This window comes from Entelurus aequoreus, linkage group LG05, assembly GCF_033978785.1.
Source record: "Entelurus aequoreus isolate RoL-2023_Sb linkage group LG05, RoL_Eaeq_v1.1, whole genome shotgun sequence".
Classification (NCBI taxonomy): Eukaryota; Metazoa; Chordata; class Actinopteri; order Syngnathiformes; family Syngnathidae; genus Entelurus; species Entelurus aequoreus.
In genome coordinates, this window is record NC_084735.1 from 62,353,553 (window position 1) to 62,471,762 (window position 118,210).

Consider the following 118,210-nt stretch of genomic DNA (forward strand, 5'->3'; position numbering starts at 1 on the left):
AATTGCTCTCTAGCGCCCCCTAGGAAGAAAACTGCCTCTAGCTCCCAGTACGAATGTCGTAGAAAATGAAACAAAAAGCTCTATGTAGGTCTTACTTAGACCTACTTTTCATGAATTTATTTCTTCGGGCAAAAATTAACAGGAAGTTGGCAATTCCCCGTTCAAGACTAAAAATGACTAAAAACACTCATTTTTGCTTTTTGACCTGTAATTTGACCCCCTTAAAATACTTCAAAACTCCCCAAACTTCTCACACACATCGGGACTGGTGGAAATTGCGATCTATAAAAAAAAAAACGAACCCCAAAACTCAAAATTGCGCTCTACATAATTTTTGAATAAAACAGAGTCAAGACTAAAAATGACTAAAAACACTCATTTTTGCTTTTTGACCTGTAATTTGACCGCCTTAAAATACTTCAAAACTCACCAAACTTCTCACACACATCGGGACTGGTGGAAATTGCGATCTAAAAAAAAAACCGAACCCCAAAACTCAAAATTGCGCTCTACATAATTTTTGAATAAAACAAAGACAAAACTGCTCCCCAGAGGAAAACTCAGACAAAACTGCTTGTAACTTCCGGTAGGAACATCTTAGAGACATGAAACAAAAACCTCTACGTAGGTCTCACCTAGACCTATATTTCATAGATTGACATCCTTCAGCAAAAATCAACAGGAAGTTTGCTATTCCTCCTTCAAAACTAAATTTTTGTTACAACCGGTCACCAAACATCAAACGTTATCTCCTCTGAGCGCGTTTGTCGTTTCGGCTTCAAACTGCTACAGGAGAGAGATTGAACCCTTCTGATTAAAAGTTTTTACGAGCCTTCAAAGACCCACAGCACTAAAGTTGCTCCGCTGCTGTGATTTTACGCGCCGTCAAAGAAAACAACCACTGTGCCGCGACACCTAGGAAAAAGACACAGACACAACTTCCTTTAACTCCCAGTACGAATATCGTAGAGACACGAAACAAAAACCTCTATGTAGGTCTCACTCAGGACTACCACTGGACAAAAGTATTGGGACACCTAGGACTAGCACCTGCCAAAATGCGGACCCGGCCAACGCTGCTTGCAGCTTTAATTTAGTTTAATTTTTGTAATGCGCTCTGCAGCTGTATTTTGAAGCCAAAAAGTGCCTCTGGCCAAAGCAATAAGAGAAATTATTTAAGAGCTCAAAGCTTCTTGTTGTGAGGAGAGGTGCAGAGATGACAAAAATCCAGGCGCTATTTATTGCTACAGGTGTCAGTGAGATACTGTATGTACACAAAGCAACCATGCTGCAATTTTGCACATGTGCGATAGAGGCATTGAAGTATTTATATATTTTTGCTGATCAATCGGGGAAATACACCCAAGCAGCCTTATGCAGGCATGCACCTGAAAGGCTGGTTTTAAATGAGTGTCATATGTCACAAGCATTTGTGTCGCACGCTGTTTTTACCAAATGTAATGGGAAAAAATTATTATTTGTGTTTATTTGTGGAAAAATAACTACACACTCACTATCTGTCCAAGGTACTTTATTAGAATATAATTGTGGCGTTTCAGAACTTAAAATGAATCAATAAAACAGACAAGGCAAAGCATGTTAGCGCGTTTGCCGACTTTGCGATGAAATATTTATTGGCTTTTTATGAGCACGCGACCCAACTGCATCTGTTAGCACGACTTGCGGCACAGCGCGGTCCTCCCTCGTATCACCCCTCTCGTCAGGCTAATGGCCAGCATGTGTCATTGATTTAAAGTCGCTGTGCAACGTGTGAACCCTCACAAGTGTTTTAAGTGCAGCTCATCAAAACAAACGCAACAAAATAAAAACACCAGAGGGTTAAAAGGTTAGCTCAACCTAGACGTGTACGTCTCCAGGGCAGCTGGAGGCAATCAGAGCAGGGTTGCTGAGCTGAGTAATTAACAATCCAGTCAATCTGTCGCTCTTATTACTTAGCTAGTTAAGAGGCCTGGACTAGAACTGAGACTTTTATTGTTGATCACTTTTTAATTAGACCATCAATGAATCAAAGCTTGTTTGCTGGTCCGTAATCAGTTTGTGCGTCACTGGCCTGTTTTTTGTGTGCCATGGTGCTCTTGTTGCCTGCTTGATAACTTGTATTTATTGTAACAATCTGGCAATTAAAAGGATCTTGTTGCATTGCATTGAGCCATAAACAATATTATGGCTCAATGCAATGCAACAAGATCCTTGGCATTCATGTAAACCTTTTTTAGTTTAAGTTTATGCTGTATAAATGTTAGTTTTATCTCCACCACAAATATAAATACACCTTTAGCTTGCATTTAATTTGCTACTTGATGTGCCTTTACATGTATCACAATTAGGGCTGCATGATATTGTCAATTTCCTTCCTGGAAACTCAATTTTCAAATACAATTTAGATAGTTTTGACAACCAGGTGGTGCTGACGTCATGTCATCTGTAATTAAATAGGCGAATGAAAATAATAAAAAAATTTTTAAAAAAGCTAAAGAAATGTTATACATATTTAAAGACAAATCTTACTGTGTTCATTATCAGTATTTCCTAAATTTCTCATTACTTTAGGCCTTTTTTCTGTATTTTGAAAATGTTGTAAAATTGTTCTTTATTTTATTTGTACACACAATGTGCCACGAATCTTTAAAACAGCCGTTTTTGAAAACGACTTTACATATTTTACCAAAGGGGCAAAGTGTTTCCAAACGCTGCAAGCTTTTAGATAGGGATGTGAATCTAACAACACACGATTCAATTTGATTCTGATTAGATTCTCGATTCAAACCGGTTCTCACAGTATATTATCAGGTATATAAATTATAATAACACCTTTTTATAAATGGGTTACAGGTTACAAATGCTCCTCTTGGCTGCTGACGTGCAGTATGATGTATACACATAGAGCCTGTAAATCAGGGTGGCCCGAAATGGGGACCAGGGGTTCAAATTTGGCCCGCTGAGTTGTTTTGTTTGGTCCACTAAAAGATGGCTGTGACAGTCTCTCACTGTCGGGGTTCCATGGACCACCACCTGCCTCGCTGTCGGTCTGCCGGCCACGCCTCCCCACAATGGCTTCCCAAATTCAATAGTTACTGATATTGACCTCTTTTAAGTTCACACAAACATTGATGGCACATACACAAGGCTGATAACTATGCCGTGATCATGACTATCGCCACTACCTTTTGTATATAAAGGTATGGGGCTTACCTCCTCACCCATGGTGCTGCTGAAAGATTTAAATCTATCTATTCATTGGGAACCCAAGCAGTCACAAGGAGAACATGCAAACTCCACACAGAAAGACTCCAACCCTGGGAATCAAACCGAGGACCTTCGCGGTGCACATTTTCACTTTGGCCCGTGGAGGCAAAAAGGCTTGGCAACCCAGCTTGTAAAAAAAACAATTTTTGAAAGTAGTTTCTTGAAAATTTTAATCGATTCAGATACGTAATACAAGTTGTGATTCGGATGTGAATTTTTTCGCTGGAGGTTTTCTGCACGCTTTGCACAGCAGTGGTAATCTCCGCTCAAGCTTGCGCAGCGAACACTTCAAGTGCTTTTAATGACCACTTCTATTTGATTACCGAAAAAGTGCAGTACGGATGTGGAAGGAGACATTTTAATCAAGATAATTTATGGTCATACTGTTTTGTTGCAAAAAAGAGGCTGCTTTTTTGCCAAGTGAAGTTAAAGGCCTACTGAAATGAATTTTTATTTATTTAAATGGGGATAGCAGATCCATTCTATGTGTCATACTTGATCATTTCGCGATATTGCCATATTTTTGCTGAAAGGATTTAGTATAGAACAACGACGATAAAGTTCGCAACTTTTGGTCGCTGATAAAAAAAAAGCCTTGCCTATACCGGAAGTAGCGTGACGTCACAGGAGGAAGGATTCCTCACAATTACCCGTTGTTTACAATGGAGCGAGAGAGATTCGGACCGAGAAAGCGACGATTACCCCATTAATTTGAGCGAGGATGAAAGATTCGTGGATGAGGAACGTTAGAGTGAAGGACTAGAGAGGCAGTGCAGGGTGTGTCTTTTTTCGCTCTGACCGTAACTTAGGTACAAGGTCTCATTGGATTCCACACACTCTCCTTTTTCTATTGTGGATCACGGATTTGTATTTTAAACCACCTCGGATACTATATCCTCTTGAAAATGAGAGTCGAGAACGCGAAATGGACATTCACAGTGACTTTTATCTCCACGACAATACATCGTTGACGCACTTTAGCTACGGAGCTAACGTGATAGCATCGGGCTCAAATGCAGATAGAAACAAAATTTAAAAAAAACCTGACTGGAAGGATAGACAGAAGATCAACAATACTATTAAACCATGAACATGTAAATACACGGTTAATAATTTCCAGCTTGGCAAAGCTTAACAATTGAAGCTAACTTAGCTACGGAGCTAACGTGATAGCATCAGGCTCAAATGCAGACAGAAACAAAATTAAAAAAAACCCTGACTGGAAGAATAGACAGAAGATCAACAATACTATTAAACCATGAACATGTAAATACACGGTTAATAATTTCCAGCTTGGCGAAGCTTAACAATTGAAGCTAACTACGGAGCGGTGGCGGCGGGCGTTGTAGCTTTCGACGACACCCCGGCCGCCATCAGAGTCGGCAAGAAACATATATTTCCCCAAAGTTACGTACGTGACATGCACATAGCGACACGCACGTACGGGCAAGCGATCAAATGTTTGGAAGCCAAAGCTGTACTCACGGTAGTGCGTCTGCTATCCAGCTCAAACACAACACAACCTCCTGATTGTGTTGCTGTAGTCCGCCGCTAATACACCGATCGCACCTACAACTTTCTTATTTGCAGTCTCCATTGTCCATTAAACAAATTGCAAAAGATTCACCAACACAGATGTCCAGAATACTGTGGAATTGTTCGATGAAAACAGAGCAGTTTGTATGGTGACACATTGGGTACGAATACTTCCGTTGCCGTCGTGACGTCACGCGCATACGTCATCATACATAGACGTTTCCAACCGGAAGTTTAACGGGATATTTAAAATTGCACTTTATAAGTTAACCCGGCCGTATTGGCATGTGTTGCAATGTTAAGATTTCATCATTGATATATAAACTATCAGACTGCGTGGTCGGTAGTAGTGGGTTTCAGTAGGCCTTTAAACTGTTCAGCCTGTGTTGAATAAAAATATTAAATTGCCTCTTTTGGTCACAATTTCTAGTTCCCACATGTTAAGAGTGCTGTCTGTCGCCGTGTGCAATTAAATAATACTAAATTAACCTTCTTTTGTGTGACCATACAGATGTTGCCTCTGTAGACTCAACTTGCGTCCCCCTGAGAATTGAGGTCATATATTGGTGTGTGAGGAGGGGGGCAATGTGGGGGATGTTGAACATCTGTCTGTCAAGTCCCCCTGAGGGAGGTGACAACGACAAGGGGGGTTGGATGGCAAACTGTCAGGAAGTTAGTGGACATCAGGTGGATGGGTTAAGGGCAGACAAGGGGGTAGCTGAGGTCTTCCCAACTACACAACTCAGCCCCCCTGCATGTGAGATGAGCGCGAGAGGAGGAGGCGAGAGCAGATGTAGCCCCGACGTCAACGCACAGCCTCAGGGTGTCTGGAGGTTCTTTCTCATACGCACGCACGCACGCGCACTCGCGCACACACACACACTTTGAGTTCTTGCTGGTCCCCAAAACACCACTAAATATTTCACAAGGTAGCTTTGATTATACTGTAGGTACCTTTGCAAATTTCGAAAGCATTCATATGTTTGTTGCATGTGTGTGCTTCAGTGTGTGAAGCACACGGCTCGCCAGGGACAACAACTGCTCCAGGGGTCTGCCTGTTTCAATATGTATATATTTTTTTATCTCACGACAAACTCACGCAACTTCTATGCCGCCAATAGGAGCACCTTGACTCAACTCCACTTTTGCGTAATGGCATACTGTCATACTGTGAAAATAATTACGACAAGTCCATGCTGTAACTCTCCTCCTCCTCCTAAACCGTGAGTTTCAAAAGGTTGAATATTTATCAAAACATGCACCCCTACTGTGTTGTCTGTGATATTTATTTCCTGACAAATGCACCACACAGTGGTGCAATTTTTGAAAAACCCAATAACTTGGATTGACTGAAAATGTTATTTTCTCATACAGGTTGTTTAGCGAAACACTACAAAATTTGATAGACCTCTTAAGGCTTTGACAATTTGTGCAAGTGTGGTTAAAAAAACATCAACCAAAATGTCATACTTGGCAACTAAGTTTTCATAGGTCATTGATTATTTGTCTAATGATTAAGGATGGATGTTTACAATTTAACCAATACTAACCAATACAACCCCTGGTAAATGATGGAATCACCAGAATCCCCAAACCTCACAGTTTAAAAGTAAAATTTAAAAAATCTAGATTTAACTCGGCAGAACAGCAATAGTGCAAAAATATAATCCATTTTAAAAATATCAATCAATCAATCAATGTTTATTTATATAGCCCTAAATCACAAGTGTCTCAAAGGGCTGTACAAGCCACAACGACATCCTCGGTAAAGAGCCCACATACGGGCAAGGAAAACTCACCCCAGTGGGACATCAATGTGAATAGGTTTGTTCATGAATACATCTCCTTCGCGACGGGCGAATGCACGTCTGCGCGAGTGTAATGGGAGCCAGTCAACTTCAAGTAAAGTCCTGATGTTCTGGGAATCTGCCTGGGTTTTTTATCTCAATAGTAGTAAGATGGATTTTCACACGTGTGACGCAGGTTCAAGCCCCGCTGAGAGCAGTAAGAAAAAAACAACGCAGCTGAGGGGGAGTACACAATTGTTAGATCAAGAGCTGTTTGTGATTGACAGCTTTGAACACAAATCATTGCATTCCGCCATCAAAATTGTGGGCCCCTGATTGTGTGGGGCCCGTGGGCTTTAGCCCAGACAAGCTTGTGCATTATGGCGGCCTTGACTACAGTCACCGTTTGTGACCGAACTGTAGGAAACCACTTGAAGAAAATGGGATTTTTAATACATAAAAGCTCAACAAAAGCCATCACAACAGCTAAACATAAAAAAAAACAAGGCCACAGTGGGCTAAGGAAAAGCAATTGACTATGGATGAGTCAGTCATATTCAGTGATCAATCTTAAATCTGCATATGGCAAGGTGATTATGCTGGAACTTTTGTTTCATGCTGTTCCAATGACATTTCTGAAGACTGCCTGAAGAAAACATGCAAATGTCTACAGGCTTTTATGATATGGGACTGCAATGACACTGGGGAGATGGCTGTCATTACAACAAATGCACACTTTTACATTTAGATTTTGGACAGCTTTCTTATTTTGTCAATCATAAGGATGTTTGGGGATGATATCATTTTTCAAAATAATAAGGGGTGTAACGATTAATTGATACCTCGATAGTTGGATTTATATTCCTAAATTTCAAGTATATCGATTTGTGCTCAGCAAGTTTGCCTTCCAAGAGATGGGTATAGATCCGAGATCCTTTTAAAAGAGAATCGATCAATTTCATCGATTAAATAACAAAGTAAAACATTGTATTTAAGAACAGTAGCCTTTATGTGAAGTTTAGCACTTCTAATACTAAAGATGTTAAATGTCAGTCTATTGTCCTGTCTGTGGCGTCATCAAAACAAAAATGACGGATATCTACGTTGGTTGAGAAAAGTCATCATTAATGCAAATGCCACAACACAGTAGTGTAATATATATGTCTGTGTCCTTTTAAGAGGTACACGTGTGCGAGTGCTGTCTGTGTGCTGAATGTCATAACGTTAGTTGTAGTGAACAGCAGCTCTTGTATATGTGTGTTTTGACTACTTGAGGTTGTTCCGCTTGTTATACAGACGCATTAAAAGGGTCATATTTTGATTTGGTTCAAAATTATTGTATTCAGACATTTTTTTGTGTAAGAGGTTTTTGTGACAGTTTTCGGCTGACATCAGCCTTCGTCAGAGCTGTCGTCGGTCAGCTGTTTTTAGACACGTCACACCAGGAAGACAGCTCTGACGTAGGCTGAAGTGTCAGCCAAAACTGTCAACAGGTAAGAAAACATCTCTTAAACAAAAAAAAATGTCTGAATACCAGAATTTTTTACATATTTATTTGAGAAGACATGAACAATTTATATATATATATTTTTTTTAACATTTCGAACACTTCCTTGTGGTCTACATTACATGTATTGGTGGTTCTTTGGTAAACATGTTGCATAGATTGTGTTTTGCAGACCATCTCTATGCTGCTTTCTGACATTCTCTTCAGGATGCGCCGTTTTGTGGCCGATCTTATTCACGTGGCTCCACTTCAACAATTTTGAGCGCTGTGTGTAATGTTCTATAATATTATCAACGGTTTGGTGTTCCTTGCTTACAGGTACTTGTTAGCGTCCTTTATTGAACAGTCAACCTGTAGTCCACACGTATCTCTTATGTGTGACTGCAATCTACTGGTCACACTTATCATTTAACCATGTACCAAATAAGATTGCCTCCCACTTATCATGTACAAAATAAAATGTATTTGAAGTTGGTAAGCCCAACTAGATATAATACACCCGCAGTCCACACATATCTCTTGTGTGATTGCAATCTACTAGTCACACTTATACTTTAATCATGTACCAAATAAAGTGGAAGTCGGTAAGCACAACTAGAAATAATATGTACATTAGGTGCACCTGATTATATCGGGTCTGGTTTTACAGTTAAAGTTGACACCGGTGCCATTATGGAAACAGATTTTGGTACCTATCCTTACTAATGATTGCACGTGTTTGAACTTATTTGTATTACCTGTATGTTATTGCTAGCATGTCTTATAAAGCATTTTGAAACACAACTAATAGGGGTTGCCACATGTCATTGTTTTTCCCAACCTTTTATTTATTCACCAAGCGTGCCATGACTTAAATGGTGACAGGTTGATACACAAGATGATAATGTAGCTTCTACCATATAGTGGAAGAACATTTGATTGTTTTGCCTGTTACTACCAATCATTTGGGTAGATTGATAGACAAAGATACATTTTTTGTAGTAAATACATTTTTGGACTAATTAAGTGCAACTGGATCATTTCCACCGCTAACCTGACTCTCGCCAGATCCTTGTAGTTCGCTCAGCTCCACACAAGGATCTGGGACTTCTCAATAGGAGATGTATTTCAGAAAGCGGGGCCTTGTAAAAATGTGATTGGATAAACCACTTGTCCGTTATCTTGAATGATGTGCTACTTCAACCACTCACAAAATGCTGATGAGAGCGACGCTGGGAAATCCAAAACAGAACAGCCGACATATTGGATAACGACAGAGCGAAAAGTTCTCTGTTCATCTTTTAAGTAATTAATATTCGATAGATTCGACAAAACGGTTGCAATAGCAGAATCAATGTCAGCACATGACTCCTCGCTGCGTGCCGCTATTGTTGTTTGAATCAAACGGTCGCTTCAGCGCTACGTCACATCTATGAAATACCGCCCGGCGATCCTGATTGGTTCATTATTTTTTGCTATCTTGAAGGAGTTTGCATTGCCCTCGAGTCCATATATCCTTGTGTGGAGCTCAGCAAACTACAAGGATCTGGCGAGAGTCAGGTTATCCCACAGCACCCCTAATGAGCTTTCACGGCACAGCGGTTGGGAATTACTGCTGTATACCAGTGGCGTGCCGTCACTAGAGGCAGGGGAGGCACGGCCTCACCTGCCATCATGAAAAGAAAAAAAAAGTAAAAAGAAAAAAAAGTTAATTAAATTGTTATATGTATCCAGTGATTATACTAAAGTTATTTTCCATTTAACTTCACCAGTTTTAGATTATTTTTATTTTTATTTTCACATTTGCCGTTCAAATACTGAGAAGAGACGGTGCGGTGATCAGCAGCCAGTTGAGGCACGTCACTGCGTTGTGCCTCAACATGGATTGTGCGCAATGACTCGGCTAACTGCTGGCTTGCTGTGAAGTGAGACCGTATTGCTATATGAATTATATTATACATTTCCATAGTTTAGTTAGCTGAGGTATATAATGTACAGTGTATTTTGTCAACAACTGTATGTGTGTAACGTATTTCTTGTGCTGAGCGATGATAAAACTCTGCTGCGAAGACACACTGTGTGAGGCTCGTCTCATAGCCCCGCCTCCTGGTGCCAAGCATCTCCGCCGCAGAATGCACCGCCCGACGGGAGCGCCGCAGCCACACCAACCAAAGCCCACACCCAAACCCTCCACGTGCAAGACCGAATCCACCCAAAAAAGGTCACTTAACAAGAAGCCAAAAAGTGCAAAAACAACAATGCTCGCGCTGCAGGAGCCGTGAACGACCGCAGGGACACAACATTAGGTACACCTGCACTGCAGGTTCATATGTTTGTAAATCTGACTGTGATGATGCAGTCGTGCTTCACCAGACATTAACCTCACCGCACGCCACTGCTGTATACAATAGTCTTTCAACAAAATAATCACATTTTAAGCAACATTTTACTTTCTCCAACTTTTCTCTTTCTTATAGGAAGTCTGGCTGCACCAAAGCTTTTATTGTCTGTGCTTTTTTTTTGTGCACCCACCCCAACCCCACCAAACCTTAGCCATTCACTCTGTCATGGATCAGAGAACATGTCGCAAAGTGCTTTGCAAGGCAACACGTTTGCATGGCACCCCTGCATACTGATGTGGCTCTGCGGCTTGCTGGCCTGCCTTGTGCCCTGTATCTTCATGTGCGTGCGAACACTTGATCAGTAACTCTCTTGTCTCAAGCAGAAGCCTTCTCGTCTAAGCCACTAAATTGCTCGCAAGATTCACATAAACTTCAGACATTTTTTGCTATTTTTTAGTGAACAATCCAATGGCTGGTCAAAAATGCTGAGATAGCAGCAAGTAATGTTGAAAAAGCGGATATTCCTTGTTATGCTATCTCTCACAATCAAGAATCGTGGGGGAGAAGAGAGGACTTTTTTTTTTTAAACAAGGTGCTGCGAGGGTTACTATCACACAGGGCTGGGCAGCCACAGGACCAGGGAGGACATACGTAGCTGGTTCAGGTTCAGCTTCAGGTGTGTGCAGAAAGCTGAGCCGTGGGTGGAGGAGTAAGCTTCAGCAAGAGGAAGATGTCAGTTGATAGGCTGGGAAAGCTGCACTGCTGCTAAATGTTTGGTTTTATCGATGGTTGGGAAACCAGAGTTATTTGGGTTTCTAGCTATAAGCTAATGCCAGCAAGTAAGACAGAATCTTATGGTGTTCACAGCGGGGAGGCTCATAACTTAAAATATGCTAGCAATTTAAAGCATAACAAAAAGCAGAGAGGCCGCTCATATCGCAAAGTACTCATAAAGTAAGGTACTCGTAAAATGAGGTATAACTATTGTTATACCTCATCTTACGAGTACCTTAATTTACGAGTACTTTGCTATTATGACCTACAAATACAGTCATAATAAAGTTTTATGTGTTAACATCTGTGTTTAATATTTCTCTGTATGTCAAAAATTGTGTCCCGTTTTTTCAATTTTCATCCCTTTATGCTATTTCTGTGTGGAATAATTTGTTAAACTACCATCCATCAACTTCCTCACAAAGTAGTGCAGCTACAGAGGAATACATTGAGGGCATTTGTGATCAGTGTTGGGTTAATTACTGAAAACCAGTAACTAGTTACAGTTACTAGTTACTTTATTTCAAAAGTAACTCAGTTACTAAATCAGTTACTTACACCAAAAAGTAATGCGTTACTGTGAAAAGTAACTTTAGTTACTTTTTCTTATTTTTTATTTTAAGGCTCCCATTAATGCCCTTTTAGCCTTCATTTCAGTATTGTATTGCACTGGAGAATAATACAATCTGTTGATCAACTTAAATGCATTTGCATCACTGAACTCTGCTAAGCAATGTGGTCTACATATAACACACAAAGACAAAGCTATGTTTCAAAGGGCCAATTTGTTATGTCTTCCTATAACAATGATGCAGCAGGCACAGATAGATCGTTAACCTTTTATTGTAGCTTACTACTCCGAACATACAGCCGTGTTCCCGCTCTCCAGGAGTATAGTATTGTCATGACAACATTACCCATAATTCCCCGCGTCCCTCACAACTACGGCAGCCCTAGTAGCTCCAAATACATAACATCTCCTCCCCTCTTACAACAGATGTCCCTTTTAGAAAACAACAGAAATAATCAGCTACTATTTCAAAGAACGTAAACATACACATTCAACTTATTTCTGGTATCTAAGATTATCTCAACACGTGACTTAACACAACCAACTAAATGTCACAACCTTATCTTTTTCTTTAAACCACACCTAACAGGTATATGTTTTAACTCTAACTCAGGGATGAGGGTAGACTGCCTCTATCCCTCAACTGATCCCAAGGGGATTATTCTGCCCCTGATGGTCTGGGATAGTTGCTAACTATTCTAAAGACTCAAGCGTATAGGGGGTCGCCGCTCTCTTTTAGGATACCTGCTCTCTGCAGGGGCATCAGTCTTATTGTCCACTGACGGAAAACCGTCTTTAGGGCTCAACTGCACATGTGTCTCAGTCTCATCTGGAGTCACACTTGCAGCTGGAACAGATGTATCTGGCACTGGATGTCTTACTTGGGTGTGGAGAGGAACTGAAGGGTTGGTCACTGCATCTGTCTGATCTTTCGAGGACAGCTCTGCTGACACTGGTGACGCAGACAGGAGCTGATCAGCATGTCTCCTCCAGACACTGTCACCTGTCTGAACGGAGTAGGAGACTGGTCCAGTCTGAGCAAGGATAGTAGCAGGAACCCATTTAGGTTCTCCACTGTAGTTCCTCGCTAACACAGTCTCGCCTGCTGTGAAGACTCTGTTCTTCGCCTGTCGTTCCCTGCGTTGTATCTGTTTTTCCTGTTGGCCTCGAACTGTGTCTTTTACTGCTGAGGGCTTCAACAGGTCGAAGGTCGTACGCAGGTCTCTCTTGAACATTAGGCTTGCAGGAGATGCCTTTGTAGTGCTGTGAGGAGTGTTTCTGTAGTTCAGCAGAAAAGTATGTAGTCTTTGGTGTAATGTTCCTTGTCCTTGTGATGCTTTCAGTGCACGTTTCAGAGTCTGAACGAACCTTTCAGCAAGGCCATTTGTGGCAGGATGGTAAGGAGCTGAGGTGACATGCTGCACTCCATTTGCTTGTAGAAATGCAGACATTTCATGCGACACCAGCTGAGGTCCGTTGTCAGAGACTAACTGAACCGGAGATCCAAACCGACAGAACATCTCTCCTAGCCTTCCGATGGTCCTTTCTGTGGTGGTAGATCTCATTATCGCCACCTCAGGCCATTTGCTGTGTGCGTCAATAGCAACCAGAAACATTCTGTCTTCCACTGGCCCTGCGAAGTCAATGTGGACCCGCTGCCATGGTTCTTGGGGATATTCCCACGGATGCAGGGGAGCTAATGGTGGGTTATTTCTGGTTTTGTGGCAAGCTGAACAAGATGTAGCCATTTCCTCGATTTGTTTGTCCATGCCTGGCCACCAAAAATAGCTTCTCGCTATTTCTTTCATCTTGACTATTCCACTATGTCCTGCATGAAGCTGTTGCAACATTTTTTCTCGAAGTGACAGTGGAATGATCACTCGCCTCCCCCATAGCAGGCATCCCGACTGGACAGAAAGCTCCAACCTCCTTCCCATATAAGGTTTCAGGCGCACAGTGTCACCAGCAGGTCGACCTTTAACAACAATGTCCATGACCTCTGACAGCTCTGGGTCGTTGCGAGTCACTTTTTTGATCTGCACTGCTGAAACAGGTGCCTTTTCCACCTCTCTAAAGTAAAAAATGTCCTCCGTTTTTGAATCGGGCTTTGTGACTGGAAGAGGAAGTCTGGATAACCCGTCAGCGTTGCAATGGGAGTCTGACTTACGATATTTGATGTCGTAAGCGTGAGCAGATAGCAGCAGAGCCCACCTCTGCAGTCTTGATGCAGCGAGAGATGGTATCCCAGTGTGTGATCCCAGGATGGTCGTGAGAGGTCGATGGTCCGTTAGGAGAGTGAACTTCCTCCCATATAAATACTGGTGGAATTTCCTCACCCCGAAAACAATGCTCAGTGCCTCTCTTTCTATTTGAGCATAGTTGGACTCTGCCTTGTTCAACGTTCTGGAGGCGAAAGCGATCGGTTTTTCCTCACCATTTGGCAGTATGTGAGATAACACTGCCCCCACTCCATATGGGGATGCATCACAAGCTAGCTGAATTTGGAGTGATGGGTTGAAGTGAGTCAGCACCTCTGATGTGGTTAACGCCCCCTTGGCTTTCTCAAAAGCCTCCTGACAGCTGGCTGTCCATTTCCATGTCTTGTCCTGGCGTAACAACTCATGCAGTGGCTGTAGCAGTGATGCTAGATTAGGAATAAAACGTCCGTAATAGTTCAATAATCCTAAAAAGGATCGCAGCTGGCTGATGTTTTGAGGTGGAGGTGCCTCCACGATGGCTGTGATTTTGGATGGTGCTGTATGAAGTCCTTTAGCATCAATCACATGTCCAAGGTATTCCACAGATGATTGAAAGAAATCACATTTTTCTTTGCGAACTCTTAGTCCATACTCTCTCAATCTTTGAAGTGTAGCATCCAAGTTATGCAGGTGATCTTCATCATTTGCTCCTGTACACAGGATGTCATCCAAATAGCACTGCACTCCTGCTAGACCACAGAGTATCTGGTCCATAGCTCGCTGGAACAGAGCCGGGGCAGAAGTGATACCAAAAGGCAGTCTGCAGTATCTGAAAAGCCCTTTGTGTGTGTTAATAGTCAGCATCTCACGTGACTGTTCATCCACCTGCATCTGCAGGTACGCCTGATTGAGATCTATTTTGCTGAACTTTTGACCTCCACTCAGCCCAGCAAATAAGTCATCGATCAGGGGAAGTGGGTACTGTTCTGCTATTAAGGCAGGGTTGACTGTCACCTTAAAGTCTCCACATGTCCGGATTCCACCATTTTTCTTTTGCACTGGAACGATGGGTGTAGCCCACTCACTAGTCGTTACAGGCTCCAAGACTCCATTTTTGACCAAAGCATCCAAATCAGTTTCCACCTTTGATCTGATGGCGTACGGCACTGGTCTCGCTCTCAAAAACACAGGTTTAGTGTCAGGTTTGACATGTAGCTTTACTGTAATATTTTCCATGCAGCCCAGTTCATCACGAAAGACCTCTTTATGCTTTTCCAGTATCATCTGAAGCTGTGTAGAACTGTCTGACATTTTTCTCACCTCTTGCCAGTTGAGATGGATCGCCTTTAACCACACCCGACCCATTATGGCGGCGTAGTCTCCCTGGGTGATGTAGACTGGAAGTCTCACAGTCTGATCGTTACACTGCACCAGTACATCGGTCATTCCTTTCATGTGCACCGTGTGTCCAGTGTATGCTCTGAAAACAGTGTCTGCAGGACGTAGAGGGAGATGTCTCATGTGTTTCCTGTAGATTTTATAAGACACTAATGATGCCCTCGATCCAGTGTCTATTTGCATCTTTATGGAATGTCCTTCCAACTTGGCTTTGGCCCAGAAACCATCCGAGCTCTCACCCACATTCATTACCCGTATTGTATTCACTGTGGTAGACATGTCCTCCTCAGAAGAATCACTGTTACTCTCCTTTTCATATTTGACTGTGTGAACCTGTCTTTTCTTCTTAACACTGACAACACGCGTCGGTTCACTCGTCCTCGTCGCCACTTTTGTTATGTCTTCCTATAACAATGATGCAGCAGGCACAGATAGATCGTTAACCTTTTATTGTAGCTTACTACTCCGAACATACAGCCGTGTTCCCGCTCTCCAGGAGTATAGTATTGTCATGACAACATTACCCATAATTCCCCGCGTCCCTCACAACTACGGCAGCCCTAGTAGCTCCAAATACATAACACAATTTATTTCGGGCCAGAACGAATTGACAAAACTATTTTAAATAGCTGCAACATAACATACATAAGTAACAAACCGCATAATAACATGTCACAACATTTACCATAAATTGATTAACGTGGACCCCGACTTAAACAAGTTGAAAAACTATTTAGTGGTCAATTGTACGGAATATGTACTGTACTGTGCAATCAACTAAGAAAAGTTTCAATCAATCAATCAAAAAACATAGCTGTAAACCTGGCTTCACCCAAGGAAGGCTCACATGACATGATTATATGTCATGTCACTATATACAGCACACATACTGCTACACATGCCTAACCAGACGTTTTTTTCTCTCAAGGAATTGTGAAATAAAATCATGTCTTCAGTGAAGCCCAGAACGCTGTACGCATTTCCCCAGTTTTAGTTTAGAGAAAAGGAAAGATTGGCCTGGCCCACTAGGATCCCTCTTTATGTTTGTGAACTTTATAGTCTATACATTTAGAGTGATGTGATAATCAAACACTATGGAAGTCTAGAATGAAAGAATATATAAGAGAATTGACAGAGTGTGTACCTTCAGCGCTGAATGATTAGCAGAGGCAGAGTTTGGAGTGTCTTCTTTAGCTTGCTTTCCATGTTTATATACTCACTGTCCACTGTGTCCAGGTACGTGGAACATGTTTTCCGTGCCATTTGCTGTTTGATGCCCGATATCATGCTAATTAGCTGACTGAAAGCGGGTGACTCCACTGTAGAAATAGCCTGCCTGTCTTCTAGCACATACGCTGCAATGGCTCTATCAATGTTGTCCTGGCTAGCATGCCTCCGTTAAAATCCAGCCGGTGAAGTGGCATCGGAGTCTGTGTCTCTCTTTACTAGCTTTGTCGAAGCATGTTGCTTTTGTAGCTGTTTCATCAGATTTGAATTGCTGTTTTGGGCAGTAGATGGGATCTTTGATCCAAGACACAACTTACATTTAACTAAAATGTTCTTTTCTTTGTGCTCAACAAAAGAAAAGTAGTGAGAATATCCCAATGTTAAGAAACTCGACTCCGGCTCCACCATGATGTCTTGTTAGTGCTCGCTTCTTTATGGTTGTCCATCGAGTCCGATGACGACATCCACTTCTATCGGTGAGTTCGTTGGTGCCTGAATAGCCCTATCCTGGATAAACAAACCCTACTGCAGGTAGGGCATGTAAATGTGGTGGTGGTGGTGGTGGTGGAAACGGCAACCGTAGGTGTATTCCTCCTGAGTCTTCTCTCCTGTCTCCTGGCTGTCCTATCCTCCTCCAGCAGGCGGGTGCCATTCTGGCACAGCTGACGCCAGGTGTTACGATCAGCAGCCACACCCTCCAGGGCCTCAGGTCTGATTTTGCACTTCCTTAGTGCAGTCTTCAGCTGGTCTTTATATCGTTTCTTCTGCCCTCCAGCAGAGCGACGACCATGGTGTAGCTGGCCGTATAACACCTTGCGAGGCAGGCGGTCTGAGGACATCCTTACTACGTGGCCCAGCCATCATAGTTGGTGCATGGTGATCATGGCCTCAATACTCCTGCAGTTGGTTTTTGAGAGTATTTCAGAATGAGGCACACGATCACGCCATGTGATCCCCAGGATGCGTTGAAGGCAGCGTATGTGGAACTGCTCTAGGGCCTTGATGTGGCGGTTGTAGGTTACCCAGGCTTCACAGCTGTAGAGGAGGGTAGTGAGGCAGATAGCTTGATAGACAGAGACCTTTGTGTGGAGATGGAGGTTCTTGTTTTGGAAGACTCGACGCCTGAGTCTCCCCAAAGCTGCCGCTGCCTGCTTGAACCTGTTCTGGACCTCACTATCAACAGTGTTGTCATCAGAAAGAATGCTCCCCAGGTATCTGAAGGATGGAACGATTGCTATTTGTTCTCCAGAAACGGTGAAGACAGGTGATGTAGATGGCTTGTTGGAGCTCCACTGGCAAACTACTTCCGTCTTGCTGGTGTTGACGGTCAGTCCTATCCTGCTGTACGCTCTCACCGCAGCCGCAAGAACAGACTGGAGGTCTTGTGGGCTGTGAGATACAAGAACACAGTCATCTGCGTACTGCATCTCAACAATTCTCTCCCTCTGCAGTTTGGTGGTAGCCTGAAGCCTCCTGATATTAAAGAGGTTGCCATCTCGACGAAAGTCCACTGTCACACCGCTGCTGTCCTCAATCTCCTTGTGGAGAAGCTTTGTAACACATAGCAAGAAGATGTTAAAAAGCACTGGTGCTAGTACACACCCCTGCCTTACTCCTGTATGTACAGGGAAGGGGGCAGACTCTTGACCTCCTATGGTCACTCGAGCATCATGAAACTGACGGCGGATGTTAACGAACTTAATGGGACAGCCAAACTTGAGGAGGACTTCCCATAAAAGTTCTCTCTGAACGGTGTCTAAGGCTTTGGAGAGGTCGACAAAGGCCATGAATAGGTCCTGATGTTGTTCCCTACATTTTTCCTGCAGCTGTCTAGCTGTGAAAATCATGTCCACTGTGCTCCTATTCTTTCTAAACCCGCACTGTGATTCAGGCAGTATCGACTCAGTGATGTTATTAATCAGCCTCTGGAGCATCACTTTTGCCGGAACTTTACCGGCAACAGCAAAGAGTGAAATGCCCCTACTGTTGCCACAGACAGCCTTGTCACCCTTGTTCTTGTAGATAGTGACAACAATGGCGTCTCTCCATTGTTGTGGGACGTTCTCTTCAGCCCGGACCTTTGTGATGTACCGGTGCAATGTTCTTGTGCAGAAGTATCCTCCTTGCTTCAGTAGTTCAGCCGGGATGTTGTCATTACCGGGCAGTGGCGGGCGGTGAGGTTAATGTCTGGTGAGGCACTGCATCATCACAGTCAGATTTACAAACATATGAACCCTAAATAGTATCTTATTCACCATGTGATTGGCAGCAGTTAACGGGTTATGTTTAAAAGCTCATACCAGCATTCTTTACACAACTGTAGCACACAAAAAAGCACATTTAATAAAAAAAACATTATTATGGTCTTACCTTTCTTGCTGGACATCCACACAGCCAGCAATTGCGTGTGTACCACACCGTTTGAAAAGAACGGGTCTTCTGTCCCGAAGTCTTAAAGCAAACCTTTTAGCTCCGGCGTTGGTCTACCTTTAATTATTACCTCCTGCTTCGATTGAAAGTCCAGTTTAGAAAACTGTTTTATTTTACATATGTAATCCTCCATGTTTTTAATAAAAGTCCAGGCGAGAGGAAATAAACAATCGCTTGCAAACTTTTTTTTCTTTTTTTTTTTTTTTCTTCTGCGGCCGAGGAATGATCTCTGGGATCACTACTGCCCTCTACCACCAGGAGGCCGGATTACTGCGAGCCTCAACCAGTACGTCTTTTGCAGCAGATTTATGAATGCTCAGCACAAGAAATACGTTACACACATACAGTTTTTGACAAAATACACTGTACATTATATACCTCAGCTAACTAAACTATGCCATAGTTTAGTTAGCTGATATAATTCATATAGCAATACAGTCTCACTGCACAGTAGCTCAGCAGTTAGCCGAGTCATTGTGCACAATCCATGTTGAGGCACAAATCAGTGACGTGCCTCAACTGGCTGCTGATCACCGCACCGTCTCTTCTCAGTATTTGAACGGCAAATGTGAAAATAAAAATAATCTAAAACTGGTGAAGTTAAATGGAAAATAACTTTAGTATAATCACTGGATACATATAACAATTTAATAAATGTTTTTTTCTTTTTACATTTTTTTTCCTTCCATGATGGCAGGTGAGGCCCCACCTCCCCTGCCTCTAGTGACTGCACGCCACTGTTACCGGGGGATTTGTTGTTTTTGAGGGAGCGGGTAGCTGATCGGACCACCAGGAAGGTTGGGGGCTCGTCCAGATTGTGCATGACGGGAAGTGTAGGCAGTTCATCCAGAACAGTGGGGTCTGCATCAGATTCCTGATTCAACAGGGTGCTAAAGTGTTCCGCCCATCTCAGCAGGATGCTAGGTTGGTCCTTCAAGGTTGACAGGCCGTCTGCTGTTTTCAGGGGAGTGATGCAGCGGTTTGTTGGGCCGTAGGTCTTCTTGACAGCATTGTAAAAGTTGTGAATGTCATTTTTATCGGCAAAGGTTTGGATTTCATGTGCCTTTTTTCTCCACCACTCATTCTGCATCCTCCTAACAGCCCTTTGCACTTCACTTCGAGCTCTCTGCCATTTCTGCCTGGCGCTACTGGATGAAGGGTTCTCTAGGGTTGCCCTGTGTGCTTTGTGCATATCCTTCAACAGGACATGGATGGTGTCCGAGTTTTCATCAAACCAGTCTTGGTGGTTCTTGCTCTTGAAGCCGATTGTTTGGGCTGCTGCCTCATAGAGGGCCGAGCTGATAGAGTTCCAGTTCTGGTCGATAGAGTTCTCAGAAGAGTTCAAGGAAGACTCCACCTCCCAGAAGAGTTCAAGGAAGACTCCACCTCCCCAAGTTTCTCAGCCAGGGAGCGGCGAAAGTCATTTCTTGGATCAGGGTTTTCCAGGCGGGCGCAATCTAGCTTCTTCCTTTTAGGTCCTCGCCGTCTCAAGGGGGGGCGCACTTGCATGTGGACATTGGTCATAATCAAATGATGATCTGTCCAGCACTCTGCACCTCTCATGGCACGGGTGATGAGGACGTCTTTGATGTCACTACGCCTCACTATGATATAATCTATCAGGTGCCAATGTTTAGAACGGGGGTGCGTCCATGAAGTCTTATATTTAGCCTTCTGCTGGAAGATGGTGTTGGTTATGGTCAGGTTATGCTTTTGTGAGTAAACACACACACACACACACACTCTCACACACACACGCACAGACAGCGTGCGCCTCTTGTGACACAGGAAGAATCAGAAGGACGCCGCCGCAGTTGTCCAATAAAACACACTCAGATCTTCTCTGTTTCTAGCCGATACTGCGTTATTTTACGGTATTTTTTTATATAGTAACGCATCATGTAGTAACAGTAACTGAGTTACTGAATACAAAAATAATGCGTTAGACTACTAGTTAACGCCAAAAATTACGGCGTTACATGCAGTGATCCCGTAACTTTGTAACGCGTTAGTCCAACACTGCTCTTAAGCAGCCATAACTGCGATGTGGCCCTAAATGAAAACCACTGCATTAGTTAACGCAAGCATACCTAATGTCAACCTATAGGGCGCGCTACAAATGCCGTTTGCAGAGAGTTGTGTATAAAGAGAGTGTGGCCAACTAAACACCAGGCACCATGACTGCTACAAAGGATATGTGTGGCTGTGGGGATGCATGCAATTTTTAGTTTTTCTGACAGCACAAACCAAAATAATATGTCTATATATAGTTATAAACAGTGTTGGGTTAGTTACTGAAAACCAGTAATGAGTTATAGTTACTAGTTACTTCATTTCAAAAGTAACTCAGTTACTAACTCAGTTACTTGCACCAAAAAGTAATGCGTTACTTTGAAAAGTAACTATTTAGTTACTTCTTTTTTTCTTTTCTTTTTTAAAAGCTCCCATTAATGCCCTTTAGCCTTCATTTCAGTACTGTTATTGCACTGGAGAATAATACAATGTGTTGACAAAACTATTTTAAATAGCTGCAACATAATGGCACTTTAACTTGAACTTGAAGTAGATAGGATATTTGATCCAAGACACAACTTACATTTAACTAAAATGTTATTTTCTTTGTGCTCGACAAAAGAAAAGTATTGAGAATTTCTCCTTGTTAAAAAAATCGACTCTTTGCTTCGCCTTGATGTCTTGTTAGTTGTTATGATAGTAGCGTTTATGTGTGTGTGTGTGTGTGTGTGGCCCTTTAAGATATGACAGCATGTGAGGTGAGTGACGTCAGTGAGTGAGTGGGCGAGAGAAGTGAGGGACCGGCGACAGTGAGTGTGTGCAGGTGCTCTCTAGTCAGGTATCTGTATCATGAATCAATTTAAGTGGACAGTGAGTGTGTGCAGGTGCTCTCTAGTCAGGTATCTGTATCATGAATCAATTTAAGTGGACCCCCACTTAAACAAGTTGAAAAACTTATTCGGGTGTTACAATTTAGTGGTCAATTGTACGGAATATGTACTTCACTGTGCAATCTACTAATAAAAGATTCAATCAATCAATCAGGTGAAATAAAGCAATGTTCCATTGATGGTTATCAATGCTAGTGTGCCTTGATACAAACATTTTATTCAAGATGTCCCATTGGTGTGACCAGGCTGGCATCAGTATTCCTTTTATTGAATTATTTGACTTCCAACTGTCACTCTTGCTTCATGTTCTGATGCTTCGCCATGTTTCCTGTCACATTCGCTGTAAACGTCGAATGTCTCCTTGATAGTGAAAACACTTCTAAATATTTGTCAAAAAAAAGTAATAAAAGTGTCCAAAATATATTTTACAAAAATGAAATAAAATAAAATAGAAAAAACATTACCATTTAGATTTATGAAGCCAGATGATCGAAAGCGTCATCGTGCTTCAACGAACACCATTGGCTCAAAGAGCGTCACGTGATCAACAACCGATGACGTCACACTCACGTCACTGCTATTGCTGCGACTCCTCCTAATGATCGTCTCATAACTGTCGACAAGGAGGAACAGCTGAAAGGCTAGCAACCCGAGTAGCACATCTGCGACGTCGTGCATATTTGGTATGTCGGTCTAAACCTCTCACATATTCATTATTTAGTCATATATAAAGGTCGTTCAAAGCATCATTACCGTATATGTCTCTAATCATTCGGTAGGTACCATTTTTCGGGAGTAGCGCGTGGCTATAGCTAGCTAGTCTTTTAGCTTCGTATGTGCGATCAAAACAGGTAGTGGCTTTAAACCTTTATTGCTGCTGCATTAGCGTGCATGTAAACCCCGCACTTGATGGAAATGGTGTGCGTTTTTTCACCAACACGTAAAAGATAAGAGGTATGTTTTGGTGCCGTATGAATGGTCGTAGGCCCCAGGGCCCGAATTGAGTAAGCGGTCGCCATTGATTGACCGAACCAAGCCTCTTGTTTAAAGTTGTCGATAAATATACTTAAGAAATCTGCAATAGAGTTTACTATTTAAAATGACAACATTTCTGTACTCGTTGTAATATATGCTTATTTATAACGAGCCTATGACATACCTCGGTTTCTCTTACAGTGGTGGTTCGTCCTGTGCCAATTCGATTACATTCTGACCGTTAGGGGCTCATAGACATGTTTGATCTAGATCTGACCAATCTAAGTCTATGAGCACGAACAGATGGAGGCGAAACGTCTCTTAAGACAAACCAAACAGTCCAGTTGCGATCGATTGGATGCCCTGAGATGACATTGACCTGGATGAATGAGAACATTCATTGACATTAACGTTAAGGCGTTTTAGACATGCATGTTTATTCATTTTGAGTTTGGTTTTAAATAAGGTTAAGGGTTGCACGATTTTGTGAGGAAAACAAAATGTTCTGATACAAATTTAGATATATATATATACACTACCGTTCAAAAGTTTGGGGTCACATTGAAATGTCCTTATTTTTGAAGAAAAAGCACTGTACTTTTCAATGAAGATAACTTTAAACTAGTCTTAACTTTAAAGAAATACACTCTATACATTGCTAATGTGGTAAATGACTATTCTAGCTGCAAATGTCTGGTTTTTGGTGCAATATCTACATAAGTGTATAGAGGCCCATTTCCAGAAACTATCACTCCAGTGTTCTAATGGTACAATGTGTTTGCTCATTGGCTCAGACGGCTAATTGATGATTAGAAAACCCTTGTGCAATCATGTTCACACATCTGAAAACAGTTTAGCTCGTTACAGAAGCTACAAAACGGACCTTCCTTTGAGCAGATTGAGTTTCTGGAGCTTCACATTTGTGGGGCAATGAAACGCTCAAAATGGCCAGAAAAAGAGAACTTTCATCTGAAACTCGACAGTCTATTCTTGTTCTTAGAAATGAAGGCTATTCCACAAAATTGTTTGGGTGACCCTAAACTTTTGAATGGCAGTGTATATATTTTATATAAATATATATATATGTGTATATATTTTTTATTTTATTTTTTCAGATTGTATCCTTTTTAAAGCTAAACATCTAACTTGCTCAGTGGCCTTGTGGTTCGAGTGTCCGCCCTGAGATCGGTAGGTCGTGAGTTTAAAACCCCGGCCGAGTCATACCAAAGACTATAAAAATGGTGCGTGACACTCAGCATCAAGGGTTGGAATTGGGGGGTAAATCACCAAAATGATTCCCGGGTGTGGCCACCGCTGCTGCTCACTGCTCCCCTCACCTCCCAGGGGGTGAACAAGGGGATGGGTCAAATGCAGAGGTTAATTTCACCACACCTAGTGTGTGCGTGTGTGTGTGACAATCATTGGTACTTTAACTTTTTAAACTGATGAGTGAATAGTCATCTTACTTTGACTGCCTAGCAACATATTTTTAGGAGAGCATAATATAGACTTTATTCATCCTAGAATGGGGAAATTATGTGGTTGCAGTGCAGAAACAAAAAGTCTACAAAGATATGTATAAACCACAAGGAAACGTGAAACACTTAATGTTTTTTTTGTTGCTAGATCCAGCGTTCTGTTTGCCCCCAGGAGCTGCCACCCCCACCCCCCCTTTTTTATTTAGCAACACACCGAGCAAAAAATGGCTAATGCTAGCGAGAGCAAGGTGTTTACTCCAAAGAAAAGTCATCATTAGTTTGGTTTTGTAGCAACAGGCGTGGAAGAAACGACTGCACGCTACAAAGTTTAACAGGCAGCAGCACAACAAACTTATGCCTACTTCTGAAACCAAGGCCTCCAGTTGAGTGCAGGAAATGCAATAATAATCTCAATGGAGGTGAATATTATTTATTTGCATGCAATGTACAATGCTACATTTTTGTTAACAGAAGTACTGTATGTTATTGAAGACATAAGTATTGTTTCCCAATGGAAGCGCCTAATTTAGTTATTTGAAAATGATTCCATAAAAAGTACATTTAAACATTATTCATATTAGAATTTTGCTCAGAGCAGGGTTTCCCCTGGGTTGCCAAGATACCTGTGGTGGTGGTGGCTTGTCATATCATTGTTTGCTATGATGCATATATTTTCTTTAAAAAGGCAAAAAAAAAGTATGCATTCATTTAAAGCAAATCTGTTATTTATAGTATTAACATATTTTTTCTTAAATATCGTTTTGCTCTATTTTTCAATCGTTGCTGCTTATTGTACAATGTACATTGAGTTTTTTTTTTTTCTAGAGATTTCCCCAATCCTTTGTCAATCTTTCTTTATTAAAAACGACTGGCATCAAATCTAGCATCTATTTCTGGTGTCATTGTAGACTGTACTTGTGTTTAGAGACTCTTTACTAATGTCGCTCCATGCCTGCGATGAAAAACGAGCTGCAGATCAATTTAACTACTTGCTGGTGTTAATGTGTATGTTAGTGTGTTATGATAATTTTTCCTATGGTCTGTAAACATACTGTCAGCGGAGAATGAGGAAGTGTTGTCTGTCTAGGAGGTAAGCGCGGAGACGGACGTGTGTGCAAAGAGGAAATATTTGTTGGAATTGGGCCCGTTGTTAGTTTAAGATTAGCAATAAAAGCTAAAGGGTGTCGGACTGTGTGTGTTTTTCTTCTGGACACTACAATACATTTTGTTTTCACGTAAAAAAAAAACCCCATCATTTTTAAGGTGTGGGGGCTACTATATTGCCGTGGCGCACCGCCACAATCAAATACATTAAGGTGTAACCCTTTTCACTGGGGCTGTTTTCAGATTAGGTGTTGAAAGCTTTTGTTTTCTATTTTCAGAGCCATTTCAGTGTTATTTTTGGTTCACATCGGGCTCCAAAGTAGGCCTGGGCCAATAACAAATTTATAAGGACCTACAAATTATTGCAGATAAACGATGTTGCCTTTTTTGAGACCAAATTAACCACTGATGTAATGATAATAGTGCAAGCATATCCTTTCACATGCAATAATCTTGTATTTCTCCTATATGTTAACATTGTAATTAAGTTGTCAACTTTTAAATACTAAGTTAAATAAAACAGACATCAATTATACTGTCTGTAAGCAACATTTTTCACTTGAATAAAAATCACAACCAGAAGCAATAACATAGGTTATGTCTCTGCTGATGAGGTGGTGGGGCACCCTCAAAAATACACAACCAAAACAATAAATAAAGTGGCCAAAAGGATCACAGATATCCTTATTATTGCGGTATTGTTAATGTGCTGAAAAAGTAATTATACACACGCCAAAATCTTTCAACCAAATTGTATAACATCAAATTTAGTTCTGGCTTCATAAAAGCCATACATTTTTTATTTTTGTTTAAATGTTTATCTTCCATTTCAATTTGTTAAAGTTTTAGAATGGGTTTAATTAATGTAAATTGGGTGATCAGTTGTTTAACTTCGGTTTATTTGACTTAACGTGAGTTCACTTTGTGTTGAACAGAGACCATGTCATCTGTTTTAACTTGACACTGTGGAGTTTGATAACTGCAAAAACAGCACCGCCTTTGTTGAATATGAATAAATATTAATCATACAGAGTTTTACAGCGGTTATCATTACTACTGTTTATTTATAGTACAAACACCCGCAGCTGCTGAAACCAAAGCAAAAGAGTGGCGGCTCTTGTAACCCAAAACAACACGTACACATGACGATTTTTGAGGATGGCAAACTTACCGACTTCATTTTCATTCATCTTCAGGTTAATTGACTTATCAAATATCGGCCCAGTTCTACCAAAGGCAGATTGTGAACCATTTATATGGTGAAGTAATAAAAGGCTTTACCTCAAGTACATGCCAACATAACTTGTTTTTTGTTGTAAATTGTTTGAGTTTAATTGGGTAGTATTTTGACCTAGGTTTGATGTTTTTTTAGCAGTACAGTTCTAATTTGGTGTACATTGTCCTTTGTTTTAATAGGTAGGTAAATCTGACACAACAAAAGATGGTACGACCACATTTTGGACCTCCACGCATAAAGCCCAGGTAAGGCCGATGCTTTGGTGTTGATATACTTGAGTTTAAGAACTTATTTGGTTTTAATACCCCTTGTCCTTTTTCAGACCTTATGGAGATGGCCATGGCAGTGGACCCAGAGAAGGTAATTATTCCCCAAGCACAAAGACCAGAAGAGACCACCATGGCGGCCCAGGAAAGCCCCCTGTACACTGGAGAGAATCAAGGGGTGGAGGACGACCCCCATCTGACAGAAGAGGTCCGCCTATGGGAGATCAAAGAGAGCCACGTTTTAATAACTGGAGGTCCCACAATCAGGATTCCCATCAGTCATATGCTCCTAAAATGGAACCACACCACAGCCAGAGGAGGCCACCTTCATCCAGACTGAATCGCCCTCCTCAGGCCCAGCATCAGTCATCATCTCGCAGTCCACAGTCCCGAGGGTCCCCAGGTCAAAGGGGCCCTCCACCCCATGGCCACTCCTCAGGTCACAGGTCACCCTCACCAAGACATTTTCGTGGCCACCCAGCTGACAAAAGGCCAGGCTCTGCACCAGCCTATCAGGGTTCCTTCAGGGGTCCCAAAAGACAGCCAGATTTCCCCCACCAGGAGCAAAGATTTAGAGGCCCCCGTGGGGACTTTAGCCCAAGAGGAAGGCCCTTTGCGGACTCTGGTCATGGGATGAAGCGATGGAACAACAACAACGGAGCATTCGCTCATCCACACAATGGTGAACATGGGCCCTCCGGCTCTCAGAGGAGCCCAAGAGAGATGCAGGGAAGAGGCTCGTTTTCAGAGAGGTACAGGATGGAAGTTCCAGCTGGTTGAAATTATTAAAGAGAAGGCTGAAGCTCGTGCAGACCTCAGTCACATGAGTCATAATGAGTCCTATAACCAGCTCCACATTACATAATTAGTGGGGTGTAGTGGTTTCATCTATACCATTGAGGAGTGTCTGTAATTGTTTAATTGGCACATTGAAAATAATTTTTACTCCTTCGAGTTTCATTCTATCATGGCTTTGAGATGTAAAACTCTCCGCCACCCACTTAACATGGCAGGACGATCTGTTATTGTAACAATTTCTCTATTGTCTGATGGATATGCAGGTGGTCATCACAGCAAGACTCCAGGAGGCAGCGTGGTCCAATGGAGAGGCAGGGCGGCAGACCCCACAGCTTTGAGAGCATAAAAGATGTCCCTCGCCTGCCCCTGTTCAGACCTCCGCCTTGGAAAGGAGGCCCCCCACCATCATCGTCTTTCCAACGCAACCCCCAGGACAAGCAACTGACAGCCCCCCGTAAGCGGAGACTGTCAGACATCAGCTTGTCCTCATCAAGCCCTGCACAGGATCATAGTGGCCCCAAGTACCCCAGGAGAGAGAGAATTCCACTCCTCAGTATTCCCAGACCCTTTGGTGTTAAACCTTTATCACTTAGGGATAAAAGTTTCCTTTTTAAAGGCAGACAAATGAGATTTGAGCCCTCCATGAGGCTTAGAATGCCTCCACCCTTCAGACCCAGGCCTCGCTTCGGAGATGCTCCCTACAGGGGACCTCCCAGCTCTATTCTTGCTATTAGGAAGAAGCGCTTCCAGTCGAATCCGGTTCCCTTGAAAAAGCTGGAACCTAGGGACACAAGACATCAACAATCTCCTGACAGAGATGAAGGTGCAGCAAGCAGGTCCCCACGAGACTCTGATACCAGAAAAGAACAGGTGGAGTCCCGCCGGCCCTTGAATACACACAGGTACGGTATCTTCCTTCTTGCACTGTTCGCAGGGGCTTGATGATGATTGGGAGGTCAAGAAAGAATGTTTTGATGATGAGACAACGTATGAAAAATGGAGACGAGATGAAGCACTAAATTGTGAGATTCCTCCTTCCCCAATGCCTCTCTATCTGCAGTCTGCCTATGAATCTCAATGCCACAAAGAAGATATGTTTGTGCTCTCCCATCGTTAAAGCAAGCGCCCTACAAAGTCTGGCACTCGATGTATATCAGTGCTGTTGAAAGTTGCCCTCCGTTCTATTGGTTGTCTCTATGTTGTAAATACTAAAACCTCTTGCCTCACCTCAACCATTGGAAGAAACCTAAGGAATGTGGCTTGTTGGAGTATTCCAAAACTAAGCTAGTTCTACCATTTGGTGCTTTGTTTTACACTGAGATGGAAGACCTAATTGCCAGTCAAAAGGAATGTATGACTAATGGACCGTTAATGCTGCCATCCAAGTATTGCTGGATTCCTGTTTACTCATCAGTTCATTGAGGCTTGACTCATAGTGGCTAAAGAATGCCTATGCAATTGATAAACAACACTCAAGCCAATTTTCACACGAGAGCAAAAGTTTCCAACATCTCCCTACAATGAGAAAATGCATTCGTAGCCAATTTGGACATACTAGGCCTTGACACGCACAAAGGAAGAGTTTGTCAAAAGAATCAATTGATACCAGAAGAGGACACCTCATATGGGAAGAAGGTGACCATGTTTAGGCACTGAACACAGCAACAAGCACTTAACCTTCAAAAATGGTTTGTACATCAGATCTAAACCATATCCATGCTGGTGGAAAAATGTCTCAATTGTTTCTACACAGAAGGTGGCCATGTAAACATTCAGCAACCAAAGTTGTTACCTTATAGCACACAACTCTGCTTTAATTGCCAGTAATTCTGCAGCGACGTCCTACTTGCAGTCGTGCCGATGATACCCTAACCACAAAATCGGTCACTTGACCTGACAGCAAGACTGAATTAATTTACCCTAATAAAAGCTCAAGATCAAGACTGACCAAGACTTGTTGCTGCATTGGAAGAGAATGTATGCAGTTTCATTATAGCACCTTGCTCTATTCTTGCCACTTAAATGCACTGTGGCTGATAAGCCGTGCAGTTCACGAGCACCCAACATATTAAAAAGGCTTTATGTACTTGAATTAGCCCTTTATGTTCTTGTCTGTGCATAAAGCATGGACAGCCAAAGAGAAGATGCTATGCAAAGAAGAGGAGTCTGCTAGCCCCTTTTGTTCTTCTCACACCCTCTGATTTCTGTGACGAGCTGAAGTGTCTTGTAATGGTGGTCGCATACTCATGGAAAACCTGGACTCTGAAGTTGGATGCCCTTCCCTAAACTTCACAAGCATTTACCGTAGAAGACAATAGACGCCCCTCGGAAACCCTCGCCCTAAACCTCTTGAAGGAGCAGCATGACCATAGAATGTGGATCAAAGGTTGATTGAAGATTTGTTGATGCGATATTTTAACATGCCCACCACAACGGCCGCTTTGCGTAAATGAAGAGAGCTCAGATTGATTCAGTGCAAAATAGGAGTAAAGAAGCATGGACATTCCATGGTTCTGTAAGTACCAACGTGTGATTTGTGGCTTTATATCTTCCATTTTCTTCCTGCATAGCTATGCTGTTCATTGACGATTTATGCTTGCACCTTTACCTTTTTTTGTGTGTTGCTTAACTTAACCACTGGTCATTTGTGTTTAGAGCTTCTTCTCCCGTTGAGAAACGCGACCTTGTTGTCGTGTCCCACTGGGCAGCTGGGCAGAGCACTTCCAAGGAAGACTCTCCTGCCAAAGATAGTAGTCCAAAAATAAAGACGGGTAACTTTCTTTCTTCATCCTACATAATCTTAACAGTACATTAAAATAGGTCTTTAAATGACACGTTTGGTCATTTCTCTTTAGAACGTAATCCTGGCATGTCAAAAATAAAATCAAGGTCACCATCCCCTGATGACAGAAAACGGGGTTATTTGGACAAGAGAATATTCAGGTAAACATTTTAACAGTTGTAATGCTGCATAAAATGTTAAGACATGTCCTGTTTCTGAGGTTCTCATACTTATTTTTCAGGCATGGTGACTTAATGTCAGATTCGCGGCCCTACAGGCGACCTGGACCCATGCAGGTGAGTAAGGAAATGCCTTAAAGCAGGCCTATTCAACTGGTGGCCTGGGAATGACACCATACCGGCCCCTGAGTTTAGGTAAAAACTTGGAGAGACAAACATTTTTGCAGCAAATTCCTAAAAACACAAGTGCTCCTGTTGTGTGAAATAACTTCGACCACTGTAAACACATTGGAAGACCTTGCGTTGACATTTCAACCTTGCTAGCAAACAGAGAACATTCGGGTTCAAACTTGTGTTTTACAGTGGGTACGGAAATCATTCAGACACCTTAAAATGTTTCAATTTTTCATTGCAGCCATCTGCTAAAATCAAGAGTATATTTTATTTTTCCTTAATGTACTCCCAGTACTTAACAGAAATGTATACATTTTTGCAAATGTATTAAAAATAAACTCAAATCACATGTACATATGTATTCAGATCCTTTGCTCAATTGATGCACCTTTGGCAGCTATTACAGCCTCAAGTATTTTTTAATACGATGCCACAAGCTTGGCACACCTATCGTTGGGCTGTTTTACCCATTCCTCTTTGTAGCACCTCTCAAGCTCCTTTAGATTGGATGGTGGGTTTTCATCCAGGACGTCTCTGTATATTGCTGCATTTATCTTTCCCTCTATTCTGACTAATTTCCCAGTTTCTGCCACTGAAAAACATCACTACAACATGATGCTGCCACCACTATGCTTCACTATAGGGATGGTATTGGCCTGGTGATCAGCGTTGTCTGGTTTGCTCCAAACATGATGCCTGACATCCACACCAAAGAGTTCAATCTTTGTCTCATCAGACCAAAGAATTTTGTTCCTAATGGTTGAGAGTTTTTCTGGTACATTTTGGCAACATTTTACTAAGAAATGACTTCCCTCTAGCCACTCTACCATACAGGCCTGATTGGTGGATTGCTGCAGAGATGTTTGTCCTTCTGGAAGGTTCTCCTCTCTCCACAGGGGAATGATGTAGCTCTGACAGAGAAACCATCAGGTCACCTCCATGACTAGAATAAGATGAATGCAGCAATGTACAATAGAGAGATTCTGGATGAAAGTCCAAAGCTTGCCATTTAACCTGATGGAGCTTGAGAGGTGCTGCAAAGAGGAATGGGCAAAACTGCCCAAAGATAGGTGTGCCGAGCTTGTGGCATCGTATTCAAAAAGACTTGAGAGTAATTAAAACCAAAGGGGCATCGACAAAGTATTGAGCAAAGGGTCTGAATACTTATGTACATGTAATATTTTTGTTTATTTTTAATACATTTGCAAAAAATTATATTTCTGTTTTGTGTCTAGATGGGGTGCTGAGTGTACATTGAGAAATAAAATGAACGTTTTTGGTTTTAGCAAACGGCTGCAATAAAACAGAGTGAAAAATCTAAAGGGGTCTGAATACTTTCTGTACTCACTGTATATAACTGAGCTGTTCCATTAGGCACCCCTTTAAGTTCTCTCCTTGGCTGATATTTTTTCTGAATGGGATTTATGTAACTAAGGTGTTGCTGTAGCTTGTTCTTCAGATGCAGTCAGTAGTCATTTGTTCAACTTCTGAAGTTACACTAGTGTTTAAGGTTTTATTTTAATTCCCCTCTTTCTTGTTATTTGGGCTATTCAACTGGTGGTGGCCTTAGAGTTTAGTTAAAACTTACGTGATACTCACATTTTTGCAGCAGATTCTTATAAACACTACAGTGCTGTCATAGAGATGATCTGTGACCAGCTTTTTTGCAGAAGGTCTTTAAAACAGCAGAGCACTTGTGAAACGTTGACAAAAATAAATGGAGCAGAATCAAAAATCTACTCTAGCTGGTTCTATGATTTATACATAACCAAACTAATAGTGAAGGCAGAAGTCCGGCCCCCAGGTCCTTAGCTTTCTGAAGATGTCCCCCTAAAACAATTCAGTTGAATATGCTTGTCATAAAATAAACAAGCTGTGCTGTTCTTTCATAGTTTTCATCCACACAGCGGTGAAAATTTACAGTGTATTGTCTTTACTGTGATGTTTGACAGCGACGGTTTCTTGGTCCAAGGAGGCCTGGCCCTGAACCATCTGGACATTTTAGGAGACCACTCATGGTATGCAAAATCTCAGAGCTCCAAGCCTTCTTCTGGGGAACTCCCTATGCTAACTGATAGCATTCTTTTTTTTCTATCAAGGAGAGTCTAGTGCCACGGCCCTCTGCAAACCAGAATCCCGTATTCCGAAAAAGTTACAGCATCATGTCCAAATACCGCAACATGAGAGTGATTCGACAACGTGCTCCTTACAACCGAGGACCCAACCAACAACGCTGGTGACCACTTCAGGTGTGCAGAGCTGTCTTTACTCTCTCAACATTGTTGTTGATCACAAATGTGGTTAGTTGAACAAATCTTTTTTTTCTTTTTCTTTTTTTATAGGGTCTATTATTGGAGACCTAGGAAAGGACTGCTAATATGATACATATTGTACATTATGGTGTTTCTTACATTTGGTTTAAGCAATGAAACCCAACTTTAACAAAACCTTGTAGATTACGGTGCTGTTGAGTGGTATGTTTTGGGACTTCCTACACAAGACAAGGCTTTAATTCAAAGATTGGAATTGGATTTGCAACTTTTTTTTGTTTTTCATTACATATTTCAGAAATGGCACCTTTTTTGTTGGATGTGCCTGTCAAGACACTCTGTTCCCTATTGTACATTGGTCTGTGTAAAGTCATCTTTTTGAGGTTTTAAATAAAATCTGGTGAAACTATCAGATTTGCAATGTTTATTCCACCAAAGTCATTTTATTGGCTTTCCACTTAGCAGAACCTGACATTTTTCAAATATCTGTTAGAAAATGAAGAGGTCAGTCATCAAGAAAGCTCCTTGAATCATACTCTTGTAACCCACTACTGGTGCGTGCCTAAAGCATAGCACTTGCCCTTCAATTGGAGACGCCCTTCACTCTGGCCTGGTGATATTTGTGAGCGGAGTGGCGCTCCTGTGCTAAACATAGCCCTCAGTGTTGCACCCCTCATCAAAACAGTGCAGACCACGTCGATCTACAATGGCCGGTGTTGAGTTACATCAGATGCTGTTGTATCTCATTGGGGAGGCTCGCTGAACACGGTAAGAGCCCTTGTATATTACGTGCAGTAACTAACAACCTGGAGTAGTGTGTCAAGTAATGAGTGACATCTGTCTAATGTATGTGGACTTTGGAGTGCTGTGAAAAACTGAAGAGCAGATGCTTTCATCTCGTTCGAGACTAGTGTGCTCCACTGACCTGTTCCAATGTTTCATTTTTATGATGTATTAGTGACATAATAGGCTACAGGAAAGTGTCTGACGCTACGTATTGTAATGTGTACCACGCAGTACAATAATACAAACTACTATGTCAGGGAGACATCATGGTTTGATTGACACTGTTAGTGTCAATGAAAGCTGCACATCATGACTACTGTTTGTATGTAAAGGTACCATTACCTCTTCTAATGGAAATTATTAGATGGTGTACCTAATAAAGTGGCCATGTCTGTTGAGTTTGCTGTACGCTGTAAAGCAGATGTCTTAAGAATGTCAGCTGTTTTTGTCCGTGGGATAAATTTAACCAACATGTAATGCAGGCAACCCTGTCTACTAGGAATCTTATCAATGTCTTAATTTGTAATATACATTTTAGCATATCATACTTTTTTTCCTTACAAAACAGCTAAAAAAAAAAGAATCATCTTACTATTCTGGGTCTACAGATTTATGAATGCAAACAACTAGGTAGCGCCAAAAGATTTCTCACGCAAACCAGAGCTTTTCTTTTCACACACATTCACACACAACAGTAACGTTTACTGTTATTGGAAACAATTCATTTAGTCTTTTTTTGACCTAAGTATTTTTTTTAAAGCGGGCTGGTCTTATATCTGGCTGAATACATTACTTGTGACATAAGAAAACAAAGGTTTTAAAAAAAAGTTTTTTAAAGGAAAAACTATTGCTAAATACTTTTCAAAGTAAACAAACAAATTAAATTTTTTATAGTTTTTGGTTTCTTCATTTTTCCTGCTTATTTCAGCAAGACAATGCCAAGCCACATTCTGCACATGTTACAACAGCGTGGCTTCATAGTAAAAGAGTGTGGTACTAGACTGGCCTGCCTGTAGTCCAGACCTGTCTCCCATTGAAAATGTGTGGCGCATTATGAAGCGTGAAATATGACAACAGAGACCCTGGACTGTTGAACAACTTAAGCTGTACATCAAGGAAGAATGGTAAAGAATTCCACATGAAAAGCTTTAAAAATTCTTGTCCTCAGTTCCCAAACGTTTACTGAGTGTTGTTAAAAGGAAAGCCCATGTAACACTGTGGTAAAATGCCCCTGTGCCAACTTTTTTGCAATGTGTTGCTGACATTGAATTCTAAGGTAATGATTATTTGCAAAAAAAAAATTTAGTTTCTCAGTTTGAACATTAAATATCTTGTCTTTGCAGTATATTCAATAGAATATAAGTTGAAAAGGATTTGCAAATCATTATATTCTGTTTTTATTTACGATTTATAAAACGTGCCGACTTCACTGGTTTTGGGTTTTGTATTTGTAATTTTATATTTATATTTCTATCTTTAATATATGTATATATTTTCATTCCATATGTATTATTTGATTAAAACGTTTTTTGTAAAATAAAAATAAATATGTGCCTCACAATACGAAGGTCCTGAGTAGTCCTGGGTTCAATCCCGGGCTCGGGATCTTTCTGTGTGGAGTTTGCATGTTCTCCCCGTGACTGCGTGGGTTCCCTCCGGGTACTCCGGCTTCCTCCCACCTCCAAAGACATGCACCTGAGGATAGGTTGATTGGCAGCACCAAATTGGCCCTAGTGTGTGAATGTGAGTGTGAATGTTGTCTATCTGTGTTGGCCCTGTGATGAGGTGGGGACTTGTCCAAGGTGTACCCCGCCTTCCGCCTGAATGCAGCTGAGATAGGCTCCATCACCCCCCGCGACCGCAAAAGGGACAAGCGGTAGAAAATGGATGTATGGATGAATAAAATATATATTAAATATTTTATAATTTATATAATTTTAAAGCATTGTTTGCACATTTTTTTGTAATGTATAATTTGATACGTGTGATTACATTTTTTTTATGTGTTATCGGAATTGCATTCTCATGTTTTGGACATTCGAGTGAAGAGAGGGGCAGAGCTTTCAACCGATCACCACCTGGTGGTGAGTCGGCTACGATGGTGGGGAAGGATGCCGGACAGACCTGGCAGGCCCAAACGCATTGTAGGGGTCTGCTGGCAACGTCTGGCACAGTCTCCTGTCGAGAGAGTTTAAATTCCCACCTCCGGAAGAATATCGAACATGTTACGAGGGAGGTGCTGGACAATTTGTCCGAGTGTACCATGTTCTGTGCCTCTATTTTTTTGAGGCAGCCAATTGGAGCTGTGGCCGCAAGGTGGTTGGTGCCTGTCGTGGTGGTGATCCGAGAACCCGGGAGGCCGTCAAGCTGAAGGAGTCCTATCGGGTCGTTTTGGCTCATGGGACTCCGGAGCCACCATCCTCCGCCTCAGGAGGATGGTGCCTCAGTGCACTGTCAACACCATGCAGCTGACCTCAACTGGGTTTGTTGTGATCGGTGGAATGACTACTTCAAAGACCTCTTCAATCCATTTACACGTCTTCCAATGAGGAAGCAGTGCCTGGGGACTGTGTAGTAGGCTCTCCTATTTCTGGGGCAGAGGTCTCCGAGGTAGTTAAGAAGCTCCTGGGTGGCAGGGCCCTGAGGATAAATAAGACCCGCTCAGAGTCCCTTAAGCAGAGGTGTGGACTCGAGTCACATGACTTGGACTCGAGTCAGACTCGAGTCATGAATTTGATGACTTTAGACTCGACTTGACAAAATGTAAAGAGACTTGCAACTCGACTTAGACTTTAACATCAATGACTTGTGACTTCACTTGGACTTGAGGCTTTTGACTTGACATGACTTGCTACTTTCCCCAAAACCCAAACCTTAAAAAGTTATTTGGGAGCGCTCCGTATCTTTCATTTTATACGTCTGTGTTTACGAGCGTGTGTGCTGCTTGTCAGCGTGTGTGCTGTCAGTACAAAAGCCAATCAAATTAAATCTACGTTGTTTTCATCCCACAGCTCTCATCCAATCCAATTGCAGGACAACCACCGAACATGAGTTGTCAAACAATGCGGCAGTGAGAAACAATTATGCCAAAGTTGGTTTCGTTCGGGTATAAAAACTACGACTTGATCAACAAAAAACGAATTGCCGTATGCAAATCACGCAGTTCGAATATTACAGACGGAGACGCAACAACTTCCAACTTCGTTCGGCATTTGAAGTTGCACAAAGAAGGGTAAGTTTTGAATGTAAGATAACGTTTATTGGCTAAGTAACATGACTTTTATTTGCTGTGTAGTTAAATCAGTGAGGCTGTAAACTCACTGCTAACGTTATAACCATAGACATCTTATAAGGGTACGCAGCATTGAGCGCTACTGCCTACTGGCGCAGACGAGACGCGGAGCCGCCATCTTGGAGTGGTGATCCGCTCCACTCAGTGCAATTCATTTGGCAGGAGCAATGAACTGTCAGCAAATTTAATTCATCTTACCTCACTGAATACCACTGTTTTTCACGCGTTTTTTTGTCATACGTGTAGCTATGATAACGGACACATGTTTTGGCGTTTTTATTATTCATAGTTTGCTTAACAGTAATATAATATTCTTATACGCTATAAATGACCAGACGTCCGAGATCAAAACTGGGAATATAATCCCAGAGAAGAGGGAAAAAAACGGTCAGCTATTTTTAAGTTGAAGAAACAATATGATTAGATTATATATACATGCGTATATCCTACATAAACAATGTATGAATACATTAGATATCTATATATTTTAGGGACCTATAGACTGTAACTCTGTTGCTGCAGCAGCAGAGAGTTTATTCTGTCTTGACACTTTGTATTGATATTTTGTATTACATTCTTCCCTTAAATGATAATGTTTACAGTGATTGTTTTATATCTATTTTTTATGTATGTCGCTTTGGATAAAAGCGTCTGCCAAATACTTAAACATATATAAACACCTGAAAGTCTTTATATCAGCTAAAACCACCAATCTGTTTCACTGGATTCAGAATTAAACTAAATGCTGTCTTACCCAACAATGTTAGTATTTGAATATTGTTACTTGAAGACTTATTCCTGGTTACAATTATACTGTTAAGAAAGTATTGTCTTATACTTTGCCTAAAATCATAATCAGTGGCGGCTGGTGAATTTTGTTTTAGGTGGGGCTGAAAGTTTGTAAACCAAACCCCTGTAGGGGGGTCATCCTCCCCCAGAAGATTTCTTTGTGATTCTCACATACAAATATTGAAGATCTTTGCTCCTTCTCAACTTTGTGGTAATGTTATTTTCATAAAATACAACCAATAGTATGTTAAAGTTTGTTTTTGCAAATGTGTTTATTCTGTAAAGGAATGAGTTAAATGTTTAAAATTGTTTAAACTATTAAAATGACTGGTTAATAGTGCTATTATGAATTGCAATGTCAGCACCATTTTTTTTCCTGCAATTTCAAATGCACTTGTTTTAATAAATAAATACAGCGTTTTAAAAGCATACACAATCTGTGTAAAAATATTAGTCTGTGGTTAAAAGGACTTGAAAGGACTCAAAACTCAAAATGCAGGACTTGGGACTTGACTTGAGACTTTCTAGTCTTGACTTTGGACTTGACTCGGGACTTGCCTGTCTTGACTCGGGACTTGACTCGAGACTTGAGGGCAAAGACTTGAGACTTACTTGTGACTTGCAAAGCAATGACTTGGTCCCACCTCTGCCCTTAAGGCTCTGGATCAGTGCCGGCCCAAGCCTCCATGGGGCCCTAAGCAAAATTTGATTTTGGGGCCCTCTATTTCTGCCAATAATATTGATTGTTGATCATTCACACACCTACTATAAACTCATTGCGGCTCTGGCAGTGTTGTTTACATTATCCTATTGTCAGCCTGGCATGTCTTTACAAATAACATGTCAATCAATCAATCAATCAATCAATGTTTATTTATATAGCCCTAAATCACAAGTGTCTCAAAGGGCTGTACAAGCCACAACGACATCCTCGGTACAGAGCCCACATACGGGCAAGGAAAACTCACCCCAGTGGGCAACAATGTGAATGACTATGAGAAACCTTGGAGAGGACCGCATATGTGGGTAACCCCGCCCCTCTAGGGGAGACCGAAAGCAATGGATGTCGAGTGGGTCTGACATAATATTGTGAAAGTCCAACACATCAGCGAAAGTCCAGTCCATAGTGGGGCCAGCAGGAACCATCCCGAGCGGAGACGGGTCAGCAGCGTAGAGATGTCCCCATCCGATGGACAGGCTAGCGGTCCACCCCGGGTTGGGAGCAGAGTAGAAAAGAAAAGAAAAGAAACGGCAGATCAACTGGTCTAAAAAGGGAGTCTATTTAAAGGCTAGAGTATACAAATGAGTTTTAAGATGAGACTTAAATGCTTCTACTGAGGTAGCATCTCTAACTTTTACCGGGAGGGCATTCCATAGTATTGGAGCCCGAATAGAAAACGCTCTATAGCCCGCAGACTTTTTTTGGGCTCTGGGAATCACTAATAAGCCGGAGTTCTTTGAACGCAGATTTCTTGCCGGGACATATGGTACAATACAATCGGCAAGATAGGCAGGAGCTTGACCATGTAGTATTTTATACGTAAGTAGTAAAACCTTAAAGTCGCATCTTAGGTGCACAGGAAGCCAGTGCAAGTGAGCCAGTATAGGCGTAATATGATCAAACTTTCTTGTTTTTGTCAAAAGTCTAGCAGCCGCATTTTGTACCATCTGTAATCTTTTAATGCTAGACATAGGGAGGCCCGAAAATAAAACGTTACAGTAATCGAGACGAGATGTAACGAACGCATGGATAATGATCTCAGCATCGCTTGTGGACAAAATGGAACGAATTTTAGCGATATTACGGAGATGAAAGAAGGCCGTTTTAGTAACACTCTTAATGTGTGACTCAAACGAGAGAGTTGGGTCGAAGATAATACCCAGATTCTTTACCGAGTCGCCTTGTTTAATTGTTTGGTTGTCAAATATTAAGGTGGTATTATTAAATAGATGTCGGTGTTGAGCAGGACCGATAATCAGTATTTCCGTTTTCTTAGCGTTGAGTTGCAAAAAGTTAGCGGACATCCATTGTTTAATTTCATTAAGACACGCCTCCAGCTGACTACAATCCGGCGTGTTGGTCAGCTTTAGGGGCATGTAGAGTTGAGTGTCATCAGCATAACAGTGAAAGCTAACACCGTATTTGCGTATGATGTCACCTAGCGGCAGCATGTAAATACTAAAGAGTGCAGGGCCAAGAACCGAACCCTGGGGAACTCCGCACGTTACCTTAACATAGTCCGAGGTCACATTGTTATGGGAGACACACTGCATTCTGTCAGTAAGATAAGAGTTAAACCAAGACAAGGCTAAGTCTGACATCCCAATACGCGTTTTGTAATGCTCTAATAAAATATTATGATCAACAGTATCGAAAGCGGCGCTAAGATCAAGAAGCAGCAACATAGATGAAGCATCAGAATCCATCGTTAGCAATAGATCATTAGTCATTTTTGCGAGGGCTGTCTCCGTAGAGTGATTTGCCCTGAACCCGGATTGAAAAGGTTCACAGAGATTGTTAGACGCTAAGTGTTCATTTAGCTGCTGTGCGACAATTTTTTCGAGGATTTTCGAGATAAACGGAAGGTGGGACACCGGCCGGTAGTTTACCATGAGGTCAGGATCGAGGTTAGGTCTTTTGAGTAGAGGATGAATAACCGCTTTTTTTAATGCTAGGGGAACAGTGCCAGAGGAAAGTGATAAGTTTATAATATTTAACACTGATGGACCTAATAATACAAAAAGCTCCTTGATAAGTTTCCCAGGAATTGGGTCAAGTAAACATGTTGTTTGTTTTGTCCCATTTACACATTTTGATAATTCCTCAAATGTTATTTCATCAAAGAGAGAGAAACTATTTTGGAGGGCAGTGTCCGTCGTAAATACAGTCATATTTGTGTTAATAGAACCCAGTTGTAGCTGAGATGCATTGTCTTTAATCTCTTTTCTAATGACTTCAATTTTCTTATTAAAGAAATTCATAAAGTCATCTGCTGAGTGGGTGGAGCTACTGGGAGGAGTCCCTTGTTGGGTTAGCGATGCTACTGTACTAAACAAAAATTTAGGATCATTTTTGTTGAGGTGGATGAGATTTGAGTAATATTTAGCTTTAGCTGAGGTAAGCATGTGTTTATAAGTTATTAAACTATCACTCCATGCTTGATGGAAAACCTCAAGTTTAGTCGCACGCCATTACCTCCACCCCAGATCCCACATCACTCCTACCCACTTCTCTAAAGTGGGCTGGCTCAAGGTGGAGGACAGAGTTAAACAACTTGCACTGAGCCTAGTCTATAAAATCCGCTACACCTCCCTGATACCGAAGTACATGTCAAACTACTTCCTTAACGTAAATGACCGCCATAACCACAACACCAGGGGGTGCTCCACTAACCACGTTAAACCCAGATTCCGAACTAACAAAGGTCTTAACTCCTTCTGATCTCTCTCTCTCTCTCTCTCTCTCTCTCTCTCTCTCTCTCTCTCTCTCTCTCTCTCTCTCTCTCTCTCTCTCTCTATGTCCACTACTTGATGTCCATATCCCCACCCCCCCCCACCCCCCACCCCACCCCCCCTCCACACTCCTGATTGTAAATAATGTAAATAATTCAATGTGATTATCTTGTGTGATGACTGTATTATGATGATAGTATATATGATAATATATATCTGTATCATGAATCAATTTAAGTGGACCCCGACTTAAACAAGTTGAAAAACTTATTCGGGTGTTACCATTTAGTGGTCAATTGTACGGAATATGTACTTCACTGTGCAACCTACTAATAAAAGTCTCAATCAATCAATCAATCAATGCGTTCCAGCTTTCTACATGATAATTTCTGGGCTTTAGTTTCTTCTGTAAACCATGGGGTACGCCTTTTAGGGGCCCTTTTTAGCTTTAGTGGTGCTACACTATCAATGGTGTCGCGCAGGGCGTCGTTAAAGTTGTTAGTGAGGTTATCAATAGAGCCCACAGGGAATGGTGCCATTACCGAAGGCAGTAGGTCAGTAAGAGTCGTCGTTGTGGCAGCATTAATGTTGCGGCTGCTATAGTAGTTATTATTATTATTATTAGTTTGTTGACAATGAGTCAGAACTTCGAATTTTATAAGGTAATGATCGGACATTATTTTAGTGTACGGGAGTATCGTAACTTTAGAGGTGGTGACACCCCTGACAAGCACTAGATCTATCGTATTACCGTTGCGATGCGTGGGTTCATTTATTATTTGTGTAAGACCACAGCTATCAATTATAGTCTGGAGCGCCACACATGGAGGGTCCGATGGGGTATTCATATGGATATTAAAGTCCCCCATTATGATTATATTGTCGGCGTGCGTCACTAGATCAGCAACAAACTCTGAGAATTCACTGATGAAGTCCGAATAGGGCCCAGGGGGGCGGTAGATAACAGCAAGGTGGAGAGGCAGCGGTGTGACAAACCTCAAAGTGAGCACCTCAAACGAGTTATATTTATTATTTAGGTTAGGTGTAAAATTATAGTTTTCATTGTATATTAGTGCGACACCCCCTCCCCTTTTAAGAGGACGGGCAACATGTGCATTGATATAGTTAGGAGGAGATGCCTCATTTAGCGCAAAAAAATCGTCTGGTTTGAGCCAGGTCTCGGCGAGACCAACGACGTCAAGTTTGTTGTCTCTAATGACCTCATTAACTAATAACGTTTTGGAAGATAATGATCTTATGTTTAAAAAGCCCATATTATAGGTAGTGGGCTGTTTTGAGGATTGTTTGTTGAAATTATCCGAAGTAGCAATATTAATAATGTTGCGTTTATTATGCGTAGTGCACTTTAAATAGTTTCGACCATATCTAGGAATTGATACGACGGGAATTGTCCGATTGTTTGCTAGATGTTGCGATAAACTGAACGCATCATAGTTAGCCACCTCAGTAGATTGCATGTCTGACACGGTCACAAAAAAAAAAACATTATGTGAGTTGTGTTTTATTCTAAGAGAATTGCTATGTGTGCAGGGATTATCCAGCCTGGCGTCGGATAGTTCTAGTTTAAACGGCTTCTTACCCGGACACTCCACGCTTCTTTGGTTAGCTTTTCCCTTTGTTTTTAGCCCCGCTCGGCATCCCCGCTTCTGCTTCCGCTCACACCGCTTACGTCGTCTCCATTGGCGGTCACCGCTAGCACTTGACTCCGCTGCTACAAAGGCCGCTCGATGTAGCCCGCAAAGTATTCCCATGCTAGTGAGGAGGTCCACCGTACATGCATCTTTCAGTCTATAACGACCCGATCCATCCACATCCAGAATTGTCTGTCGGTCGTATGTGATCACAGAGTGTTCACGCTTTGAGCCAGCCATGAAATTGACAGAAATGACGGGTGTTTTTTGCCAAATCGCTCTACACTCCCAAGAGCGTCTTCAAGCTGCTGCATAGCAATGCGCCGCCATCTTGAAATCATGTCATGTCATTTATAAAGATATGGGGGTGGCCCAGTTAAGAACATAAATAATACCAATGAATGAACGAATGATGTCCAGAGTGCCACATATGGTTCCTAATCTTAAAATGTAGAAAACATTCAGCTACAAGAGTGGCCTGGGGTTGAACAGTCCAAGTGACAAAGCTTTGTATTTACAGTAAAAGTGTCATCTTGTCTCATCAGTCTTGTACATATTAGTCTTTAATTACTAGTTTATATTTTTAGTTAATTGTTCATATTTAATGTTTACTTTGTACAAAGAGAGCGCAGTCTACTGAAGTTAAATTCCATGTGTGTTAAACATAACTGGACAATAAAGCTGATTCTGATTCACTTTATTATTTTTGGTAACAAAAACCTGAAACAGCAATGTGCAAAAATAATTCGTAGTGCAAGAAAAACAATAAAGTGCAACAATAAAATCACTTAGATATATATATAAAAAGGAACAAATTCAATTGTACAAAAAAACAACATAATTAAATTAAATATCAAGCAAATACTTAAATAATATTAATGAACATAGTTACCAGAAACAAGGTAACATAACGGTTTATAAACAAATATAAAGTTACTCCATATTAAAACTTTGTAAATGTACATAACGATGTGCAAAACATTTTTGGGGAAAATAAACTACCTTAAATTAAGGTCCTTAATTCACACATTTGACCATCACATCACAGTTTTGTTCCTCTGTTCTTCACCACCCACACCACTCCACCCACTCCTTAAAACCTGTGCTTCCTGGCTTTTCTGGAGGCAAAGTCATTTATGACATCGCTGTAAGAAATCTGATGGCCGACTTTGTTATTAATACTAATCACTGCCAGTCCACTCAGTCTTTCTTGGGCCATGGAAGATCTCAAGTAGTTTTTTATTAATTTGAGCTTGGAAAAGCTCCGCTCTGCAGATGCAACAGTCACAGGAAGAGTGCAGGCTATCTGCAGAGCTACCCAAAGATTTGGGTACAACTCACAGATCTCATTTTGAGAGAGGTAAGTGAGCAATTCAAAGGGGGTCATCTGTGCTCTTGGGAGTTCTGGGAGGTTCTCCATCTCTGTGGCCAGTGCACTCCCATCAATATCAAACTGTTCTCCAAAGGTGAGTTTGTCTCTGAGAACTTACACTGGTCCTTCCTTGCCTGTGCATCAAGTTGGCTGAAGTTGAAAAGCACTCAAAAAATGCTTCTAACCTCCCCTATGGACTGAAAGCGGTCCTCCAAAGACTGGATGGTACAGTCTACCACAACATTAAAAAAGGTTACTTCCAGCCTCTTCATGGCATCAGATTGTGGCTCATCAGTCATCTCATAGGCAAAGTGCCTTTTTGTGGTTCGCAACCTCTTCTGTTTCAGCACTACTTCAGTGTTCATTTGTTCAAATGTCTCTTTTGCTGAGATCTGTGCATTTTTAAAACCAGTTGCCCTGTAACTGATTAAATTTTCTTTGTTTTTCTGAATGAGCCCCACTGAAACATCCAACTGCATGTTGGCTGACTGAAGTAGTTTGCTTGTGATGTTAGTCTTGGAGAGAATGTCATACCAAACCACACAGCAAATGTGAAATCTGAATGACCCGATTTCTTCAGCAAGCGAGTGGGTCTCAACTTTTAGTGTAGGGTCAGTAGTTTTTTCCCTGACTTCTAACAAAGCCTCTCTTACCTTGTCTGCTTGGCAGCGTAATGGTTCAATACTTTTAACCCGGCTTTCCCATCGTGTCTCACTCCAAGACTTGAGTGTGATGTTCACATGCTTCTTCAAGATGGCCCACCTTTGAGGGGAAGCTGAGAAGAGTTTATATAATTTTTCCACGTGTCCAAAAAAGCAAGTGGCATCCAGGGACCCTTTAGCAGCATCAGAAACCACTAGATTTAAGCTATGGGCTGCACAAGGCACATAAAAAGCATGTGGATTTTTTTTTGAAAGCCTTGCCTGTACACCTTTATTTGCACCTTTCATGTTTGCGCCATTGTCATATGATTGTCCCCTACAGTCCTCAAAGGGGATGTTCAACTCTTCAAGCCTCTGAAGAATTAGTTCAGACAAGCCTTGACCAGTAGATTCAGGAGCTAGAAGAAACCCCAAGAAGTGCTCCTTTACCTCAGGTGTTTTGTCAATATTTACAGTGCGCACAACAATAGACATCTGTTCTTGATGACTTACATCTGGGGTGCAATCCAGTATTACAGCATAGTATTTTGACTGTTTGATTTCAGACACCATGGTCTCCACTATTTTATCACTTATACAGGATATCAACTCATTTTGAATAGTTTTCCCCAAGTATGTGATATGCTCTGCTCCACTGTCAATGCGTCTCACGTGATCTTTCAACACAGGATCAAATTTAGCAATCAGTTCCACTTCTTTTAGAAAGTTCCCATTTTTCGTCTGATGTAATGTGTCAACAGATCCCCTCAGTGCCAGGTTCCTTTCTGCCAGTGACTGGATAATAGTGACTAAGCGTGTGAGAACGTCTCTCCAGCAATTCTTTTCTGCCTCCAGGAGGCCAATTTCTGTCTCATCAATAGTTTTCCCCTTTGAAAGACGCAATGCAAATTCCTTCCATTTCACCATGTTGCTACAATGATCTTCACTGTTTTCATGCTGTTTCAGCAGTGCACCTATGTTGACCCAATCCCGCTGTCCCTCGGCTGCCAGTTTTAAGGACTTTTTGGGAAATAATTTGCAGCAAAAGCAATAGACTGCATCTTTACTTCTTGAATAAGTCAGCCAGCTACGCTTGACTGTTTCCCCATTGACTAGCTGTCTGTAGGTATAATGATAATGAAAACTTCGGCCATCATGCCGTTTGGGGAATGAAAAGTTCTCCTTAATAGACAGTGGTCCTCTGATCACCTGCTCAGTCCTGTCTGAATCTGAGAGGAAAGAAGGCCACTCAGCTGGGTCAACTGGCGGAGCTGATGATGGTCCATGGTGTGAAGGGGACGTTGTGGTGGAAGTTGCTGAGGAAGTGACCAAAGAAAGACAATGACTAAAAAAGAAGGACCTATAAGGTCATTAAATTGCACTGTTGGACATAATTATTAATCTCAGAATGTTCTGCAGTACAATGAGCAATTATAAATGGTGTTTTGCAGTTAACTTACTAGATAAATCAGCTGTGGTTTCAGACATGGAGGGGACAGTGGGCACAGAGGATGGAGGTGTGTGAGAGAGCACTGTAGAGGATGGAGATGGACCTAAGATGAAATACATACATACATACATGTAGGCACACATATTAATGAGATACTTTGACTATATTAATTTCCCTTCAGGTGTAATGTTTATACTAAGAAATTAAATGTATACTGTATGGTGACAGTCTTTTCCTCACCTGATTCATCACTCACAGTTGAGCCTGAGGATGTGGACTGGCTCTGGGCTGATTCTGTGCCTCCAAAGTATTTTAACAATGCTCCTGGGGAAGTTTCACATAACTTATGAGTTGATGTAAAAAATAATGTTTATTTTACTCACATAAATTACCGTGCTCTGCTGCAAACAATTTGTGCAAACAACATATCTCACTAGTAACCTGATGCTAAAAACATATTGCTAGCACCGCGCTAGCTAGCTAACATCACCTAGCTAAAGCTAATTACAGCTACAAATCTCTTTGATAAACTTTTTATTACCAAGTCATGCAAACATACCTTTATCATGGCATTTTTTCTCCTCTTTCACTTTCTTCTTCTTCCTTTTTTCTGCACCTGAAGGATATGTCCTTTTTTGTGACATTGTTTTGCCTCTATCTGCGCTTTTGATGCCCAGTGCGCACTGGCATTGCACGGCAGGCGGCAAACGTCACAGGTGCAGCAGAGGCAGCTTTACATTTAAAGAGAGGCAGGAAGAATCACTAGGCCTAGATCAGCAGCAGCACTCTGTTGACCTAAAATTGTGTTTTTGTACAATAATATATCTTTGATCATTTAGAAATCATCAGTCAGACTCGTACATGCAAAAAATAAAAAATAAGAATTTTTTTGTTAATTGCTTTTGGGGGCCCCCTGGTGGCCGCGGGGCCCTAAGCAAGCGCTTAGTACGCTTATGCCTTGGGCCGGCTCTGCTCTGGATGCTGTTGGTTGACAAGACTCTGGATTGGCGGACTGGGGTGGTGATTCCTCTATTTAAGAAGGGGAACTAGAGCGTGTGTTCCAACTCTCATGGGATCACACTCCTCAGCCTTCCCGATAAGGTCTATTGGGGTGTACTGGAGAGGAGGCTATGCTGGATAGTCGAACCTCGGATACAGGAGGAGCAGTGTGGCTTTCGTCCTAATCGTGTAACTGTGGACCAGCTCTATACTCTCAGCAAGATCCTTGAAGGGGCATGGGAGTGTGCCCAACCAGTCTACATGTGTTTTGTGGACTTGGAAAAGGCATTCGTACGTGTCCCTCGGGAAGTCCAGTAGGGAGTGTTCAGAGAGTATGGGGTATTGGACTGCCTGATTGTGGCGGTCAGCCCTGTGTACGGTCAGTGTCAGAGCTTCGTCCGCATTGCCGGCAGTAAATGAGACCCGTTTCTAGTGTGGGTTGGACTCTGCCAAGGCTGCCCCTTTTCACCAATTCTGTTTTTAATTTTTATGAACAGTATTTCTGGGCACAGTCAGGGAGTTGAAGATATCCTGTTTGGTGGCTGCAGGATTAGGTCTCAGCATTTTGCGGATTGTCTGGTTCTGCTTGCTTTATCTGGCCAGGATCTCCAGCTCTAACTGGATCGGTCCGCAGCTGAGTGTGAAGCGACTGGGATGAAAATCAGCACTTCCAAGTCCGAGACTATGGTTCTCGCCCGGAAAAGGGTGGAGTGCCAACTCTGGTTGGGGACGAGTTCCTGCCCCAGGTGGAGGAGTTCAAGTACACGAGTGATGGAAGAGTGGATCGTGTGATCGACAGGCGGATCGGTGTGGCGTCTGGAGTCATGCGCACCCTGTATCGATCCCTCGTGGTGAAGAGGGAACAGAGCCAGAAGGCAAAGCTCTCACTTTAGCGGTCGATCTACGTTCCTATCCTCACCTATGGTCATGAGCTTTGAGTTGTGACCGAAAGGACAAGATCACGGGTATTAGCAGCCGAAATGAGTTTCCTCCGGCGGGTGGTGGGGGGTCCGCCTTAAAGATAGGGTGAGAAGCTCTGTCATTCGGGAGGAGCTCAGACTAAAGTTGTTGCTCCTCCACATCGAGAAGAGCCAGATCAGGTGGTTCAGGCATCTGGTCAGGATGCCTCCCTGGGGAGGTGTTTAGGCCATGTCTGACCAGTAAGAGACCACGAGGAAAACAAAGGACATTGTTGGAGAGACTGGCCTGAGAATGCCTCAAAATTCCTCGGGAAGAGCAGGACAAAGTAGCTTGGGAGAGGAAAGTGTGGGCTTCTCTGCTTCGGCTGCTGCCCCCGTACCCCGTGCCCCCCGACCTCAGATGAGGGGAAGAAGATGAATGGATGGATGGATAAATAAATTTAATAACGAACTATAAAGTACACAACTGAGACTGATTTTACCCCCCCAAAAATGCATTTAAAACAACAGTTTTAAGCAGTGAAATATAATAAAGTATGTGTTTCAAATCAAGCAGGGCCTACGGAGTGTGTATACTTTGATGGAAAGAAAAGTGAACCAGAGCAAAGAGTTAAATTCTTCAGTGCCGCAAGAAAACTCTGATGAAAAAAGTCCCAATGGATCTGTAAGTATATTAAAAAAACAGATTATATGACATGTAACACATTCAAGAAAATTTGTACAAATGTTTTTTTTTCTCCAAAATGTTCTTTTGCTCCTCACAGGCAGATGAACCCAGAAATGTTCTCCCATACTCTCCTCCTTCACTCTCCCCTCTGCTTCCCAAAGCCCTGTCGGCTGTTCTTCACGCTAGACAAACTTCTCCCGGCATGGAACCAGAACCTTCACCTGGAAGAAGAAGTCCACCAGAACACATGTCAGCACCCACACTGGAGCGGCTGCAGTCTGAGCTGAGAGAGCTGAGGGAGCAGTTTGAACAGATGAAGGGTCAGCACAAGTAAGTAATACCTCTGCACGATATGAATACACATATTGCTCAACTCATAATCTTGTTTCCCAGTAAGGAAATCCAACTGCTGATGAACGAGCTAGATGAGGAGAAGAGAATTCGTCTGACTTTGCAGGTGCAAAGCATTTGTTTGTGGGATTTATTCATGGTTGTTCATGGGATGTTCTTCTTTTCTCTGCTTTAGATGGAGATACAACGTATGAAGAAGCACATGTCCAAATGACAAAATCACCCTGATAAGGACAATCATTTCATTACTTCTATTAATTTTATTATGGTTGTAGTTTGCATTTGGTCCTCATACTGAAAGCTGTTTTTAATCTTTTGTCGCTCCAATTGACAAAAACACGATACAGCTCAAGACTTTTTCCGGCCTTATTTTGGTCTTCATGGTGTTGGTTTTCATAAGTTACTAAAAAATTTAACCCTCCCAGGCTCCAAATGCTCCAGTTATTGAAAATATGAACTGCTCTCAGATGGACGTTTGTTACAGTGAATGTATTGTATAAGAATTATGATGCATAATCGCCTCGCTATATTACTACACAATTCCCTTTAGATTTGATTATTCCATTTTTTTGTAGTACAAATTGATGGATAACATACTTGCTTTTGAAATCATAAGTCAGAGGCACAAGTTGTTTGGAATACATGTTAATAATACACGGGGTGTCACAATTTTTTTTAAACAAAGTCAAAAGTATGCGGGCGCCATTTGGATATACATTTATGATGTAAAATAATGCTTTAAAAAAGACATTACATACTTTATTTTTAAAAGACAAAACCTAGGGTCAGCTTTGTGTTGTAGGGGAAAACATGTACTATTATTAATTATTAGAGGGTTAAAAAACAGTAAAAGTGTATAATATATATATATATACATATATATATATATATATATATATATACATATATATATATATATATATATATATATATATACTGTATATATATATATATATATATATATATATATATATATATATATATATATATATATATATATATATATATATATATATATATATATACTGTATATATATATAAAATAGGAAGACAAAGCTGAAATTTTGATATTAATAACTATAGTAATACACTGTCGCTTATAACACAGAGCTGACTCTAAGTTGTGTCTTTAAATACTGTATATACTATTATGTCTCTTTTTATCTTTTTATTACATTTTTTTAACAAAATAAAAAAACAATCAAAATGGCCCTTGAATAGTTTGACTTTTCAGTATGCGACCTTGGGAGGTCTGCAAGAAGTTTGGACACGCCTGAGTTATTAGTACAGTAGGTATGTACACTGTATTTTTACCTCATTCCTGTGAGAATCCTGCATGTGACTGAAGCATTAGCGAGTGGGACTATCCAGGACTAGCAGCAGTGTGCTCAAACAACCACCAGGTACCAACTGTGAGCATGGCCAATGAATGTATGCATGTTTGTGCTACATCTACAAAAAAAAGTACATGAATTGTAGTTTAGTATTCAGATTTTTCTGATATTATCTAGTGAAACGGAAGACCAAGAAAAGTATTATATCCCCTGGTGTTTGTGTGTGTGTGTGTGTGTGTGTGTGTGTGTGTGTGTGTGTGTGTGTGTGTGTGTGTGTGTGTGTGTGTGTGTGTGTGTGTGTGTGTGTACTGTACTTATTTGACAGGAAAAAATTGAAATCTGTGAAAATGTTTTTCTTTTTTATTAATAATCAATCACAAATCCATTCACACAAATAAATAAACACATTGATTATTTGTAGAAAATAAGTGTAATGGAAGATATATGTAAATCTGCATTTACAGTCTATTTACATTCACTTAATGAACACAGGCAATACTGTCATGTTATTTATTTTAAGTTATTTGTCATGGAGAACAGAATGAGGTTGGTGAAAAATGCTAAAGATGAAAAAAAAAGACAGTACGTTGGATATTTGATGTTGATTGTATGCTGCAGCATGAACTTATTTTGCCTCAAAAGTTGGACTCTTGGCAGGGAAGAGGAGAGAAGGTGACCTCTTTGTCCTCTGCTAGGATGAGGTCATAGCGACATAGCGGCCTATAGGACACACGTAAACAAAGGTATAATAATTGGAAAAAAATTTGGCTAAATATTTGTATAGTGTACCTGTCGTTACGTTCCAGATGTGTGAGGCGAACCCGGAGAACACGCAGTTTATATTTGGGCTTGAAAACGTTCCCGGTGGAGAACATGAGAGACATCTTTTTGACTGACAGGAGGTCTGTGTCAAAATTGGCAAACAACGCCGTCTCTGTGTATTTCTTAAATTCGGATGCTCTGCTAAAAAAAAACCAGACACACTCATGAAAGGAAAATGACAGATGAATTCATTATGAATATGACTTACTGGCCGATCTTTGCCACAGCATCTGTGCCATTGCCATGTAGTTTAACGGTAATGTATCCCCAGTGTACTTCCTCGTTCCATATTACCACATCAAGCCTGTAGTTTGTCACTGAGAAAAAAAAAAAAAATTTTACACTCAATGACACTTCCTGGTTTTTCACCAACTAATTAAGGAGAAAAAATTATTAAATGAATCAATATTTTCAATGTGGACTCCTGGCTTTCATTCGTTCATTTGTCCACCAGATGGCGGGACCCTTTCCCTTTCAAAGCATGCAGCAACATTTCAAACCCCCAACTGAGTTGTTTTTTAAAATTGTATTTTTATTTTTCAATAACAGCTGTAAAGGTCTGTAAATATACATTGCAAATTATATGCCACTTGCCAATATTTTTTTTCTAGACTTTTCTATATTTTTAAGAGCTATTTACTTATTCTTAGTCATTGACTAATCTTAATTTTAACATGAATAATTATATTTTTCTATTCTTGTTTAAAAATGTTTAAATTGCGTAAGTAACTTTTCAAATAAGATATTTTGGTTTTCCCCACATAGAAATGTTTAAAGATTCCACAACATCTCGAGGATGCTTAATTTAGGAAATTCCACGTTTAATAATGCTTTTCAGACTAAAATATTTATTTCCATCTTAAAAGCTATGCTAATTTCTAGATACACAAATCTAATTTAAGATGTCTCATCAAGTAAAATTATCTGTCCATGCAGCTAGTTAATGTAACTAGTTTTGAGTATTTTTTCCTAAAATCTTGTTTTTTAAATATTTTGGCAGCTCTTTTTTTGCAGTGTAGGGTTAAAATTGCAACATATTAATAGTACTGCATTTAATATGTATATTTCAGGCTGAAGTAAAAATTTACCAGTTTAAAGTGGAACAGCATATAATTGATATTTTTACATATTATTTGTAAATATTATTACAAACAGCTGCACACCACAGCCTCCTCAGACTGGACTAAAGGGAAGACCTTCAACACAAAACAGGAAACAGAACAAAATACGCGCAAAGAACCATAACTAATGGAAAACAACACAAAAAGTAAACCCTATCATGACAGAAAGAAGCTGTGAGTGTCAGCACTTTAATAAAGAAGGTGAGACGCACAAAGCTACAATTTATTTCTTCAATTCAATAGTGTTGATACTTTTGTTATATTTAAGAATGCTTGGACAATGACTATGTAATCACAAAATGTATAATAAGATGTATAATTCATATTTTTACTGCAGTTTTGGGGACTCTGACGTTTTATGTAATTACTACCTTTAGTGGTGGTGTTGTTATGCAATATTGCTAACAATTATTGACCCATCCCAGAGCCAATAATAATAGTGTATTTCATGTAATTTATTTTTCAATAAAAAACTGTACAGATATGTAAATAATTAAAATACCCCGATAAGAATATCTAAAGTTGATGTAGTCTCAAAAGTTTGAATGGCTTAAAGTGGAAAATATATTAACATATAACAGTGTCTTTCTTACAATGTTTATGCTGTTTAAAAAAAGCATTATCTGACATTGTTGAAACACTACTGCAAAGTTGTTGTCAATTGTTAACCTATATTAATCCAATCCAATCCCCTTTATTTATATAGTACTATTAACAAGAGAACTGTTTCCAGAGTGTTGCACATTAAAAAAAAACATGAAAAGTAATTAAATTACAAGCATTTAAAATAAAACAAGTAAAAAAACTAAGCAATACAATTGAATAAACCAATAAAAGACAAATCAATAAAATAGAATAAATCAATAAAAGACACAGAGGACCACAAGACTCACGCCGATTTAAAAGCCAGAGAATAAAAGTGGGGTTTAAGACAATATTTAAAACGATCAACTGTGGGGGCCATTCCTAAGTTTAGGGCCAACAACAGAGAAGGCCGTGTCTCCCCTAGTCTTAAACCTCGTTTTAGGCCCCACCAGTTGGAACTGGCCCTTCGAGCATACATTTGGATGAGGTCTATGATGTACTTTGGGGCCAGTCCATTTAAAGCTTTAAAAACAAAGAGTAAGAATTTTAAATACATTCTAAAACAAACAAGAAGCCACTGCTGAGAAGCGAGAATCAGGGTGATGTGTTCCCTTTTTTTGGTTCCCAGTAAAAGTTGTGCCGCAGAGTTCTGGACTAACTGTAAGCATGAAAGTGCATTTTGACTTATTCCAGTCTAAAGTGCATTACAGTAGTCAAGACGTGATAAAATAAAAGCGTGCAATGATAATTATTACAATAATAAACATATGTCTAAACTATAAATAATAGTAATTTTGCAGAGTACTGGCTTTTAAGTGTTAAAAACATTGAGAATACAAGTAATATTTGGTATATACTGCATATATGTTATGTTGAATAAGTGGGATTATTTCTACAGCAGTCTATTTTTTTGTGATTGGGTACAAATAAATGAGGATATTCAGACCCCAAGAGAATGTGTACAGTGTATTTTTTTCCATACCTTTTATGTTTCTTAACGTCATACTTACTGCAGAATGGAGACTTTCTATTGGTGAAGAAGAATGTTTTTGTTTGGCCCATCCTCAACAAGACATCTTTCCATTTGTCAATGTCATAACCTGGATTGGGATGAAACCACAGATAATATCAATAGTGTTTCAAAATATGAGAAACAGCTCTCAGTATGATGCGGTGCTGTTGTAAAATATTCTTCAATTAAATGTGAGTGTGAATGTTGTCTGTGTTGGCCCTGCAATATGACATATGCAATATGAGAATATGAGAAACAGCTCTCAGTATGATTCGGTGCTGTTGTAAAATATTCTTCAATTAAATGTGAGTGTGAATGTTGTCTGTGTTGGCCCTGCAATGAGGTGGCCAGGGTGTACATCGCCTTCAGCCTGGATGCAGCTGGGATAGGCAACCCCACGACCCTGAGAGGGACAAGCGGTAGAAAATGGATGGATAAATACCTCTTTGACAGAGGCAGCTTTTTATAGATGCGGTGGCCATTTAGTGCATGTGTTGCTTATTCTAACAATCGTGATATCACAGTACCAAAAACAGGGCATCCGGCGTCGCCAAAGCGGTCACAGCTCATGCAGTTACCGTCCAGGAAGTCCGTGTAGGAGGCGCATGGGAAGGTTCTGCTGCTGCAAGTGTGTTTCAAGGACTCAAAGAAAAGGTACACTGATCTCTGGTGGTCACATTTAAAGTAGGTGCTTCCTACACAAATATTTAAACTGCACGTTAATAAAAACACAACAAATCAGCAATTATTTTTTTTACATCATTTAATACCTGAAAAGATGGTTTTGGGGCAGCCAGGCTGATCTGTTCCTCCATTAGCGTAAAAATCAATGTGACCTACAGCTTCTCTGTAGCCCAGAGCTGGAACAAAACATCACCAGGTTTAAGCAATATTACATGATATCGTTCATGAAGTCATTATTATTGTCATTGTTTTACCGTCTATGTCCGTGTGCAGAGCATCCACAAACAGGGCGTCTGTGGGGTCCAGGCGGTCCTTTGGGGCGGTTCCAGTGAACTTAGGTCCAGCCGGATCCAAAGCTGTGAATAACCAGTAAGTGTCATAAAATGTGGCTTGTTGGTCGAGGCAGGGTTATGATTCTCACTAAGGGTGTGAGAGGTCCCAGGTTCACATGCCGGACGAGCCCCCAATTAGAAGAGGGTCATCATTTACTCCAGTGTTTCTTGACCATTGTTGGGCCGCGAGCACCACAAAGAGGGCCGCCAAAAAATATTCTCAGATGTGGTCCGTACAGGCCGCAGCGGCGCTCACCTGTAGTACACTTTTCCACCATTTGTGGCAGAAATGACAATATCAAACAAACAGAATAAGTTTGGCCTTAAAGTACAGAAGTTTCTTCAGCGCAAAAAATATGACTAAATTGGTTAAGCTGTATTTTAATTTGCACTTTAATTTAACGGACAGTTTATTGAAGAATCATATATCATGATTAGTATTATTGTTTACTATTATTTAGTTAGAATTTATTTATTTTAGCACAACATAGTTTGTAAATTGCAATAAATAATTGTAACAAATTTGAGTAAATATGTAAATTTATTTTTCATCAGTTTTTACGAGTCTATATGATGATGTTTATTTAAGAGACTTATATACATATTAATATTTATCCTTAATTTAGTTGGAATTTATTAATTTTAGCACTGTGTAATTGTATACAAATGTATTTTTCATCAGTTTTTATAAATCCTTTCTTTTGCAGTATATTTGATTAATATTTATTTTGTAATCAGCCTGACCTAAGCCCTAATATTAATATTTGTGATTAACACAGTGGCTTCATATCATTTGACAAGGTTGTAAACTGTTAAGTAGGTTAGATATAATTATTGAAAATGATTAAAATCAAGAGTTAGATTAATAATTCAGTGTTAATATTTGAATGAACCCCGGTTCAACGTGTGGCAACATTGTCAACAACACGTGATCTGATTGGCTATCGCAACTGTCTATCAACCGTATGTGCCCAATTTGCCTACACTGCACAGACCACCGCATTGTTGATTCGGAAGACCTCAGGCAGATTTACACACAGCGTTGGCAAAAAGCTAGCTGAATTCTGATTGGGTAAAAGCTCTAACGTAAAAACAGCAAGACTGGAGCCTAATAGGGCATGAAGAGAATACTTCTATATATTTAGAGCAAATAAATTAAAAATGAAATTATGATTTATGTTAAGCCAGAAAAGAAAGGCCTTGCTGCCCTTGATGGCTCACCACTGGTTTTTTAGGTACATCAATCTGTTCTGGCAAAACTATCATACTGTACAGTCCATCCATACTGCACGATACCTGACAGAACAAAAAATGACTGACTAGCTTTCTTGGTGCAAGGAAATTCAATCTCTTTCATTAAGGTGTGAGTGCAAGACCAGTCTCTCTACAAAACTACGGAAGTCAGCTTTAAAGGCCTACTGAAACCCACTACTACCGACCACGCAGTCTGATAGTTTATATATCAATGATGAAATCTTAACATTATAACACATGCCAATACGGCCGGGTTAACTTATAAAGTGACATTTTAAATTTGCCGCTAAACTTCCGGTTCGAAACGCCTCTGAGGATGACGTATGCGCGTGACGTAGACCGGCGACCACGGGTATGCCTTCCACATTGAAGCCAATACGAAAAAGCTCTGTTTTCATTTCATAATTCCACAGTATTCTGGACATCTGTGTTCGTGAATCTGTTGCAATCATGTTCATTGCATTATGGAGAAGGAAGCTGAGCAAGCAAAGAAGAAAGTTGTCGGTGCGAAATGGACGTATTTTTCGAACGTAGTCAGCAACAACAGTACACAGCCGGCGCTTCTTTGTTTACATTCCCGAAAGATGCAGTCAAGATGGAAGAACTCGGATAACAGAGACTCTAACCAGGAGGACTTTTGACTTCGATACACAGACGCCTGTAGAGAACTTGGACAACACAGACTCTTACCAGGATTACTTTGATTTGGATGACAAAGACGCAGACGTGCTACTGTGAGTATGCAGCTTTGGCTTCTAAACATTTGATCGCTTGACCGTATGTGCGCAACTTTTTTTTGCGTATGTACGTAACTTTTTTAAAATATATAAGCTTTATGAACCTTGGGTTAGGTGAACGGTCTTTTGGGCTGAGTGATTGTGTGTGTTGATCAGGTGTTTGAATTGTATTGGCGTGTTCTATGGAGCTAGGAGCTAGCATAGGAGCTAGGAGCTAGCATAACACGTACCGTACCGTACGTGCGCATCACGTACGTAACTTTTTAAAAATATATAAGCTTTATGAACCTTGGGTTAGGTGAACGGTCTTTTGGGCTGAGTGATTGTGTGTGTTGATCAGGTGTTTGAATTGTATTGGCGTGTTCTATGGAGCTAGGAGCTAGCATAGGAGCTAGGAGCTAGCATAACAAACACGCAGGTGTTTTTATGCAGGATTCATTTGTGGCATATTAAATATAAGCCTGGTTGTGTTGTGGCTAATAGAGTATATATATGTCTTGTGTTTATTTACTGTTGTAGTCATTGCCAGCTGAATATCAGGTACCGTGAGTATGCAGCCTTGGCTGCTAAACATTTGAGAGCTTGACCGTATGTGCGCGTCACGTACGTAACTTTTTAAAAATATACAAGCTTTATGAACCTTGGGTTAGGTGAACGGTCTTTTGGGCTGAGTGATTGTGTGTGTTGATCAGGTGTTTGAATTGTATTGGCGTGTTCTATGGAGCTAGGAGCTAGCAGAGGAGCTAGGAGCTAGCATAACAAACACGCAGGTGTTATTATGCAGGATTCATTTGTGGCATATTAAATATAAGCCTGGTTGTGTTGTGGCTAATAGAGTATATATATGTCTTGTGTTTATTTACTGTTGTAGTCATTCCCAGCTGAATATCAGGTACCGTGAGTATGCAGCCTTGGCTGCTAAACATTTGAGAGCTTGACCGTATGTGCGCGTCACGTACGTAACTTTTTAAAAATATATAAGCTTTATGAACCTTGGGTTAGGTGAACGGTCTTTTGGGCTGAGTGATTGTGTGTGTTGATCAGGTGTTTGAATTGTATTGGCGTGTTCTATGGAGCTAGGAGCTAGCAGAGGAGCTAGGAGCTAGCGTAACAAACACGCAGGTGTTTTTATGCAGGATTAATTTGTGGCATATTAAATATAAGCCTGGTTGTGTTGTGGCTAATAGAGTATATATATGTCTTGTGTTTATTTACTGTTGTAGTCATTCCCAGCTGAATATCAGGTACCGTGAGTATGCAGCCTTGGCTGCTAAACATTTGAGAGCTTGACCGTATGTGCGCGTCACGTACGTAACTTTTTAAAAATATACAAGCTTTATGAACCTTGGGTTAGGTGAACGGTCTTTTGGGCTGAGTGATTGTGTGTGTTGATCAGGTGTTTGAATTGTATTGGCGTGTTCTATGGAGCTAGGAGCTAGCAGAGGAGCTAGGAGCTAGCATAACAAACACGGAGGTGTTTTTATGCAGGATTAATTTGTGGCATGTTAAATATAAGCCTGGTTGTGTTGTGGCTAATAGAGTATATATATGTCTTGTGTTTATTTACTGTTGTAGTCATTCCCAGCTGAATATCAGGTCACCCCCGGCTCTCACAGCATCTTCCCTATCTGAATAGCTTCAACTCCCCACTAGTCCTTCACTTGCACTTTACTCATCCACAAATCTTTCATCCTCGCTCAAATTAATGGGGAAATTGTCGCTTTCTCGGTCCGAATCTCTCTCACTTCATGCGGCCATCATTGTAAACAATAGGGAACTTTGCGTATATGTTCAACTGACTACGTCACGCTACTTCCGGTAGGGGCAAGCCTTTTTTTTATCAGATACCAAAAGTTGCAATCTTTATCGTCGTTGTTCTATACTAAATCCTTTCAGCAAAAATATGGCAATATCGCAAAATGATCAAGTATGACACATAGAATAGATCTGCTATCCCCGTTTAAATAAAAAAAATTCATTTCAGTAGGCCTTTAAGTGCCATTTTTACTCATGATTGTTTGGCTAGCAGTGTGGTGAGTTCAGTGACACTCTGGAAACACGGACTCTACGGCTCTCGTTGACTTTGACTATTACTGTAACTTTATGTGGCCCCATGGTAGATTATTTTGCAGAACTCAATAAAAAAATAAAGTGTAGAGAATGAGTCACCAATATGTCTTTAGTTGTACTATAATCAGGACGTTTTTGGTGAGACTTCAACTAAAACTGAATCATATTAAAACTTGGATGTATGAAAACTGAGGCACCACTGTATCGCTATAAGAACCTCTTGTCATTTTAAAATAATAGTAATAAAAAGATGACCCCTTTGAAAAAGGACAATTGCAACTTAATTCTTAAAAAAAAGTATTCTCATCAAGTGCAACTTCTCAACTTTTCTGATAACATTTATTTTTCTTCTATCAGGCTTGGATGTGGAAATTAAAGGCAATTTTGTTGTTAATGAGTTGATATATAAAGAAATATTTTTCCACATTAGGTCAAATAGGGTTTATTATTTTTTATAGATTCAATTAAATAACTGCAATCAAAGTGCTTACCTGTAATTCTTCCAATAGTCCCATTCAGGTTAGCCCCCACAAAACCAGAAATGTGAGCACCGAGACTGATTCCAATCATGTGAATGTCGTTTAGAGAGGCACCGTGCTCCTGCAAAAATCCCCAATTAGACACCAAAAATGTCTATACTGTCATTAATAAATTATATCATAGTATGGATTATAGAGTAAAACTAGGGATGGGTATCTTTCACATTGGAACTGACATGGTACCAATTTTTGGTACCTGAGAATCAATATTGTTACTCAATGGTACCAATTGTCTGTACTTTTGTGTACGGTTCATGTGGTAATAAATGTTAATTGTTTGGTTAAAAAAAATTCTCATTTGCAAGTATGCATTTATTTCAGTTTGTCCTAGGTGTGATGTTGTTGTCAGGAAGTAGTCTTTGCCATTAAAGAGTTCCTATCATGCAAAAACAACTTTTTTTTAACCTGATGGTACCTGCTTGTGTGTATTTGGGGTCTACATAAGTCCCCAAAATTTCAAATCAAACCGTGGAAGCAATGCAGAGATATTTATAAAACAATCTTGCCTTCCTTTATACCTCCTCCAAATGATCCGTTTGGAATTTACTCCTTTTGTGACGTTTTTGCCATATGTGACGTCAACGGATTATCCATATATGGTAGACATGTACCCAAACATCCTTGCGTGACTCAGCTTATTTTAATTTATGTAAAACCGGCTGTGCTACAACATCATGTCAACGATTATACCCAATGAAGAAAAATGCTCTGTTGTTTGTTTGCTTAAACCAGAACAAGTCACTACACTAACTTTCAGTCTCATCTGAAGTAAAAAGTGCCTTACTCTTATGATTTGTGGCAATGTGCCTTACACTGTGAGGAAATCTATTTGAGTGCGTGCAACGATTAGCCCTGCTTCAACCACAGACTTTTACAAAAAAATGGATAAAAAAAAACTTTTAAAGGTAGGCTCGGTAACTACTCTTTATGGCAATGGAGGAGACGATGAAACCGTAAGTAATAGCAGTAGGTTAGAAATGTGTGAACGATAGGTTAGCAATGTTAGCTTGAGTTGTTGTGTAGCTAGCTTAGCCTTCTACTGTAAAAATAGCATCACCATTTACCGGCAAAATAACAAATGATCTTTCTAAAAACTTATTTAAATTGGATGAGTGCCTAATGTGTTTGGCAATGGACCAGTTCGTACTCTAATCGATTATCACTTTCGCGAGCCTTGTGAACGATTATGTAGCCTGTTGCATTGATAACTGTATTAGCTGGCTCGGGCCTCTATTGTTTACAAGGATTCGTAGCAGTAGTGCAGTTAAAGTATTAAAGTGGCCCTTTTATGCAAACCATACATTTGTATTGAAAATAGGTCTGTAAAACACAATCTATGCAAAATTTTCACCAAAGATTCACCATCACTTGTTATGTAGACCATAATGAAATGTTTTATATGTAAACGATATGACCTCCTTAAAGAGGAACTGCTTTTTTTTTTTTTTTTTGCCTATAATTATGAAAGACATGACGGATGTATTTTTTTAAATTGCATTCTTACTCGTAAATAAAAGTCCACTTACAGCAGAGCCAATGGGAGGTCCTCTATTCAGCCATAAAACCCAATAAAAACATCCAAAAAGTGCCAACAAAACTCCCTTTACATTTCGTGATTTGTATATTAACCAAGTATCAGTGATATTGTTATTATATGCCCTAAAACAGACAAGCTATTTTGAGCGCCGCCGTGATCATGAGCTTGTGTGCCAAAATTGACATGATCGACTGATGAGCAACTTTCTTGTTTCTTTGCTCGTCAAACTTTGTCGATCATAAATGATGCCTCTCACCAGGATAGTAGAAGGATGACTTTGACAGCCAATTTAGACCCGGGAATGGCGAGAACTACACGAAAAGACACTTGTTCTATTCCCCTTTTCTTTGCGAGGATTATGAGTCAATCTTCATTTAAATGGTAATATATGAACATCTTAGCAGTTGGCATCCTAATGACAGTAGACCTTGTACAGTAAGTGATGTTGTATTGTGTTTGTTGGCTCTCATGGTGTCTGCATGAGTAATAATCAGTGATGGCGTTTGAACGTCGTGATGCGTTTTTGAAATGAATGCACTGTGTATGCTTAAAATGAGCAAAATATGTAAATATTAAGTGTACATAAAACCCTAAAGGAGGTATTTATATATGTTATTTTAAGGGCTTTATAGGCAGAATAGAGCAGCTCCCACAGGCTCAATTGTAAGCAAACTTTTTATCACATTTATTTACGATTTAGAATGCATAAAAAAAATACATCCGTCGTCATGTCTTTCACAATGATTGTGAACTATAGTCAAAATTGAGAAAAAAGTGCAGTTCCTCTTTAAGTTGAATGTGCCAATCTTGTCTTATGTTGAGCCCTACAAAGTGTTTGTACTGTAAGTATTGTGTTTATTACGCACTTTGATTGTAACCCGCATCTCAGTTGTATTTTTGACTACCAAATTTGAAAGTGAAGCAATCACCATGTAGAATGGCTAATACTAATCAGTACCAGGTATATGGCATATCCAATGTAAATTAGCATCAAGCTAGTGCATTTTGAAAAGTGCAGCCTTACTTTGAGCGCAACCGGACATGACGTCACGAGCAACAAAAGTATCAAAATATGGTACCTACTGTTTCATTTTACGTGAATCTGTACCCGGTTGTACCGACGGACTTCGGTCAGTACCGATCAAAGTAGTGAATTTGGTACCCATCCCTAAGTGGGACATGCTAATAGTTACCTGCATCTTTTTAACAAAGGCAGTGAGGTTGTGTGCTGCCTTGCGTGTGTTCTCCACCACCTTGAAATAATTTAAATTAGCAGCTCCGTAATTCCAGTCCACATATATTACATTGAGGTCTTTCCTGGCCAGAAGCAGCTCTGTGATCTGGTCAGCCCAATTGGGGGGAGAACCCGTGGGCCGATACCCATGTATGACAAAGGTGGTGGGCCTTGACAGGTTGAAGTTAGGGTCAGCTGACAGATTGCTGTGAGACAGGAATGAGCCGCAATGAATAGTGTCCCTGGTGAACAGCAACAACTTCATCTTCAGGGTGGTGCCGATGATCGCGTGACCCAGCTGTAAATCCACCCGGTGATCACATTTCTCAGCTGAAAGTAAGGAGAGAGTATTTTTCAATTCGGAGAGGTCAAAAACAAATCAGCATAAAGTCACTGACTAGCTCCAACTACATTTAGTTAGCCTACATTCGCAGAAATAATGCCAATATTATAAATTGCAGTGACAACGCCAATTAATGTGATTACCATATCGACCCTGCAAGTCACCCAAATTTTTTTTTGTTAAAAATGTTGTCAAGACATAATAAAAGACAAAATTTAGCTTTTTTAATTTAAAAGTCAACTGAGCAATAACAATAAAACATTATATACACGATATCATATTTCTTAGCTACCTGACAGTTGAAATTCTTTTCAGCGGATGTCCCCAACTTAAGAGTATTTTGAGATAAGAGCTGTCTCTCGGCTATTTGTTATGATTTAAGTTGCAAGCAAAACAAAGGAGTTACAGGCATCCCCGCCATTAGTTGTTGTAACAAATGTCACCACGTAAGATCTGCCCAGAACATCTGGTCTTACTTCTTAGCATTAGCTTACAGCTAAAGATGGACATTACTTTGTTTTTCCAACCATGAGAAGGAAGAAAGTGAGTGTGATGGACAATACTGAGAAGAAGAATTGGATGATATTTATTGAATCAAAGAAAAAAATCTCTAAAAACATAACAGAGGACATAGTCGCAGTTCGAGCGTATCACTGCTAGACTGCACCATACTGAAGCAGAAAGAGCTAAGAATGTTAAGATAATATCTATCCAGCCATCCATTTATTTTCTACCGCTTGTCCCGCTCGGGGTCGCGGGGGTGGCCGGAGCCTATCCCAGCTGCATTCAGGCGGAAGGCGGGGTACACCCGGGAACACAGATAGACAGACAACATTCACACTCACACACTAGGGCCAATTTAGTGTTGCCAATCAACCTATTCCCAGGTGCATGTCTTTGGAGGTTGGAGGAAGCTGGAGTACCCGGAGGGAACCCACGCAATCACGGGGAGAACATGCAAACTCCACACAAAGACTTGGGCTCGAACCCAGGACCTTCCTATTGTGAGGCACACACACTAAACCCTATGAAGCGGCTGATGGTGTATTTGATGGAGAAGCAGCTGGAAGGAGCTACTTTGGGAGTCTGCTCTCCAAGGTAAATGCACTACATTATTATTACATGACATCATTAAACTACTGCAGTTGTTAGTAGTTTGTTCTGTTGCATTGTCTTGATACAATAGTTCTAATCTAAAAGGTTTTTAAAGATATGTTACATGTTAAAATCACCGTTTAAATTCATTTTGATTCATCTCAATGGGTGACATTGATTTGAGATACAAGTGTTTTGACTTAAGAGCTCTGTCACAGAACCAATTGAGATAAATTGAGGTGCTATTATAATGACATCCAAGCCGCATTGTCATTATCAAAACAATAACAAGCGTTTGAATTTACAAGTGAGCAGTCTAGGATCACGGGAGTTTTTTTTTATTTAAAGGGACAGTGCACATTAATGAACACAATAACACATAGTACATTGTGCAAATATACCGGATTATAGCAATGATGCTATTTTCCATCTACAAAAAAAATAAAAAAATAGATTGACGAAACAGTGTAATAAATTAAAAATAGATAAAAACACAAGCATACAGTTTTGAAATATGTTAAAAATAGGTGCATGTTTGGTTTGTTCTTATTGGTAAACCACCACAACACAGTGGAATCAGATGATAATTATCATGTGGACATGTATGGGACTCTACATCATGCATAATGTTATGTTGAAGGAAACCACATTATTGTACAATTTCTGTCATGTTCGCATGAGACTGCATTTTCCCAAAGTAAGCAGTTGCATAGTGCTAATATTACTGTAACTGTTCACCATACGCTACTCATTTTATTCCAGGAATTAGACAAGTTTGTGCAAAAAGGCTATTTCAACATTTTACGGTTGGTTTCCCTTTTTCTCTTTAAACGACTTACAGACATTTACATCCCAACACTGCCATGACTCATTATTAATGCCTTTGTCGGGCACTTATCTGTTGTTGGCACGTGCTTCCTTATGCGGCCATGTAAGAGGAGCCCGGTCACTCATGGTGCCAACTGTCAAAAAGTTACTCTTTGACTTGTATCACAATTTTGTTCATGTGCCAGATGATGCATTCAGGGGCGGACGGATCAGTTACAGTATTGTTCTGCTGTAAAGTGGAAGTAGAAGATTGAGATGATATATGTATAAAAATATATGTGAACATTAAAGCAATTAGTTGTACAAACCCTGTACAACAGTGATATTCAACCGGCGGCCTGGGGCCCAAAATCGGCCTGGAACTAAAACCATAGGGCCCTTGAGTTCAGTTCAAAACTTGTGAAACAAACATTTTTGTACAAAATTCCAAACTGCTGTTTTTTATAGTTGCTTGGACCACTCTGTAAACGCATTGGCAGATCCTTCCCAGCAGGCACAAGACATTAAAACAACGTTGAGAACTTGTTGAATTAAAGGCCTACTGAAACCCACTACTACCGACCACGCAGTCTGATAGTTTATATATCAATGATGAAATCTTAACATTATAACACATGCCAATACGGCCGGGTTAACTTATAAAGTGACATTTTAAATTTGCCGCTAAACTTCCGGTTCGAAACGCCTCTGAGGATGACGTATGCGCGTGACGTAGACCGGCGAACACGGGTATGCCTTCCACATTGAAGCCAATACGAAAAAGCTCTGTTTTCATTTCATAATTCCACAGTATTCTGGACATCTGTGTTCGTGAATCTGTTTCAATCATGTTCATTGCATTATGGAGAAGGAAGCTGAGCAAGCAAAGAAGAAAGTTGTCGGTGCGAAATGGACGTATTTTTCGAACGTAGTCAGCCACAACAGTACACAGCCGGCGCTTCTTTGTTTACATTCCCGAAAGATGCAGTCAAGATGGAAGAACTCGGATAACAGAGACTCTAACCAGGAGGACTTTTGACTTCGATACACAGACGCCTGTAGAGAACTGGGACAACACAGACTCTTACCAGGATTACTTTGATTTGGATGACAAAGACGCAGACGTGCTACTGTGAGTATGCAGCTTTGGCTTCTAAACATTTGATCGCTTGACCGTATGTGCGCAACTTTTTTTTGCGTATGTACGTAACTTTTTTAAAATATATAAGCTTTATGAACCTTGGGTTAGGTGAACGGTCTTTTGGGCTGAGTGATTGTGTGTGTTGATCAGGTGTTTGAATTGTATTGGCGTGTTCTATGGAGCTAGGAGCTAGCAGAGGAGCTAGGAGCTAGCATAACAAACACGGAGGTGTTTTTATGCAGGATTAATTTGTGGCATATTAAATATAAGCCTGGTTGTGTTGTGGCTAATAGAGTATATATATGTCTTGTGTTTATTTACTGTTGTAGTCATTCCCAGCTGAATATCAGGTACCGTGAGTATGCAGCCTTGGCTGCTAAACATTTGAGAGCTTGACCGTATGTGCGCGTCACGTACGTAACTTTTTAAAAATATATAAGCTTTATGAACCTTGGGTTAGGTGAACGGTCTTTTGGGCTGAGTGATTGTGTGTGTTGATCAGGTGTTTGAATTGTATTGGCGTGTTCTATGGAGCTAGGAGCTAGCATAGGAGCTAGGAGCTAGCATAACAAACACGCAGGTGTTTTTATGCAGGATTAATTTGTGGCATATTAAATATAAGCCTGGTTGTGTTGTGGCTAATAGAGTATATATATGTCTTGTGTTTATTTACTGTTGTAATCATTGCCAGCTGAATATCAGGTACCGTGAGTATGCAGCGTTGGCTGCTAAACATTTGATAGCTTGACCGTATGTGCGCGTCACGTACGTAACTTTTTAAAAATATACAAGCTTTATGAACCTTGGGTTAGGTGAACGGTCTTTTGGGCTGAGTGATTGTGTGTGTTGATCAGGTGTTTGAATTGTATTTGCGTGTTCTATGGAGCTAGGAGCTAGCAGAGGAGCTAGGAGCTAGCATAACAAACACGCAGGTGTTATTATGCAGGATTCATTTGTGGCATATTAAATATAAGCCTGGTTGTGTTGTGGCTAATAGAGTATATATATGTCTTGTGTTTATTTACTGTTGTAGTCATTCCCAGCTGAATATCAGGTACCGTGAGTATGCAGCCTTGGCTGCTAAACATTTGAGAGCTTGACCGTATGTGCGCGTCACGTACGTAACTTTTTAAAAATATATAAGCTTTATGAACCTTGGGTTAGGTGAACGGTCTTTTGGGCTGAGTGATTGTGTGTGTTGATCAGGTGTTTGAATTGTATTGGCGTGTTCTATGGAGCTAGGAGCTAGCAGAGGAGCTAGGAGCTAGCGTAACAAACACGCAGGTGTTTTTATGCAGGATTAATTTGTGGCATATTAAATATAAGCCTGGTTGTGTTGTGGCTAATAGAGTATATATATGTCTTGTGTTTATTTACTGTTGTAGTCATTCCCAGCTGAATATCAGGTCACCCCCGGCTCTCACAGCATCTTCCCTATCTGAATAGCTTCAACTCCCCACTAGTCCTTCACTTGCACTTTACTCATCCACAAATCTTTCATCCTCGCTCAAATTAATGGGGAAATTGTCGCTTTCTCGGTCCGAATCTCTCTCACTTCATGCGGCCATCATTGTAAACAATAGGGAACTTTGCGTATATGTTCAACTGACTACGTCACGCTACTTCCGGTAGGGGCAAGCCTTTTTTTTATCAGATACCAAAAGTTGCAATCTTTATCGTCGTTGTTCTATACTAAATCCTTTCAGCAAAAATATGGCAATATCGCGAAATGATCAAGTATGACACATAGAATAGATCTGCTATCCCCGTTTAAATAAAAAAAATTCATTTCAGTAGGCCTTTAAGTCCTGATGTTGAGCAACTCAAACCTGACGTTGGAACATGCTTTTTGACAACGTTTAATCAATGTTGGGTTCGGACGTTGACTTGGCCATTGAATTTTGGTCATTTCCCAACCAATATTTTACAACACAAATACAACGTTGAAACAACATGCTTTTTGACATTTATTCAATGTCAGGACGGGACGTTGATTTGACCATTAAAATTTGGTCATTTCCCTACGTTAGACATCAACGTTGTGTCAATTTACAAACACAACTATTTTGCAACTTTGTTTAGAAGTAAGTTTTAAAAAACATATGTATGATCAACGTATCAATGTATTGTGCATGCTGGGTTGCATGGACACTTTAACCTTAAAACACTGGGGTCCTTACTTGTGATGTACATAACCGACGCATTCTTCTTTAAGTCCTCTCCTTTTTGGCAGTTACACATTTTAATGTAAGTTAGTGTGATTTATGTAACTAAGGTACATGTGTCAAACACCCGCGGGCAATTTGGCCCGCGACATCATTTTATGTGGCCCGCAAAAGCGTGGAAATCTTGTGCGGCAATAAAGTACCTTCTTTTATTACTAAATGCATTCTTTCTTTCCATTTTGACAGATAAGAATACATGCACTGCATGTAGTTGCATATATTTTAAACTTAAATGTCGTCTAATAATGCCACAAATATTATACATCATACATTCCAAATGTATTAAAATGAAAATAAATACTTAAATATTTGCTTGACCTATATATTATCCATCAAATTGTGCACTGTTAAAATGACAATATATTTTACGGTAAAAAAAACAACAAAATAGGTGTATGCTTTTACCATTCACAACTATATGCCGTAAAAAAACACCTCAAATATAACGTGAAAAATCTTGCTGGGCTGTAGGCCTACATTAAAAATATACAATAATAAAATGCATAAGCAATTGTGTAATAATATAATAAAGTGACTACTTATACATTTATATATAATTCACAGGGCAGCCATAACTGCGATGTGGCCCTCAATGAAAATGAGTGTGACACCCGTGAACTAAGGCGTTGCTGTAGCTTGTTTACTTCAGATGCAGTCAGTGGTCATTTGTTCAACTTCTTTGGTGCTCCTTAAGGTTCCATTTTATGTCCTCTCTCTTTCGTCATGTGGGTTATTCAACTGGTGGTCTGCGAGCTCAGTTCAAAAAAACTTGTGAGAACCTCACATTTTTGCAGCGGATTCTTAAAAACACTAGTAGGTCCCTGCGCTCCTGTAACTCTAACAAAATAAATAGACGAAAATAAAACGTCCACTGTAGAGGACGCTGGTTCTCAGGGATAGACACACTATAAAACTAATAGTGAAGGGAGAAATCCTTAGCTTTCTGAAAATGTAGCCCCCAAAACAATGGCGTTGAGTCTCCCTGCTGTCCAATATGACTGCTATGTGTACAGATACCCGCTCAGGATCTATTGCTCAACAGAAACTACTTGATGCCACAATGTTGTTAAAGTCATCTGAGGTGTGATAATGGAGGGGAAATGAGGGTTTTCTTGATAACCACATTAAAGTGCCTCAACATGACGCCTCCTGTATGCATAACAGTTTACAGTACTACGGTTAAGTGAGATATGTATACACTGTGGCCTTACCTTTGCGTATGTAAACAGCTATGGCCAAGAGAAGAGTCAGGTATCGCCACAGGGACATGCTTGATTACTCTACAGTAGGAAAACACAAATGAAATAAAAGTCTCAGTCCACAAATACATGCAGACGAGGATAATAGGTCTAAATGTTCACTTTTAAAAGTTGTAAACACTTCTGACCTGTAAGCAGACTGACTTGGTTACTTATCTACTGACTCTGCCATGTAAGCCCGTAGGACACAACTCCATTTAAATGTGACACTGATTACATGAATATGTGTTGTTATTATCAAATAGTGACTTTGATTAAAATCTAATTAATCTGTGACTGGTTTTCTCAGGTTAAACATTTGCACATCTGTAGAACAGTAATGGCATTCCTGCGTTGACTTAAATAATGTAAATGGACTGTGTTAATATTGTCAGATATTACCTTGGTCGTAGGGGAGGATTCCCTCCCTTGATGTGTCCAAGGATTCGCAATTTGAATGGTTACCCCGTGTTTGTATCTACATGTTGAGGCACTGCTCACTTCAGGAAGTCTGAGGAGTTACTTAGTAGGTCCTGCCTGCCTGCCTGCTCTCACCAGGATGGCCACACCCCTAGGCTCCAGGTCATTGCGCTCACAGGTAAAGCATTCTTGTCACTCCTGCTTTCTGTGCATTGTAAAGTGCTCTCGGCGGTTGCATTGAATTCAGTGTCACAACGTGGTCTTCAACTGAACATGAAAGAAAGAATGCTGGTACATATCACAGCATATCATAGCAACCCCAAAACAGTATAAAACATCTCCTGTAGGGTCTATAAAATATATTAACAATTAATCAATAACACTTCCGAAAACTTGTACATTTAGTTTTTTGGCAGAAGCCAAGTGGCTGAGAAGTCAACTTAGTAAAAGAATGCATGAGGAAATGAAACTGAAACTTGGATTGTGTTTCCATTTTATTCACATCGTCAAAATGCAATATTTAACTGGGAGGAACTGTCGCTCTCTGCACTTTTTTCTCTTTTTAGTGCTTCTTTCCATCAAGGGTTGGAATTGGGGGTTAAATCACCAAAAATGATTCCCGGGCGCAGCCACTGCTGCTGCTCACTGCTCCTCTCACTTCCCAGGAGGTGATCAAGGGTGATGGGTCAAATTCAGAGAATAATTTCGCCACACCGAGTGTGTGTGTGACAATCATTGGTACTTTAACTTTAACTTACTTGTAATAAATAGCCTTCTTGTTATATAGTTAAAGTTGAGCACTTCCTGTTCTTTCCCTAACCCCTAGAGGGCAGCATATTACAGTCAACTTCTATACAGGGCCGTCCCAAGCTAAATTAGGGACCTAAGACCTTAGTTTTTGATTTTATGGCAAGGGATCTTTATACTTTTTTCATCAAAATGTTTATGTTATTTGATGCATTTTTGTACTAAAACGAGTTAATGGAAATAAATTCTTGATTTTTGAATAACATTTCGATGAATTGAAAATGTAAGTAACTTGATACCAAATTTTGAAATTCATGTTTTTAGTGCAAAATAACACATTTAACATAAAGTAATCATGTCTTGGCACATCTCTGACCGGGATTTGATTACTGTATGCCTATTATTAAGGGTGCTCCAAAAACTGTGTTCCGTTTCTAATTCGCGGCATAATTTTCAAAAATCTATAAAAAAATTTTTTTTTTTTTTTTTTTTAAAGAATAATTTACTAAGAAAATATGTTTTTAGGCCATCTACGGCTTGCTCACTGCGTGTATACGTCATCAGTCAGCAGCCAAGAGAAGTTTCTGTATCCTCTAACCAGGGGTCCCCAAACTACGGCCCGCCAGTGTCCAAAATCCGGCCCAGGTGATGTCCCAAGTAAAAATTTTATTTTTTATATATTTTTTAAAATTATTATAATAATTTTTTTTAAAATCTGTCCTTTCTAATCCAATCCTACTGCTTGTTACTCTTGGTGTCTCCTAGCCGCTCAGGCAAATCCTATTGTCTAAAAATGCATTTTGATTACATCGCGCTCACGCCGCAGTGTCAGGCAAACACGCGGTAAGTGCTCGCTCTTTCAGTCAATTAGTGCACGAGGAATAATATATATATATATATATATATATATATATATATATATATATATATATATATATATATATATATATATATATATATATATATACACTGTATATATAGCCCGGCCCCCGGCCACATTTTTTTAACCCAATGCTGTTATGTTTACTGAAGGGAGTTGACGGCACAGACACAAGGGGCAGTAAAGGTCTAGGATTTATTACATATATAGACAATATATATATAGAAAATATATATATATATACTGTATATATAGCCCGGCCCCCGGCCAAATTTTTTTAACCCAATGCTGTTATGTTTACTGAAGGGAGTTGACGGCACAGACACAAGGGGCAGTAAAGGTCTAGGATTTATTATATATATAGACAATATATATATAATATATATAGACAATATATATATAATATATATAGACAATATATATATAATATATATAGACAATATATATATATATATATATATATATATATATATATATATATATATATATATATATATATATATATATATATATATATATATATATATATATATATATATATATAATAATCAAACAATACTAACAAATAAATTATAGAATGGTGTGTGTGTCAAAATCCAAGAGTGTGCGTGTGAGGCTATGTGTGTGGTTAACTGTAGTGTGTGTTACCAAGTGTTGTGTTAAGCGAGAGGAGGGACAAAGCAGGAAGGCAGTCCGGGGTCAAGTGAGAGGTCGAGATCCAAGGGAGGCAGTCCAGAATCCAGAGAGGAACGACAGGGGATCACAACAGGTGAACTCGGGAAAGCAGGTACACGAAAGACAGTTTAACTTTTCACGAGGATTCTAGGGTCCACTGGTCCTTATACCGCTCGCCCTCATCAGTCCCAGGTGTGCAGATTGCTGATCGCCCACAGCCTTGCCGGCATGTGGGCGTGACGCGGCCAGCGCGAGCAGGGGCGTGTCTCGGCGCGCTGCCAGCGGAGGTGCTGGCAGACCCAGCTGCCAGGGAAAAGCGGGTTCGAGTTCGCGCCATGACAAGTGCAGCCCCAAGTCAAAAAGTATGGGGACCCCTGCTCTTACCCAGTGGTTCTTACACTTTTTTTTCCCAAAATACCACCTCAAAAAACACTTGGCTCTCCAGGTAGGACTATAATGACCAACAGCATGGTAGGCCTAAACATGAATTAAAAACAAGCAGAGGTTTTTTTTTACCAAGTATACCTAATATTTTTGGCCATTGTAACATTACACACAGTTTGAACAGTAACACTGTGTTTGAATATTTAATTAAGTGATTCTTTGGCGTGCCACTAGATGGAGCCCGCGTACTGTAACAGATTGAGAATCACTTTCGATGTTTTAAAAAAAAAAATTTTTTTAAACCAAATAATATATTGCAGGAATCGGTTTGAATTGAAAACCATGTTGAATCAATTCTGAATCGAATCATCACCCCAAGAATCTGAAAATAATCCAATCGTGAGTCGGTCTGAGATTCACAATTCTACCAATTATCATGCTGGCACTAACACTGTGCACCACGGGACACATTAAGAGTGTTTAGAGAAATGTGCCATTATATTCTTAGCAATAACAGAGCAGGAAGGGGCTATGAATAAGTTTGCATAACATTTTAGATGAAGCACCTTGTCCTTGGCACGGCGCATGTTTTGCCTATGGGCAGGGGCAGCCCTGCTTCTATGGGACAAAATAAGAATTGAATGCGAACATATTAGCATCACTGTCAGCAGCAATAGAAAAATAACTGTTAGACATCAGTAGCCCCCTAAATACAGCCATAAGCGACATGCTAGTGTAACAATAACTTCCAGTTAGCTTAGCATTGCAGCATATTAACATTGAAAGATAGTGCTAGCTTTCTGGGGGTTTAATTTGTTACACCTCAAGGGTGGTGATTCTTAAACTGTCACGATCGGCTTACCCCAAAGCAGAGCAAAAAATAAACAACAATAATAACAAAAAGTTACTAATAAGTGCGGCCCAGGGGACATTTGCAGCCCGAGACTTGTTTTATTGTTGACTCATGGCACATTGTAGAAATAAAATATGTAATGTAAACATTTTTTAAAGATAGAGTTAAATGGCACAATGCAAAGAGAAAATGCTGACTTGTTGATGATAATAACTAATAGTAACAAGAAGCTTTGTGTTTAAATATTTATATGAAAGTTTTTTCCTTCTCTTTACATAATTTTAAATATATAGAATATTTTTCAGTGTGCGGCCCCTCGATGGAAAAACTGCACTGTCCCAAAGCCAAAGTGTATGCGAAACAGAAATGACATAACAACAAGCACACACACAGTCCCACTGTGTTTGCTTCCAAAGGCTGACAATGCTCAAGTTCAACTACAGTTGGTGTGAACAGACATTATCAACCCTCTCTTACAAATGTTACTTTTTTTTTAACTATTCAGCAGGACATTTATTTATAGCTTTCTCTAAGTTTTGATCTTACTCAGCATTCATGCATGGAGAACAGGGAAGTGAAGTGACAGATAGCGCGCTCTATATTCCTGCAACTTGAACTTTGCTCACTACATTTTATCGTCATCAGGGTCGGGCGATAGTATGTATGCTTAGAAGCCCACAGAAATCCTCTGCGGAGAGCCACGGGTTTACTAGGAAGACTTTACTAGAAAAGGATGGCTGGAAAGAGACGGAACAGGGGCGGCAACAACCAGCAACTTGCCCCCCGGCCACCAAGAGGGCGCTCACGAAGGGTAAAGTACACAAATATCTCTCTTGAGTTTATTGTCATGACTTGTTGTCCCACTTCTTGTACTTAAACTCTAATATCGACTTTTTATTGACTTGCACGTAAGGAGTTAACTCATAAGATGGGTGGGACAGGATGACATGACTCATGACCACGCCATTTGGTATATCTGCAATATGTTAATAAAAAATGTACTGTAAATGAGGGTGTTTTAAAAATGTTACCATTAAAAATTATAATGCATAGTTGTACAGTATAAAATAAATATATAAAGTACATGTCAAAAGTTTGGAGACACTTTTTTTATACAATAAAATGCAAAATTGTCTCTACGTTATATTAGGATTAGGATTCAATTTGTCGTCATTACACATGCATAAAAGAATACAAGGAATCAAAATGTGGTGTGACATCAAATCCATGAGTGTGAATTGTCAATAGCAAATAATTAGGATTTTAATGAGACTTTGTCAGCATGAAAAAACTACTGCTACTACTATTACTACTACTTTACATTCATTTGTATTGTATATTTGTACAAGTCTCGGCCAATTTTCATGAAAAATTGAATGATCGCCATTTCTGATTTAAGGCCTTTTGTTGCTGATCACAAACCAGATCCCCTCTGGCTGACACTGTATTTATTTTTAGTCCCCTGGCTGACAAGCAGCTTGCAGCTAATTATGTATCTCCATACACAGTGTGGAGCCGCTCCCCTAAGATAATAATAACCACCTCCATTATTAAGCAAAGCAGCCAAACAAATCACTAATTTGATCCAGTTTGAGAAACTGTTCAAACTCAAAATGTTCACTAAAGGACAAAGAATCTTGATAAACATATTGAACTTTACTAAAAATTAGATCAACTTAATCATCTCATAAAATGAACTATAAATTATTTAACTATTTATTTATAGTAACTTTACAATTTGTTAATTATTTACTTACTCATTTGATAACCATGTACTTTCTCCATCACTGCCCCCACCATATGGAACTCTCTCCCCCTTTTCAATCGATTATGTCATAAACCCACAATGTTCAAAGGATTATTAAAAACTCACCTTTTCAAAACTGCTTTTAGAACTGGACAAAACATCTCATAATATAATGTTATTTTTCATTTAGCCCAGATTCCCCAAACTTTTTGACTTGGGGGCCGCATTGGGTTAAAAAAAAATTGGCCGGGGGCCGGGCTGTGTGTATATATATATATGAGCGCGATGAAGTCACGTTATCGATGGGAAAATGCATTTTTAGACAATATGATTTGCCTGAGCGGCTAGGAGACACCGAGAGTAACAAGCAGTAGAAAATGGATTAGAAAGGTAAGATAAAAAATAAATAAATAAATAAATAAATAATAATAAATTCATTTTTTAAAAACATTTTTAACTTGGGACTTCCTGAGGGCCAGATTTTGGACGCTGGTGGGCCGGATCCGGCCCGCGGGCCGTAGTTTGGGCACCCCTGATGTAGCCCATTTTACACAGGTTGTTTTATTATTATTATAGTGTGTGTGATTTTATGATTATGAGCATGTTTTATTTTTGATTATGTGTAAGTGTCTGTGAGTGCCTTTTAAAAGCGCTATATAAATAAAATGAATTGCTTTTGTTCACCATAAATAAATAGAAAAATCTACAGTAATACACATGATTGGTATCGGATGATCTCACTCATGGAAGATGGGTATCAAAATCAGCTGCATAAAACACTGATTGGAACATCCCTAGTATACAGTATTTATATATGTATGTACTGAATATATAATTTGGGTATTTAAAGAATATTGAAACTAGATGTGATTAGAGAGTAATATATAGATATACACAAGCGATGGCATACATTTGCGAACTCAATTATAGTACATAAATAGTTAGGAGTATACATAACTGGTACACAATATTATGTTCCAAACATACAAATGGTTAAAATCAGTAAAATCTGTGTGAATATAATGAATGGTGATGATGACAATACCGCAGCCTGGTGGTTGGGGACCACTGCTGTAGAGTGTACAGAATACAGGACAGTGACAATAGCAGCACAGCACATTATAATCAGTAATCAGATCATAGTTAAATGGAGATTGACATATGAATTAAAAAATGTATGTATAATTCAAGGGAAAAGCGGTAGAAAATGGATGGATGGATGGATGTATAATTCAAACCAAGGCCGAAGGTCAACTAATTGTGTTTTTTGTTTCTAAATAATTTCCATTACAGTTTTAATATGACAAGAATGTAAAAGTGAAGGAGAGCTGAATACACAGCAACAGATGACATCAAGTAATAGATCGAACACAACCTAAAGTGAGGTTTATAGATTTTAGATAAAAGTTGGGTTCAAAGTATAGCTAACAGCACAGCAGATAAAGTCCATGTCCTGACCCCTATAGCCTGCTGGCATTATTAACAAATATGTCTGCTAAATGAGATTACATAATAGCTGCTGTAATTGCTCATTTATCCAATGACGTGATTATGTTTTTCAGCATGAGTCAGACATTTTGTTGCATACACTTTACCTAACGCCTGGTAACCTTTTGAAAGCCAAACTGGTTTTTTGCACGCTCCAAAAAACAAGCAAAAAAAAACCAACCCAGCAGTTAGTGCACGCCCATACTTGTCCACTGTCATGATGCTTGCTGAGAGGACCAACTTCAGATAAATAAAACTAGATGGACTTTTTAAATGTTGTTTTCATTGCATTTACAGGCACTAAGGGAGCCTGCTGCTTTCGCCAGGTCGGAAGGTTATGAATCAGAAGTCCCCCATGAAAAGCTCACCATTACCCAAGCCAAGAGAGGCACACCAGGTGGTCGTCGTCATTCATGGTTTTATTCTGCGTATGATTGACAAACTGTTGCCTTTAAAAGGCTGTTGTGAAGACAGCAACAAAATGGTGTGGAACAATGGATGTTACGGTGGCTGAGTTAGCATCTTTTTAAGTAATTGAACAACCAAACTTTAGATTGTTGTACATTTCACCAAGAAATTAAATCTAAATCTGGCAGTCATTTCCTATAATATTAGATTAGGTTTTCAGTAATGGGTAGGTAACTAACTGGACTTGGAACGCCCCTTTCTATTGGCAGACTCGATATGCCGCACCTCGTTGGTGTGACGTCGTCCACAGAACTGAGCCCATTTTCCCACAGAGACAGTGTGGATAAATGCATGTAAAACTATTATTTGGTCACTTATTTGCATGTTTTTGTTGCCCTGGTCCATGTTTACTTCAAAACTGATACGGTCAACATTATGATCAAAATAGAAATATTAAAGAATCGCCATTACAAGACTTCACTGCTGTTTCCTCATGCACTATCATCATTTCCTCAAGCATCTTGAGGAAATTATCAGTAGAAGAGGATGCAAAATAGAATACTTATCATCTTTTTCTCTTGTTTTTGAGCACCTGGTCTGCTCTTCAAGTTTTTCCGCAGGCTCTGACTCAGTCTTTCTCCCCTCGATAGTGCTCCTGATTTTCGAGATAGCATTTGGTTTGAGTCTTTTATATTTTTGCCACCCAAACTCCAACCAAAACCTTTCTTCTCCAAAGTCAGAATCCATAAAATGATCTCTGCAAATGACACTCGTCTCGCTTGGTCCGTCCCATTTCGATTCATATTCCTAATATTCCCATCATTTGGAAATGTATGCAGTCTGACCCCTTCTTGAGTTGTATTGCTACAACCTGCAACAATGCATCAGGCAGGCATATGTGATTTTGCCTTCAAATTCCGTGTGAAAATAACGTGATTTGGGATGAAGATGCTACCAAAACACACACACAATACAAAATGTCCTCCAGCCGTCTGTAGGTGACGACAGCAGGGTGATGTAGGTCCGCCCACATTTTGGAGCTATAAGTGGGCGTTGCAAAATGTGCTGAAATTTAAAAAAAAACAAGCCTAAATTTGCTATAGTGTCTATTTTTTGGGCAGAGGTGGATTTTACTTTTAGGCCCAGAACTATGAAATAAGTGCCATTGTTGTCAGCATTAGAGGGGCCCTTTAAGTCGGTGATCACCACACCTCATTTTTTGTCATTGCCGCTCTATTAATTTATCACAAAAATGAGGCACCGTCTGTTTCTTACCGTTCACGTCGGTTTTTTATGGTACCAAGTTTCTGTAGGCATCTCTACAAGTGAGTAGAAAATGTTATAGTTCCTGGAGTTCAATGAACCACATGTCTCCCGTGCCAGCAGCACTCATGTAGCCCCACACCATGAATAACCACCATTGGCTTCCGGCAAGACACATCTTGGTACTCACTTGCATTGCCAGCTATTTAGGCAATCAATTAATCAATCAATCAAAGTTTACTTATATAGCCCTACATCACGAGTGTCTCAAGCCACAACGACATCCTCGGCTCAGATCCCACATCAGGGCAAGAAAAAACTCAACACCCCCCACCCCCGGGAGATCGGTGAAATGGACGTCGAGTGGATCTAGCATAATAGTGTGAGAGACCAGTCCATAGTGGATCTAACATAATAGTGTGTTGATTAATTTTCTGTTGCACAGGCTGTACACTGACTACTCCAAAGTACATCTAAGTTTTATTCCTACAGTATTATCCCATTAAAAAAAACATTTTTTTAATATATATATTTTCTTATGTTGTAGCTTATAGACCAGTGAGAGTCTATGCTGATGGAATATTTGATCTTTTTCACTCTGGACACGCCCGAGCACTGATGCAAGCCAAAAATGTCTTCCCCAACACGCATCTGATAGTGGGAGGTACATGATGACTCTTTCATGGCATTCATATTAATGAACGTGTATTTAATCCGTGGCGACGTGTTTGTGTGTGCAGTGTGCAGTGACGAGCTGACCCATAAGTTTAAGGGCTACACAGTGATGACAGAGGACGAGCGCTACGAAGCCCTGAGGCACTGTCGATATGTGGACGAGGTGGTGCGGGACGCTCCCTGGACTCTCTCTACAGAGTTCCTCAAGAAACACAAGGTGAAAGGTCATGCAGTCAGAAAACAAGCGACTTCTGGGCTGTCTCGGATGGTGTCTGACCACCTTGTGGCACTTTCAGATTGATTTTGTGGCTCATGATGACATCCCTTACACTTCTGCTGGCTCCGAGGATGTTTATAAGCACATCAAGGAAGCTGGTAAGGATTCACATACCTCGCATGTGTCGGGTTTATGTCTTCAGTCCATGTTGTCATGTGCGTCAGGGATGTTTGTGGCCACCCAGAGGACAGAAGGCATCTCCACATCCGACCTGATCACCCGGATCGTGCGTGACTACGACATCTACGTGCGACGCAATTTGCAGAGAGGCTACACGGCCAGAGAGCTCAATGTTGGATTCATCAACGTGAGCCAGAAGCTGTTTCATTATCAATACTTTCTTCTAAATCAGTACAATCGAGCTATCCATTTTTTTATACCAGGAAAAAAATTTCTGGTTTTCCATAACACTTATTCTCAATTTAAAAAAGCGTTGCCACATCAACATTTCTCGACCAATTAAAAACATTTCCGTAACATTTATTTTATATGAAAAAGTGTTACTAATTCCACATTTCTCAACTGATTTTAACTGTACCAAAATCAAAATGATCCTTGCTAATGTTAGCTACATGCTAGCATGCTAACATTAACATGGTAACTTTTTTTAAACTAATTTTGCAGGTGTACGCCTCAGTCATGTAACTTCATACTTGACTTAAGCTAATTATTTAGAAACACACCTCAGATTCATATACCTTGGTAGTTGAATCATGTTAAATGTTAGCATGCTAATGTTAGCATGCAACTTTTTAAACCAAATTTTGCAGGCGTACACCTTAGAGCAGGGGTGCCCACACTTTTACCTCAGGCGAGCTACTTTTCAAATGACCAAGTTGAGTTGATCTACCTCAACTTCATATATATATATATATATATATATATATATATATATATATATATATATATATATATATATATATATATATATATATATATATATATATATATATATATATATATATATATATATATATACTTATATATATATATATATATATATATATATATATATATATATATATATATACTTATATATATATATATATATATATATATATATATATATATATATATATATATATATATATATATATATATATATATATATATATATATATATATATATACACACAGTATGTACAGTATTACATGTATATATACAATATATATATATGTATATATATATATATATATATATATATATATATATATATATATATATATATATATATATATATATATATATATATATATATATATATATATATATATATATATATATATATATATATATATTTACTTATTTATGAAACAGACGTTTTTTTGTCAACATGTTAAAGGTGTTTACTAAAAATGCAAGTATGAATAACACCAAGATTCCCTTCTTTCATGAAGACAAGACTATAAGTTGGTGTATTACCTGATTCTGATTAATTGCATTGATTGGAATCAGAGAGGATTCACAGTAGTGCCGATAATTTCCATATTTTCAATTTTACGTTGTGGAGGATAAAAAAAAGAGTCCTCTTTTCTGTCCGATACCACATGAAAGTGGTTGGTTTTTCTGCTAACATTAGCATCTTAGTTTTCTTTAGGTAATTTTGCTGGCTAGAGTTTCAGGTCTTGTGCATTGACACTATCTTGTCAGCACGCTGCCGGTAAGCATTTCAGTTCGGCTTCAGCTTTTCAGCATTCACACGCAAAATTGCATATTATAGTTATTAGTAGACTCCTGAAGGGCCCCCACCGCACCCAAAACATAACGGCACTGACCCACATACAGTCCACACATACTTGGTATGTTTACATGTACTAAAAACTAATTATTGACTCAATTTGGTTGAAACTAACTTTTTTAAACACATGTAAAAACCTTGATTATAATTTTCATGCAGCTTTTATACTTGAATAAGGTTTTTTACTTTTTAAAGGCCCACTTAAGAACTTTCAGTTTTTGGTTGATTTTGGCGGCGCCTGTGGACCAAAGGTGGTAGTGTTTTGGCAGAGGGAAAACCACATTCCCCATCAGGACATCAAACTGACACAATAATACCACAATGATTCAGTATTACTGATTGTGGAGGTTGCCCTCCCGTGGGTCCTCCAGACCACCAAGCATTGCCATGAGAGCCCGGATCAGGGTTACAACAGAGTCTTTATTTTTAATAGTGTCCTCAGGTTGCTTTCCAGCAATTGTCTGTGTCTTCCTTTCCCTATGAGTCTGTGCTCTCGCTCTCGCTCGCGCTCTTGCTCCAGCTCCAACTCCAACAACATCTCTCCTCCCGGCTGCTGTTTATACAGGGCGACAGGTGATTAGATAACAAGGCCCACCTGGGCCATCTACGCACCTTTCGCTGACTTCGAGGCCGGTCCTGGCATACCCCGTTCTGCTGCAGGCCCGCAGGGCACGCCCCCCTCCACACTGATCTTTCCACAGTAGGAATCTACATAGTTTACTCAAACTTTATATTTGCGCTTTGCAGTCATTGCATTGTTATTTCTTTATTCAGTACCGTTGCGTGGCTGGTCGTGTTAGTGTTGAACTGCAAACTATCAAGCCGGTGGCTATTTATTGCTATCACGCAAATTTCCGATAACTAACATTAGCATTACTCCTCTCTAGTCAGTTTACTAGTCACTTTATACTTAGTAGTCACTTTATACTTTTTATTGTCTCGTTTTTTTTTTACATTGCCTCTTAGAGTGGTCTTAGGCCATATAGTATATTGCATATTGTGTATATTGTGTTGTTTCTGTATATTGTGTGGTTTCTTCTTTTTTTAAAATGCAAAGCACCTCAGGGAAGCAACCTAAATTTCGTTGGGCCTGTACCTGTACATGCACAATGACAAATAAACACAAAGATCAAAGATCAAAGAAAGATAATTAGCATTTTGATTTGAGCATCGAAAGTCACTTACTAGTTTAACAGGAATAGCGCCAAGGCAGCATCGGTCTAAAATCCCTCCTCATCTTTGAGCTCACGTCAGTGAGTGAAAGCCGGGCCAATGTTGATTCTTGATTGTCCTTGATTGTCTTATATCGATTGCTTTTCCTTTTTTTTTGTTTCCTCGGACAAAACTTTTTGTTTCTTTGGTTGTTTTGTAGCTTCTGCTATGATAGCAGTAATTACACGTAAGGGTTTTTCTTCCTCTTCTCTTAGTTTTCTGGCGGCACGTTCGCATCTACTTCCGTCTTTTTAACGAATGGGAAAAGGGGGAAGTGACGTATGCCGTAAAGCAATCTGTAAATTTGTAGTTTTTTGTGTGGTACGGCTCCTGCCACTCTCCTCAAAGTTGCATAGTGCCATGGAAAGCGATACAGAACTCCTCAGGTCATGACAGAGGTGTCATTCAATTAGTTGTAAGTCAACGTATCATGCCAAACGTTATGAAAGCATTTTATGAGGGTTGGTAAATTACTCAGTGCTACTTTAAAGGATGGGATTAATATAGACACATCAAGACACATACACGTCTAGATTATTTGATTGCAAACCAGTTAAGTGATAAATGGGTTATACTTGTATAGCGCTTTTCTACCTTCAAGGTACTCAAAGCGCTTTGACAGTATTTCCACATTCACCCATTCACACACTGATGGCGGGAGCTGCCATGCAAGGCGCTAACCAACAGCCATCAGAGGCAAAGGGTGAAGTGTCTTGCCCAAGGACACAACAGACGTGACTAGGATGGTAGAAGGTGGGGATTGAACCCCAGTAACCAGCAACCCTCCGATTGCTGGCACGGCCACTCTACCAACTTCGCCACGCCATCTTGCATGTATACATTCCCATCCACCTATCATTGTATCAGGCTTTTTGCGCATGTGCCGGTCTTAACGTGTTAACCCGGAAGCACAGTGGATGTCGCATTCCATGATGAAAAAAACACACAATGCTTACATGTTTATGTCTTCGTTTCATCAAGCACTCAAAATAGTTCAGTCATTAAGCCTTTTTAGGGGAGCTAAACGCTCCCATAAATTCCTCAAACTCTCCTAAATGATTTATTGTTTTATTTTTTTTAAAGTTATTTTTTGGTTTTTTTTTCCTTTACAAAATAGTATCAACAAATGTAATATAAAGTGGCCAGACTGTGAGTTTTAATAATCATACAACTTGTCATTATTCACTTAAATATGATTATAAACGTGTCAAGTTTTCTTTTACCTCATAGTGTAAGGAAGAGATTAGCGGATTCATGTAAAATAATCATTAGGCAAGGCAAGGCAAGGCAACTTTATTTGTATAGCGCTTTTCATACACAAGGCAGACTCCAAGTGCTTCACAGACAACAAAGTGAAATGAAAGAAAATAAAAGCAAAATTAAAATGCAGACAATAAAAATAAAAACAGTGCAGACGTTAAAAGTTAAAAGATTAAAAGATTTAGCTGAAAGCTAAGGTGAACATAAAAGTCTTCAGTCTAGTTTTAAAAGTAGTCAGAGTTGGGGAAAATCTGACATCTTCAGGAAGTTTATTCCAGCTATTTGTTGCATAGTGACTGAATGATGCTCTCCCTTGATTTGAGTTTACTCTTGGAACTGCTAACTGATTGGTCTCAGAAGATCTTAGTGATCTAGAGGGCTTATATAGTGGGAGCATATCAGTAATATACTTCGGCCCTAGACCATGTAGTGATTTATATGTGAGCAGGAGGATTTTGAAATAAATTCTCTGATGTACAGGGAGCCAATGTAAGGATTTAAGAATTGGTGTAATGTGCTCACATTTTTTGGTCTTTGTTAGAACTCTAGCAGGAGCGTTCTGAACAAGCTGTAGCTGCCTGACTGTTTTTTTGGGAAGACCTGCAAGGAGACCATTACAATAGTCTAGCCTACTGGTAATAAAGGCATGTACAAGTTTTTCAAAGTCTTGAGCTGACATGATGTCTTTTTACATTTTTGAGGTGATAGTAGGCCGATTTTGTTACTGATTTGATGTGACTGTCGAAATGTAAATCAGAATCTAAAATAACCCCAAGATTTCTGGCTTTATTTGAGGTTTTCAGCGACAGTGATTGCAGGTGTTGGACGACTTTAAACCTTTCTTTTTTAGCACCAAAAACAATTATCTCAGTTTTATCTTCATTTATTGTAGGAAATTTTGGCACATCCAGTGTTTTACTTGCTCAATGCACTGGCACAGAAGATCTATGGGGCGATAGTCATTTGGTGATAGCGCTACATAGATTTGGGTGTCATCGGCATAGCAATGATGGTCAATGTTATTATTTTGCATGATTTGTCCTAGTGGGAGCATATAGATGTTAAATAAAGTCGGCCCCAAGATTGAACCTTGGGGGACTCCACACGTTATGTTGGTTGGTTCTGATACAAAGTCACCAATGGAAACAAAATAGTTCCTATCTTGTAGATAGGACTTGAACCAACTTAAAACTGTGCCTGTGATCCCCACCCAGTTTTCCAACCTGTCCAAAAGTATTGAGTGGTCGACAGTGTCAAATGCAGCACTGAGGTCCTAAAGCATTAATACTGAAGTTTTGCCAGAGTCTGTGTTTAGACGGATGTCATTTATAACTTTAAGAAGGGCTGTCTCTGTGCTATGAAGAGGTCGAAATCCTGACTGGAAGTTGTTGTGGCAGCCAGTAGAAGCCAAGAAGTGATTTAGTTGTTGGAGGACAACTTTGTCAATTATTTTACTTATGAATGGTAGATTTGAAATTGGTCTGTAGTTGTTGATAACAGAGGCATTTAGGCTCTGCTTTTTTAGAAGAGGTTTAATGACTGCAGTTTTGAAAGCCTTCGGGAAATTGCCCGATTGAATAGAATTATTAACTATTTGCAAGACGTCTGTTGATAGGCAGTCAAAAACATTCTTAAAGAAGTTGGTAGGTAAAACATCAAGGCAGCAGGTGGATGACTTTAGAGCTGTCACCGTTTCCACTAGAGTTTTAGAGTCTATGGCATTAAAGCTTGCCATCATTGCTGTGTTACTTTTGCCTAAATGGGTTGGTGATCCAACTTTTTTACTTGAGATATTGATGGTGCGTCTGATGCCTTCAATTTTATCAGTATTGCATTTCTGCGTGTAATGGAGTTCGGCTGGTATTTGTGTTGGGGGTTTAGTCAGTCTATCAAGGGTTGCGAATAGGGTTTTGGCCTTATTTGTGTTGCTGTTTATGATATTGGAGAAGAATGTTTCTCTAGCACTTTTTAAGACTAAATTGTAGGCCTGGAGGCTCTCTTTATAGATGTCATGGTGAATATCAATCAATCAATCAATCAATGTTTATTTATATAGCCCTAAATCACAAGTGTCTCAAAGGGCTGTACAAGCCACAACGACATCCTCGGTACAGAGCCCACATACGGGCAAGGAAAACTCACCCCAGTGGGACGTCAATGTGAATGACTATGAGAAACCTTGGAGAGGACCGCATATGTGGGTAACCCCCCCCCCCCCCCCCTCTAGGGGAGACCGAAAGCAATTGATGACGAGTGGGTCTGACATAATATTGTGAAAGTCCAACACATCAGCGAAAGTCCAGTCCATGGTGGGGCCAGCAGGAACCATCCCGAGCGGAGACGGGTCAGCAGCGTAGAGATGTCCCCATCCGATGGACAGGCTAGCGGTCCACCCCGGGTTGGGAGCAGAGTAGAAAAGAAAAGAAAAGAAACGGCAGATCAACTGGTCTAAAAAGGGAGTCTATTTAAAGGCTAGAGTATACAAATGAGTTTTAAGATGAGACTTAAATGCTTCTACTGAGGTAGCATCTCTAACTTTTACCGGGAGGGCATTCCATAGTATTGGAGCCCGAATAGAAAACGCTCTATAGCCCGCAGACTTTTTTTGGACTCTGGGAATCACTAATAAGCCGGAGTTCTTTGAACGCAGATTTCTTGCCGGGACATATGGTACAATACAATCGGCAAGATAGGCAGGAGCTTGACCGTGTAGTATTTTATACGTAAGTAGTAAAACCTTAAAGTCGCATCTTAGGTGTACAGGAAACCAGTGCAGGTGCGCCAGTATAGGCGTAATATGATCAAACTTTCTTGTTTTTGTCAAAAGTCTAGCAGCCGCATTTTGTACCATCTGTAATCATTTAATGCTAGATATAGGGAGGCCCGAAAATAAAACGTTACAGTAATCGAGACGAGAAGTAACAAACGCATGGATAATGATCTCAGCATCGTTTGTGGACAAAATGGAGCGAATTTTAGCGATATTACGGAGATGAAAGAAGGCCGTTTTAGTAACACTCTTAATGTGTGACTCAAACGAGAGAGTTGGGTCGAAGATAATACCTAGATTCTTTACCGAGTCGCCTTGTTTAATTGTTTGGTTGTCAAATGTTAAGGTGGTATTATTAAATAGATGTCGGCGTTGAGCAGGACCGATAATCAGCATTTCCGTTTTCTTAGCGTTGAGTTGCAAAAAGTTAGCGGACATCCATTGTTTAATTTCATTAAGACACGCCTCCAGCTGACTACAATCCGGCGTGTTGGTCAGCTTTAGGGGCATGTAGAGTTGGGTGTCATCCGCATAACAATGAAAGCTAACACCGTATTTGCGTATGATGTAACCTAGCGGCAGCATGTAAATACTAAAGAGTGCAGGGCCAAGAACCGAACCCTGGGGAACTCCGCACGTTACCTTAACATAGTCCGAGGTCACATTGTTATGGGAGACACACTGCATCCTGTCAGTAAGATAAGAGTTAAACCAAGACAAGGCTATGTCTGACATCCCAATACGCGTTTTGATACACTCTAATAAAATATTATGATCAACAGTATCGAAAGCGGCGCTAAGATCAAGAAGCAGCAACATAGATGACGCATCAGAATCCATCGTTAGCAATAGATCATTAGTCATTTTTGCGAGGGCTGTCTCCGTAGAATGATTTGCCCTGAAACCGGATTGAAAGGGTTCACAGAGATTGTTAGACGCTAAGTGTTCATTTAGCTGCTGTGCGACAATTTTTTCGAGGATTTTCGAGATAAACGGAAGGTGGGACACCGGCCGGTAGTTTACCATGAGGTCAGGATCGAGGTTAGGTCTTTTGAGTAGAGGATGAATAACCGCTTTTTTGAATGCTAGGGGAACAGTGCCAGAGGAAAGTGATAAGTTTATAATATTTAACACTGATGGACCTAATAAAACAAAAAGCTCCTTGATAGTTTCCCAGGAATTGGGTCAAGTAAACATGTTGTTTGTTTTGTCCCATTTACACATTTTAACAATTCCTCCAATGTTATTTCATCAAAGAGAGAGAAACTATTTTGGAGGGCAGTGTCCGTCGTATATACAGTCGTATCTGTGTTAATAGAACCCAGTTGTAGCTGAGATGCATTGTCTTTAATCTCTTTTCTAATGACTTCAATTTTTTTTATTAAAGAAATTCATAAAGTCATCTGCTGAGTGGGTGGAGCTACTGGGAGGAGTCCTTTGTTGGGTTAGCGATGCTACTGTACTAAACAAAAATTTAGGATCATTTTTGTTGAGGTGGATGAGATTTGAGTAATATTTAGCTTTAGCTGAGGTAAGCATGTGTTTATAAGTTATTAAACTATCACTCCATGCTTGATGGAAAACCTCTAGTTTAGTCGCACGCCATTTGCGTTCCAGCTTTCTACATGATAATTTCTGGGCTTTAGTTTCTTCTGTAAACCATGGGGTACGCCTTTTAGGGGCCCTTTTTAGCTTTAGCGGTGCTACACTATCAATGGTATCGCGCAGGGCGTCGTTAAAGTTGTTAGTGAGGTTATCAATAGAGCCCACATAATTTGGGAATGGTGCCATTACCGAAGGCAGTAGGTCAGTAAGAGTCGTCGTTGTGGCAGCATTAATGTTGCGGCTGCTATAGTAGTTATTATTATTATTATTAGTTTGTTGACAATGAGTCAGAACTTCGAATTTTATAAGGTAATGATCGGACATTAATTTAGTGTACAGGAGTATCGTAACTTTGGAGGTGGTGACACCTCTGACAAGCACTAGATCTATCGTATTACCGTTGCTATGCGTGGGTTCATTTATTATTTGTGTAAGACCACAGCTATCAATTATAGTCTGGAGCGCCACACATGGAGGGTCCGATGGGGTATTCGTATGGATGTTAAAGTCTCCCATTATGATTATATTGTCGGCGTGTGTCACTAGATCAGCAATGAACTCTGAAAATTAATTGATAAAGTCAGAATAGGGCCCTGGGGGGCGGTAGATGACAGCCAGGTGCAGAGGCAGCGGTGTGACAAACCTCACAGTAAGCACCTCAAACGAGTTATATTTATTATTTAGGTCTGTGGTAAGGCTAAAGTTTTTGTTGTATATTAAATGTGCAACACCCCCACCCCTTTTAATGGGACGGGCAATATGCGTTCCCGTATAGCCAGGAGGAGATGCCTCACCCAGCGCAAAAAATTCGTCTGGTTTGAGCCAGGTCTCGGCTAGACCAACGACATCAAGATTGTTGTCTCTAATGACTTCATTAACTAATAACGTTTTGGAAGACAATGACCTTATGTTTAAAAAGCCCATATTATTGGCAGTGGGCTGTTTTGAGGAGTTTTTGTTGAAAGTATCCGTAGTAGCAATATTAATAATGTTACGTTTATTATGCGTAGTGCACTTTAAATAATTTCGACCATATCTAGGAATTGATATGACAGGATTTTTTAGATTGTTTGCCACCTCAGTAAAATGCATGTCCACCTCTGACGCAGAAAAAACATTATGTGAGTTGTATATTATTCTAAAAGAATTGCTATGTGTGCAGGGATTATCCAGCCTGGCGCTGGCTAGTTCTATCTTAACAGACTCCTTATTAGCGCTTCTTTGTGGATTAGCATTTAGCTTTTTCGTTAGCCTCGCTAACAACAACGCCTTTAGCTTTGTTGTTAGCCCCGCCCGACATCCCCGCTTCTGCTTCCGAGCGCACCGCTTACGTCTCTTTCGATGACGGTCTCCGCTGGTAGTGGACGCCGCTGCTTCAAAGGCCACTGCTGGATGTAGCTCGCGAAGAATTCCCAAGCTAGCGAGTAGGTCCACCGTACATGCATCTTTCAGCCCAAAATGGCCCGATCTCTCCACATCCAGAATCGTAAGTCGGTCGTAAGTGATCACGGAGTGAACACGCTGTGAGCCAGCCATGAAATTGACTGAATTGACGGGTATTTTTGCCAAATCGGTCTACACTTCCAAGAGCGTCGCAAGAAGCTGCCGCCGTGAAGCGCCGCCATCTTGAGAAAAAAAAAAAAAAATGAAGTTTTGTATTCCGCCAGATTCGTTCAGCCTTCCTGCACTCTCTTCTCTGGGCTGTTACAGCAGCAGATTTTCTCCAGGGTGCCTTTTGCTTGCCAGAAATCGTTTTAACTGTAATAGGTGCAATGATATCTATGATATTCACAATTTTGGAATTAAAGTTGCTTACAAGATCATCAGCATGACATGGGTTTAGAGGTGGTAGTGAGGAGATTGCGTTTTTAAAGAGGACATTAGCATGTTCATTTATGTACCGCTTTTTGACATTCTTTGATTCTGTTTGTGTGTCCGAAATTACAGAAATATTAAAGAAAACACAGAAATGATCAGACATTGAAGGATCAATCACAAGAACATCAGAAACATTGAGACCTTTTGTGATAATCAGGTCCAGAGTGTGTCCCTTACAATGAGTAGCCTCTTTCACATGTTGAGACAGTTGAAATGTGTCTAAAATAGTAAAAAGTTATTTTGCGCCCTTGTCATTTAAATCGTCAATATGAAAATTAAAATCACCAGTTATAACCAGGCAGTCAAAGTCAGTGGAGATGCTAGACAATAATTCAGTAAAATCATCGAAAAAATTTGCAGAATATTTAGGTGGCCTGTAGATAATTAACAAGAGAATTTTGGGAGAGCATTTCAACACAGCACACAGGTATTCAAATGATGTAAAATCACCAAGTGACATCTGTTTCCCCTGAAATATGTTTTTAAATATAGCAGCAACCCCTCCACCTCTTTTCCCCGATCTACATACATCAATGAAGTTATAGTTGGGGGGTAATAACAATCATAATAATACAATCAATATTATAATGATAACATTTATTATTGCATCTGGTGGGGCTACATGGTCAGGGTCATGGCTTTTAAAGTTTATTCATAAAAGTTATGAAAAAAAACAATACTGTCAAAGTTCAATGATAAAGTTGATTGATAAAATACAAAATCATTCCTTCTGGTAGTGGCAAGCCCAGCATGGAACACTTCACTGTTTACACGACACAGACGTCATAACATCATCAAAGTTCACATTTATGCATTCACACACAGCACGGACAATTGGGAAACAGGACAAGGTAACAGAAAAAGGGTAATTTATTTAATATGAAATACAAATCTATTTGTGGTAGCTTCAGATGGTTTCACTTTTTTCATTTTATAGCACATAATTGTGGTGCGTTCAAGGAACCTTGATTAAAATTCGAAACAGAGGCATACAATTACGCAGTGCTAAAATAAATACTAAAATAATAATATATGTATGTTTCTTAAATAAAACTGTCAATACTATTTAAGTGCAAATAATAATAATTTTTTCACTTGAGAAATTTCTCTATAATGTTAGCTATAGACTTCTTCTGTTTGTTTGATATTGTCACAAGTGGTGGATAAGTGTATTACAACTGAGTTTGCTGTCCTTTTTTTGGCAGCCTTCTAAGAAACCCTGGGTTACGCCTTTTCAAAAATACAGTATTAACAGTGCGCTTCTAAGTTGACTTGAACATGGTCAGAGGCTTTCATGTGGCCCACCCTTAAACAACCACGTAGAGCAGGGGTGTCAAACATACGGCCCGCAAAAAGGTTTTATCCGGCCCGCGGGATGGGTTTGCAAAGTATGAAAATGAGCCGAAATTTTTGAATGAAAGAAACTGCTGTTCTAAATGTGTCCACTAGATGTTGCAATAGCAATTCTTTGTATCTTTGTTGTCACGTGGGGGTCGCATATTTGTGCAGGATCGTTCCTCCAGTGCAACACGAACACTCCAGGCAAAAACGTGAAGGTAAGAGATGGTTTAATTAACATAAATCATAGCCAAACAGAAAACAAGCAAAAGAAAAGCGTGCCGAACGCACGGGAAGCTAAGGCTAGCACTAGCACAAGAGTCTGGAACAAGAATACAGAAAACGTGACTGATGCTTACCGCAAACAAGGAGAACAGGGCGAGTGAACAAAAAGGCAGGTTTAAATAGTGTCAGTGATGGCAAACAGGTGCGTGTCAGGAACACAAGTGGCAGGTGAAAATAATAAGTAACCATGGTGACGAAACAAACTCACAGGTGCACAAGCAATAACAAAAGGAGTCCAAAACCAACAGAAAACACAAAAACATGATCCGGCCCACGGATCATGACAGTACCCCCTCCTCAAGGACAGATACAAGATGTCCAAAACAAAACCAAAAAAAACAAGCAAGGTCAAAAGTCACGGGCGGGCGGAGGGAGGACTTGGAGGTGGGTCGCCAAGCCAAGTGTCCCCGAATCCACAGAGGCAAAGTCAAGTGGCGGCGGCGAGTGGAACGCCGCTGCAGCCGGCGAGGAGGGCGACCAGGGAATGGCCACATTCGTGGCCGACGGGGAGGTGGGCGCACTTGGCGAGGCGGACGACCACGGAGCGGCCACATCCGTGGTCGACGGGGAGGTGGGCGCGTCGGCGCCGTCATGGCAGGCTTGGACGCAGTGGACAAGGCAGGCGTGGTAGCAGGTGCAGGCGGCGAGACAGGCGTGGTAGCAGGTTCAGGCGGCGAGTCAGGCGTGGTAGCAGGTTCAGGCAGCGAGTCAGGCGTGATAGCAGGTTCAGGCGGCGAGTCAGGCGTGGTAGCAGGTTCAGGCGGCGAGTCAGGCGTGGTTGCAGGAGCAGGTACCGCTGACTGGCGTGGAACAGGTACCGCTGACTGGCGAGGTGCAGGTACCGATGTCTGGCGAGGAGCAGGTACCGGTGTCTGGCGAGGAGCAGGAGCAGGTGCCAGCCGAGGTGCAGGTGCCAGCCGAGGTGCAGGCGCAGGTGCCAGCCAAGGTGCAAGTGCCAGCCGAGGTGCAGGCGCAGGTGCCCGCCGAGGTGCAGGTGCCAGCCAAGGTGCAGGTGCCAGCCGAGGTGCAGGTGCCAGCCGAGGAGCAGGCGCAGGTACCAGCCGAGGAGCAGGCGCAGGTGCCTGCCGAGGAGCAGGCGCAGGTGCCAGCCGAGGAGCAGGCGCAGGTGCCAGCCGAGGAGCAGGCACAGGTGCCAGCCGAGGAGCAGGCACAGGTGCCAGCCGAGGAGCAGACACAGGTGCCAGCCGAGGAGCAGACACAGGTGCCAGCCGAGGAGCAGGCACAGGTGCCAGCCGAGGAGCAGGTACAGGAACTGATGATGGTGGCGTCCGCAGGCCCACCGGCGCATAGGTCAGCCATGAGCGTGGCGGAGGTGGTCTAGCCGGGGGTAGCGGCTTAGCATGCCGAAGGATTGGTGGTGGAGGACGGGCTGGAGGTTGCGGCTTGGCAGGCCGAAAGACTGGTGGTGGCGGCCGGGATGGAGTTTGCTGCCTGGTTGGGCGCAGCTGAGGCACCCCACCAGCACAGCTCCCGGCCCCAGCCCTCCCCTCAAGGGGCGGATACCAGACGCGCTCCTGGTCTGGAACCGTCTTTAAGGGTGGGTGGCGGGAGGTCAGGAGGGGGGTAGAAGCCTCCCCTTTAAATTGTCCAAATTGTCTTTTTGTATTCCCCACCTGATTTTGTGTGGGTGAACAAAAAGAAAATGTCCGTGACTTGGGCGGGGCTTGAATTTTCGAGAGCGAAACAGAATTAGGAAAAAAAAATTCTTGGCCCATGACGTCATCAGCAGGCGGCGGCGTGACATCATCAGCCCCGGTCTCCTGCAGCTGACTGGAAGCCCAATCCATGAACTGCTTGGCAAAATCATGAATCGGATTACCTAATTTTGGCGGCGAGGAATTCTGGTCTGGCTGCAACTTGCTTCGGTCCGGGGGAGGAGCTTGCGGGAGCGACGCGTCATGACGGCGAAACGAAGCCTCTTTGGCTGGCTTCCGTCTTAGCTGACGCGTCCGGTACTGCGGTGGCGCGACAATGTCCTCGGGCCATACGGAGTTGAGTGGGATCAACTTTCCATTAGGACCCCACATCAGGTCCTGGCGCTCCAAGGGGGAATAGCGGAGAGTCTCCACCTCCATTGCCTCCAAATCTAACCACATACCTAAGTCCAGCTTCTCGAAGTTCGTGGTGGAAGAACTGTATGCTGTTCTCCTTCTGTCACGTGGGGGTCGCATATTTGTGTGCGATCGTTCCTCCAGTGCAACACGAACACTCCGGACAAAAACGTGAAGGTAAGAGATGGTTTAATTAACATAAATCATAGCCAAACAGAAAACAAGCAAAAGAAAAGCGTGCCGAACGCACGGGAAGCTAAGGCTAACACTAGCACAAGAGTCTGGAACAAGAATACAGAAAACGTGACTGATGCTTACCGCAAACAAGGAGAACAGGACGAGTGAACAAAAAGGCAGGTTTAAATAGTGTCAGTGATGGCAAACAGGTGCGCGTCAGGAACACAAGTGGCAGGTGAAAATAATAAGTAACCATGGTGACGAAACAAACTCACAGGTGCACAAGCAATAACAAAAGGAGTCCAAAACCAACAGAAAACACAAAAACATGATCCGGCCCACGGATCATGACATTTGTAGATTATGCTACATATGTAAAATAAAATAAAAACTGTGCACCAGTCAAGGAAAATGAGAAAACTACATAAATAACATCCTGTAATTTGATTTTGATATAATTTTTTTATCTTGATAGATTGAAAATTATGACCAATGAGTTGACTGATGATCATTATCACATAATTTGTTCAGAAACTATAATTAATGACAAATAAAGATAGAATACTATTAACTGCAACATATAAGTGTAAAAAAACTCAACATTATGATTTCTACATTTTCAGAATCTTTTTGTTAGATTTTTAAACAAAGAAAACAATCTGAAGTTGTCTTTATTTTTAAGTTATCGTGCCGTGATTTTACCAGTCCGGCCCACTTGGGAGTAGGTTTTTCTCCATGTGGCCCCCGATCTAAAATGAGTTTGACACCCCTGACGTAGAGTGTTTGGGCCAGAAGACGGCCCTGCTGTGCAAAAATGAAACACAAGTCTTTTGCTGCTACAGGAGAAGAAGTACCGTCTTCAGAACCAGGTGGACAAGATGAAAGAGACAGTCCGCACTGTGGAGGAAAAGTCCAAACACTTTGTGTACCGGGTGGAGGAGAAGAGCCAGGACCTAATACACAAGTGGGAAGAGAAGTCACGGGAATTCATAAGCAACTTCTTGGAGCTTTTTGGACCTGATGGAGCTTGGGCATGTTAACCTCTGCATGAATCCTTAAAACCACATAACAAAAGCTACTACCATTAAAACAACAAATACAGTATACACTATAACATAATATGACAAACTCCAACTCTCTGTTGTCTTTTTGCAGCATGCTATTCAGGAGCGCAGTGGACGAATGCTCCAGGCTCTGTCGCCTTACCCGTCCCCACGTGGCTCCCCCAGTAGCAGTCCCACCAGACTGCGCTCACGTTCTCCTGACTCCTCCCCAGTCGCCTCGGCCAGCACCTCTCCCTCCTCCACATCACCTCCTGCCTCTCCATCATTTCGCCGCCACACCTGAAAAATGGAACACTCTCCTCTCTCCAGACTACCTCTGCACAAACAAAATTTTTTGATCTTTATGTGGGATTCACATAATCGCTGAGAAATGCTATGAACTAAACTAAATTAATAGAATTAGGAATTTATTACGGTACTCCCACTGGAATGTAACAGTAAAGGCAAAACATTAGGATTTGATTGTGAGTGTGAATGTTGTCTGTCTATCTGTGTTTGCCCTGTGATGAGGTGGCGACTAGAAAATGGATTGATGGATGAATTTTATTCCTGTAACCCAATGCATGAGTCATACTTTACTTTTTGTTTCTCCTTCGTGTTTTTAAGTCCTTTCTTGTTGATAAAAATGCACTCCAATGAGTTCAAAATTAAAACAACTTTTTGTGAACCATTACAAGCCGAATAGGAGGAGACTGACTCCATAGTCATGTGGCCTTAAATACAGTCAAACCTGTCTAGGGACGGTATAGCTCGGTTGGTAGAGCGGCCGTGCCAGCAACTTGAGGGTTGCAGGTTCGATCCCCGCTTCCGCCATCCTAGTCACTGCCGTTGTGTCCTTGGGCAAGACACTTTACCCACCTGCTCCCAGTGCCACCCACACTGGTTTAAATGTAACTTAGATATTGGGTTTCACAATGTAAAGCGCTTTGAGTCACTTGAGAAAAAGCGCTATACAAATGTAATTCACTTCACTTCACTTCACTTCTATAGTGACCACTCAAGGGGAAGACAGCAAAAGTGTTGACATTGATGCTGGATACGACGAGAAAAGTAAACACAAGTGGTGATTTGTTGATAGCATAGAGATCTGCTTGCTGATTCGTTAAAAATTAGAGATCAAATAAGGGAGAGTGCTCGTTAGCGTGCGATAATATGACTTGTATGAGTTGTAACAATTCAAAATGTGTGGTTTCCAATACGATTCAGGGACAATATTATTGTTTTAGAACTATACGGTCAAAATCGATTGGGTAACTTTTTAGCAAAAAAATTAACCAGTGTAATTGTGAAATTATTCTGAATACTAGACACTGCAGCTAAAGTTTCCAATGTTCATACTATTTATTGTAAGGGAATAATGTATAAATGAATTATGTATACAACAATTAATGGCTAATGCATTCCTGCTCCCAATTTCAATATTCAAGACATTTTCAATAAAAGTACAGTAACTGTAGATTTACTTGCTACTTCTGCTTTTGTTTTTCCAATATGAAATAATACAATATAAACAATTAAGTGCAACCAAAATCTCTTCAGGTTGAATTAACAGTGGATATACCTGCTAATTTTACTTGAGTTTTTTTGACAAATTAATAATAGAAATACAAATGTACAAAATAAATCAATACAAAAAAATAAGTGCAACCAAATCTCAATGTTGTGCAGTGGTTTGCTAAACTTCATATAAAGTCTGCCGTTTTTAAATCCAATGTATTCTTTTTTCTAGTATCGATAAAATCGATCGTTTGACTTAAAATCGGGTAAGATCGATACCTATATTCTGGGAGGCAAACTTTCCATGCACAGATCGATGTACATTAGTAAAATCTAAGGCAGTGGTTCTCAACCTTTTTTCAGTGATGTACCCCCTGTGAAATTGTTTTTAATTCAAGTACCCCCTAATCAGAGCAAAGCATTTTTGGTTGAAAAAAAGAGATAAAGAAGTAAAATACAGCACTATGTCATCAGTTTCTGATTTATTAAATTGTATAACAGTGCAAAATATTGCTAATTTGTTGTGGTCTTTCTTGAACTATTTGGAAAAAAAGATATAAAAATAACCAAAAACTTGTTGAAAAATAAACAAGTGATTCATTTATAAATAAAGATTTCTACACATAGAAGTAATCATCAACTTAAAGTGCCCTCTTTGGGGATTGTAATAGAGATCCATCTGGATTCATGAACTTAATTCTAAACATTTCTTCACAAAAAAATAAATCTTTAACATCAATATTTATAGAACATGTCCACAAAAAATCTAGCTGTCAACACTGAATATTGCATTGTGCATTACTGTTACGGCTCAGACCCCTGCCGTCTGTGCGCACCTCGGGACACGCCCACGGGTGCGCACATCCAGGGACGCGCCGCGCGCGTCTCCGCCCTGCAGCAGCCACCAGCTGCAAACACTCACCGGCTATCTGCACACCTGATCCTGATGAGGGCGTGCCGGATAAAGGCAGGGTGGACCCAAGGATCGGCGCGGGAACTTAGTCTTCTCATGGTGAACCTACCCTCCGTCGCCTGGACAGTGAGCTGTGCGTCTCACATTTCCCTGGATCTCCCTCTGGACACTGGCTGCCTCCCTCGATCCTTGACTTCCCTCGCTTGGCTCCCCTCTACCCCTGGACTTCCTCATATCTGTTCAACACTTGGTAACACACACACTTCAGCTAACTACACACATAGTCTTACACCACACACTCTTGTATTCTAGTTCACACTCCATTTCCTTAGTTTAGTTGTATTGTTTATTATTATTATTATATATATATCTATATTGTCTATATATATAATAAATATTTATATATACTTCCCCCTGGTGTATGTTTGCCGTCACCTCCCCTAGTAAACCATTACAGTAAGTTCCCGCCAAATTATATATAAGGACCTGACGGCACAGTTTTTCTTTAGCTCGTCCCCCAGTGACTTTAGCTCCGCCCCCAGTGACATTTTTTTTTCTTCCTCCTTTTTTTCCCCCTTCTCATTATGTCTTTTTCTTTTCAATCCACCCTGGACAATTTTTCTAGCCCACCTCAGCAAAATCTTGGACTGTTTAGCAGTGCTGTAGGGATAGAGGAATTTACCCGCCGCCTGGCCACCCACCTCCCACCCTTAGTGACTGTCCCTCAGTCAGCTGGAAGCGTTTGGCATCCGCTTTCGGAGGGGGGGGGATGGTACTGGTGGCTGTTGGTGGGAGGGCGCAGCTGCAACCAGACAGACTTCCCTCGGCCAGACTTATTCCACCTATTTTTTGTTTTTCCCAGCCACAGCCACCAGCCCCCTGGCTAGCCCCTGAGCTAGCACCAGCCCCCTGGCTAGCCCCTGAGCTAGCACCAGACCCTCGGCTAGCCCCTGAGCTAGCACCAGCCCCTCGGCTAGCCCTTGAGCTAGCACCAGCCCCTCGGCTAGCCCCTGAGCTAGCACCAGCCCCTCGGCTAGCCCCTGAGCTAGCTCCAGCCCCTCGGCTAGCCTCCGAGCTAGCCCCAGCTCCTCTACTAGCCTCCGAGCTAGCCCCAGCCCCTCGACTAGCCTCCGTGTTAGCACCAGCCCTTCGAATAGCCTCCGTGCTAGCACCAGCCCTTCGACTAGCCTCCGAGCTAGCACCAGCCCCTCGGCTAGCCCCTGAGCTAGCACCAGCACCTCGACTAGCCTCTGAGCTAGCGCTAGCCTCCGAGCTAGCACCAGTCCCCAGGAGAGCCCCCGCGTCTCCACCAGCTCCCAGGCTGGCCCTGACCTTCGCCCCTCGTACTGCTGCGCCAACCTCTGCACCTCGGCCTGCAGCGCCGACCTCTGCACCTCGGCCGGCAGCGCCGACCTCTGCACCTCGGCCAGCAGCGCCGACCTCTGCACCTCGGCCAGCAGCACCCACCCCAGCGCCTCGGCTTGATCCTCAGCCGTCCTCCTCGTCTCCGGCGCCGCCTACGTCCGCTGCTTCCACGCCTGCATCGCCGATGACGTCCGCTGCTTCCACGCCTGCATCGCCGATGACGCCCGCATCGCCGATGACGCCCGCTGCTTCCACGCCGCCGATGACGCCCGCTGCTTCCACGGCGCCGATGACGCCCGCTGCTTCCACGGCGCCGATGACGCCCGCGGCTTCCACGCCGCCGATGACGTCCGCTGCTTCCACGCCGCCGATGACGTCCGCTGCTTCCACGCCGCCGATGACGTCCGCTGCTTCCACGCCGCCGACTTCATCCTCTTCGCCTCAGACGTCACCTCCTCGTTTCCGGCAAGACGCACCATGGCGCCACTCGTGTCTGCCTTCCCGACGGCCAAGAGGGCGGCCATTCCTGGGTCGCCCGCCCCGCTGGCCTCAGCCGCCACCAGACTCGTCCCCGGTGGATTCGGGGACACTTGGGCCGGCGACCCACCACCAGTTTGCCCCTCCGCCCTCCCCTGTCTGTTGTTCCTGTTTGGGGGGTTTTACTTCCAGGACATCTGGAATCTGTCCATAGGGGGGGGATACTGTTACGGCTCAGACCCCTGCCGTCTGTGCGCACCTCGGGACACGCCCACGGGTGCGCACATCCAGGGACGCGCCGCGCGCGTCTCCGCCCTGCAGCAGCCACCAGCTGCAAACACTCACCGGCTATCTGCACACCTGATCCTGATGAGGGCGTGCCGGCTAAAGGCAGGGTGGACCCAAGGATCGGCGCGGGAACTTAGTCTTCTCATGGTGAACCTACCCTCCGTCGCCTGGACAGTGAGCTGTGCGTCTCACATTTCCCCGGATCTCCCTCTGGACACTGACTGCCTCCCTCGATCCTTGACTTCCCTCGCTTGGCTCCCCTCTACCCCTGGACTTCCTCATCTCTGTTCAACACTTGGTAACACACACACTTCAGCTAACTACACACATAGTCTTACACCACACACTCTTGTATTCTAGTTCACACTCCATTTCCTTAGTTTAATTTTATTGTTTATTATTATTATTATATATATATCTATATTGTCTATATATATAATAAATATTTGTATATACTTCCCCCTGGTGTATGTTTGCCGTCACCTCCCCTAGTAAACATTACATTTATTTTCACAGTTCTTTTTGACAAGACATTTAAAAAAAATCTCACGTACCCCTTGGCATACCTTCATGTACCCCCAGGGGTACGAGTACCCCCATTTTAGAACCACTGATCTAAGGAATTTGAATTGTCATATCGATTAATTGTTTCACCCCTAATGAGAATGTATAAGTTTACTACGTATGGCACCACCCACCCCATATTCGTATGCGAACAGCCGTAGTTGGTTTAAGTAAAGCGCAATTGAGTGTCATCGTTAATTGCCGTTATTTAATAAGTGATAATACTTAAACATTATGGAAGAAAACACAAAACAATTCAAATCGTAAGAAGTTCATCCTAAAAGGAGTAAATACAATAATCAAATCAGAAGTTTCCAAACTATTTCCACCAACTATAGATATTGGAAATAGCTTGGTAATGAGGTTTTACAACTCATGTGATTAATCACAAAAAAAAAAACCTCATTAATCATGTATACACGCAGATTAATTACTCAGTTTATTTTTGATCATGCATGCACCTTTACCTTAACCGCGGATGGTTACCTGAAAGGCTGAGGTTACCTTTACAGTCAGTGATCAGATCTTTGTGTACGTCAGTGCAAAGGTGTGTGATCACTGGCACATTTCACTTTAAAGGCCTACTGAAATGTTTTTTTTAAATTTAAACGGGAATAGCAGATCCATTCTATGTGTCATACTTGATCATTTCGTGATATTGCCATATTTTTGCTGAAAGGATTTAGTAGAGAAAATCGACGATAAAGTTCGCAACTTTTGCTCGCTGATCAAAAAAACCTTGCCCCTACCGGAAGTAGCGTGACGTCACAAGCGGTAGTGCTGCTCACAATTCCCCGTTGTTTACAATGGAGCGAGAGATATTAGGAGCGAGAAAGTGACGATTACCCCATTAATTTGAGCGAGGATGAAAGATTCGTAGATGAGGAACGTTACAGTGAAGGACTTGAGAGGCAGTGATGGACGTATCTTTTTTCGCTCTGACCGTAACTTAGGTACAAGCTGGCTCATTGGATTCCACACTCTCCTTTTTCTATTGTGGATCACGGATTTGTATTTTAAACCACCTCGGATACTATATCCTCTTGAAAATGAGAGTCGAGAACGCGAAATGGACATTCAGTGCCTCTTATCTCCACGACAATACATCGGCGAAATGCTTTAGCTATGAGCTAACGTGATAGCATCGTGCTTTAACTGCATATAGAAACAAAAAAAATAAACCCCTGACAGGAAGGATAGATAGAAAATCAACAATACTATTAAACCGTGGACATGTAAATACACGGTTAATGCTTTCCAGGCTGGCGAAGGTTAACAATGCTGTGCTAACGACACCATTGAAGCTAACTTAGCAACTTAGCAACCGGACCGCACAGAGCTATGCTAAAAACATTAGCTCTCCACCTACGCCAGCCAGCCCTCATCTGCTCATCAACACCCGTGCTCACCTGCGTTCCAGCGATCGGCAGAAGGACGAAGGACTTCACCCGATGCGTTTGGCGGCCCGGAGACGTAGGAAGTCAAGGTGAGGTCGGCGGCTAGCGCGTCTGCTCTCCAACAAAGTGTTCCTGGTTGTGTTGCTGTAGTCCGCTGCTAATACACCGATCCCACCTACAACTGTCTTCTTTGCAGCCTTCATTGTTCATTAAACAAATTGCAAAAGATGGCCAGAATACTGTGGAATTATGAAATGAAAACAGAGCTTTTTGTATAGGATTCTACGGGGTACCATAACTTCCGTTAAACTGACTTCGTCACGCGCATACGTCATCATACCGCGACGTTTCAGCCGGATATTTCCCGGGAAATTTTAAATGTCACTTTATAAGTTAACCCGGCCGTATTGGCATGTGTTGCAATGTTAAGATTTCATCATTGATATATAAACTATCAGACTGCGTGGTCGGTAATAGTGGGTTTCAGTACGCCTTTAAAATAATCCATGACTGGATTTTTGACAAAACTGAACTAATGAATCACATGCTTTCAAGTAGAACATTTAGAAAATATTCCTGTATGACATTCAGAAAATGAAATTGCATTTGTGTCCAAATATTTGGCTCTTTTTTAAGTTATTTTAAATCATGCAAGCAAGTAATAATCTGTGATTAATCATGATTAATCCAAATTCAGAAGTGTGATTAATCAGATGCAAAAAATAATAATCCGACAGCACTAATTCAAAGACAAAACTTTGTGTGTCGAAGACTTCTATGGAAATACAAGAACTGAGACTCAGATTTCCCTCGCCCGGACGCGGGTCACTGGGGCCCCCCTCTGGAGCCAGGCCCAGAGTTGGGGCACGACGGCGAGCGCCTGGTGGCCGGGCCCGTCCCCATGGGGCCGGGCCGGGCACAGCCCGAAGAGGCAACGTGGATCCCCCCTCCAATGGGCTCACCACCCATAGCAGGAGCCATAGAGGTCGGGTGCAATGTGAGCTGGGCGGCAGCCGAAGGCAGGGCACTTGGCGGTCCGATCCTCGGCTACAGAAGCTAGCTCTTGGGACGTGGAACGTCACCTCGCTGAGGGGGAAGGAGCCTGAGCTAGTGCGCGAGGTGGAGAAGTTCCGGCTAGATATAGTCGGACTCACTTCGACGCACAGCAAGGGCTCCGGAACCAGTTCTCTCGAGTGGGGATGGACTCTCTTCCACTCTGGCGTTGCCGGCAGTGAGAGGCGACGGGCTGGGGGGGCAATTCTTGTTGCCCCCCGGCTCAGAACCTGCATGTTGGAGTTCAACCCGGTGGACGAGAGGGTAGCTTCCCTCCGCCTTCGGGTGGGGTGACGGGTCCTGACTGTTGTTTGCGCTTACGCGCCAAACAGCAGCTCAGAGTACCCACCCTTTTTGGATTCACTCGAGGGAGTACTTGAGGGTGCTCCCCCGGGTGATCCCCTCGTTCTACTGGGGGACTTCAACGCTCATGTTGGCAACGACAGTGAAACCTGGAGAGGCGTGATTGGTAAGAATGGCCGCCCGGATCTGAACCCGAGTGGTGTTTTGTTATTGGACTTTTGTGCCTGTCACGGATTGTCCATAACGAACACCATGTTCAAGCATAAGGGTGTCCATATGTGCACTTGGCACCAGGACACCCTGGGCCGCAGTTCCATGATCGACTTTGTAGTTGTGTCATCGGATTTGCGGCCTCATGTTTTGGACACTCGGGTAAAGAGAGGGGCGGAGCTTTCTACCGATCACCACCTGGTGGTGAGTTGGCTGCGATGGTGGGGGAGGATGCCGGACAGACCTGGCAGGCCCAAACGCATTGTGAGGGTTTGCTGGGAACGTCTGGCAGAGTCTCCTGTCAGAGAGAGTTTCAATTCCCACCTCCGGAAGAACTTTGAACATGTCACGAGGGAGGTGCTGGACATTGAGTCCGAGTGGACCATGTTCCGCACCTCTATTGTCGAGGCGGCTGATTGGAGCTGTGGCCGCAAGGTAGTTGGTGCCTGTCGTGGCGGCAATCCTAGAACCCGTTGGTGGACACCGGCGGTGAGGGATGCCGTCAAGCTGAAGAAGGAGTCCTATCGGGTTCTTTTGGCTCATAGGACTCCTGAGGCAGCGGACAGGTACCGACAGGACAAGCGGTGTGCGGCTTCAGCGGTCGCGGAGACAAAAACTCGGACATGGGAGGAGTTCGGGGAAGCCATGGAAAACGACTTCCGGACGGCTTCGAAGCGATTCTGGACCACCATCCGCCGCCTCAGGAAGGGGAAGCAGTGCACTATCAACACCGTGTATGGTGAGGATGGTGTTCTGCTGACCTCGACTGCGGATGTTGTGGATCGGTGGAGGGAATATTTCGAAGACCTCCTCAATCCCACCAACACGTCTTCCTATGAGGAAGCAGTGCCTGGGGAATCTGTGGTGGGCTCTCCTATTTCTGGGGCTGAAGTTGCTGAGGTAGTTAAAAATCTCCTCGGTGGCAAGGCCCCGGAGGTGGATGAGATCCGCCCGGAGTTCCTTAAGGCTCTGGATGCTGTGGGGCTGTCTTGGTTGACAAGACTCTGCAGCATCGTGTGGACATCGGGGGCGGTACCTCTGGATTGGCAGACCGGGGTGGTGGTTCTTCTCTTTAAGAAGGGGAACCGGAGGGTGTGTTCTAACTATCGTGGGATCACACTCCTTAGCCTTCCCGGTAAGGTCTATTCAGGTGTGCTGGAGAGGAGGCTACGCCGGATAGTCGAACCTCGGATTCAGGAGGAACAGAGTGGTTTTCGTCCTGGTCGTGGAACTGTGGACCAGCTCTATACTCTCGGCAGGGTCCTTGAGGGTGCATGGGAGTTTGCCCAACCAGTCTACATGTGTTTTGTGGACTTGGAGAAGGCAATCGACCGTGTCCCTCGGGAAGTCCTGTGGGGAGTGCTCAGAGAGTATGGGGTATCGGACTGTCTGATTGTGGCGGTCCGCTCCCTGTATGATCAGTGTCAGAGCTTGGTCCGCATTGCCGGCAGTAAGTCGGACACGTTTCCAGTGAGGGTTGGACTCCGCCAAGGCTGCCCTTTGTCACCGATTCTGTTCATAACTTTTATGGACAGAATTTCTAGGCGCAGTCAAGGCGTTGAGGGGATCCGGTTTGGTGGCTGCAGGATTAGGTCTCTGCTTTTTGCAGATGATGTGGTCCTGATGGCTTCATCTGGCCAGGATCTTCAGCTCTCACTGGATCGGTTCGCAGCTGAGTGTGAAGCGACTGGGATGAGAATCAGCACCTCCAAGTCCGAGTCCATGGTTCTCGCCCGGAAAAGGGTGGAGTGCCATCTCCGGGTTGGGGAGGAGATCTTGCCCCAAGTGGAGGAGTTCAAGTACCTCCGAGTCTTGTTCACGAGTGAGGGAAGAGTGGATCGTGAGATCGACAGGCGGATCGGTGCGGCGTCTTCAGTAATGCGGACGCTGTATCGGTCTGTTGTGGTGAAGAAGGAGCTGAACCGCAAGGCAAAGCTCTCAATCTACCGGTCGATCTACGTTCCCATCCTCACCTATGGTCATGAGCTTTGGGTTATGACCGAAAGGACAAGATCACGGGTACAAGCGGCCGAAATGAGTCTCCTCCGCCGGGTGGCGGGTCTCTCCCTTAGAGATAGGGTGAGAAGCTCTGTCATCCGAGAGGAGCTCAAAGTAAAGCCACTGCTCCTCCACATCGAGAGGAGCCAGATGAGGTGGTTCGGGCATCTGGTCAGGATGCCACCCGAACGCCTCCCTAGGGAGGTGTTTAGGGCACGTCCGACCGGTAAGAGGCCACGGGGAAGACCCAGGACACGTTGGGAAGACTATGTCTCCCGACTGGCCTGGGAACGCCTCGGGATCCCCCGGGAAGAGCTGGACGAAGTGGCTGGGGAGAGGGAAGTCTGGGCTTCCCTGCCTAGGCTGCTGCCCCCGCGACCCGACCTCGGATAAGCGGAGGAAGATGGATGGAAGATGGATGGAACTTTGTGTTGTAAGCAACACAGCTTATCATTTTTACTTCGTCATAAAAAAAATTGAATTTTTCTTATTACATAACATATTTGTGGCCATTTTTCATAAATGTTTACAATTATGTTTTTGTTTGATTCTATTTTCACAATATGCTGCAGGCCAACTAAACTTGAGCTATGGGCTGCAAATGGCCCCCCGGGCTACACTTTGGACACGTCTTTGTTCAATAATAACAACTCAGCGCCTGGCATGGCAGCTCCCGCCATCAGTGTGTGAATGTGTGTGTGAATGGGTGAATGTGGAAATACTGTCAAAGCGCTTTGAGTACCTTGAAGGTAGAAAAGCGCTATACAAGTATAACCCATTTATTTATTTATAACTTGCAGGCATTTAGTACAGATAAGGGACGTAGGACGCCTTAACAAAATAAATATGTTTGATTTTCAGAATAAAACACTCCGTGTATAATAATAGGTTATTTACTAGAGATGTCCGACATTATCGGCCGATAAATGCTTTAAAATGTAATATCGGAAATTATCGGTATCGGTTTTCTATTATCGGTATCGGTTTATTTTTATTTTTTTGTTCTTTATTTTTTTTATTAAATCAACATAAAAAACACAAGATACACTTAAAATTAGTGCACCAACCCAAAAAACCTCCTTCCCCATTTACACTTATTCACAATCATTCACACAAAAGGGTTGTTTCTTTCTGTTATTAATATTTCTGGTTCCTACATTATATATCAATAAATATCAATACAGTCTGCAAGGGATACAATCCATAAGCACACATGATTGTGCGTGCTGCTGGTCCACAGTACTAACTTTTAACAGTTAAATTTACTCATTTTCATTAATTACTATAGTTTCTATGTAACTATTTTTATATTGTTTTACTTTCTTTTTTTTTTCAAGAAAATGTTTTTAATTTATTTGTCTTCCATCCATCCATTTCCTACCGCTTATTCCCTTCGGGGTCGCGGGGGGCGCAGGCGCCTAGCTATCTCATCTTATTTTATTTTTAAAAAAAGGACCTTATCGTCACCATACCTGGTTGTCCAAATTAGGCATAATAACGTGTTAATTCCACGACTGTATATATCGGTATCGGTTGATTTCGGTACCTGTTGATATCGGTATCGGTAATTAAGGGTTTGGGCAATATCGGGATATCGGAAATCGGCAAAAAGCCATTATCGGACATCCCTATTTACTTATGTTAAAAAAAACAAAAATTCAGGAAAAAAAGACACACGCAGCAAAACAATGCAAATGCACTCGGCGGAATTTAGGAGACGCAATTGATCAACACAGGCATCATTGCAGCTAATTTGAAAAAAAATAGTGGCCGCTAAAAACTGTTCCGGGATGCAACATAAGTGACCCCTGGCTGCGTATAACAGGTGGATGGGTGACAAGGTTCATAACTTTAGGCTACTTTTCTCGACACTATCGGCAAGAGGCTGTTAACACACTTTTGGCGGTACAGCATTACATTTTAAACTTTAAATCTATCACATAAACAAACAGCTGTATTTACTTAGTATGTCAATTGGTTCTGTTCAACTGTAATGTGTACACGAATACAATATTTTTAAATTAATACATTAATTATTATTTAATCATCATTGTGTTTCCATTTAAATGTTTGTTATTGTTTAAACATTTTATCTAAAATATTTTTTTTAATTTAACGTTTTTTTCCCATTTGCTTTCTGTAGCCACATGAACACTAAAAGTCTCTGCGCATGCTCGACATGTCTGGTACTTGCCGTCTCTACTCGTTCACCAACCCTGGCCGTGAGGTCACTGGCCTCCACAGTCCTTGACAGATTAAAGATGGCGCCCTCGCATACACTGAGGTGCTGCAAGCGTACTATTAACTGGATACCTGTCCTCTTTATCAACCTGGTCGTGGGATGGTCGTACTACGCTTATGTTGTGGAGCTTTGTGTTTGTAAGTAAAGCTATTTTTCTTCTTTCAGTTTTACAAATATAAACATCTAACCCGCTGCCGCCGGGCGGAGATGTGGTTGTTTGACAATTTCCCTGTTGCCAACTTCACTCAACTGTTTGATTGAAATAATTGCACCGTTACAAACTTGACGTGAACATCTCTAATGTTTCGTTCGTTTGTGTTTCAATGTATTATTATATTGTAGTTACTTTTAACAGAAGAGTGACTGTTAGTGGGCAAAGTGAGCTTTAGTTTAGGGTGAGAAGAGGAAGTCTCAGGGTGCCTTTTGTGTAGCTAAAATAGGGGCCATCCCTTTTTGTGTTATTAAATGTGAGATTATTTTAAGTGGGAAAGTAATTACAATTCACATTTTTATTAATTCATTTTCCAAAAAATAGCTATACGACGGCAAACGAGCAGAAATATACCAATCAATAACTAAATAAAGTACACTACGGTCTACTTCCAGACAGCTGACACACATACCTTCAAATGTTCTCCTCTTACAAAACAAAATATTTCATATAATGTTTTTGAGTATGTGTTTTATGAGTACAAACATTTAATTAACCACATGGAAATGGCTTGTAATATATAGTTTATTGTGTATTTTATTAATATACACTTGTCTTTTCCATAAACAACAGAGTCATTGAAATAGCTAAGATTACATTTGTTTGTTAAACAAACAGGCTCAACATTCATTCCAAAGAAAAGGCTTCCTGTTCAAATGTGTTCACTGTCCTTCACTCACAGATGGCACCTTATCTCAGCTGTCAGCGTGGAACGGATGATACCATTATTTGCATGTAGATGTATTTTAGCAGCTGTGGTCAGGCGAGGGGTGCCTCCCTCCTCCTTCAACAAAGCTCTGTCTCATTAGGAAAGGATGGTAGTGGTTGGGGGGGCTGGGTCACTACAAGCCGTGCCAGGCTGCTGCCACATGGCGCCAGGGCAGGGTGGAATGGAAAGTGGGATGTGAATCTATGCTTTCTTGACATGTACTGACTAATATTTTGTCTCTCACTCTAGATACAATCCCCAAAAATGCAGAGCGAAGTAAGTCTTTTGCTTTATTTGTCATGTTGTCATAACTACGGATGGGCGTTTGACAACATTTTGTTCTCCAACAATATTATAATGTTAGTTTGGAATTAGGAACCACTCAGCTTCCTATGGTTGACGTCATGTCAAAAATAGTTGCCTGTTGAACCAAAATGTTGCACTCTATTTAACTTTAATTGCTTCCAGACTAGAATATACCACACAATCGTCTGATCTATTAACAACAAATCGATGCCCATTCTTAGTTGTCACCTCTTATTACAGTACAGTAGTACCTCAATTTATGAGCTTTTAACTTGAAACACTTGCATCTCAAAGCGGTATAGCTCGGATGGTAGAGTGGCCGTGCCATCAACTTGAGGGTTCCAGGTTCGATCCCTGCTTCCGCCATCCTAGTCCCTGCCGTTGTGTCCTTGGCCAAGACACTTTACCCACCTGCTCCCGGTGCCACACACACTGGTTTAAATGTAACTTAAATATTGGGTTTCACTATGTAAAAGCACTTTGAGTCACTAGAGAAAAGTGCTATATAAATATAATTCACAAATCAACATCACCAATTAAATTGAAATCAATTTAATTGATGCTTGCCCCCAAAAACAGCACAATGTAGCATGTCTTTTTAAAAAGAAAAAAAAAGGTTAAATAAGAAATATTGTATAAAACAATCTAATAGAATGTAATATTAGTAACAAGTACAATAGTTTTATGAAGTAATGTAATAATAATATACAGCATTTACTACCTTGGAGAGTGGGCTCCTTCCAGCTGCTTTTCTGTCAAACACTCCTATCCTTATATCACCATATCTACATTTCAATGGATGGATGTCTGCCGTTTGGATATTATTTCAACATCTTTGACTGCCATTAAACTTTTTATGCTTCAGTATGGTGCAGACTAGCAGTGCTACGCTGTAATTGCTTTACCAAGTTGGCTACACGCTCTTTCTTGTTTTTACCAATTTATTTAATTCAATAACTATCATTCGCTTCTTCTCAGCAGTGGTAATTTACACTCCTTTCCTTCCTTCCTTCCCGTGGTTGGAAAACAAAGTTACGTCGACCTTTAGCGATAAGCTAAGGCCACGGTGTAAGACTGGATGGTTTGGGCGGGGTTCACTGTGGCATTTCCAACGACAATAACGGTGGGGATGCTTGTAACTTAAATGTTTGCTTGCAACTTAAAGAATAACAATTAGCCGAGAGACAGCTCTTGCCTCAAAACACTCTCAAGTTAAGGTACCACTGTATTAGCAAATATCACACCAGCTACCAATGTTACGTCACCTTTGCTTTATCTCAACAGTTGGCTACTTGGTCATCTTCCACGTTTTCTTCTTCGTGTTCATATGGTCTTACTGGAAAACTATCTGGACAAGACCAGCTGAACCATCAAAAGCGGTATGCCTGCATACAAGTTTGGTCTTCCAACATAAAATCCTATCTAAGTCTGCACAGTGACCTGCACACAAAAAATTAGTGGACAAACGGTCTATGTTTTGAAACATAGCAGTGCCTTTTCCTGGAATATTTTAATGACCAGCAGGAGGCGACAATTATGATTGTGAAGAAGTTACATGAGTACCATATTTTTTTGCCAAGTCTCCTATAGTCACTGGGTGTGTGGCACACAAAGCAAATTAACACAGTGTTCTCTAATTAGTACCAGGTCAAATTACATTGGTATCAACAGTTGTGGCTGTAGGCAACAGCCTGATGTCAATTTTTTGTTTCATCAAAACGGCAGTTGATGTACTTTTGTATTTAAAGTATCATGAGTGGTCAGAATCCAGCAGCTTTAGCCACCTGTGCATGCGCTTTTAAATGTTGTTTCGCTTCTCATGCATGTTACATTTGCCGTACTGTTGTTATTAATGCTGACTGACCAGTTCGCTCCTTACCACTGTTATGAAATTCTGTGACACTGTTGCTGCTGTGTTGGTGAATCAGAATCAATATATCTACTTGCTGATAGTCAACCATGTAGTCGGATAACGCTTAGGTTTCCTTTCCACTTGCTCATGCACTCCGTCATTATTATAGTGATTATAGTGAAGAAAAAAAAGTTGTTAAAAATCCATAAAATAACACCCTCTCTCCAATTATAACCCACTTCTAGTAGTAACCCTTCGCCCTCTTTACACTTTAGGTAAACAATAAGCAGGTCAAATTTAACAGATTAACAAATAATTACAAAATATATTATATTAATTATGTATAAACTCTGATTAATCACGCAATTTTGTTTTGTTCTTATACCTTAACAGCGAATAGTTGCAGGTCAATGCATACGCCAGTGCAAAGTGTGAGTAAGGTGAATCTGACCTGTGTGCTCAGTGCATACTTGCCAACCTTGAGACCTCCGATTCCGGGGGGTGGGGTTGGGTGGGGCGGGGCGTGGTCGGGGGTGGGGTGGGGGCGTGGTTAAGAGGGGAGGAGTATATTTACAGCTAGAATTCACCAAATCGAGTATTTCATTTATATTTCATATATATATATATTTATATATATATATTTATTTATTTTATTATACATATAAATAAAAGAAATACTTGAATTTCAGTGTTCCGGAGGCTATCCAGTAGATGGCAGTATTGTCCTGTTAAAGAGTGTCACAACATTGCTGTTTACGGCAGACAAACTGCTTTACGGTAGGTGAAAACGTGACTGCTGTTGTTGTGTGTTGTTGCCGCGCTGGGAGGACGTTAATGAACCTGCCTAACAATAAACCCACATAAGAAACCAAGAACTCGCCCTCGATCATTCTACAGTTATAACGTGATTGGGCAGGCACGCTGTTTATATCGTGGGAAAGCGGACGTGAAAACAGACTGTCCCCACTCAGGTCCGCATGGAGCTGGAGGGGTCTTAGCCTCCAGCTCCGGCTGAATTCCGGGAGTTTATCGGGAGAAAATTTCTTCCTGGAGGTTTTCGAGAGAGGCGCTGAATTCCGGGAGTCTCCCGGTAAAACCGGGAGGGTTGGCAAGTATGGCTCAGTAACAAATTTTGCCTTAGGGTGGGATTTAAAATAAAACTGTTGCTAACTTTATAGAAAATAAATAACATGCATCCATGTAAAACAGTAAATATAATGTTTTTTTATTAAAATTCTGTCAATAAAATTTCATTTTCCCAAATATTGGGTTATTTTAAATTATGCAAATAACTGATTCACCGATTAATTGTGTTTTTTCTACAATTTACAAGTGTGATTGATCTGACTGAAAATCTGACAGGACAGCAATAGTATAAATAAACACCCTTGGGAATGATTAGAGAATTTATGGTAGCTCTGTGAATGCTCATCACATTTATAAACATTGATTGATTGATTTATATAATGCAGCCTCTTGTCCATTTTGGAATGTTCCCGTTATATGTTAATGGGGTCATATTATGGATATATTTATATATTTTTTAACATTTAAAACACTTCCTTGTGGTCTACATACTGTAAATGGTGATTCTTTGGTCAATATTTTACATAAATATTTTTTTACAGACCATATTAAAGGCGCTTTTTGACTATCTCTTCAAAATTTGCTGTTTTGTGGGTGCACTTTTTTGACGTGCCTTTACCTCAACTGTCTTCTCACTGTCATCCATGTTGTAATTTTAATGCTGCAATAGGGAGTCTACAGACAGATAGATATGTTAGAACTATATGCTACTTTTGATTAGAAACGGCAACAACAGTCTACCCCACAACAAGAGGATGGAGAAAAAGAAGGAACTTATTGACTAAAGCGTCGGACTACAATAGCAGACTCTCGCAAAGCTCTTCGGTTAAAACTTTACCATATATGGAGATATCTGCTGACAACACCAATTGGTAAAAAGTCTCAAGTTGGGCAAATTCCAAATGGCTCATTTGGAAGAAGTATGAAGGAGGGCAAGATTGTCTTATAAATATCTCCGCCGCGCCTCCATGGTTTGATTTAAATTTTCCGGGACTTATGCAGATCCCAAATACACAAAAACAGGTACCAATAGGATGGAAAAGTTAGTTTTGCATAATAGGACCCCTTTAAAGTGACAACACAGGTGTGGCCACCTTGTGAATGACAAGTCACCACCACCAATACCAAACATTTGCACAAATGGACTCACAATCATGAGAAAATGGGCTTTGTCTGTTCTACTGTAATTTTAGCAGCTTTAGTAACATACTGCAAGGCATCTTAGGATTGCAAGCCATTAAGTTGAATCAAGTTCATTTAGAGCATTGGTGTCAAACTCTGTGTAATTTCACTTGGCCCTTGAGGCGATATCAAATTAACACTAAAGCTGGCCCGCTGATCCTCCCGGGAGTCTTCCAAACGCCAGCCAGCCAGCCAGCCAGCCAGCCATCCAGCCAGCCAGACAAGTCACATAACATGTGCGGCTTCTGCACGCACACACATTAGAATGCAAGGCATACTTCATCAACAGCGATACAGGTTACACTGAGGGTAGCCGAATAAAAAACTTTAACACTGGTAGAAATATACGCCACACTGTGAATCCACACCAAACCAGAACCCTTTGCAGCACTAACTCTTCCGGGACGCTACAAGGTGTGTGTGTGTGTGGGGGGGGGGGGAGTTTGGTGGTAGCGGGGCTGTATTTTGTAGTGTCCCGGAAGAGTTAGTGCTGCAAAGGATTCTGGGTATTTGTTCTGTTGTGTTTATGTTGTGTTACCGTGCGGATGTTCTCCCGAAATGTGTTTGTCATTCTTGTTTGGTGTGGATTCACAGTGTGGCGTACATTTCTAACAGTGTGAAAGTTTTTTATACTGGCACCCTCAGTGTAACCTGTATCGCTGTTGATGAAGTATGCGTTGCATTCGCTAGTGTGTGCGTACAGAAGCCGCACATATCTTGTGACTGGGTCTGAACGATGTTAGAATGGATGAAAAGCGGACGTGACGACAGCTCGTAGAGGACGTTAAAGGTTAATTTGTTCAACCTTGGCCCGTGGCTTTGTTCAGTTTTAAATTTTGGCCCACTCTGTATTTGAGTTTGACACCCCTGATTTAGAGCAACGTTTACAAGGGTTAATACACTAAAAAGCGAGATAACAAACATCCTGTGAACTCGTTTACACATACCGAATTCCTCTCTTAAGTCATTTTTTATGATAGTCTATTAGATCCTGAGAGTAGAGCTTTAGTGTTTTTTATGTATGACTGTCTTTTCTTGCGCTGTCAGTTTACCCTGCCGAGAGCGGAGAAGGAACTGTTCGAAAGAGAAGAGCGAGCTGAGATGCAACAAGAAATTCTAAAGAAAGCGGCGAGAATTTTACCTGTCTACACTCGTACAGCAGGAGGAGGTGAGACTTTTTTTACTGCAGTAATAAAACTTGCTGTATTGTATTTGACTTTCTGTTAGAATTCAAAGAAGCCGCTTAAGATTAGACCACCAGGTCGAGGACATGTGCGAGGTCACAGGAAGTGCAAGCACCTTTTCATCATTAGTCATGATTGCACCAAGTTTGCTCAATATAAGTAGGAGCACAAACTAAACAAAAAAAACAAGCATTCCAACATGATGAAGGTTGTTAAATTGTATATTTTATCTGATGCCACATCATGTTGGCCAGGCAGGTGGCAATGAGAGTCCCTTAAGTGTATCATAACCCCATAGTTAAAATTAAATTAGTTATTGCTATATTGGGTTTTAAATAATATTCTATTGTTAAATATTTGTCTTGTGAATATTATGGGATGACTGTTTAAGTAATTCTGAACAAATCAAAACCAACATTGGTCTATCATGTCTACACATAATGGTTACACATCTGGTCATGCTTTGCGGAAAATGCCACTAAATGTTATGTTTTGGCATGATATATTTGATATTAGATCATTGATAAACATAGAAAGAAAAACTTACTTAAATAATTGCCTTTATGTTCAAGTAATAACAGAACATTATTTTTCATACAAAACCTTTTCCGTTTCAATAATGCTCATACAGCTGGTGTTTTTCTGCTAATGCATAGCAGGATTATTTTTTTCCACAGGAGTACTAATTTGGCTCCGTGGCAAACACCATCGTACAACATGTTTTATCGGGGCGGCTTTGAAATGAAGCATACAAACAGTACACCTGATATCTATTGTATTCTATTTCCTCTTGTCTTTACACAGCCATTCGATACTGTGATCACTGCCAGGTAGTTAAACCTGATCGCTGTCACCACTGTTCCACCTGTGAGACGTAAGTACTCATTATTCTATTGCCTCGTTCTGTTTTGAAATTATACAATTACATCTGTATTCCTATTAATTAGCAGTTTGCACTGTATGTTTAAATAATTTGGTATGCTTTGCTACAACTTCATATATTCCTTATTCTTTAAGGTGTGTGCTCAAAATGGATCATCACTGTCCCTGGTAAAGTAGTTCTTTTTTTTCACATCTTCATTTACAATGGTTTTTTTTCAGATGGAGGTACTATTTCTATAACCAGAAAAGTAATCCATAGCTTACCAGTCTCCACCAAGGTGGAATGATTGTGGTATGCTTATCAACACTAATGACTAATGGCAAATAGCAGTTAAAAACAAAAATTCACATTGTTCCAAAAGTGAAAGTGCATTTTTTTTTTCTTAACTGCCTGTAGTCACCCATGTTTCGTCACTATTAACTTGCACCATCATTTCATAACATTGCATTACTGCAACAATCATGACATTTTGCAATTTTCCAGTTGTTGTTTTTACATTGTTCAAAACATTGAGCTCTATGATGAGAGAAATTGGTGTCTTACATCTGTGTTTTTATTCCTATTCTTTGTTGTTAAATGGAAAACAGTATGGTGTTTTTTTAACCAACTCACTAAAACAAATAAACCAAGGAATAATTCAATATGCCTCTGTTCTGAAATATTTGTAGTTTGTACAAAAAAAAATCGAAATACAAATATATTTACCATTACACTGTATCTAGAGGGGTTTGCATACTCGTTAAGTTGGCCACACTGACCCTTCTTGCTATGTCTTCTTATTTTCTGGCAGACCAGGTGTGTATGAGCTGTATTAAGAAGTAGTGTTATGATTAGTGATGGGCACAGAAACCCCGTTCAATGGTGGCACCGATGCCACAGTAGTAGCCAGACCGATTAAAGAACAAGCTATCGGTGCTTCATTTCGGTGCTAAATAATGTTGTTTTAAGCAACATTTACAAAAGCTTGGCAGTGATATTTTACAAGTAATGTCTTGTAAGTAATGTAACTTCTCAACAGAAGTACACAGAGTTCGACAGCCTTTTTAAATGTATTACTATTAAGTTAATTACCCTTAACACGTCAACAGCAGCCTTCATCTTAACACCGCTAGCACGGTAGCGCTAGGCTGGCTATGAGCCACAACAACAACAAATAGTGCTTCCTCATTATGCACCAATCACAGTTAAAGCGAGCATTCCCAAATCCCCGGAATTATGAGCATCAATATTACAAAATTATTTTTGCAATAATTATGATAATTCACTTTTGGTTGTTATTACTTATTTTAGACAGTATTATGTCGATGTTATTCAATTTATCAATTGAAGTATTTCAATTACTTGAATGTCACAAAATTCCACACAAATAAAATGGTTGGTTTTTGTTTAACCAAAATTTTAGTTTTTCCCTTATTTTAAGTACCGGCATCATTTTTCAAGTACCAATTTGGTACTAGTATTGGTTGAAATGTAAACAATACCCATCCCTTTTGATGCATACTGCCACTTAACCGGTAGTGCCATATTTATTTGCGCCGGTCCAAATTTATTTGTGGTTGTCCGCCACAATTACCGGTAAATTAATCTACCAGTATATTCAGTCTTGCTGTTGTCCCCTTATGTGTGTTTTGTGTCTGTCTTTTTTTCCCCAGGGTAAATAACTGTGTCGGCTTCTCCAACTACAAGTACTTTGTCTTGTTTTTGACATATGCCTCACTCTACTGTGCAGTAATTTGTGCAACAGTCGTCCAATACTTCATCAAATTCTGGACTGTAAGTATAGACACTTTTCAAACTAATCTACAGTGATACTAATCTTGCCTGGATTCTTATGTTCAGTATGTGCCCCCTAAAACTAAATGTTTTGGTATTTTTTTTGAGGATGAATATATAAAATGTCATCTTTCCCTCCATAGAAACAGCTTCCTGACACACATTCAGCCAAATTCCACATATTGTTCCTGTTCTTTGTGGCGGTGCTGTTTTTCATCAGTATCTTATCGCTCCTCAGCTACCACCTCTGGCTTGTAGGCAAGAACAGGACCACCATAGGTAGATTTTGAATTATTCAGTCAGTAACAGTGCTGCTTTTATCCTCTCCAAGGTCACGGCTGATGTCACGGTTCTGCATTTAAACTGCTCTTCTTTTCCCAGAGGCTTTTAGGGCTCCAGTGTTTGCAAATGGTCCAGACAAAAATGGATTTTCACTCGGCTTCAAGCGGAATGTAGCTGAGGTGTTCGGGGATGAAGCAAAATACTTTATATTTCCTGTTTTTTCCAGGTAAAACTTGATCTGTATAAATTAAATATACATGACTACCATGAATGCAAGCTCAGGATATGTCTTTATTCCATCAGTCTGGGGGACGGACATTCATTTGTTACCAGATTGGTGCACATAGATCCTGAACAGGCAAACAGAGTCCTGCAGCAAAATGGCAAAAGGTTATAATTTTATTTATCTATGCATGTTCTCCCCGTGACTGCGTGGTTTCCCTCCGGGTACTCCGGCTTCCTCCCACCTCCAAAGACATGCACCTGGGGATAGGTTGATTGTCAACACTAAATTGGCCCTAGTGAATGAATGCGAGTGTGAATGTTGTCTGTCTAACTGTGTTGGCCCTGTGATGAGGTGGCGACTTGTCCAGGATGTACCCCGCCTTCCGCCCATGTGCAGCTGAGATAGCACCCCCCGCAACCCCATAAGGGACAAGCGGTAGAAAATGGATGGATGGATATTATTATTCATAGTGGAGGTATTTTTTTGCTGTTCATCGCCAATGTCACTTACATTTCAGCCCTTCCATGGAGGAACCAAACCCTAATGTGCTAGCCAATGCTACGCAACACATAGTGGATGAAAACATGAAGAACAATGGTACAGTTAATACATATTTGATTTGAATGTTATTCTGTAAAAAACAATTCTTTATTTTTGCTCTTACAGGTGCCGCCCAGATCGTGTCCGTGGCCATGGAAAGAGAGCAATAGAAGGTATATAAAATGAGATAATTAGTGTGATATCTTTTTTCGTTTGTTTCTAATATAAAATCTTGTTGCTGATCTAGCAGGTCATATCAGGCACAACAGCAGACCTCACACGCTGCCTTGACCATCAGCACATCCCCGGAAGCCGTCACCTCTCCTAAGATAGGATTGAACTGTCTCATTGCCCTTTTTTTTATTTAACGACCTTGCCACACTGCCAATACTGCTCTAAACGTGTGCAGTAGCAGTCCATAATTGATGCACAAGTTTTGTATTTTGTTGTGGTCCAAATAAATTAACAGCTCACTGTTAGTGCTTTACGCTACCAGTCAGTGTGTGTTTTTAACTGCACTGAGTAATTGCATACTACTTAGTATTATACTAGCAAAGCATTGACAATTACATCTTGTTTGCCTCAGTCAGACTTCTTCATTTCTTATTACTGGATCAGGAGTGAGGACCACTGCCAACAGTATGTGCAATATGTCTGACAGGATTCAGCATAGTAACGTCACTTTTTATCTGGTTTCAGTTTACATCAAATGATTTTTATGTTTACAGTGTCAAATTATGTATTTTTATACATATTTATATATATATGTATATATCAATGACGTACAC

The 118,210-nt window shown here is 41.1% G+C and overlaps 6 protein-coding genes across 14 annotated transcripts; 4 read left to right on the forward strand and 2 right to left on the reverse strand.

The window, feature by feature from the left end:
* Positions 1-12,065: 12,065 nt before the first annotated feature.
* Positions 12,066-15,697, reverse strand: LOC133650843 (uncharacterized protein K02A2.6-like). Its single transcript, XM_062048538.1, has one exon. The coding sequence runs from the start codon at positions 15,636-15,638 to the stop codon at positions 12,462-12,464; it is 3,177 nt and encodes a 1,058-aa protein (XP_061904522.1). The 5' UTR covers positions 15,639-15,697; the 3' UTR covers positions 12,066-12,461.
* A 6,758-nt stretch (positions 15,698-22,455) lies between these two features.
* si:ch211-114c12.2 (uncharacterized protein LOC336578 homolog) lies at positions 22,456-33,566 on the forward strand. The gene is made up of 10 exons (XM_062048539.1): positions 22,456-22,602; positions 26,893-26,958; positions 27,036-27,731; positions 28,041-28,679; positions 30,433-30,548; positions 30,633-30,720; positions 30,801-30,855; positions 32,865-32,930; positions 33,012-33,161; positions 33,255-33,566. The coding sequence occupies exons 2-9, from the start codon at positions 26,918-26,920 to the stop codon at positions 33,150-33,152; spliced, it is 1,842 nt and encodes a 613-aa protein (XP_061904523.1). The 5' UTR covers positions 22,456-22,602; positions 26,893-26,917; the 3' UTR covers positions 33,153-33,161; positions 33,255-33,566.
* Positions 33,567-33,730: 164 nt separating this feature from the next.
* Positions 33,731-50,395, forward strand: si:dkey-71d15.2 (SH3 domain-containing kinase-binding protein 1). Of its 4 annotated transcripts, none has more exons than XM_062048549.1 (5): positions 33,731-33,950; positions 49,090-49,200; positions 49,301-49,533; positions 49,597-49,660; positions 49,730-50,395. In XM_062048549.1, the coding sequence occupies exons 2-5, from the start codon at positions 49,117-49,119 to the stop codon at positions 49,766-49,768; spliced, it is 420 nt and encodes a 139-aa protein (XP_061904533.1). In that variant the 5' UTR covers positions 33,731-33,950; positions 49,090-49,116; the 3' UTR covers positions 49,769-50,395. The 4 variants fall into 4 exon arrangements, with proteins under 4 accessions (XP_061904533.1, XP_061904532.1, XP_061904530.1 ...); XM_062048548.1 differs by having other exon boundaries at positions 49,093-49,200; XM_062048546.1 differs by lacking the exon at positions 33,731-33,950 and adding an exon at positions 37,014-37,200.
* An 868-nt stretch (positions 50,396-51,263) lies between these two features.
* lipia (lipase, member Ia) lies at positions 51,264-70,228 on the reverse strand. Of its 4 annotated transcripts, none has more exons than XM_062048558.1 (11): positions 70,067-70,224; positions 69,638-69,706; positions 62,775-63,145; positions 59,997-60,105; positions 55,367-55,468; positions 55,199-55,288; positions 54,956-55,123; positions 54,427-54,516; positions 51,919-52,027; positions 51,678-51,848; positions 51,264-51,608 (listed from the first exon to the last, which is right to left on the reverse strand). In XM_062048558.1, exons 2-11 carry the CDS (start codon positions 69,693-69,695, stop codon positions 51,524-51,526), a joined length of 1,353 nt encoding a protein of 450 aa, XP_061904542.1. In that variant the 5' UTR covers positions 69,696-69,706; positions 70,067-70,224; the 3' UTR covers positions 51,264-51,523. The 4 variants fall into 4 exon arrangements, with proteins under 4 accessions (XP_061904542.1, XP_061904543.1, XP_061904541.1 ...); XM_062048559.1 differs by having other exon boundaries at positions 51,678-51,851; positions 55,007-55,123; positions 70,067-70,221; XM_062048557.1 differs by having other exon boundaries at positions 51,678-51,851; positions 70,067-70,220.
* Positions 70,229-74,039: 3,811 nt separating this feature from the next.
* Positions 74,040-96,278, forward strand: pcyt1bb (phosphate cytidylyltransferase 1B, choline b). 2 transcript variants are annotated; one of them, XM_062048561.1, is made up of 8 exons: positions 74,040-74,434; positions 77,156-77,255; positions 79,077-79,193; positions 79,270-79,421; positions 79,501-79,579; positions 79,646-79,788; positions 94,660-94,848; positions 94,973-96,278. In XM_062048561.1, the coding sequence occupies exons 1-8, from the start codon at positions 74,357-74,359 to the stop codon at positions 95,162-95,164; spliced, it is 1,050 nt and encodes a 349-aa protein (XP_061904545.1). In that variant the 5' UTR covers positions 74,040-74,356; the 3' UTR covers positions 95,165-96,278. The 2 variants fall into 2 exon arrangements, with proteins under 2 accessions (XP_061904545.1, XP_061904546.1); XM_062048562.1 differs by lacking the exon at positions 77,156-77,255.
* A 10,845-nt stretch (positions 96,279-107,123) lies between these two features.
* Positions 107,124-117,914, forward strand: LOC133650854 (palmitoyltransferase ZDHHC20-B-like). 2 transcript variants are annotated; one of them, XM_062048564.1, is made up of 13 exons: positions 107,124-107,325; positions 108,358-108,384; positions 109,699-109,793; positions 113,582-113,702; positions 114,523-114,592; positions 114,736-114,768; positions 116,254-116,374; positions 116,518-116,653; positions 116,756-116,882; positions 116,960-117,046; positions 117,400-117,479; positions 117,549-117,595; positions 117,673-117,914. In XM_062048564.1, the coding sequence occupies exons 1-12, from the start codon at positions 107,208-107,210 to the stop codon at positions 117,590-117,592; spliced, it is 1,059 nt and encodes a 352-aa protein (XP_061904548.1). In that variant the 5' UTR covers positions 107,124-107,207; the 3' UTR covers positions 117,593-117,595; positions 117,673-117,914. The 2 variants fall into 2 exon arrangements, with proteins under 2 accessions (XP_061904548.1, XP_061904547.1); XM_062048563.1 differs by having other exon boundaries at positions 107,126-107,325; positions 117,670-117,914.
* The last annotated feature ends 296 nt before the right edge of the window (positions 117,915-118,210 follow it).

Bases quoted from the DNA above. Each gene is read 5' to 3' on its own strand.
- LOC133650843 (XM_062048538.1), bottom strand. From the start codon at position 15,638: ATGTCTACCACAGTGAATACAATACGGGTAATGAATGTGGGTGAGAGC.
- si:ch211-114c12.2 (XM_062048539.1), top strand. From the start codon at position 26,918: ATGGTACGACCACATTTTGGACCTCCACGCATAAAGCCCAG. The intron at 30,721-30,800 runs GTAAACATTTTA...CTTATTTTTCAG, and splicing joins TTGGACAAGAGAATATTCAG to GCATGGTGACTTAATGTCAG. The intron at 30,856-32,864 runs GTGAGTAAGGAA...GATGTTTGACAG, and splicing joins GGCGACCTGGACCCATGCAG to CGACGGTTTCTTGGTCCAAG.
- si:dkey-71d15.2 (XM_062048546.1), top strand. From the start codon at position 37,117: ATGCAAATCACGCAGTTCGAATATTACAGACGGAGACGCAACAACTTC. The intron at 37,201-49,089 runs GTAAGTTTTGAA...TTTCAAATCAAG, and splicing joins TTGAAGTTGCACAAAGAAGG to CAGGGCCTACGGAGTGTGTA. The intron at 49,661-49,729 runs GTGCAAAGCATT...TCTCTGCTTTAG, and splicing joins GAATTCGTCTGACTTTGCAG to ATGGAGATACAACGTATGAA.
- lipia (XM_062048556.1), bottom strand. From the start codon at position 69,695: ATGTCCCTGTGGCGATACCTGACTCTTCTCTTGGCCATAGCTGTTTAC. The intron at 55,469-59,996 runs GTAAGCACTTTG...GGTTATTCACAG, and splicing joins GACTATTGGAAGAATTACAG to CTTTGGATCCGGCTGGACCT. The intron at 54,517-54,955 runs GTACTGTGATAT...ATCCCAATCCAG, and splicing joins CGCCGGATGCCCTGTTTTTG to GTTATGACATTGACAAATGG.
- pcyt1bb (XM_062048561.1), top strand. From the start codon at position 74,357: ATGGCTGGAAAGAGACGGAACAGGGGCGGCAACAACCAGCAACTTGCC. The intron at 79,422-79,500 runs GTGAAAGGTCAT...TGGCACTTTCAG, and splicing joins AGTTCCTCAAGAAACACAAG to ATTGATTTTGTGGCTCATGA. The intron at 94,849-94,972 runs GCATGTTAACCT...GTCTTTTTGCAG, and splicing joins TTGGACCTGATGGAGCTTGG to CATGCTATTCAGGAGCGCAG.
- LOC133650854 (XM_062048564.1), top strand. From the start codon at position 107,208: ATGGCGCCCTCGCATACACTGAGGTGCTGCAAGCGTACTATTAACTGG. The intron at 114,769-116,253 runs GTAAAGTAGTTC...TTTTTTCCCCAG, and splicing joins ATGGATCATCACTGTCCCTG to GGTAAATAACTGTGTCGGCT. The intron at 116,375-116,517 runs GTAAGTATAGAC...TTCCCTCCATAG, and splicing joins ACTTCATCAAATTCTGGACT to AAACAGCTTCCTGACACACA.